This window comes from Vanellus vanellus (assembly GCF_965231255.1).
Source record: "Vanellus vanellus genome assembly, chromosome: Z".
Lineage (NCBI taxonomy): Eukaryota > Metazoa > Chordata > Aves > Charadriiformes > Charadriidae > Vanellus > Vanellus vanellus.
The window spans coordinates 38,136,846-38,281,024 of NC_138908.1; the positions used below are offsets into that span (position 1 = coordinate 38,136,846).

General features: G+C 40.2%; 1 protein-coding gene across 1 annotated transcript; it reads left to right on the forward strand.

Annotated features, from left to right (window-relative positions):
- Positions 1 to 5,984: 5,984 nt before the first annotated feature.
- On the forward strand, positions 5,985 to 90,581 carry CDC42SE2 (CDC42 small effector 2). The gene is made up of 6 exons (XM_082497591.1): positions 5,985 to 6,048; positions 6,880 to 6,937; positions 55,343 to 55,665; positions 83,679 to 83,780; positions 88,081 to 88,198; positions 88,641 to 90,581. Exons 3-5 carry the CDS (start codon positions 55,612 to 55,614, stop codon positions 88,177 to 88,179), a joined length of 255 nt encoding a protein of 84 aa, XP_082353717.1. The 5' UTR covers positions 5,985 to 6,048; positions 6,880 to 6,937; positions 55,343 to 55,611; the 3' UTR covers positions 88,180 to 88,198; positions 88,641 to 90,581.
- Positions 90,582 to 144,179: the final 53,598 nt, after the last annotated feature.

Genomic DNA, 144,179 nt, shown 5'->3' on the forward strand with positions numbered 1-144,179 from the left:
TGGAATTAAACTAGCTACAATAAACACTGTATAGTGTAGGGTAGGAAAAAAAAAGGCAATGGAAAAGACACTGAAATTTATAAGGTGGAACTGAATATGAAAGCTCCTGGTATTAAGAAAAAAGACACAGACACACAACGCACTGTGTTAGGAAGCTGAGCATACAAGGCAAAAAAGTGGTCTCACTGCAGACAGCGGCATATCTTCCAGTAAGTCATTCAAGTTCTAAGGTCAGCATCAGATTGGGGTACTTCCCTGTGTTTAGGAACTAAGAGAATATTTCATGGAGAGGACAGAATTCACCTTAGAAGCCCAAAAGACCCCTGACACTGGATACAACATCCTATTCAATTTTTTTAAAGTCAGAAATACAATTATTCTGAAAGTATCAGAAATGCTGGTTTCCTTTTCATGCTCTTTTTTTTTTTTTTTTTTTTGCGGGGTGGGGGTGTGTGGGAGGAAAATGGGTTTGAACAGCTTGAAGTAAGAAAAAGCAATGGGGATTTATATTGTTACCAGCTGAAGAGTTGCCATCTTGTCACCATTTCTCAGTTAAATTGAGTTGGTTCTGCTGCAGGAACAGGCAGGTTAATAGCAGTGAGAATGTGAGTCCACCTGGTTTGCAGTTCAGAACAGGGCTGGTATGGTCACATTCAAAAAACGGTGAGTATAAATCTTTAATGGAAGTGGCAATTAAAAAAGCAAAAAGGGAAGGAAGAAGAACATTAAAGAACAAGAACGAGGGAGCAATGTCAGCTTTCGAAGTGCCGGCTGAATGCTAGCAAAGATGATCATAAATGGTTCAGCGACCTAATAGTAAGTCACTTACCCACAGCTCCTGTTGATTTCAGAGGACATTTTCCTAGATGAACAAAAGCTTCCCGGGAAAACACTTGAACCTAGCCAGCAGCACTAATGAGATAAGTCTGTAAAACTCTCCATGACATTAGCAAGACACCTAGGAGTATTACAAGCAATGGTGAGGAAAATTAGACATCACAGAGGATTCCAGGGGGTTTCCTCCCATTCCTGGACCATTCTACTGCGTTTCATAGTAGCATGTTGCAAAGCCTGCTTTTCACAGGGCCTAATGGAATGCCCCCAGTGTCTGGCAAAACCAATAAAACTATATTTTCATAAACAGGAAAGCAAAGTTAATCACTAGAGATTCTGAAATAATGATGAATTTTAAAAGTGTATAATTATTTATTATTTGTACCACAATAGCAAGTAGAGAAGCCAAACAAATTGGGAGTTGCTTAATACCAGGCAATGTGCAAACATAGCACAAACACAACAGAAATATGCAATCTAAACAGACCAGAGAGTCAGAGGGTGAGAGAGGAAACAGGGATGCGAGTTAAATAATTACTACTTTCCAAAGCGACATACATGCATGGAATGTAAACTAAGGGAAGTTACAGAAAACATATTAGAAACCTAATTACCTAGTTCTTGCAAGTGTAAAAACCACTATTGTTTGTGGAGTTGTATTTCTGTCAGAAAAAAAGGACAATGAATGAAGGCATCATACAGAGGTTTCATGGCAGACTCACGATGAAGCAACTGTATCACTGCTATTTAGCAAAGTTCCTTTCTGATAGAAACAGTACTATTTCTGAGAAAATCCCTTTGGGTTTTCACTTGGTGAGCTTCTTTTGTTCAAGGATCTTCTTTTCATTGTGGAGAAAACCTCTGTCAACTTCAGATCTTTATATGTTGAGTAAGAAGTGACCGAGTCAAGAGGACACATTCTTTTCCATTCTCCTCACGCTTTCTTGGTGAGTGGTAAATCTGCCTCATGCTACTTGGTGAAAGAGCACCTCAGCTTGTGTTTCAGGTCTTTGGATCTAAATCAGAAAAAGACATGTGCTACCTTTAAAGCCATAAGGGAGCAGGCATAGTGCAGCAGCTTCCACATGGAGCAGGTAGAAGGGCTTGTATCCAAAACGCATGCGGATTCAGAAAGTTTGCTGGGATTTCCAGATGAAAATTCTGCCTCTTCTAGAAAAAGCAAGTTTTTCCCTTACCCAGACTTGTTCACAGGGAAGAACCATTTAGAGAAAACACCGGAAGGTGAATATTCCCAGTAGCTTCATCTTTTAGCAGAGGATAAGACCAGTAAGAAGTTTGCCTTTCTTCTCCACCCCCACTCATTTGGCTGATGTCCTCTTAAGGCTGGTGGTTATGACTGGACTCACCTTCAGCATTGGCCATGAGCAGACCCTTGCAACTGACTGAACGAGCAGAGAGTAACATGTTGCCTCTTGTTAGAGGAGCCACATTAATGGACCATACTCCTGTTTCCTTGCCTGTGGCAACTGTAAAAGAAAACACATTTGCCTAGGCTGCTGTCATGAAGGTACACTGTTGCCACAGGTAAGGAATGCAGGTATGGTCAGCTAATGCAGCTCAGCGAATAGCTACCTTAACCACTTGTAATTGCTTGTCCACACCTTCACTGATGTGTATATGGCTACATTAGAAATAGAGGAATCCCGTGGTGTTTATGAGTGTTATACCCACACACTGCTATTTAGCCACAGCTAACATGTTCACGTTATTGTTCATTTAAAAAAGGGAACAACATATTGTTAAGTTTGGAATTATAAATTAATTTTTCCCTTTTAAAAAGCAATCTTTTTTTTGACTGACACCATCAAAGCCAGCAATGACTGATTTCTATTTGTTGTGTTTGGTATACTAGCTAGCAAGCACTCTGACCCACAGGGTGGGAAGAATGTCATTTATCATCAAAGGTTCATATAAATATTCAGTTATTTCTGCCTGACCATTTTTTCAGGCTTTGGCATGAGGCCCTGGGGACAGCAGGAGAGGGGAAAGTTTTTGAAAGATAAAGTTCTTGCCTAACTTTGGATATGGAAGAAGTAACTAGTAAAAGTAGTCAGTAATATGGGCAAGGCTGCCACTGGGGAAAGAAATCAGGATAATGGTCATTATTTAGTCAGAAGGACATAAAAGAGATACTTGGAAAGTGGTAAACACAGCATGACTGCGCTTTTGAGGAGCTAACCGTAATAAAGCCAAGTACAAACTGTTGGTCAGAGCACTTTTGCCCAACCCAAGTCAATCTATTGAAAGCTTAGTTGAGTTTATTTGCAAGCGTGGCTGGCTCTGTACACAGTTTGCTCTCACACACAACATGCTTAGTACTTTGTTAGTAACTGTGGCAGCTGAATATGTACCATTGCTGCCAGAAGCAGCCTGGCGCATGACTGTCTTCTGACAAGTATTTGGGACATGCTTTCACCATGTAGATGAATGTCCTGATTCTGCTCCTGGACCTGATTTGAAGAGGTCGGCTTCTTACAGGTTTATGCAACTGGGCTACACAATGTATGTGTCTGTGGGCACTCTGGTAGTTTGTTGAGACATGTGGCACGGGCGACGCCTGAAACTGAAGATGTACCAAAACCATCTAACACTGTGGACTCTGGATGCATGCACTTGACACATCTGTGTTCCTTGAGAGGAATTGCTGTGGGGAACAGTTCAAACCGTGTGTTACCACAGGGTCAGATGAAAATGCCGCAAGTCTTTAGAATACAGTGGTACTACTACAGTGGACAGCCCTTCATCGGAATCGTTAATGTGTTAGCAGCTTCGGCCTAGGATTCCTGTGATGTTTCCGTGTTTCACCTGCTCCTGCCTGAAATTTGGCCAATAAAGGGCAGAAGTTCTTACATCTTATATCACGTCTTAAATGCACAATATTGAAGCAAAATGTTGCATGGTGTTCCCCTTCTTGGTTTGTACACTTACCAAAACAGGATAATGTTCCTGCAGAAGTTTTCTGTGTAAATATGCCTACTTGCAACATTTCCATTTAACTACAGGGTTTTTTGCATAAGCTCAACAGAATTTCTGCTAGAGTGTCTTCTTCAATATTGTTTTACATCTTCTCCAAACAGTTTTTCAGGAGTGGAGTCCTGAGAAACAGAGCTTGAGAAAGAAAATGAACTTGTGGTTAGACTGACTGTGGATCTGCACCCAAACTCTGGATTAAGTTTCTGGTTTTACCACATACTATATGTATGACCTGAGGCAAGCTATACCGCCTCTTTATGTGGCAATTTCTCGGGGATAATAATACTTTCTCTACATCACAGGATTCTTGTGAAGTAAAGTCCGGTAACAGTAATGAGAAGCTTAAGCAGACTGGAAGCAACCGTTGCAGCTGTTCTTTCCAGGCATCAGATAAGGTTGTTCATCATCTAAACGCGCAGCTGAACCACCACTGCCAGGGAGTGGTTTTCAGTGCCCCTGCTTGTGCAAGGGGAGATCAGTGACTGGGCACGCCTGATGCAGACACCCCTCACACTGTGTCCTACTGAAGGCAAGTTAGACACAACCACGTCTGGCACCTCAATGGGCACAAATAAAGACCTCTCAGGAAAACGTCCAAAATCTTAAAAAAGAGAGTCTGGAAAAATAATAAAGGCCAACCATGTTGTCAGTTGATGCAGGTCTTATTAACCACCAGAAATCTATATTGTTAGTAAGTGTAAATGTCAGGGATTCATACAGACAGAGATCAAAAGTTTTTCAATTATTTTTTTATATGCTTGATGTCCTTTTCAGACTGTTCTATAACAGTTTGCGGACTTAGGTATAGACCAGGAAACTTCCCACTCTACAGTTTTTCTGTCCAGTCTCTTTCCCTGTGATACCGTCCAAATTCGGCTTACTGGCAACTCGTTAGCACTGCCACATTTTCCATTTTAACCCATGCTGCTGAACCATGGGTGATGTGCAAAATCAGGACAAGTAGCACACAGATGAGGTGCAGGAGGATGGCAGCCTGCCTGTACGTGGCGAGCTGCAGCTCGACAGCACCAAGGTGTCACTAGGTAGAGCTGCCAGCCATACTTTGCCACCCAGCAAGAAACGCCCGATCTTGCACGTTCCTCATGTTTCATATTTGAGTCATGCTTGCCACTTTTAACCCCCCTCCCCCTTTTTTTTTTTCGTTTTTAAAAGACAATACATGGTACAGTGGAATGGAGTGGAGAGAGCTCTCTTCAAGAGTTGCAGTGGCACCATACGTATTTTGAACCAGCAAATCAGTTACGGGCGTGGAGCACCCGTGAGGAGCCTTCACCTCTCTGCCAGGTCAGGTCCATATTGCTGTCACAGACTGACTGTCCCCAGGGGGGATGCAGGACAGGGAAGTTTACCAACGCACAGAGGGTGTGTGCCGGGGGTCAGACACCAGAGCCCCTTCTCTTTTCTTGGAGGCCTGACCCCAGCCACGCCAGCTTCCGTGACCTGCTTTCCACACGCCTTCAAGGCGTCTGCAATGCAGCACAAAATTTTGGACAGCCGGCTAACGAACCGTCGGCCATTTGTGCTAACTGCCCCGGGGCGTGCTATCTCCGCACAGAGCGGAGGCAGGAGGAACATTTGATAAGGCGAGGGGCACTCTGGAAGCTTCGGTGGGCTCTGGACAGGGAGAGCCCCACGCCGCGGGCCGGCCCCTCGCCAGCCCGGCCCCGATGTCCGGGCCCGTGGCGGCTGCACGGCGCGGGCGGTGACAGCGGGGCCGGTAGGGGGCGCTGCGGCGCCTGACGGCGGTTTGAAAGCGCGGCGGCGGAGGAGGAGCGGGCGGTGCATCCGTAGGGCTGACAGGCAGCGGCAGCCGTCCTCGCCGCCGCCCGGCCTCCTTTGTCCCCTCCCCTCCCCGGCGCGCCCAGCCCAAGCCGGCAGCGCGGAGCGGAGCGGGCCGGCCTGGGGATTCCCTGCCGGCGCTGCCGAGGTCGCCATCTTCACACAGCAACACCCCCGCCCCTCCCCACCTCGCCTCGGACCCTGCCGGCCGGGCGCCCGGCAGCGCGGGAGGGGGGGCCTGCGCCGCGCCCGCCCGCTGCTTGCGACCGCCGGGCGGTAGCGGCCTCCTCCGCGGATCTCGTTTGCCTCCTCCTCCACCCGCGGCGCGGCGGGGAGGGGGCGCGGGGCGCCCGGCAGCGGGGGACGGAGGTACCGGGGCGCGACGTGCAGACAAAGGAGCGGGCGCCGCCGTGGGCAGCGGTGAGTGGCGGGGGTAGGGGTGCCGGGGTCTCCGCTCTCGCCGCCCCTCTTCCCCGGCACGCCCGCGGGGCAGGTACCTGCTGGAGGGCCGGGCTGCGCCGCGGCCGCTCCCTTCGCCGGGGGGGCGCAGGGTCTCGGGCTGCTGCCGGCGGAGGCGGGGAGGGGAGAGGGCGGGCTGCCCCTCCGCCGCCGCCTGAGGCCGCCGGTGTTTCCAGCGCCGCCAGCCCCGCCGGCCGGGCAGCGGCGAGCGAGGCCGAGCGGGGTCCCCGGGGGCGGCGGGGACCGGGCGAGGCGCTGCGGGGGGAGCCGCCGCGGGAGCGGGCAGCTGGGCGCGGCGGGGGATGCTCCGCGCGGATCCCGCCTGACAATCGAAGGAAAAGGAGCAAGGAACAGATTTGCTGGTGGGCCATAAAAAAAGATGAAGAGGGGTTATTTTATTATATTATGTGGGTTTTTTTACCCCTCTCCTCCTTGTCAAAGCGTGTGGCGGGAGGGCAGGTGCTCCGGTGAGCAGGTGGGTGGGCGGCGGGGCCCCGTCCCGGCCTGTGGCGGGCGCAGGGCGTGGTGGCGTGCCGGGGATGCCGCGGCCACCCGTGTTCCTGACCGCCGCGGGGAGCGGCGTGAGGGGCAGAGGGCCGTGGGGGCTGGGGGGCGAGGCGCTGGGGTATAGCAGGTGTGACTTTGTTGTGCATCCAGAGAGGTAAAGTCGTATTTAACGCGGTTATTTGAAATGTGGCGCTTGTCTTCTGTGTTAAGCGTTTGGTTTTCAGGCAGTTATTCTGCCTGCGTAACCTTGTGCTCTCACCGAAATTCGAAATCTTACTTTCGTAGGCCAGGAGAACATAACGTCTTGTGACTTTTAACTGTGAAGTTGGATATGCATTAAACTGTAAGTCTTCTGATTTTGTTTTTGAACTTGGATGGATGAATGGAGTAATTATTTCACATCTGTGAGACAAAAACTTAGGAAGTAATTTAACCCGAAGAAGACTTTGCAGAAGACACTGCAAATATATCCTTTCTGGACTGTGATAACTGGTTGAAAACCAGAAAAGTAAAGAAAACCTGTAAAGTGTGGAGGGAGGGGTTGCCTTAAGCTCTCTTTTTAGGTATTTTTTTTGATGATGGGTCTTATTTAATCCTCAAGGCCTGACAGTCACCTTTTAAGCTTAAATCAAGGTATAGGAAACATCTGTAAGTGTAACAATACTACTATGTTTCCTTATATTTAACTGTAGTAATTGAGATTAGATAGTGCTTTTTCCTCACTCATAGGGAATGTTTAGTCAATTAATTTTCTTAGGTAATCTGATTAATAAGAGCTCCATGAAGGTACAGAAATGTTTCTGAAAGTTGTTTTTTCTGTTGTTGAAATATAGATGCAATTTTGAAAGATGTAATAAAATATTAAATTTCTATTGTAATAATCTTTTTGAAGGGTAAAAGAGACTATTGTAGATCAAATTGTAGGAAGTTATCAAGCAGATGATTGCAACCATTAATGAACTAAGTAGCAGCTCAAATAATCAATGAAATAATTCACTGTATACATTTTAGCATGTACATAAACTTGATTGTGTGTCAATATTTGCATCACTGCTCTCTTAAATTTAATTTCTCCTGTTAGCTTGGGTAAGAAACTGCAACTTGGATATAGCTGTCTGGATATGTAAAATTATTTTGCTAATGGGTAATACTTTTTAATGCTTTCAGCTTTGAGGAAAGGCTGGTATCCTTTCCACAGCACACAATCAGTTCAATTGTATGTTCAAGAAAATTCCTGGTGAAGTATCTATATATCTAGACCAAATCGTGTAGATCAGAAATTACAGTGTACAGTCTGTAAAACGTAATGCATTGGTACACCAGAGGAATTACGAACTCTCAGACTGTTGTTAGGTGTAGCTTGTCCAGCTGTGTTACAGCTGTGTCATATGTTATATTTGATTTAAAGGCTGTTTAGCTGAAAAATAATTGACAATTTACTTATGCTGTCGTATAACTAGACAAAATAAATTGATTTGAAGCTTGCTAGTAATTCTGACCTTACAAGGGTGTCAAAAGTTCTGTGGTGGCTTGCAGTGTGGTGGTCTGTGGGAAGCCTTGTCGATATGGTGGCTTGTCACAATAGGGCAAAGATAGTTAGAAACCTTTTGAACACCCCATCATAGTTTCTGCTGTCCAAAAAAGAAGTTGAGTTGATTTAGGAACAGGAAGGGAGAAGAGAAATTGAGTGAGTGTTCCAAGTTGCTTTCTAAATATTTTACTGTGACATTTTTTACCTAGCTATCAAAGCTTTCATTGCAGTGATAAAACGTTAACCTTAGTGTTGAGAAATCAGATCATGTCCTATGGAGGCATTACAGTAAACAAGAAGTGTTAAACATTTCATTTCATATTTTTCCCTAGCCAGGAATGTAATCAACGCTCTGTTACATTGCTAGAAGGGGGGATGGTTTGTGGTGGTGAAATAGCATTAATCAGCTGTTGCTGCTATAATTCATTGTCCACTGGGGAGGCGTCTGTGTAACACCTGGTAACTTGAGCAGACCTTATAGAGAAAACTTGCACACCCTTTAGGTATTTGTGCCTGACCTTTTGACCCTCAAAGGTGGGGTGTGAAAGGGTTTCTATTTTTGTCTCCTCAGTTAAGGTTTCCTGTTAGAATCGCAATACACTATTGGAAAAATATTTTTTCTTTACACTGTTGATATACGGATTACAAGGAAAACATTTAATTCTGTGGTATATAACTGACGTGGCAGTTTCTTGGTGTTCAAGAATTTTTTTCAAACTATTAAGAATAGTGTTAAGCTTTGCTTTGCTTAATGTGATTTATAGACCAACCTTTAAGCATGAAGCATAATGTGGAATTAAATTACTCAATAATGTAAAAAAAAAAAAAAAGTTAAAGTACTTCCTGAAAGTACCTCTCATGCAGGTCTTTTTTGTTGTTGTTGTTTTGTTTCATTTTTTGTGAACTTAGCATGTTGTGGAGTGGCCAATTGTATGTAAGCTTAGCATACCATATTGCTAAAGAAAAACTCTTGCCAATCTGTTTTGCAAACTCCATCATGATTCGTGTTAGCTCTACGTGCAGAAACCCGCTGGGTTCTGGTCAGTGTCACTGAGTACTTGTATAGATATAGAAGTAAAATATGACTGATTTTCACTTATTTTTTAGTCAATACTTTGAATATTCAAAGTAGCTTTCAGCAACTTAGTTGCAGCTCTTGATTATATTTGACAACCCGAGTTCACGAACTGAATAGCAATTTATCATCAAATTCCTGACTGCTTCACATGTTTTTACTAGATATAGTTCTAGCTAATATTAAAGACTGTTGTGTTACATAAACATGTGTCTGAATGACGCAGTTATCTTTGGTTACCACCGTACCTCTGGGTATCTGTTTCTCGCCGTACACTTCTCTGTGTGCTCAGATAGAGAAAATGGGTGAAGACTAGTGTGGCCTTTTGAAGAGCCTTGTTGTACGTTGCTGGGTTGTATTCATTAAAATGTGTCTGCTAGCAACCACCATACCTGTTCAATATCAGTCTTCTTGTGTCTCCTAATCTTAATATTGGCCTGTAAAGTAAATAACTGAGTTTTCAAAGAACTGAGGGTGTTGTGAAAACGTTAAGTCACTGTTTTGATACCTTAAAAGTCAGAGAAATGCTTTCTTTCATATGTTGAAGGATTGTAGGAAATTGGCTGCTCTTTACTCCACAAATGTAGCTTGTAAATGTATGCCTGTCTTCTAATGCAATTTTATCAATTTTTAAAGTATACTTAGAAAGGTTAACATGAAAGAGGATTTTTTTTAATATTATAGCTACCTTGCTGTATTACTGTTTTGTTAAAAGTACTGAAGCTAAGTGTACATGATGATGACTGCACAACCAAATGATTGTTTTTTTTTCAAGAACATATTGTTGAGTAGACTAGATGGAGATGCATTAGAAAAGCAGGGGCATGATGTTCCTTCCTGTAGCCAAGCCTAGGAGGAAAATAAATGGGGGAGGGGGAGGAGGAATGCTGCTCTGAAGGGTGCATAGCCTGAGATGGGTGGGTTAGATTCCTTTTTATTTAGAAAATGTCAGTAAATCTGAAGAGAGGCTTTTGAGTATTCACAGTTGCTTAAAGGTTTCAGGATATTTTGATGAAGCAAATCTGTGTTGTGTGATTAGTGTCTTGTTTTATTGCATGACTAGTGATGATGTCAGGTAATAATGACAAATTCAAGGAACAAGCAATCCAAAACAAATAAAAGTGGGTAAGGGAGCAATCAAACAGCTACACTGAACATGTTGAAGTGGGGAACTTCACAGAAAGAGCAGATTGAAGAGGAAGTTTAGCAGTGGGAAAGCAGGCTGTTATTAACAAAGAGAATGTAGGAAAGTTAGGGTGTTGAGTGTCTTCCAAGAAGGTCTCTTCTCAGTGCCTCTTATGTAGTTGGGTAACTCTGCCTGAGGACCCCTTTGGTTTCTTTCTAGTTCAATGTTTTGTGTGTGGTTAGAAGTGGATGTGTGAGATGAAACTACTAGTCCAAAGGTAATTGTTGTCCTAAGAAGAACAGAAGTTTCCCTTGACTGATCCTCCTCAACTCCAAGAGGAAGAGGAGCTCTCTTGCCTGTAATGAAGGCAGTTAAGGGAGTGCAGGCCTACTTCAGAGCAGTCTTCCATCATCTTTGTCACATTAACATACGGGTTTAGGAGGGAGGAGTAAGAAGAAAGACATAAGGTGTCAATATGATCACAGCAGATTCTGTATTAACTTCCTTCTCTGATTTAGTTAGCTTTCTGTCTAATCAGATTGGTAATACTTGTCATGAGATGTCAGTGGGAGAACTGATACCTTCTCTCTGCATGTGCAGTAATGTATCAGAGTGGTACATAGGAGAAAGTAAGCTGCTGACAGCAGTGCTGCCTGAAGAGCTAGGAACTGCCGCTCAGCTTGCTTCAAAGTTATGGTTAAGGTATATTCAACAAAAAACTGAAATGTATCTCGGTGGGTTGTGTTCAATAGATGGCTTCCTTATTTGGTGGTTGTGGAATGTATGGATCATGAAATACACCAATATCTAGTAATGTCAAAGGTCTATGAGGTTGCAGTTACCTGAGCAACTTACCCGATACTGTGGTTATTAGAAAACTGTCAGCTCAGTCTTTCACTGAACAGAGTTTGAATCCTCTCCCCACCCTACATAAATTATAGCAGAGGTGTCATGGCCCATGTTGAGGTTTGTTTGCACTGTATAAATGCCTCTGCCGGAGGACAAGTTGCTATTCATCTTTAGCATATAAAGGAGAAAATTTCATCTGAACAATAAGGGACTTCTAATGCTGGGAGAAGATTACATGTGGTGATGACCACTCCGATCCAATAATTCTTCACAGCAAACAGTTACAGTACTCACAGTTGCACTTTAGGTGTGCAGGTGTAAAATACTGTAAGTATCTCTAACCATTTATGCTAAACCAGAGAGCTACTTGTTTTATCAGTATATAAATTACAGTACAAGAGCAAAACAATGCATGAATCAAATAACTGATTACAGCCTGCATCATTGTTTGCTGGGTATTTTGGTGTCTTGTGCTTTTTTTAGAAATTGCTGTATAACTCAACATGTTTTTTTTCTGACTGTACATGCCTTGGACTTTACCAATTATTACACACAGTTCAGAAATGCTTTCTTAGGAAAACTTCCTTTCCACTGAATAGAAAATGTGTTGTCATCAAAGCCTTCCCAGTCAAAATCCCTGTTCTCCTCATAGAAAAATTAAGTGTGTGTGTCTGTTGAATGAAATTGGTGATTTCTCTCTTAAATTTAGTACCTTTTCTGTCATAAACTACAGGCTTATCTTTGTATGCGTTTGATATACTTTTCCATCACTTCTTTTTTGGAAGGGGATCTTTTGTCATTTTCTTGTACTCACCCACTGAATTTGGAGACTGACTGTTTAAATCTTGTGCGAAAATAGGACTTTCATAAATTGTAGTTGGCTTCCTTTTCAAAACAGTCATACTAGTCAGTATTGAAATATTACATGCAGAAAGCTCTTTGTTACATTTATTGGTTGCTTTTATATTACAGTTCATGTTCAATAACTCTTGTGCTGACCGGTAACATCTCTTTTAATTGGCCCCATGTGATGCAGTTCTTCTCATCTAACACCAGTTGTTAAAGGAATTCCACCTACTACTTTAAAGCTTCCTGAGAACAATTTTCATTTGAGCTCAACTACCTATTTTCCCTCTTACCACTTAAAGTGAATGGTATCTTGCCCTGATTTTCTGTACTGAAGTCCTTTTCTAATAAGTTGAATTTTATAAAGTTTGTTCTGCCTTGAGATAACAAAAAGAAACTAAAATTTATGTAAGAAAGTAGTTTGAAGTTAAGAGTAGTCCTGTTCACCTGAACCGTATAAACAGATTTTGAGGTATGATAGAAACTATTTTCTCCAACCAAAAGTATGTGTAAGTATTTTACAGAATCACAGAATGGTAGGGGTTGGAAGGGACCTTCGGCTATCACCTACTCTAGCCTCACTGCCAAAGCAGGTTCACCTAGAGTAGGTCGTACAGGAATGCATTGAGGTGGGTTTTGAATATCTCCAGTGTGGGAGACTCCACAGCCTCTCTGGGCAGCCCTTTCCAGTGCTCTGGCACCCTCAAAATAAAGAACTCTTTCCTCGTGTTCAGATGGAATTTCCTGTGTTCCGGTTTGTGCCCAATGCCTCTTATCCTATTGCTGGGCACCACTGAAAAGAGTCTGGCTGTGTTCTCTTGGCACCTGCCCTTTAGATATTTATAAGCATTGATGAGATCCCCTCTCAGTCTTCTCCAGGCTAAAGAGACCCAGGTCTCTCAGCCTCTCTTCATAAGAGAGGCGCTCCATTCCCTTGATCATCTTTGTAGGCCTCCTCTGGACTCTCTCCAGTACTTCCTTGTCTTTCTTGAACTGGGGAGCCTAGAACTGGGCACAGTACTCCAGATGTGGCCTCACCAGGGCAAAGTAGAGGGGGAGGACGACCTCCCTTGACCTGCTGGCCATGCGCTTTTTAATGCACCCATTGGCCTTCTCGGCCACAAGCACACATGCTGGCTCGTGGTCATCTTGTTGTTCACCAGGACTCCCAGGTCCATCTCTGCAGGGCTGCTTTCCAGCAGGTCAACCCCTAACCTGTACCAGTGCATGGGGTTATTCCTCCCCACGTGCGTGACCCTACACTTGCCCTTGTTGAATTTCATAAGGTTCCTCTCTGCTCAACTCTCTAGCCTGTCCAGGTCACGCTGTGTGGTGGCGCAGCCTTCTGGCGTGTCAGCCACTCCTCCCAGTTTTGTGTCATAAGCAAACTTGCTGAGGGTACGCTCTGTCCCCTCATCCAGGTGATTGATGAATATATTGAACAAGCCTGGACCCAGTTCCCCCTGGGGAACACCTCTAGTTAGAGGCCTCCAACTAGACTGCACCGCTGATCACAACCCTCTGAGCTCTGCCATTAAGTCAGTTCTGAATCCACCTCACCGTTCACTCATCTAACCCACACTTTCTAAGCTTACCTATGAGGATGTTGTGGGAGACAGTGTCACAAGCCTTGCTGAAGTTGAGGTAGACAACATCAACTGCTCTCCCCTCATCTACCCAGCCAGTCATGCCATCACAGAAGGCTATCAGATTGGTCAAGCATGTTTTCTATTGGTGAATCCATGTTGATCACTCCCAATACTTTCTCTTCCTCTACATGTTTAGGGATGACATCCAGGATGAGCTGTCCCATTACCTTTCCAGGGATGGAGGTGAGGCTGATTGGCCTGTAGTTTCCCAGGTCCTTCTTCTTGTCCTTTTTGAAGACTGGTGTGACATTAGCTTCTCTCCAGTACTCAGACACATCTCCTGTTCTCCATGACCTTTGAAAGATGATGGAAAGCAGCTTCACAATAACATCTACCCAGCTCCCTCAGCACTTGTGGGTGCATCCCATCAGGGCCTGTGGATTTGTGGGTGTCGACTTTGCCTAAATGATCTCTAACTCAATCCTCCTTGAGTGAGGGAAGGTCTTCCTTTCTCCAGGCTCTCTCTCTTACCTCCAGGGTCTGGGATTCCTGAGGGCCAGCCTTAGCAGTAAAGACTGAAGCAGAGAAAGGATTCAGTAACTCCACCTTCTCTGCTTTCTCCATCACCAGGGCACCTACCTCATTCAGCAGCTAGCCCACATTCTTCCTAGTCTTCCTTTTACTACTGGTGTACTTGAAGAAGCCCTTCTTATTGTCCTTGACATCTTTTGCCAGGTTAATTCCAAGTGGGCCTTAGCCTTCCTTGTTTCCTCCCTGCCTACTCTGACAACGTTCCTATATTCTTCCCAAGTGGCCAGTCCCTTCTTCCACGTTCTGTAAACTTCCTTCTTCCATCTGAGTTTTTCCAGAAGCTCCTTGCTCATCCACCCAGGTTTTCTGCTTCTTTGCTTGATTTCTTACTCCTAGGGAGTAAGATCTTGAGCTTGGAGGAAGCCTGATCTTGAGCTTGGAGGAAGTGGTGCTTGAATATTAACCATCTGTCTTGGAGCCCCCTTCCTTCTAGAGCCTTGGCTCATGGGATTCCTCCAAGTAGGTCTTTGAAAAGGCAGGAGGTTTTTCAGAAGTGGGAGTCTACGTGCTTTTTATTTGGTAGTGATGTATCCAAGAAGTCAATCTACAGTGCACTTGAAGAAAGGTTTAGAAATACCTGTTTTAAGTAACCTCTGATTTTTAAGGGGAGGGAGCAGGGAGTGGTCTTCAAATAATTGCTTTAGTTTTGGTATTTCTTGCACTCCCTGCTCATCAGACTTTTTTTTATTGTCCTTGAGCATGTGGGGGTAATAATCTGTGGCGCTAATGGAAGACTAAGTCAGTAGCTCTGGTGCATTGCTTTATTTAATTTCTCTTTCTTTTGTGTTGCCCTATCAAAAATTCATCTTACACAAGTGTTTAGGTTATCTGCTCACAGTGGGAGCATGTCACTGATCAACAAGTCACTGATACAGCCAGGGTTTGCTGCATACTCAAGTCTTTCTATTTCAGTGTTGAAATAGTGACTTATTCTGAAAGATAAATCTAGGTGTGTCCAGCTCTGTTGTTTGACACAATTGTAACTTGTTTTCTGCTGACTGTCTTGTAATGGGTAATGCCTTGTGATGCTTTTGAAAAATGTTAGTTGGACTGAAGACTGTATTGAGGTTAATTCGAAGGGGCAGTATGTCAGTACAGCTGCTGCATTGTGAAATGTGACTCTAATGCAATTTTTCTGCATGGACCATCTGACAAGGGTCCACCATTGCCAAGCTTCCTGTGCGGGCTCTAAAGAAGAGCCTGTAAATCCCTGCACTGGCTCCTCTTCTTCACCCGTGCATGATTAAGTGGTGCTTCCACCTACTGAAGGCCTTTCCTGGGAAGTCGGTAGGAGTGGTCAGGGACACCTGTCAGTTTTAAATGTTTCAAGTTAAAGCCTGGCTATGATGAAGTTAGTGGTGAACCTTTCATTGAGATCCTAAATCTATTACAATTGTGTCTGTGAAGAAAGTCAACTGCATCTCTACAAGAATGCATTTGCAAGGGTAATATTCATTGTTACCTGCAGCAAGTAGTTATGGTGAAGTCGTCCCCTGTATTTCTTCATTAGAATCATAATTGTTAGTTGTATCCCAAGGTGCTTGCAAACTAAAGTATGAGATGTTATCACTGTATATACAGGACAATACAGACACCAGAGGTTGTGGTGGATTTGGTTTGTTTTACTTATTGTTTGGTTGGATCACAAAGATCCAAGAATTGTCGCCTTTTCTCTCTGTCCTGTGGCCTCTATGTTGTCAGGATATACATATATTCACAATAAGATGATGCTTATTTCTTAAGATGATTTTTAATTTTTTTTATTTCTGTTGAAAATTACAGTAAATAAAAGGAAACTGCACCAAGAGTGATCCCACTTGTGGGAAATTCGAAACAGACATAGACATGTTATAGTTCAAACAAGTGTGCATTTTAGTGAAATAGTATATAAGATAAGAATTTCTTTAAAGAAAATATGTTGTTCTGAAAGTGACACTTCCACAGATAATTACTCAAATGTTGACAGAGATAATGGTTGATTCTAGGTTATGCTTCTTATACTGGACGTATGCTATTTCTTTTCTCGAATCCTTAACTTTGGTTCCCTTTCTTTCAGGGACAGAAAGCATAACATGAAAGCTTTGTTGCTTTCTTTCTATTCGTTGAGGTCATATTACAATATTTTTGCCAGTATTCTATAAAGACAGCTTTATCAAACTATATGTGGCTTATTGTCTCTTTAAATGTAACTTAGTTTGTGTTTGCATCTATTCAATGATGCTGAGGGCATTTCAAATACTGTACTGTTCCAAAATCCCAGGCAGCAAATTTTTCCAATCACTATGGTAATGTGTGTGTGTGTGTGTGTGTGTGGGAGGAAGGCTAAAGTCAGAATCTGTTAGTAGTGTATATGCTCAGTGCCACTAGCACTGCTTGTTCTTTGATGTAGATATGTTCTTTGCTTAACTAAAAACAAAGTAATATGATGCAGCTAATACTGCTTACAGTCTCATTTTTTTAATCAGTTTTGTTGTTTTTTTTTTTGTGATTCTGAAACTAATTCACTGCATTAATCAGATATGTGGGTAATTGTTGAGTCTTCTTTCTACCCAGGAAGTGGCATGTAAGAATCTTGTAGTCTAGTAAAGAAACTTCAAAACTTCTTTGTTGCCTCTCTAAGAATTTACGGATAGGCTTAAAAGTCAGTGTTTTACAACTGGAGCTGCATACCAAGGACACTTACTACTGATAGCTCATGTCCTGGTGATTTCTGCCAAGTCACTGTGAATGTTTAAGGTTCTTGGTTTTGGGTAAGCCTGTGTGAATGCTTTTGTATATGCAGTTGTTGCCTTAGACACAGAATTAGTTCTGAAGTGTAGTTACTGCTGGTTTAAACTAAAAAACAAAACCAACAAAAAATATTTTAAGACGAACTGTGCTCTGTTCTAGAGTGCTGAAACTGGTTCTTAATAATTACCCTTATTCAGTCAGTGCTGATGACAGATAAACTTATAAATTAGTAGGAATTTATAGGAATGTTGGCCACTGCTTTGTGTGGGGGACAGGAGAAGTGAAACGTGGCATTTCTTGGCTCTTTACTACTGTAGTCTAAACTGGAAACAAAAGGGAGACTTGGATGAAGGATTACTTATTTTCCCCATTACTATATTGATTGTTTCAAATTTTAATGAGTTGCAGTAACTTACTGGTTTAACAACACCGGCCCGCTGGTATTGAGAATTACAGAGGCATTGATACTGGTTCAAAATGCAGACCAAGTTATTAAGACTTTTGTGTTAGGTGGCCTGAGAGAATGAACTTCTTCACTCTTTAATTGCCAAGATAAACCCTATACCAAACCCACCAAGAGGGATGTGGAGTTGTAATGCTCTCTCTGCATCAGAGTTCAGTTGTGTCAGGAGAGGCTCATGAGAGCTGCCTGTGCCACCGGTGGAGCAGAGTAATTAGCGCGGTGTGGCAGAACTCTCTGAGTGTGCTGCACTTACCCAGTCAGCTGTAGGTCTGAGCCATCCACGTGTGCATTTGCATTACTTAGCGTATTTTTTTTTTTACAATGCTATTCACTTGTTATAAGAAGTCTGTCATAGTAATAATACTTATCAGTATGTAATTTTATCTTCAAAATGCCAGGCCTTCTTTTGAGAGGGTAAGTGTGGGAAGTGATGACTCTGAAAGTCTTTCCCTTAGGAAAACAAGTTGCAGTTTTTCAAGGCTGTTTTTGCAAAGGTTGAACTCCACTGTGTAGGCAGTGGAGCTGTTTGTATAGCTAGTAACTTGCTAGGTCCTTTCTTTGCTTGTTGAAGGAGGAGACATTTAATGTCCACTAACAGGATATCTCTCTTTCTTGTTCTTTAAAAGACAAAACTTTAGGGTCGATAGGACTTCAAACAATGATCTATTGTAGTTCTGAGTGGGGTTTTTTGTTCTGTTGATTACCTCAACCTCTCTAGTTCTGTTATGTACAGGATTAGTAGTAGGTTGATTGTCACCTGTGTGATTTAAAGCACACAGCTAAGGGATTATTCATACCAGATTTTGAAGCAAAAATTTAAGTAAATTACATCCTTTATCTGATGAATCAGTTAAATTATTCATGTCAGGATCTCAAAGTCTATGTTGGCAGGTATGAAAACACAGTACCTGCTTCTGAAAAGCATACTATTAAATGCACTTTCCTCCCACCAAAACCCTTGACAGTATTAGCCTCTCTCAGCCATTTCCTAATGAAAAAGGAAAGCTTTTACATACAGCGAAAGAGATCACTGTTAGATCTAGGTTGTATGGGAGTAAAATAATCTGAGAAAGAAGTATTAGTGCACAGATACTTTTCCTTCTCTTTATGAAAGTCTTAGCATTCTCAAACATTGTAACACATAGTGAGTTTCTCCATAGTAAAGATCCATTGTATCTAATTAGAATGAAATGTAAGATTTCACACCTTACGTAGCTGAATTTCTGCACTCACAGCATCTGACCCAGGTGTCTTTCAGCCTTATCCTTAGTGTGTTCATACAGTGTTGTCCATGCATCATCCAAGTAGAAACATCTGTGTCACCGAGCCAAAGAATTTCATTAGAACAGAGGAGAAATAGGAAAGCTTGATGCTAGCACAGATAAACATGACCTGGAGGTCAGCCTTCTATGTGTCTGACTCCTAGTAGTTTCCAAGAGGATTATTTGCTTTGTTTCTGGGAGAGATTTCTGGAGGCCAAGGGAGGTAAATGTAAACGTTATAAAATATTGAAATGCCTTAATGTTGCTATCTTCTAAGGGACTCTCAAACAATGTTTGAGGTGGGGAAAAGGTATTCAGAGATATGTTCAAGTAGGCCGCTATCCCAAGCCCTCTTCTAGCCTAAGTTAATGAAAAGAGGTATCTTCCTCCTTCAAACGTATTTAAGTTTAAACTCTGTTTCTACATTGTCTTCTAAAGGACTTTTCATTTTGAGACTTATTTCCCTGATAAGAATGGGAGAAACTAACATGAGCTTTTGTGATTCTTTGTGTGTCAACTTATATTTAATGTTACATACCTTATGGTTCTTTTGCTTCCAAATATGCACAGCTCTGAATTCATTGACATTTATTAACTCCATTCACATTCATTATGACTCTATTAAATGAATTGGTGTACCAGTTATAAGCTGCTTAATGAAATGATAAAATATGCTCTACTGGCCATCTGTATTTTTCTGTCATTAACTGGAATGGAAGGATGATTGTAAATCTGTGCGTATATACTATGTATCTCTATAGAGATATGAAAAGTACTTAGCAAATGCAAAACTATCCTTGGTACTTTTTCCATTTCTGTTTTTAATAGCTTGCAAAAGAATGGAAAAAGATGTTCTAATGAAGATAATGAAACCCAATATAAAGTTTAGATGATCACTTTCCTACGGATGAACTGGTGCAACTGCCAAAGTTCAATGTCTGGATATTTTTTTTTTTTTTTTTTTCAAATGGAGAGGACTGAATGTTTGCAGGCTATTCAGCTGTCCATCTGTTGTAAGCCCATGGCCTCTTTAGCTTGGAAAATACTTTTAAGACAAAAACACATTTTTAAAGCTTACACTTTACATATACAGTTCAACTTCTTTATCAAATTTCAACCTGTTCTGTGTAATTAGAAAACAACTTAGAAAATGTTATGGGGGCTGCACTAATGGTTTTCTCTCTGAATTTGGTACATTTAGTAATAACAGCATTAATTTTCTCAAGTCTGTTGATGCTTAGGATAATTTTGTAGCTACCCCTTCAAAATAGACTTTGGCGTTTAGGTTCTCTAAAAGAATATGTATCTCTTCAGTAGAAGCACTGTACTAATAGATATGTTCCACCTTTCTGAGGTAATCCGTATGTCATTTACCATAATTATTTGTACTTTGCCATCTTTGTTTTCACACACAGGTTTTATACTGAACTTCTCAAAAAGGCTAATACAATGTAAGCTGTGATGGCCTAAGTAAAATAAATCATCCGAGCTGATAATGTCAGGATAAAGATGAAATTACCTGCCAGTGTCGCAACATCAGTGATTTCTTGTAAATGGTTAAATCAAGTAATTTAATTATTATTTAGAAATACAGGAATTATACTGAATTGTTAGCTCTGAAAACAAGGCTTTAGACAAGCATAAAGCTTCATATACTCATGCAAACGCTAACACTTAAAGAACTGCTATCTATAATTGACATTCTTAATGAATGAGTGGTGTGGGCCAGTCTGCAATAAGCTGTCCAGCCTTCACAGAAAGTGGTTACAGTACTGTGCCTTGGCAGTACCTGCAAACAACCATTCTTTCCTCTCTGCTGGCTGGTACTCTATGCCAATTCATTTAGTAGCCTTTCAAGGCAAAAATCTACTGTTTATCGAAATGCTTTTGTGAATTAAATTGGCCATTAGGATGTGGGTTTAGCCTACATGCTTCATTCATCTGGGACTCCAAATAGCTGTGACACGATGAGTTACAACTGCTAGTCCAGATCTCATTTGTGGCTGACTTTTTAAAATGTTATTGTACAAGGATGGCTTTTGGTGCTCTGTCCTCCTGCTCTTGCAGCATGGCCCTAGAGTTCTAATGCAACAGTTTAGGAAAGTGCAATTAATTTATTTTCTACTTAGTCTATTTTTCTTTAAGGAGAGGAGCGGAGGAAGACATTTGGCTTGGAAGTTGCAAATATAGATATTCTCATACCTACCGTTACCTTATTTGTATAAATATTCTTACATATTGAAATAGTTTATACAAAATTGCAGTATCTACATGTTTTTAGGATATTATGTATACTACTAAAGTGTAAACCTTGCTGACATCTCATAATGCAGAATTGCCTGTTTTCTCTCAGTGAAATATACTAATATGAATCTTTCTCCACTTTGATTTCAGTTGCATTACATTTGAGTGAGGAGGTCCATGTTTAACTAGAGTTAAATTAGTGGGTTCTCCTATCTATAGATCAAAAATTGTCCACAGAGTCTTTAACTAGAAGATAGCCAACTTTCAGTGACAATTCAGTTACAAAACTGACATCTACTCTGAAAATGTATGTTTGCCTTGCTGACTTTCAGGATTTTATTGAACTTGTTAGTCAACCAGTGCAGTGTCATGTGTTATAAGCTAGTTGCTCAGCTGTTTTGTCTGAGGAACAGCTTATTTTGATATGCTTGTTTTACCAGGGGAAAGAAAAATCATCAGAACTCTGTGTACAGGTATTCTGAGTATAGTTTATGTGGATCCTAAGCATTATGATATTGTGTGTCTCTGATGCTATGTTGATAGCCTCCAGCTTTGCTCTGACTAGATGGTCCTGTCTTTGGGACCTGTAATTCTCTAGCCCTTCACCCAGTGACTCTACACCTTTAATGTAGTATGTCAATCTTATTGGTCTGTCAATTAAAGTTTACTTCATTACTCTTCATTATTCTGAGTTAAATAGAAATAAACAAAGAGTAAAAAGCTGTTGTCTGACTCCTTAGCCCAAGGAAGGAGTCAAAACTTATTTTTTCCATAGTGTCTCCTTACATCACTGTCAGGGATGTGCAATCAGCAAATGTTATTTTCACAAAGACAGTTATAGCTAATTCCTAATACTGATCCCCTTAATAATCCACTGTTGTGACATCTTTCTGGTTTGACCACCTAGATTTCTATCCTAACAGAAAAGGCGATCAAAGCTTTGTGTCTCTGACATGTAATGCTGTCCAGACAAGTTTCCTCCTTCCCTCTTTTCCTCCCCAGCATTCTTCTCTTGAATTACCATCTTTCTTCATTTATAGTCTATTTTACCTGCTCTTAGCTGCCTCAGCTCTTTGTTTCTAGTTCATAAATTTTCTGACTATCTTCTCTGAAACTACAGGGGTAAAGATTAAAAAAGCCCTTAATTTTACTTTTTAAATCTGGATTATGTCAGTCTGAGAAAAAAACAGAAGGCTCTGTTCCCTTGTTTGTGAGCAAGGAAGGGCTGAAATATGACAAAACAAGCCTCCCAGTGAAAGCAAGCAAATGTCTTGCCCTGTAGTGTGAAAGTTAAAACACCAGGGAGCTCAAGTATAGAAGAGAATTGTTTGGGTGGTTTTCTTTTTAAATAAAATCTACAAAACATTGCCCTGCCTAACATCGGAGATGTATAAAATTTATTTTACTACTAATTTTACCTTATTACATGAACATTTGAAGTGTGAACTGGTTTGTTTGGGGTTTTCAGCTTTCTTCACAGCTTCTGTCTATTTTAAAGCCCATTTCTGATATATGAATGCTGTCGTGACAGTTTGTAATTACAGGTTGGTTCTCTCTGAATACAGGGGTTTTTCTGGTTTGTTGGGGTAAATAATTCATTGCTACTTCAACAGCAGATTCTAGAGCAATGATTATTTTTGTCACTTAGAGCCAATTCTTTTGAATGTGTTTCCTTTCTGTTATTGCCTGCAGTACTGGTAATCCATCCTTCCTTTTACTGAGAACTGCTGAACTTGGTAGCCAATGTCATGGACAATAATTCAATAACAAACTTGTTTGCTAAACCTCACACATGTCATGAGGCATAATTGCTGAAACTACTGCTAGTCTTATGAGGTCAGTTCTGTACATCAGCTTTCATTTTAGAAGCTTGTAAATTCTACTTTAGTGTTTTCCTTTACTGTCTCTCATAGTTTACTACAAACTTTGGGTTGTACTAAAAATCCAAAAGAACTGTGGAAAAGGACTCAGTTATGTTAGAGTACTTTAGGAAATGTGCATAAAAATCTCTTCCACATGCTGCTTCCTCAGAAAGGTGTAACTTGTGGAACACATTGCGCAATTCTCGGCATTGAGAGCAGAGTCTGCAAAACACTATTATTTAATTTCTCAGGTAATACGGAATAAATCTCTTTCTATTCTACTTTATTCTTTGTGCTTCCAAGCACCATTCATGAAGTATGTAATTCAAGTAGCAGTCAAATTTGATGCTTTACGCTAAAAATACTAAAACTATGCTGAATTTCATTTAAATACTGGTAAATGTCTAACATTACATTTTCTGTTTCCTTCTTTCTCTCTCCCTTCCCCCATGTTCCTTTGACAACTCTGAAGTGTTTTCAGTACGATTGACGATACCAGACATGTTTCAGCTCATCCCTCATGTTCCTTCCTTTGTATGAACACACCTGTGTTTTTCAGCTCTGATTTCACTATTACTCGTAAAATCTTTCTACCAGAGAGCCTGGGGAAGGAAGAGTCTGCACATGAATTTACCCTGGAGAAGTATGTGACAAGGAGGTGGTTTTATTACTAGCATGTGAAGCTGGAAGTCTAAGTGCTATCCTAAAGTGGGAGCAGGAGCTGCAGCCTCCCATGCTGGCCCTGTGGTTCCTCCTCTGACCTGCTTCTTGCTGCTATGCCTCAGGAGCATCCTCAGATGTTTATATACCTAACCTGTGAAAAAAAACATTTAATTACAGAATGAGAATGGGGTGTGATGGTGTGGAATATTTGTCCTTGATTCTTTCAGGAGGGGGGAGAGAAAGAACGAAATAGTAGCCCAATCAGGTAATTTTAAAAAGAATAAAAAAAACTAGCAACCCCATAAAACCCCACAACCAAAAAACCCCACCGCATGGAGGTGGATGGAAGAGGGAGAAGAAGAGGCAGGCAGTTCGGTAGCAGATGTAGGGGCGATAAGAGCAGATGGTGAAGTCTGATAAGGAAGACTGAGAGGAAAAGAGGAGGAATATTTACTGCCAAAGGAGAATAAAGGCAGTGCTGTAAGCAGCAGGAGGAGGGCATGGCCATGGATGACAGCTGATACAGGAAGAAGTGGAGAAAAGACAGAACTTCTCGTGGAGCACTGGCGTCAGTCAGTGGTGACCACTTCTGCAGCAGGGGGAGGCAGGGAGCAAAGAGAACTCCACAGTGCAAAAAGGCACACATTTCATTCTTGTGCCAGAAACAAGTGAAGTGCAACGGTTGTTCCCAGCCTGTTGGCTGCCCTTCTGTACATGCTCCATGAGTGTCTGCAGGAAGCTTCAATCACAGGTCAGGAAGTACAGCCTTCCTGACTTGCCTTGCTGGCAGCTATGAAATTGATGAATGTAAAATCTCCATAAACATGTTACAGTATGTCCTATTCCAGACTAAAAAAAACATGATGGAAGTCCTAATATTTTTCTTCATTTATGCTAAGTGTTTTGAGGTACAAACTATCAGTTTTGAGATGCAAACTGTCAGTTTGAACCTCAAAAAGCTTAACATAAATGAAGAAAAATATTAGAACTTCAAACGTAGCTTTTAGGCTGCAATAGGACATACTGTAAGACAGTGATCCAGGAAGGTGCACCAGGGCCATTCCCTGCTGCCTCTTTACCTAGAATCTTGCAACTTTTTCCTCCCCATCCCCCCTGTGTGGCTAGACTTGCATCTTCATTCACATAGCCAATGTTTCTTGCCGCGTGACTTTCACCACATGGTGGGTGGATGTACTTCCAGTCATGTGAAGGAGAAGCTGTTAAAGCTTGTGGCTCTTCATCATAGTTAGTATATTCCTCATCTAGTCTCATGATACTCTGAAACATATACTTTCCAGCTACTTAGAGCAAACCCAGAACAATCTGAAAAAAAGATAAAAATGTGTTTTCCTTAACTCTTCTATTCTAATATTGCTACTTATCACTTAATTCACTAAAGTTCTATAATACTGGGGTGGAGCAGAAGGTGAGGACGAAATATTTTCTCCTTCTGGAGCTAGTGTCAAGGTGGTAGTGAATTTTATATAAATGCGTTTACACTGGTAAATGACTTGAGTTTGTCAAGTAAACCCTTACACCTTTCACATCTAGTGCTAAAAGCTTCTGCAATACTTCTGCAGTACATTCCTGCAGCCAGAAGTCCTAGCCTGAAACATTAGCTGGCTATTAATGTGTTGTGTTTGTGTCTGGATACCACCACAGAAAATCCTGTGTATCTTTAAAATCTGAAATATGTCCTTTCTATTACCTTGCTTCTGTAGTGTGTGGTTTTCAAATTTGGTTCATGGGCTGTCTTTTCTGAGTAAGATTTTAATGGATTTTAGTTTCCTGTGTAAGGAAGTGTTTAGACTTCATACACCACACTTTCTTCAATTCTGTATGACTCTAATTTTCAATTTAATAAGTGAATCATGAAGTTGGAACAATGGCGAAAAGAGAAGTTTTAGTTCACTTATTTAGTTGAAATTTGTATGTGCTGCTCACTTTAAGGGCAAAAGAAAAGAATTTCCATAAGATGTTGGATTTTAACACTTAGTTTAATGAAGGACTTTTGTTTTTCTGTTTAGCTTAACTTCTGCCTGCAACTCCTGAATTCTGATCATTGTGTTAATCCAGTAGAATAACTCTGAAGTAAGACAGGTACAAAACTGTGCTCTTCTGTTACTCCATTTCAGATACCCATTTGTACAAACACATTTCATTACTGCTGCCTCTTGCACCAACTGTGTTTGTATCTCACTGTCCTCCACTTTCTTCATTGTTAAACTTCAGTCACATCACTGGTCTGAAGATGGATTGTGTGTCTGATACTGCTTCTCACATAGGTCTTCAAAAATGGGTTTGGTTTTTTCCCCCGAAACATTTTATTTGCATTTTGAAGTAGACCACAGCTGATCCAGTTGAACCATATTAACGCAGAAGTCCACAGTGCAACTTTTGCTGTCATTTTTCACAGTAAAGTGAAACACGAGGAACAAAGTCGCTGAAGCTTTGTGCCACTGGAAACCATAAGCCAGAAGAAAGCTAGGAATCGAAGACTGTCAATAAGAAAATTGCTGTCATGGAAGCCAACTTTCATTACACCTGTCTGTATGAAGAGAATAGTAAACAAAAAGTAGGATGGGAAAGTGTGTTGGGAATATTGGTTGATAATCTCAATTGGACTCTTAAACTGGTTTGTCCTGTTTTGTGGGTAAGCCATTCTACAGTGTAATGGAGAAGGAAGCTTGAGGACCACAAAGAAATGATGCTAAGAAGCATACCTACATGATGTTCAGTTACTGTAGTTTGAAATACTGAATATGTACCCTGAGAGATCTTTCGTTTTTGAGGTTTTATATTTAGACTTCTAACTAGCTATAGAATGTACTTTATAATGATATTTAATGTATCTCATAACAGATTGGGAAGTTCTGTTTTATAAGATTATTTTTTTTCCAAGAAGTACAGTCATATGCTGTAATCTTTTCCTTAAATTGGCTAAGCTTATATACAGTATGAAATATGGCATCCTGAAAAACCTGTATGTGCTTCCTGCCCTCTCAGACACACTGTACTCTGCAATCATATTTTTGTTTTTATATGTGAATTTAAGCAGGAAAAAAATCTGCAATTTTGTAATTAGGACAGAAAGCCTAAGAAGCCTAAGAGCGTAATTCTGCATTTTACCACCATGAATAATCGCGTCTCCACAGAAAATGCCCTAAGCCCATGTGGTGTGTAATGCTCAGGACAAAATGCTGTCTGCAGTGAGAATGCCAAAGCCAAATGTCCTGGGACTACTTGCACACTGTCGTCCTGTTTCCTGGGAGAGCCAGGCTGAGTGTTAATAGTCCTTGTCACAAATTTAGTGCTTACTACCTGTGTTCTATACATCAGATGTTCGTTTGCCATGCCTATACATTCAGAAAAGTTACCAGACAATATATATGCATTATACAGTCAAATTAGATCACTACATGTATCGAATAATTAAGGAACCCTATTCTACAGCGTGAAATTACTTCAGATACTTAGGTAGTTCAGAGGCAAACAAGAGCTCGTATGAAGTCTTAAGAATCTGATTTTTACAGCAGGCTTAATGCGAAATTGAACACTACTGGAGGAGATCTGTTTCCCTTACCATATCTACTAAATCTTGTTCTTGAATTCCAGGTGAAACTTCTAACCATGGCAATTCTGTTATCTTCAAAAGAAGTAAAAGGACAATATTCTCTCCTGTATTAATGATGTAGTATCAAGAAGGAAAGAGGAAGTAATGAACAGACTTTTTCTAATGGCCCAATTTAACTTTCAGGTTCAACTTTGCCATAGAAAATACATTTCCGCTCCAATGTCATCTTTTTGGACCAACAGTTGTTAACACCACACTGGACATAGAATGGATTATATTTCTAGATTTTTTTTAATATTATGTACAGCTTACTGGGTAGTCCCTTAATAAGAAAAACACTTTAAACTATGTCCCTTGAAGTAAGGATGTGCTCCAGTAAGCACTTATTAAGGACAGTGGCACCTAGATCCAAAATACTGTCTTGAAAATCTTACTAACATTCAGCTTTGTACGTGCAGATTTCACAGATGTCTTGCCTCCCTTCTGTAGTTTCACAGACACCTAGTCAGTAACTTACTCATGTCCAGAATTGTTGGAGTTTTGTTGAGCCATTTGGATGCTACCCTGTGTCCAGGAGAGACTGATCTAGTTTCTTGGAATATGCTTCATTCAAATCATATTAGGCTTCTTACAGGACACCATTCTGCAATGTCATTTTCTTTTTAAAGTATAATGACCAAAGTAATTTCTTGCTGTTCCTACTTCCTTAAGCATGAGCAATAGCTGCAGCATTTTTCAAGAATCTGATTTCTTATTTTGACTGAGGCAATTCAGAAGCAGCACATCTTGTCTTTCTGTCTTTCTCTGTATTGAAATTTATATCAATCTCTAATCCTTCTAGTCTTTCTTGATTTCCAGTTATTAATCCTACCAGGAATGTTATCTGTTACTGAGTAAACTATGGAGAAAGGGTAAGCAGGCCAATATTTCCATTATTGCTGTTGCATAATAGATCTGTGCCTCTCTCTGGCTGGATTATGCACGACCAGCCATTCTTTTGACGTTGGTTTGTTAGACTTCATTCCAAATATTTGTCAACAATTATTCTGTCAGTCAACCTGGGTCAGCCGGCCTGAGCTGCGTTTGCACATTCTGAGCACATTGACTCGTTGGTGCAGGAGTTTGAAGAACTGAAAGAGTGCCCTCAAGCTGTAGGTTCCTTAAATCCCTTTGACCAGCAGAAGAGGAATGCTGCTTTTGAATTGACTCAGGCAGGAAAATAGTGGTGGGGAAGTTGCAGTGGCTTCACTGGGGTTTTTGTTTGCTCTTTAATTAATATTGAGTGAAGTAAAAAACGAGGATGGTAATGCCAGCCTAGCCCCCTCTTTTCAACTTAGTGCCAGTATTGTTGGGGAAGATGCTTTTACTGTGGTGAGGTAGAAAAGTGAAATACCATCTTTTAAAGAGGAATGCATGGGTGATAGTTATTTGCTATATGCGTATGTGAAAAGATGTTAATTTCCTTGTGCAGAAGAGGGAGTGGAGGCGTGAAAAAGCATTGTAATTAATTATTGGGGGGAGGGGGAGCAAAGGAATTGTTTGATGTGTGAAACAGCAAGCCATATCTGTAGTTGAGTAGCACATGCTTCTCAGAAATCTGGCAGGCTTTGAGTGGAAACTGCTGGGTACTTGGCCCTTCTGAAGATCTAGCTACCTAACTTTCCAATTCTGTTTTGAGATGCCTTTAACATAAGGCTCCGAACTTAAGATGCCACAAGAGACTGGGGTGCTGCTGTATTGGATGTTTTCTGCTTTCTAATGGACTGTGACTTAACAAGTAAATAAAAAGGCACACTGTGACATGAATCTCTGTAGTCCCAGCTGGTTTTAAAGTGTAGATCTCCAGACTCGTTTGTACACAGATGTTATGACTTGATTTATCTGTTGTAGAGAAAACAAATTTATGGAATATCACTGAAATTTATTGTTAACAGAGTTGCCATAGAAGAAAAACATGATTTATGGTCGAAATTTCATTATTTACCTTCAGATAAGCCAGTCTGGAAAAATATTTTGTCAACAAATGCTCTCATAAATAATGGTTCCTTTGTTTCTGTACGATCTTTCTTCTGCTCTCCATCTACCTTCTCAATATCTCCTGCACTATCTTTGCCTCTGGATATTTAGATATATTTCAGCAAAGCATCTTAATGCAGTGGGTTACCTCTTGTGGTATCATTACAAGTGCTTTTACTTCCCCTTTTTTCCAATTCTTATTTGTTTAAAAACAAACAAATCTTCCACCCAGTTCTCTTATATTGTATGTAAACTTCAGACCTGTTTCATGAGTATGGTTTCTTTTGCTCTGCTCTGCCTTGCTTTTCCTCTCCCTCTCTCCTTCCCTCAGTAGAACACTATAACCTTTCCTGTTACCTTTCTGTCTCTTCCTGGTCCTTTCAGCTGCTTGTATCTCAAAATAGCCGTAGTGGTTGTTATGCCATGGTGATGCTATTAGATGGACCCAGAATTTGAAGGCTGCTGGATACTGTTACATTACGAAGTCCTTTGTGGGGTGGCATAGGATAAAACTGCTACTATTTCTGTTGTAAAAGCTTTCGGAAAAGTTGCTGGCTCTACAAAATCTGACTGTAGTGCCATTTAAGGACAAGGGGCTTGGTATGCATTACCGATGTAGTATTGGATGCTTTTTGTTAACCTAATATATTGCATTGCTGTGGCTAGTAACTTCTTGTAAATAGGCATCAAATTCCCAGATGTAAAGCTTTGTTGCAGAAAAGTATGACTTTGCTATATGTCCCAAAACAAATGGTAACAAAAGCGTGTGCTTGTTCCAGTCTTTAGAGACCGATATACTTTCATTTCCATATATGTTTAACAAAGTCACGTAGCATTTATTTACCGGAAGCTTCTATAGTAGAGTAGCACTGCAGCTTTTGCTAATTTCTTAGTTCAAGCTGAACTCAAGTGTGGAAGTGGTTTTTTGTTTGTTTCAATGCTTTTTTTCAGATAGCTGAGAATCCTTCAGAAGGAAGATACAGTCACATATAACCAGAAAGAACAGCTTGTTTTGCAGAAACCAATTATATTCTGAGGACATGTTCAATGACACAGTTATTAATAACAAGCAGTTATGAAAGGAAGAAACATACATCACTTCACAAATTCAGAGCAGTAACTTCTCAGAAAAGCTTCTGAAAGACTTTCCAGTATTTCATTGTCCTGCTATTAGTATTTGTACATTTTAGAAAGTACTTAATTTTTGAGATATTGTATTTTCAATATTACAGTAAATAGGATATTCATCAAGAAGTGGAACAAAGTATTTTAGACTATTGTTTTCAGAACTTCTGCAAAAATCCCAAACACTTTGTCTCTTTCCCCATCAAAGTACAAGTACAGAATTAATGAGTGAAAGTTGATGACCAATAAGCACTGTTATTACTGGTGTTACTAGAGCTGTCTAAATTTTTCAAATGTGTGGGATATCAGTATATTTTAAAGCAAGTGAAATCAGCATTTGTTTTGAAGTCTCAGCCTCAAGTTGAGGGCGATAGCTTTGTGCACATCTCACTAAAGCAGTTGAGATAGCTATGTATATATAAAAATACAAGATACACATATTTCAAATGTTAATTCCAAATGTTCAAAAATGGATGTACTATTGACATAAAAATTAGATTCACTGTCTTTCAACAAATATCAGCGTTATTCACTACACTCTTGAACCTGCAATTGTAGTTATTTCAGCACCACTGTGTGTTATTCTACTGCTCCTCTGACTCTTACCCCTCTTTATTCTTCTGGCTACTTCTGGCTTGTTTGCTGCCTAATCTAAAATACATGTGTTGTTTTATTTATTTTTTCTTGGGGTCTAGCAAACGTATACCTTTAACACAGAAACTGAAGTTCTTCCTACCAATTGTTTTGCCATCCCAATGACAGAGCTATATGACAGGAGTTGGAGAGAGAGAGAGAGATAAGATCAGGCTAGGAAAAAGAGCACGTGGAATCAAATATTAAAATACATAGTATTAGAAGTAAGCATGGTACATGTTCTTTTTTTGATCTTGTTGTACTCCTATTTAAGTATTTACGAGATATTTACAGGGAAGAAAGCCCACAATTGGAGGTTAAAGTATCACAAATTCTGGATTAGAAGAACAAATAACTTTCTGTTGCACTACAAGTATTTGAGTCATGGTCGTCGGATAATACCAGCTGGACTCTTCAGGATTTCTTTATTTAAACTCCTGACTGTTCCTCCTGCCCCAGGTTGTTAAGTGCTTTACACAGAACCGAGATAGTTAATTATAAATGTGTTGTTTTTTTCAAAATGTGAACTTTAAAAGGCATTCCCATGCAGAAATTAGGCTTGTTGATCTCTGCCTTGCTTTGTGCCCATTGAGAAATAATCCATGGGGCTCAAAGACCTCAGCAGAAGCACCAAGAGGAAACATGTTAGGGAAAGTCTAACCTGTTTTTCACAAGGTTACCAGGAAATAGACTAGACTGTCTGCACATGTCCTGTGTCAACACAGAGTTAAAGTATCATACTTCTGTTTATGGTCCTTCCAGTGTTAGATCACAGGTATCAATCAGATCATGGGACAGGTAGCAGCCTTTTAGTTTCAGACTGTATCTGGAAGTTGTCATATGCGAACTCTTTGGTGGTGTGGTAAGTGAGTAACCTCGCCAGGACACTGTGGTAATCTTGTAGGCAGCAAATGCTGCAATTCCTATGGTCTTTTTTGAAGACTTGGGTTACTCAGAGCCTGCATAAATCCCACACGTTTCCTCAACTGTTGCTAAAGAGACAGACCTTCAGGCAGAGGGTTGCTGATCTGATAACATTAAGTGAAAAACTAGTCTGACCTTTAGTTAAGGCCTAGAAAAACTCTGATTTTCTTTCCACCTCTTGTTGTGTAATAGTCTGACACCCTATGCGATAATACTTTTGCACCCTGTGTACTCTCTGCATGTGCTTATTAGTGTAAAGCTAATGATCACTTTTGGGCTGCTTTCCATGAAATGAATCTTCTCAGTTTCCATTGTAAACCACTTATTTGCACGTAGCCTCAAAAACCATATTTTACGAATTTTTAGGTATTGATACTCAGGGTTCTCATGGTGAGTTAATTTCTTTCTCTTCCCTATTCATTTTTTGTCAGCGTATTGCTGACAATGCACTGGCATTTACAAGCAAGATGCTACCAAAACAAGTCCAAGAGGCAATTAGATTTAGTTATTTTGAATTAGTTTTTAAAAAACTTACTGATCTATTTTGCTAAATTTTCCAAATGGAAACACTAACCATATCTCTCTCCTCTTCACAAGTTGCACAACCATGTAAATGTGTTCATAGAATGAATTCAGCTGGTAACGCCAATAAAGCTTTAAAATAAGCTCTGGGAGGTTGTTCAGTGTAAATGAACAGTGCTTTGGACCACAGCATGGTGTGCAGATTTGGTGGTTGTGCCCTTTTATGTTTTGTGTCTTCAATCTGTATGTCCCAGAGAAAGCCAGGACTTGTAAACACAACTTTTTCTGGAGGATTAGAGATATTAGGAGACTGTTCTTACTTTTTAAAACAAAACAAAACAAAAAAAAAAAAACCAAAAACACAACACAAACAAACAAACAACAAACCACAAACAAATCTCATTTCACTAGTTCTTAAGTCAAATTGCAGTGTAAGCTTCCCATCAAGTTGTGAATAAAGATGACATCATAGCCAAACACGTTGAGTTATCGCCAAACACGTTGAGGAACAGGAAGTTATTGGAAGTGGTCAACATGGATTTACCAAGGGTAAATCATGCTTGACCAATCTGATAACTTTCTATGATGTTATACTTGTTGGCTGGATGAGGGGAGTGTCTTAGATGTCATCTACCTTGACTTTAGCAAGGCTTTTGACACTGTCTCCCATAACATCCTCATTTGGAAGCTGAGGAAGTATGGGCTAGATGAGGTGACAGCGAGATGGATTGAGAGTTGGCTGTGGGACAGAACTCAGAGGGTTGTGATCAGCGGCACAGAGTCTAGTTGGAGGCCTGTAACCAGTGGTGTCCTCCAGGGGTCAATACTTGGTCCAATTTTGTTTAATATATTCATTAATGACCTGGATGAGGGGACAGAGTGTATCCTCAGCAAGTTCACTGATGATACCAAACTGGGTGGGGTGGCTGACACCCCAGAGGGCTGTGCTGCCATCCAGCATGACCTGGACAGGCTGGAGAGCTGGGCAGAGAAGAACCTAATGAGGTTCAACAAGAGAAAGTGCAAGGTCCTGCACCTGGGGAGGAGGAATGCTAGGCACCAGTATAGGTAAGGGGCGGACCTGCTGGGAAATAGCTCGGAGGAGAAGGATCTGGGGGTCCTGGTAGACAGTAAATTATCCATGACCCAGCAATGTGCCCTTGTTGCCAAAAAGGCCAATGGAATCCTGGGCTGCATAGGGAAGAGTGTGGCCAGTAGGTTGAGGGAGGTCATTCTCCCCTTCTACTCTGCACTGGGGAGGCCACAACTGGAATACTGTATCCAGTTCTGGGCTCCCCAGTTCAAGAGGGACAGGAAACTGCTGGAGCGAGTCCAGCGAAGGGCAACTAAGATGATTAAGGGACTGGAGCATCTCCCTTATGAGGAAAGGCTGAGAGAGCTGGGACTCTTTAGCCTGGAGAAGAGAAGGCTGAGGGGAGACCTTATTATGGCGTACAAGTATCTAAAGGGTGGGTTGAAGGAGGATGGAGCCAGGCTCTTTTCAGTGGTTCCCAGTGACAGGATGAGGGGCAATGGGCACAAGGAAGTTCCGTTCAAATACATGGAAAAGCTTCTTTACGATGAGATGAGGGTGACAGAGCACTGGCACAGGCTGCCCAGGGAGGTTGTGGAGTCCCCTTCTCTGGAGATTTTCAAGACCCGCCTGGATGCAGTCCTGAGTAATGTGCTCTAGGCAATCCTGCTTCAGCAGGGGAGTTGGACTAGGTGATCTCTAGAGGTCCCTTCCAACTCTGAACTCCGTGATTCTGTGACTGGGTCATAAATGAGCAGCTTCTGAAGACCAACCCTGGAGGAGAGCAACTGGTAGTGGTGGCAGGCAGCTTCTGCAGCCCTTCCTATGTGAATGGGCACAACAGAGCAGAGCGGTGAGGGGTGCCTGCCCAATTTCTGGTGGGGGGGGGGAAGGGGAGTGCTCTATTCTGGTGGTGCTGTGCCTGCTTGGAGGAGTATATAATTAAACCCTTTGTGGCCCCCTCCAAGGACATGCGCTTTTACAGGAAGGGACAGCTGCAACCCTAGCAACAAGGGCCTGGAGAAAAGAATGAGGGCAGCTTCCCAAAGGAGGATAGCCACATTTGAAGATGAGCGAATTAAACCAGTAGCATAGTATTTAGAAGAACCTGTGTGCCTGTTATTCTTCCTAGTTTTTTTTTTTTTTTCTTTCTTTAATTTTAACCCTTAGATTGAATTCTGTCTGTGTGGTTTTTACTATGTAGATACATCGGTGACTTCAGACTTGCAGTTGTCTTTGTTTGTTACTTTTAACTGTATCTCGGTTTGGGCCTTGTAAATTTCTCTTATTCAACATAATACCATAAGTTCATTCTCCTAATGAGTAGTAAAATCCTAGATATTTTTTTGTGTGTGTGATTTTTAGAGTCTTAACTTCATAGTGTATTTCCTGGAGAATTCACAGTGTTGTTTGATACAGCTCACTATTCATTGTTACCAGTTAAAAAGCATGAAGGAACTCAGTTCAAGCTGATTTTTGCAGTATAGTTGTACAAAATCCTTAAAGAAGCAGTGGTTTGAGAAACTAATTTATTATAAAAAATAGATATGTATATATATTCATGGGGCTACTTGAAAGATTTGCATTGGTGCTTCTAAAGTGGTTATGCTTATTGTGACAGATGTTTTCTAGGGAAATTCATGTTAAGTATTTCATTTGTAAGATGCAGCACTACAATCTATTTGCATGGGAAGTCCTGTGAATGAATTGGGATAACGCTACTGATGTGAATACAATAGGCTTCATTAATTACCCAGCTGTGGATAGCAATTCACCAGCCACAGTTCTGGCTGCATGTCTGGGAGAGAGGGGGCGTTTGTTTGAGGGAGAGACTGAATAATGAATACCTTAAACCGAATGATCTGTGGCTGAGTGGCAAACAAAGAGGGCTCTGGGGAAATGACTGATTATCCTGCGTGAAGGGATTGCAGCCATATCTGGCCTTTGTGTTGAAGCTCACACGTGAGCCATTGCCCCCCATTTTGGGGAGAAAAAGGGGAAATCAAATCCACTCAGGAAGAAGGTGCACCTTGCTAGTGAAGGCTCTGTTACTGCATCATGCTCATCTAGTTACTGTAATGAAGAATGGTGAAGTTTGATTATTTTACTTCTGTTTTCCAGTGTTTTGACCAATGCAATAGCCATGTTTTAGCAAGATGGGTACAGATCTTTGTTTTGTTTTGTTTTCTCCTCCACTTTCTTACCTCCTATATGCAGTCTCTAACATCTCTGCTACAAGCTGATTGTAAGTCAGAGCCCAGAGCAAATGGAGAAGCAGATGCGATGATTCTTGGATGTTCTCTGGTCAGGCCAATGTGCTGATGTGGGGCAACCTCGAGTCAGGAGCGTGCTCCTTTCTGCTGACTCTGCACAGGCAATAATGTCCTATGCAGGAGCTGGGTGGAAAGTTAGAACATAATTTAAACTGTCCCAGCAAGATTTACTGGGGCTTGATTGTAGATGGGATGAGTTACTCATTTCTTGGCTTTCCGTTTTTTTCTTTTGCCTTTTCCCCTACTTGTTCTGTATTCATCCTGAGCAATGAAAGAGGACCAAAGGTGAAAGTTAGGAGGAACACATTCCCTTACTAGGTGTATTTGTTGACTTGTTGTAAAGTGCAAAGCAAAAGGTCGGGCACCTGTAAAATATTTGGAGGAGCCTTGAGCCTCAAATTATAGAATTCTCTTTATTTTTATGAGGGGTAGGAAAAATGAGGGAAATATTTTGGGGCCGGGATAGGACCTGAGGCTGTACTTAAATGTTAGATTTAATAACTGTATCTTGCGCTCTGTAGAAGTTGCTAGTGAAAGCAGTTACAAATTTAAAGAGCTTGAGAGCCCCTTTAACAGCCCTTTCCTTTATTTGAAAAAGAGTAACCATAATGGAAAAACATGTTAAAAAGCAACTGTAACTTCTATCTAAACGCATACTTCTACACCTTAACCTTATCTTTCAGGTAAAAATTGTTATCCCAGGCAAAGGAATTGATGTGTGGGTTTGGTTTTTTTTTTTCTTTCCAAATATATACAGGATATCTTTGTCATCAGATTCAAGGAAAATGTACCCCCAGCCCACCCACACAAAAGAAAAGTGTCTGGCATTGGACGAGAGAGGATCTCATTCAGAACAGGGAAACTTTGTATGGTAAACTGAATTGTCACTTTACAACTGTTTGACAATTTAGTCAAAGTAGTTGCTGCTTGCTTTTCGTTTGATGTGATTTACTTCAGTCAGTTCTACATGCAGATTTGATTGTACCCTCCAGCAAAACCCTAGTGACTCATCTCCAGATCTTTCACTGGAAAAGATTATACAAATGAAATACTATGATGTTATTAAATAACTTAAAACAAACAAACAAACAAACAAAACAACACATCAAACAAAACTGAACAGAACTAAGAAAAATGTGAAGGAAGAAAAGAACTTTTTTTTTTTTACCCCCCTTGAACAGAGACCATTCTGCTGAATTTTACAGCTGAAATTTTCAGTGATAATGGAGTTTGCCAGCAGTTCAGTAGTGTGCTTTTCCTCAAAGTTTGTAAAGGTCAGTATTAAGATATTTACCAATTGTATATACTTCAAACCTTTACAATCTCTCCTTCAAAAGTGGCCGCAAAATCCTGAGGAGTTCAGGGTAACTGGGGAAGGGGGCAAAAGTCTCCATAGGACTAAAGAAAATAGGGCAGATTTTTGATTTTAAGAGAAGATGCAATTTTACCTCTTTTGTAAAAGGCAGTGTGCTAGGTTGGGCTATGTTTTCTTTCCAAAGCTTGTCTGTTGAATTCCTCTTTCTTGGTCATTTGCCACAGCAGTTCTTGAGACAAAATGAAGGTGTTGTGCTGCTTAGTCTTTTGCATCTCCAAATTGCTGTGATCCTGGCATAGGACAAAGTTCCACTGTGTTTAAATCACAGGCATTGTCTCATTTAAAGAGGAGCACGTACTAGTATCCATAGGCTTTCCTGACCCTGGCAGTACCAGGAAAAGTAGTGGATTTGAATGTTAGGAAATTTTAATGGTCTTTAATGTTTCTCCATAACAACACTTGGAGCCAGGATGATCCTTCTGAATAGCTAATATATATTTACCTTGTGCTCTAGGGAACTAAGTCTTTGCCAAGAGAAATAACTCTGATTAACTAAGTTTACCTGTCAAAAGAGTATAATAAGGCAACAGATGGTGGAGAAAAGAGTAGGTGATGTTGGCAAAGCATTTTTTTTTCGAGCTTAAAATTGGAAGCATCTGATGTTAAATCCATCATGAGGTAAGCCTTGTAATTCATTTCACTGTCAGTGGCTTGTTCTGCAGTCTTCATCAGCATAGTTTACAAAAGAGGTCTTGGAGGAACCTGACAGTTCTTCCTGATATGAAGAACTGCAATGGTTGCTGTTGCCATTTTCCTTATGACTTTATCATGTGTGTTACAAAAAGACTGCCTGTTGACTGTCTGGAAAACTTCCGTAGTTGATCTTGAGTAAAGGAACTTGTACTTCTCTGTTTCAAGTGGGCAAATGGTTTTGAATGATGTGAGAAACACTTGAGTCTTCATGCTTATATTTATAGAGATTCTTAGTCTGTGTGGCAGCAGCATTCTTTTCATAGCTAGGAAGCACAAGTAGTATACGTTATACTTGTTATTCTGGACCTTTCAAGTTTATCAGCAGAAGTACTGTATGTCTAGTGATTATTTTGGCATGAGAAATATCATGGTCAAACTACTGTTTATTTTTCAGGCTTCCATTAGGAGTTTTGCTTAGGTCAGAAGGTTGGAAAGAAGAGGGCAATGTTTTGTGTCTGTGTTGTTTCCTTTCCTTACCTGTTCACAAGCAGGTAACTAACTAAAATAATGTAAGAGAGATTGCTTGGACACAGTATGCCTCTGATGCATGCCACAATTGCTGATACTGTTTTCTTGTAAATAATTTCATTTCTTCCCTTTCCACCCTCCCAAACAGATTCTCCAGAGCTAGGTCTTTGTACTTGAAAGTATTCATTCAGTGTGGATAAGCAAATACTGTCGGGTAACATGACAGTGGAATTGAAGTGCCCACAATGGGAAGAAGAATGTAATTTCATTGGTTTGTGACCCTCCAGTGATAAGATTTTATTTCACACTGCTAACATCTGCTGTAAGTAGAAACTGTTTTGGCCGTTACAAAATGCAGTATTTGATGAATCTTTTTGCCTCACCATATGTGTGCATGGAGGAGAGAAGTGTAGATACTCTTGAGGAAGGGATGAGAAAGCAGGAAGTAGGTAGGGGCGATGTCTGAAGACCATGCTAGGCTAGTGTGGAGACCAGGACAACACAGGGCAGGGGCAGGAAGCACGGCCTCCTCTTTCAACAAAACTTCTGGGAATGTAAGTGTAAAAGGACCCTATAGCAAGAAGCATGTAGTTCAAATCACTTTGAACGGCTGTTTTTCACCTTTTGCTGTATGGAAGAGGTGGACTCAGCAAAAAAGGGTTGCTCAGCTTGTTCTTTCTATTTTGTTTTCTAACTTTTGGCTCCTAGGGTTCGACATGCTTGCTTCTCAGTGCAGTACTGTGGGGAGAACAGAGGCAGCACAAAGAGGAAAAACACTAGTGGCTGAGTATCTGGCAGCTTGACGGACCTTGCGGGTGATTGCTTTGTTTGAAATACTGACAGAAGGATGAAACGTTCACAAAACTCTAGCTAAGGCCAGTTTCAGCCTTAACAGCATAATAGTACAAGTATTTTGAGGGAAGGGTTAAGGAGGAAGATGTTTATGAGTTGGGTGTTCACTTTTCCTAAATTCCTGCTTCCTCCATCACTCCAGTGTCTTTATTATTTATTATTATTTTATTTTATTTATTTAGAATGCAATGAAAGCAGATAAGACAGATGTGTAGAGATTTTTTTAAAATTCATCACAGATTAAAGTTATCAGCAGTGTATATTCAGTGTTTTTTTGAAGGCAGACCATTCATGGCAACTGCATAGTTCTGTGAGCAGAGTTCAGAAAAAGTTCTGCTGAAAAACATACTTGTTGCTTTATATGAAAAGATACCATATTTTGATCTTGTTCTTTCCAATGCCTGCTTATAAAAATGTAAAAGATTAGCATACAGAATTCTAAAAACTAATAAACATTTGTTGGCCAGTTTTGCAGGCAAAGGGTTGCCCTCTGTCTTTAGCATCACAGAGCAGTTTCAATGCGCTAGCTTTGTGAGAAGACTTATATTGAAATCCATAAATTGGTGGAAATGCATGTGCTTAGAACTAAGTTGAGTAAGAATGTCCTTGGCTATCTTGAGCTATAAAATAAAATTGTCTTTATGCCTCAGTTTCCCACACATGTAAAGTGGAAGAGATCAGGAGACTTCCTCAAAGTCAGAATGCTCATGGAAAATCCTATGCCTGGCATGAGCCTCCTTATTGTGTCTTTTTTTTTTTTTTTTAACAATTAAACTAATTCCTGTTAAATAGTTAGCAGTACGATTCATGATAATGGACTCTACTCAAAGATCTTTATATATGTATGCATATTATTTTACATCAATTACCAGCCTTTGCTATGAGAATCATTTCACAAAATTGACTTCACAAATTTTATCAATGAAGTCACCATGGCCCAAGCTGAAGAGTTATCCCTGCTGGAGCATATTAAGTTCAGGGAGAAAGTTGTAGTTCTTTTATGTGCTTGATACTGGTTCTCAAAGTTTTTGCCAAGTCTTTAAATGGGTACTGAATATTTTTTCTTTTTGTAATGCAGTTTTTTAATGTACATTAAAGATGTTTTGATTTCTTTCCCACAAAATCATTAAGAAAAATGGAATGGAAAAGAGCTGCTCATTCATCTATTCATTTCTTTGCCAAGATGTGACTGTTCATGTGTGGGCTTTTCTTTTGGTTTTCTTTTTTTTTTTAACTAATGCTCTGTATAGTTTGGTACTAAATGACTTGTGCTAGAACTTCCACCACTTGCCCACTAAGACTGTTGTAGAATTTAGAAAAAAACTAGGAAGTGCTTTTTTTATAATTGCCTTACTATTTTGCCTCTATAGCTTTTACCATTAAGCTATATACTCATACTCATTTAACCTAGTTTAAATTGATTAAATCTCTGTTAGAGTAGGAAGGGGACGTGGAGGCTGGGTGTCAGCGTACAGAAGTGATGATTTGCAAACCTATTTTCAAAAGTGTAATTACCCAGTTATATCAACAATGTCATTTGTGCTTTTGGGCATAATAATTTTTTTTCTAATTAAAGATGTGTTTTATGCTTCCATCTATCATCTGAAGGTGTGACCATGCAAATAATAAAAAAAAAAATTATGCTTTATAAAGAAGCTAGATTTGTTGATCTCGTGTTTATTCTTTGTAACTTAACTTTGATTTTTCATTCATTGTTGAAAACACTGCACTGGTGTCTTAATTGCTCTCGGTGATTAAAAATATTGACTTCATAGGTAGGGGGCTTTCTAGCTGGCATCAGCTAAATGAGAAATTCATGTCTACATTCAGTATAGGCACCTTTCTATCCCCTCAGGGCAACAGAATCTTTCTGTGAAGTGGAAACAAAAGCGTCATACAAAAGTGGCTGCGTGCGCTGAGCTTCTCTTGAGGTAATATGTTCTAGTTGTTGACAAATATGTAAGTGTTTTATAATCGCACTGTACCCATAAATGTGCTTTATGCATGAAGTTCCTCGAATAAGAAGGTGAAAAACCACATCCTTTAAGTCCAGATATTTTTTGTTGTTGTTACAGTAACCTGAAAATAGTTATTTTAGTTTTGACATGATGCAGTTTTGATTCCTTCATGCAAGACAGAAATACACTGCATTGTAGGCTGTATCTTAAAAACAAAGTTAGAGCTAGCTTTTGATGCCCAGTTATCAATCATGTACAAATCAATCCCATTTTCCACACAGATGCCCATGCAGGGGGTGAGATACAGAGCACATGAGAGGCAGGAGAGAGACATTTGGCAGAGAGCCATGCTCTGAGGTTAGGTGAGTCTGCATCTTGTCTATATGGGTAAGTTGCAGTAGCTAGGACAGATTTACTTTCTGTAGTCTGCTCAAAAATCTTGTCTGGCATGGGTTTGACTACTCTGCTTGTGTAAGCCAGTTTCCTCACATACAGCTGCTCTCGGCACCTCCTGAAGGTGCCCACATGGGAAGTGGAGTAATTTCAGCACAATAATTATGCATGAAATTGCATCTCAAAGGACTGAACGCTGAACTCTTCCTTCTGTAGACACAGTGTATATGACAAATGGCAAATCTAATTTCATATCCAACATGTTCTTGGTTGCTTTCTTTTTTTTCCTTTCTAGAACAGGCTTTCTGATTTCTTTGTTAATAAGGTAGTTGTGAATTATATTGAGAACAGAGACTTTCAAAGGCAGAAGTTACAGTGTAGGAACACAGCTGTAACTGAAAGCTAATAGGAAGTAGGCAGTAAACACTGTCTGGCTTTGAGCTAAAGAATAAAATACCCTCATTTGGGGGTGGGCAGGATTGTGGTGTGGTTGTTTTGCGGATTTTTGGGGGGGGGGGCAGGGAGGGCAGATTTTTTGGGAAGGTCTTGTGCTGTTGTTCTTGCTTTAGAATGGCTTATTCTTCATGCTGTAGTGTTGTCATATGTAAAGCAAAACCATTTGCAATGTAGCAGAGGTAGCACTGAAAGCTGCAGCATTGAGATTTTTGGGAGGAGTTAGTGACAGTGAGTACCTTCTCTTTCCAATCCACTGGTTGGATTGATATTGGAACCTGAAAGTTGGTTTCCTTCCATATGATTCTTAATGTCTTTTGGTGTACTTTTTTTTTTTTACCTAAGCTTGTGCTTTTAGGAGGAAAAAATACTGTTATGATTAGTTTTCAACTAGGTTATTGAATAGCTGAATAAATGTTTGTATTTATCACAATTAATTCCATGAGTGTTTTTTGATGTTTTTAGAAAAATTTTTTCCTTTAAAAAAACAAACCTCTGAATTTACAAGAGCAGTTGTTTATGTTGTGAAGCATTTTTAAGCACATTCTGTTAGTAGGCTTTTGGATAAGATTGGATAGTCTGTGATATAGGATAATCTCTGCAATTTATTTATGAAAATTCTTTAAATTTTTGACAGGCTGAATTTACATCAGAAAATCATATCCTATCTGATGCCTGGTTATTAGGAGGGTGTATGGAAATAAAATTTCTAACCACATGCTATACAGATATATTTTCTGTCTGTTGTATGAGACTACAGTTTTGAATAGCTGTATTTAATATAAGCAGAAGTTCATTGTGGAGTTCAAATAGTAGTGTCATTCTGTGGTTATTTGGTGTCAGAGCACACTTTTCACAATGCTTATTTACTTCCTTATTGTGAGCCACTGACTAAGAATTGAGATACGTAAACGTTCTTTCATATTTAGTAGACAAGCATTGCAAATTATGGTTTTGTCAGCAGCTTTCAGTTTGGGGAGCTGAAATGAACCTGTTGAGCATTTACAGGTATGAAAAACTTATTTTAAAACCCATTGGAAAAATAACTCTTAGTCATGACACACCTTTATTCTAGGTTTTTCAGCTCACTGGATACCTATCAATGTAGGTAAGCCATATCCTGCTGTATACATAGGCTTTTCATAGGGAAGCCAAACCGTGTGAAATTTACAGTGGTTTTACGTTGGCAGTAAAACTCCAGGTGACTTAACCACCACTGAGATATGACCCACAGGGCATTTTCCAAATGGACATTTTTAGCAGTAATGGCCTTGAACTTACTGTGATTACACAGGGTACACAATTCAGTTTCTTGGCAAGATAGGTCATTTCTGAGGAGGTAATTTTGCTTCCTGTGCATTAAGATTTCAGAACAGCAGTAACTGTTCTGCTGAGAATACATACTTTGTTAAAATGTTTCTGGAACATTTTGAAACTCCCTTTTTTGTACATCTCTTTGTTTCTTAACTAGGTCAATGATTCTGGTATCTCTATTGAAATTGCATTTCAGTGTTGGAGATTTGTTTTGTGCACCATGTAATTTTATTTTAAGCTGACTGTATGTATGCTTGGCTATTTGTCTACATATGTTATGTCATAATGTGTTTTCATTTTAAAATTGCGCACATCTCCACCTGATTTCTTAAACTTCATTAACTTATGATTAAACTTTATTTGGTAAAGTTGTTCATGTTGTCTAGTGTATAAAAAGACCTGTTGCAGGTGAATTATTAAGGGAAGTCATCGTTATGGGGTTAAAGGGTTTATTAATGATTAAATCATGATCAAATGATAATTAATCAATGATTGAATGAAAAGGAAATGGTAATCAGTTAAGCAGTAACTGAATGGTAATTAAGCAGTGATTTAATCAAATTTTCAAGAAGGGTAAGAAGGGAGACCCTGGTAATTACAGGCCTGTCAGTCTCATTTCAGTGCCTGGTAAAATCAGGGAGAAAGTATTTCTGGGAGTTATTGAAAAAGACTTGAGAGACAATCAGTCATTGGTCATAGCCAGCATGGGTTCACAAAGGAAAAGTCCTGCTTAACTAACCTAATTTCCTTTTATGACAAGGTCACCCATCTAGTTGATGAAGGGAAGCCAGCAGATGTGGGGGTTTGGATTTAGGCAAAGCTTTTGATATTGTCTCTCACAGTATCCTTCTGGACAAAATGGCCAGCATACATCTAGACAAGTCCGTAATACATTGGGTGAGCAATTGGCTGATGGGTCAGGCTCGGGGTTATAGTAAATGGGGTTACATCAGGCTGCCAGCCAGTCACCAGTGGTGTTCCCCAGGGCTTGGTTTTAGGGCCAGTGCTCTTTCATGTTTTTAAAAATGATCTGGACCCAGGAGTCAACTGTCCATTGAGTAAGTTTGCCAGTGATACTAAACAAGGAGGATCTGTGGACTCCCTCAAGAGTAGAGAGGCCTTACAGAGAGATGCAGATAGGCCAGAGGCCTTGGCAGTCACCAACCACATGAAACTGAACAAGAGCACGTGCCAGATTCTGCACCTGGGACAAGGTAATCCTGCTTATATATACAAGTCAGGGGACAAGAGACTGTAGAGCAATCCCATGGAAAGGCAGCTGGGGGTTTGGGTTGATGGCAAATTGAATACAAGTCAACAGTGTGCCCTGGCAGCCAAAGAGGCCAACTGTGTCCTGGGGTGCATCAAGCAGAACATCGCTAGCTGTTTGAGGCAGATAGTTGTCCCACTCTATGCTGCACTGGTGTAGCCCCACCTTGAGTTCTGTGTGCAGTTTTGGGTGCCTCAACACAAGAAGGACATGAGGCAGGTAGAGTGTGTCCAGAGGAGGGAGACCAATACGGTGAAAGGCCTCGAGAGCAAGATTTTCGAGGAGTGTCTGAGATCACTTGGTTTGTTCAGCTTGGAGAAGAGACAGCTGAGAGGTGACCTCATCACAGCTGACAGCTTCTTCAAGGGGGACAGTGGAGGGGGAGGTGCTGATCTCCCCTCTCTGCTGACCAGCGATAGGACACGAGGAAATGGAATGAAGCTGCCTCAGGGGAAGATCAGATTGGATGTTAGGAAAAGGTTCTTCACTGAGAGGGTGGTCAGTCACTGGAACAGGCTCCCCAGTGAAGTGGTCACAGCACCAAACCTGTCACAGTTCAAGGAGCATCTGGACAACGCTCTTAGTCATATGGTTTAGTTTTAGGTAGTCCTGTGAGGAGCAGGAAGTTGGGCTTGATGATCCTTATGGATCCCTTTCAACTCAAGATACTCTATGTTTCTATGATACTTTTAGGCCTAATGTAAAATATCGTTTACCTCATTATAGATATCAGATGCTTGGTAAGGGATCTCTCAGCCTTGAGAGATGTCCCTGCTTAAGGGGGAGATCAGTGCCGTGCAGCCAGCTGCCATACAGGAGAGTTCAGTGGTCTTGGTGGGACTACAGACATTTAAAGCGTAAAGTGATTGACTTGTAGTCAAACCCTCCGTTGATGTATGTGCATGTGTGCAGCTGTAGCAGTTCTAGTTTTGTCTAGTCTCAGCTCAGGCTGGCACTGTTTAGCTCCTCATAAGGCATGGCCTAGATTCCTTAGTCCCTGTGAAGATAGGGCCTAGTAGAGTTCTTACAGTTTGCACAGTGGGGCTGGCTCCGGTCAGACCTCTTTGTTGGTGATACCTGAACCAAAGCACTGCTCACTCAGAGTGAGTGCATCTGTCACAGACTTTCCAAACAACAAACTTGATCTGCACTTCCAACCAAAAAACTAATCGGCAAATATCTATCACAAAATGAAAATCAGGGATGTTTTTCAAGATTTTGTTTGCAATTGCATTTTATATGTTCTTGCCTTTGATTATGGAGATAACCATTTTATCAGTGTTTTGCAAGAGATATACAAGTGGTCAAGTATTTCTTCCAAAGAGTAAATACTCAAATTGAACTGAATATTAAGGATCGTTTGCAGTGACTCCCAACTTGGGGGAGGGAGAAGGAAAGAGCAATAATTCCTCTTAATTAATGTGCCGTATCTGAATCAAGCTGCAGGCTGAAGGTGGTCCCAAAATAGGATACTGAATTATAGGATTTCCTGTATGAAACAACCTTATGTAGGTGCTGGTGTTACTGCTACTAATGAGCTATGTCTATGTGTGCATTTGTAATGGCTTGGTTTGAACAATTGTAGAGATAAAAAGTATCTCATGAAGTGTCCTCCATTTTTCTCCCCTTTCTAAATCTTCTTCTATTTTGAAAAATGAGTATTCCTTTCAGAAAAAAAAAACCAACCAAACAAACAGGTGCTGTTGACCTGCAAAATGTCATTTCATACTGACTGCAACTCTAATATATGAAATTTTTCTTTACCAGCTGCCCTCAGAAACTTTTTCTGTTTTTGTAATTGTTCTCTTTACTACAGACTAGGTGTCTGAGGTTTGTAGAAGTAAAAGCTTGTTAGCTTTCTGGTTATTTTAATACTTGCTATATATAGCATGATAGCTTTAGTCATAGGAACGAAATACTTTGTGATTGCTACAGTTACTGAATTATAGGTTGTGTGTGTGGCTTCATATGGATGCGTGCATGCACACGCAGTCACGGTATTTGGTAGGCTGCTTTGGTGTGGAAGTGGATAAGAGGGGTTACCTGTGCTGTGGAAGTCCAGGAACTCTCTGCGTACTTTTTACTTAGTAGTTGTATTTCAATTCATTGTTTTCTTTGCAACTGTTTGAGGATTATAGAATTAGGACACTCTTCTGCATTATGGCATATTTAAATTATGATACATGAACCCAACTTCTCTGTTACTACTGCTACGTTTAAACTTTCCTTTCCCTTACGTGACTTGAAATGTCGGGAGGCAGAGAAAGAGAACCATCTCTTGCTGTATGCTGCTAGGTAAAGATGAAACCTGACCCTTCTGTCTGGGCGTGACCTCGTGCTGGTGTTGCACAGTAGCGTGCTAGCAGACCTCTGGCTATTGATGGGAGAAGAGGAAAATGCCAGACAATTTAGCTGATTCCCCCCCTCCATGCTCTGGTCTGAAAACATAGGTAGCTATGGTAAGCACGTTTACATGTACTCATATTTCTGACTAAAGCATTCTTTTTGAGACTTACTTTGTCAGCCTACTGGTGCAGCTCCCTGTGCTTATCTTTAAAGTGACATCTTAACAGGTCCAGTTAGAACTTCACACCTCTCACTGGTTCTAAAACTTCTGTGCGTCCTGGCTGTGCCACATGCCCCAGTAACACACCGCTTTTCCTACCTAACTTGAGTGGTACTGCTTGTATTTCTGCACTGTTTACTGTATGAAGATGGACTTGCTGTGAAATTAACCAAATATTTTAATATACTACTTTGAAGTGTCTAGTTAGGGAAAACTAGCACTGCTGCAGACCGGTCGTAGTCTAATTTAGACATGCATATGTGTGGTTGTTGTGTGAGTGCTGTTTAAATGATCAGCCACTGAAGGTGGTAGAAGTTGAAGCCAGCAATGTGATCTCTATTGAGCTAAAGAGTGGTCATTTGGGAGAATTAACAGGAGTGCTGAACGTACAATAGACTGCACAGTACAATATACTGTACTGCTACCTGGGAAGTGGTACACCTGAGAAGATGGGCTGCATGATGTCATAGGTCTCTGCCTATAATTTCTGTACGTACATATTCCAAACATCCTAAATTCCACTTCCATTCTAGACTTATCCAAGTATCTTTGAAAATGTTATTTGTCTTAATTTTTAGGTTTAAGCAATCTCCCATGTGCATACATGCAGATGTTACATTCTTGCACAGAGTTCAAGTCATCTAAAGCAGCTAATAATACAGAAATTATAAAAAGCCTAGTGAGTAATATAAAGAAATGGTAGGACATTAAATGCTAGTAGATGAAAAATATGCTGTTCTGTCACACTTTGAACAGAAAACTATTGCTGTTTTGTTGCTTGCAAGCTACAGAACTGAAAGCTAAAGGAGAACCGTGCTGCTTGATCTGACGCACTCTTCCTGTGCGTAACATTTCATTGCCACGTGCCAAGGAAGGCTTGAACAGAGGTGATTCATCTGCCTTTTCAAACAGGCAGATGTGCACCCTAGCCAGTGTTACTGGGTGACTGAGTAAATGCGATGCTGCTTTGCTTACTGTAATTGGTCTCATAATTGTTTTGTACTTGAGTGGGAGGTGAGGAAGTGACAACAGTAATCTACTGAAGTGCATTAAAATTACTTTAGATACAATGGCAGACTTCTGTTGCAAGGCTGTCTATCTTACAGTAGTAACTTAAAATCTGCAATAGCGGTGTGCCATGTTGATTATTTTTTTGACACGAAACACTGCACTGGTGAGTGTTTACCTCTGTGAACTCTTGGCAGTTTTTAATGGCCTTTTCTCCCCTTGTTCCCACTTACTGCTTTCATCTGTCCTAAACCTGCCTTGGAAATTGCCTTGGTGTGCTAGTTTTCTGTGGAAAAAGGAATATTATAAATGCTGTGAATAATGCTTTTTACCTATTGTCATACTAAAAAACAGGTAGGGTTGCCTTGAATATCTTGTGTGGTCTGTCATGCGTCATGGGTGGTTTTTGCGCCATAGACTATTCTATTCCTTTTAATGCTATGCTGTTGTTAAAATGATGGGTGCTCTGGACACTGATGTTGAGCATTTCCCATCATTATTTTAGAAGTAATAACGGGGGGCTCTTCAGGGAGGTTTTTGGTTTTGTTGTTTGTTTGTTTGTTTTTTCTTTCCATTCTTTATGGAAAAGGTACCCTGTACAGAGCCTGCCTCAGACCACTAGTTTGGCTTGTTTATTTTTTCCCTCTAACTGGTATTACCTGTTAGAATTAACAAGGAGGCCAGCTGAGAAAACTTCTTTTGTGTTACCTTCAATCAGGCTTGCCATTTAAGAAGATAATCTTATCGACCAATTAGAACTCTGACTAACAGGATTTATGTATTTTATTAATGTGAATGAGCAGGCAAAATGAAATCACATTTCGTAAACTATAGGATTGGATTCTTAAAGGCTTTTTACTTGTTCTTAACTGACCGTTTTTGTAGGTAGGGCAAAATATATTATGCCTAGTCAATATCTTAGGTAGGACAAAACATTTATTTTGTGTTTGTCTTCCTGTTACTTAGTAAATAAATTTGGACCATTATTTTTCTGTTAGTCTTTCTATATTTTACTATAACATTTTTGTAATGCAGAACTATGCTTATGCTTACTTAAAACCACAGCTCTGTGGTTCTAAGAGAAGTAGGTTCTAGTCTGCCTGTATGTGTGGGAAATAACATGGTCTATGTTTCAGAAAACTGCATTGAACCCATGTATATTGAAAGCAATTATTAATTGAAGACAGAGGAAGCTTTGAAATGTTAGTGCTGAGGAAAAGCTTACATGCAGTGTTCAGTCACTGACACAGTATTGCCTGTTAAACTTGATCTTGTTCTGAAAAAATCTATGCTTTTATGTTTCAAACTGGACACAGGGAATTTTAATGGGACCAGTGTAATAATGTCTGTTTCATTTGCTGGTTTTGTGCACAAAGTAATGAGGACTTTTCAAGGGCTGGGCCACTTAGCTGAAATAATTAAATTTGACAGAATGGCTAGAGAGTAAAACTTTAGCAATTGCAGATGGGGGAGCGTTTAAAAAAAGAAAAGAAAAGAAAAGGGCAGGACGCTTGACAAGGATAAAACAAATATTTGAGCTTCACACTATCAAGAAATTTAAAGGCTCTCTGCTTTAAGCTCCCAGCTGGCACTTGCAAACAACATGATTACTGTCACACTGTGTGAGCTGTTCTTTCCTTGACTGAATGCTTTCCTGCCTTCACCTGCCTTACAGCTCCCTCTCATGCTGTCAGTGACCTGGTACGAAAAGCCTAGTATTTCTCCTTATGGACTTGCTGCGGTTCCTTTCCTGTACCTTTATGCTGCCTTCCCATGTATTATCTCAGACAGGTACACTTGTTGCAGGGAAACTTGTGGTGGCTTCCTACAAACTGTAACACAAGCAAAATCTTGAGGTGTTTTGGTTCCAGTGAAATGTGAGATTGTTCCTAAAGCTAGTCTCTATTCTGTTAACAACAGAATTAAGTAAAACACACCACCTTTCTCCTTTAAGTAAGCCAGAAGAGTGCCTTCATCCTATTCTACCATTTTCAATATTCTTTGAAACTTTTAATTCAGAAACAAAGCATTCTCATAATATGTAGTTGTTAGTGGCTCTTAATTTGTGTTGAGCTTGATTTGAAGTACAACCTATTCCTGTGTTGCTTAAGGAAATACAGTAATGAAAACGATATCAGTATAAATAGGGGCAAAAACCCCCACCTAACTCCAAATGACCAATAGTCCCAAAATAAAACCCTATAATAAAATCTGAGAAAGAGCTTTAGTCAAAATGTTCAAAATCATATCATAAAGAAATTAATAAAGTATCTTTTATGAGTCAGGACTCTGCATTCAGGGTTTGAAAATGCACAAGAAAGTCTAACTGAAGCTTTGAAGAAGATTCTTTAATGTCTTGAAAGAAACCCTAAAGCACTTGGGGGAGAGGAGGGCAGAATAGATATGGGAAAGTTATGAGGAAGTGAAAAAGGGATTTCAGCCTTATTCAGCCTATGTTGATGGTGAATGTTGTCCTTTGTCAAGAGTTACTTGCAGCTCAGGTTTCTCAGGATCTGAAAGTGCAAAAGATAATTGGTGCATGAAAAGAAGTGCCAAAGTCCCCAGAAGTGCCTGCCCTGCTAGGAGGGAAGGGAGGAAGACTGCTTCTGCAAGTGCACTGCCCTGGTGAGATAAAATTTCTGATACAAAATTCATGCATGAAGACAACTTTCCCTATAGGCAGTTTTTGTTTAAAACCTCTATTGCTTCTTGTACAGATTGTTTTATTTCAAAAATGGCAAAGGAGTAAAAACTTCTTACTTCCTTTGAGAGCTGGAGAGCATCCTCCAATTGCTATAACTGTAAGTGCATGGAAGTGTGTACCAGCTCAACCTCTTTGTTGGTCTGGACACACTTTAATCCCCTCCCCCCCCTCATTTTTTGCTGCCACTTGACTGTATCTGCTAAGCAGCAAGAGGAAGTAGTATCACTACAACAGAGATTTAAAGTGAAAAATATTAATATATGAAAGAAGTCTTAAAAATACACTCTGAAATTATAATTCTCCACTTACAGCTTGCAGGATTGAAACAAATGATAGCTGTTCAGAGCCTTTAAGGCAAAAAAAGAAGGGTCTTTTATGGAATTATACTTCCATATAAAGAATAATTGTAAATGTCTTTCTTATAAATTACTTGAGACTAAAAAACTACTAGTAGTCCTGGTCATGACTTTGTGCATACATGTGCATGTCATAGTACATCATGTCATGTCATACTATGACATGGCACACTTAGTAATGACTTTGTGCATGCTTCACTTTTTTTTTATACCCCCTCCCCTGCTTCTTCTTAAATACTAGTCTGAGCGTGGAGCAAATCTAGTTAATTTCAGATGTTAACACCTGCACTCTTTTTTCTTTCTCTTCCTGTGGTTTTATTTGCATCATGTAATTGTCAGAGCGTTGTTACCGCACTTCCTGTTTGAAGCCATAGAGAACAGTGTGCAGGCAAAGGATATAGAGGGTTCACCCTTAAAAGGAACTTTATAGATATTTTTTTAAAAACAGCGGGCTGTTCTTAAGCTATATAATTAATAAGTAGCTTTATTCTAACTGACCCTCAACAGCATGCAGCATATTCCTGTTTGGATCAGCTAAGGTAAATAGCCTGCTTTTTGCCAGTAAATGTGAAGAGCTTGGATAGGATATTTAGTTCTTTTTTTACCCTTCTTCCTTTCCTGCTGTTTATTTCTTGCAGAAAAGTTACTACTGCTTTGATAAGAAAAAATGCTGATACTGTAAGAGAATGTGCTTATGCTCCACCCCCACTATCCATTAATGCACTGTTTGCACTTACTGCCTTTATTATGGTATTTAACAATAAGCGGTAGTTTTGCATTAGATCAGCTACTCTGGAGTAAACTTCAGAGTAATGAAAATTACCTTACTGGTTTTCACTTAAAATTTTAAACAATGTATCCTTTTTAATATCTTCATTTCTTCATAGTAATTAAAGAGTACATAAGGTATAAAAGCCTTAACATGTGACAAAGTTGTTCAGCATGATAGTCCTGTATGTTCTTGGAATGTGAGTCATACACTCTAAAATAAGTTGCATTCAGGGTTCAGAAAGTTTCAGTGGGAAAAAGCAAATAGGTGTTGCTCCATTTATCATGCTGATTAACAGAACAGACAGAATAAGTGCCTTGTCTTTTTGACATAAGCTGTATGGTGTTTTGCCATCCTGAGCACCATGAAGAGTAGAGTGTAAAGCGCAAAAAGAAAGAGTGACGGAGCTGTTGTCTTGATTTGTGTTCTTCAGCCTCTGTTGTCCTATTAATCTGGCAAGTCTACACAGATGAATGCAGCAACACTTGTGAACAGCGCCACATTAAATGCCTGATCCTATGACAAAGAGAAGTAGCAGTGAAGTATTGCACGCGCTGGGATCTCATTAGTTGCATCTAGGTTTGGGGTGCTGTCCAGGCTTTGCAGGAACACTTTCTCATGAGATTGCTAGTGGGCCCGATACTAATTACCTGGTTGGTAGCTGTAGGTCAGTATGGTGCTTTTTTCTTTCTTTCTTTTTAATCAATAATTTGTAAAAGAACAGCAGAATTTTACTGTTTCAGCTTGGTCTTTAAACAAGTAACCAGCAGTGTAAGGGAAGTCCTAGTGTGTTGCTGTTGACATCACCTTTTTGCCTGTGGTTTAATTGCTTTTTCTTTCCATTTTGGTGCAGCAGCATACCTGATCATCTTTTATATTAATTGGCCACTGTAAAAATAATTTATTCAGCAGAGTGGGGGTGTATAAAATTCCGGTGCTCTAACAAATATTGCCAAGCTTTTGTTTGCCTTTTAAGAATTGCAGTTACTGGCAGTTTTCTGCAGGCTTACAGATACGTCCTCCCAACGCCATTTTTTTAATGAAAAGACAACAGATCGAAAAACTGCTTGGTACTGATCACAGAACCATGAAATTAAAGGCAAATGTGGCACTATACAGGCTATAGAAGTTAAAAAACATTTTTAAGAATGAACGCATTATCAGAGACTGTTATTGACGATCTCTAGCTTGGCTTTGTCATTCAGCAGCTTTTGATTTAAGGGGGGGAGTCAGTTTCAAAGAGAACTTTGTCCTGCAGGGCACAAGTCCTGTGTGCTGAGAATGGCTGGGTGGGGAAAGTCTCCTGCACCTTTGGGTATTTTGTAACCAGGAAGAGCCTACCTGGCTCACAGGAGCATGCACAAGCCCTTTGGGTTTGTTCTCAGGGCTTCAGCTCAACACAGGCATTTAATGCTGCAGTAAGCTGGAGGAGCATTCCAGCTATGAGTGAGCAAATGAGGAGACTGGTCCACAGAGGAATTTCCCTGCCCTTTCCATGTACATCGGTGTAACAGCAGGATGGAAGTTAACCCTCTGTGAGAACAAGAATTTGATATGTTAAATCTGGACTTTGTCAAAAAAAGATTGTGAGGAAGCAATAATATGAGTGTCAGAATTTCAGGAGCTGCAAATCAGAATATCGGGTCACTCGTGCAGCAAGAGAAGCTCACTGCAGTGTATCAGGTTTGGAAAATAATTGTGTAACATGCAAATTCTGAGATGGTATTTTCTTTTTTCCACTGAGAACAGTATTTTCTTACCAACCTTTTCTGCATTAGTCAAGCTCTTGCTATTTAAAGTTGACCAAACTTTCAGTAACCAGAATAACTCAGAAAAAGATGTAACATTATCTAGTTATGAAGTGAGAAGTTCCTAAGAGTCTCTTAAAGTTATTTTAATTCTTGTATTTCATACTGTTGGTTGATAATTCCCATGTTTTATTGCAGCTTCTTGACACATGCATGGGATTTAGATGATCATCTTTGAGGTGGAAAAAAAATCTTCTCTTAAATAGTGAAAATATTATAGTGAAATATAATATTAGCACTATACTAAGATGTTTTTGGAAGCATCTGACAAAAGAAAGGTCATGTAGAAGGATTTTTTTTTTTCTTGTTTAGGTTTTTTCTTGCCCTCAAGGTGTTCTGTTTGATAAAATTGCTTTGCTCTATATGGTATCAGTGATAGGAAGAGTTAGCAAATATTTTTTTCCCCACTTCCTATTCTGATCTTTAGGCAAGAAATGCCACAAACAGGCATATAAATTTAATTTAAACACTACCGTTAGCTTTTTCAAAGCTAGCAGAGACAAGTACTTTTGCTGGGGTTTTGCTATTTAAGTGGTGCTACTGCAGCATGCATTTATTTCTTGAAGATCCTCGGTCAGTCCCTTAAAAGGTAAAAAGTGGGAAAGCTTCCCAGAGGCTTTGGATGTAGTATGGCAAAGGTACTACTGTATTTCTGTATGTGCGCGTTGCAGCCAACAGTCCTGGAAAGTACCTGGCTAGTACAGCAAGTACTGTACCTGCACAGTACCGTAAGTTTGCATGTATGTAGTAAATGAGGGGGACCTCATTGCTTATGTGCTTGGCATGTAGAGAACTGATCAAGGCAGTAGCTAAGTGAGACTGCTCTACCACAGAATGTGCGTGTATGCACGTATATATATGTAGTTTATGTATCTCCAAATCACTTCATACTTACTTTGAGAAATAGCATACAAATAGTGATGCATAGTTATGCACACATTTCTCTGAATGAAGATGCTGCCATATATAGAATTATTAAGGAATATGCATGTAAAAACTTCTGAATACTCATTATCTCACTTTCTCTGCAAGTAATATTTATGATACATGGCAAGATAAATAACCAGGGTGAAACCTCACAGGAGTTTTTTTGCACTCTTAGTGAAAGAAAGCAGGTTGGAGATTAACCAATAAACTTTATTTTAGCAAAGGAATGGCTGGAATCTGTAGCCTCAGTTGTTCCACGTGAGGAATTTCAGAGGTTTAAGGAAAGAGTTTCAAACTCTACAAGTAAGTCCTATTTTGAAGTCTATTTTGAATAATGTGAAGCAGGAGGGTAGAGAGAATGGAAGGAAAATACTTTGAGTTGACCAAGCCCAGCTATTTTGCAAATTTTGCATATACAGAAATGTATTTATTTGTTTCCTCAACATTTAGGAAAGCACACCTTTGCTTGACAGCTGTGCGACAGGGTTAGAGTTTAATACTATTTAAACCTTGTTCTGTAATGGACTGGGAACGTTTCTGTTGAGAAATATGAAGTGTCAATAAGCACAATTCCCTAAGAAGTTTAAAGGGGTGTATGGGCAATTGTCACTTTCTAAAATGGCATTTGAAAGTTAGAAACAGACCAAACAGAGATGGCTGCCAAAAGATTGGACAGTAGTAGATAGCACCGCATCTAACCAAAGCTGGAATGCAAGTCTCGTATGGATTTCTGGTATATGCCATTTTTGGCAGTCACTGTTGAAATAAGCATGACTTGTTTGCTAGTGTCTCTTTAGTCTGTGGTTCAAGATATTATCAAGAAATCAGTGGTGTGGGTGGCTGTCTGGGAGCATGAGATTCTGTATATTCTTTCTTTTTGATGTAATGTACTTCTGTTTTCAGGTTCACATAACGCTAGGGACCAAAGAAGCATACGTAACATTTCTGTGGTGCTGGGACCAACCTTCTGAAAGAAGACTCTAAAATAACTGTTTGCCTTCAAGTTGTTTGTCCTGGGACTGACTTGTCTTTGGAGAAGAGCCCAACAGAGAGAAGATTTTCACATTGGAACCATTAGATATAAAACTATTTAAAGAACTTGCTACTTGGAGACAAATTTACAGAGGTTGAGTCCTGCTTTTCATCTGTGTTCCCACTTCAGACTGTAAACAATGAGTGAGTTTTGGTTGTGTTTCAACTGCTGTATTGCAGAACAGCCTCAGCCTGTAAGTATGAATATTGGCACTGCTTTGTTTTCATATAATTAACTACATCATTCACATTTTCTGATTTTCTTATGGCTGTTAAAATCAGTGCTGTTTGGCCAAGCTCAGTGAGAATTAAGGAATTAACTAACATCCTGGCTTAGTGGGGGCAAAAAAGTGTCTGGTTTAGGCTGTTGTCAAACAGATATTTTCCTGTCCTTAAGATCAAATCTCTCCGAATTCTTTGGAAGGAGCCTTTATTTGTTTGAATTGAAGAGGAGGGGAAAGGAAGGGAAAAGATGAGGAGGACCTAAACTATCATTCTGAAATAAGTCATTTTTGAGTGGAGATCTGCAAATGTCCTGACTTTTGTATTGCTTAAGGCCTGCCCTCAGGTGTGACTGGACAATGATGAAGAAAGGAAATGATTCTGCTAAAAAGTCCAGAATGAAATCCAGTCCTTCTCCACCTTAATTTAATCAAGGATTTCAGCCTTAATGGTTTTGTTAATTTTTAGATTAAACCTTAGGAGAGTGAAGTGATGTACTCATACTGTAAATACTTTTTTTTTAAAAAATAGAAGTTGGAATGGCTGTTGTGTGAAAGAGTACGTAGCAAACAGTTGGATAAAAGAACATTTCAAAGCATACATAAGGCAGACAAAGTACAGAAATATTCTTGGGTTTCATATACTCATATACATATAAAGTACCTTTAGAGTGTGTTCCTGAGTCCAGTGCTGTTGGGAGAAAGTCTGCCTGCATGAAGGTGGAATTAACCAGGAATATGGTTAGCACTGTGAGAAAAATCATTGTATAGCATGGCATCCAGATCAAGCTAAATGAATATATAGAAAGGACAGCCATCTTGCAAATATGTGGAAAAGACCCCCATTACTACTAAAGGATATGTTGAAATTACATTGACCAAGACAATCCCAGAGTGAATAGTACAAACGCACATTAGTATGTTCAGATGATAATATTTGGCTTTAGGGAAGCCAAAGGATTAAAAAAGCAATCTAATGTTAGGGGTTGTCATTGCATAAAGCCTGAATGCTAGACTAATCCTTGGGTGGCAACATAAATATTAAAGTGTTACCATTAACATTTCTAACAAATGAATACAACTTTGTCTCACTCTTAGTCAAGTTGTTGGAGATCAACTTTGAGATACTAACATGGGAAGCCGCAATCCTCTCCTGTTGCTTGAACACGATGCGGTCCTTTAAAATGCTTCCTGCATCCATATATAGCAAAAGTTATTTGCCTAGTTTTTGGAACATACATTTCAGTTAAAATAAGGTATGACTGTTAAAAACCTTTGAGATAGAAAATGGCATATTCTGTTTGTTTACAAGAATCCTGAGGCTCAGTCCTTATAAAATCTTGACTTAAGCTTTATGATACAGTTATTGCCCAAGAAATGCATGGTATGTTAATACAGCATGTAGTGATCTGTGGGTCATGACTTATGGAAAGGGTGGAGATTGTACTTCAAAAGTGGAGAAAAGGGAAACAACCCATTTTTGTATGTTTCTGCTGATCCGGTGGTGCGCATTTGCTTAGAAAATTAAAACCATTCTTATGCTTAAGGTAGAAATAGCACATTGCTGAGCATTGACCTAGTTCCTGAAATCTGCCTTTCAAATGTTGTAGGAGCCTTGCTCGTTATGAAGTGCCAAAATTCTTCAGGACACATCTCGGATAAAAAGAGTTGTGGGCCCTTTTTGGCATGCTTGACAATAAGCGCTTAGTTGTCTTTCCCCTGCAGTTACTCAGCTCATTTTTTTGTGTTGTGTTGTACAGCAGTTTTTCTGCCATGCACAGTTAGAGTAAGTGGAGTATTTAATCAGATACATATACATCTGAGTAAGTGCAGGAAAGTTTGTTTTTTTTTTTCTCTCTGACATGTAGCGAAGCGTATACTGTCAGTGTGAGCAAACTGATGAACCAGACAAGTGGTATGGAAGCAGTTTCTCTCTGTCTCTGCAGGTGTTGTGTGGTTGCATGTTTGGGACACTGACATGCTGAAAAACATGCTAGTTTTAGCCCCAAAGTACTGGTACTTACTGTGCTGTTGTATCAAAAAACAGGTGAAACACACTAATTTGTGTAAAAGCTACTTGTCTGTCCCCTGCTGTGCATTCAATCTGTCAGTTTAGTCCAGTTTCTCAGGAGAAATGCTTCGTCTGCCCAGTTTCATCTTTCATGTGCCTTCTTTCATTTTACCTCCTGCATCTTAACTTCTTCATGGCCTGACTAACTGTCCCAGCCACCACTTTCATGTTCAGCAACACTAACAACCTCTCAGAATAGACCATGAAAGCAGGAAGTTACTTAATTTGCTACTTGTTCTGATCAGTGCTTAAAATGCTCCTTTTGTTTTTAAATTAATGATATCTGAAACATTATATTTTTTTTTTCTCATTATCTTTGTCAGGTGCTGATATCTGGGACACCTTTAATGTCATGGATAGTGACATAAATTTTAAGCCTCTTCATTGGACAAAAAAACCCCACAGAACTTAGAGTAGTTGCATGTTTCTTTGATATTTATAGCTTCCATTGAGCCAAGGAGTTTTCCTCCCTTCTTGAAGTCCGGGATGCAGGAACTATGTCTTTCTTCTGGCAAAATTCTAGTGTATTATATTAGGAATCTTCAGTATGGCATGTCTGTTCTTTGCAGCTATAGTGCACTTAAAATGAAAAATGCATACGTGCACTGAGTCCTTTCAGTCAATTGTATAGAAGACTATTATTCACACTGTACGTAAAAGCAGGTTATTGCCAATACTCTATATGCCTTCCAGACTTGCATACTGGTGCTTTCTAGTGCATTTTCATGGATTTGAACCATATCTTTTTAGATAAGATTTGCAAACTTTAAAGCATTAAGGACACATTACTTACCTAATTTCACTACCATTACTTCCCTAATAGCATACCCCAGAGCAGAACAATAACAATGTTGCAGTTATATATTACGGCACTTTAGGAGGTTTCTTAATTAAAAGATGATATTCAAGTATTACAGTCACCTTTTATTGAAATGTGTCACAGCACAGCTTTTTGTCTTTTGTCAGTGCTAAATGGATGCACTATGTTGCTGTGAAATAAAACATAGGTTTCTTAGAAAGCAGTATTCTACTCTCTAATGTTACTTTGATTGCTAAATATCTCACTTGGTGTTTCCAAGACTGCAGTACTCACACTATCATGGAAGAGGCATGTTTGAACATGGGTCTTGGTGCTTCTCTGAAATAGAGTGATAAATGAAGAAATTACATATGTAAAGAAACAAAACTAAATATTGATACAGTTGAAGGAACCATATTCCTGAATGGTGGCTTAACTCTTGATTCTTAATAGCCTGAGGTGTTTACCACAGTAGAATGCAAACAAAAGCCAAGGGAAGGTGTTCTCATATCAAGTCCTAGTTTTCTTTTGTCAGATTTGGATTGATAATGTATTTTACCACAATGAAGACTTCAGACAACTAGTTGCATTCACACCTGTTTTCACAATACCAAGGAGGTGATATTAATCTCTTAATAACTATGTTCAGGTTTTCTTGGTTGTTTGAATAGCCTGAATTCAGTCTCTTATGATCTGACCCAAACATTTTTTTATTTTGAGAAGAGTAGCACTTTCTGTGATTTCACCAGGTTTCTTACATCTCCCACTGCTACCCTTTGCGGGTTCTGTAATCTGATCTTGCACTTCCCAGTGACGATATGAGTCTTTCTTCCCTTGCTTCCTATGTGCTATCATCCCATCCACTGTTATGTTTCAGTAAACTCTGCCAAATTCCCACGATCAGATGCACTGCTTGGTAACAGAAGTTTAGAGAGCCGTCTATCTTGCAGGTTTTCAGGGAACATGTCCATGTGGTTTTTTTTCTTAGGCTGACCTTGTCACCTACACCAGGAATCTGTTATTTTCCTCCACCTCTATTTTTTTTTTTTTTTAATGTTCTGTCCATTTTTAACTTGCAAAGTTAATTTTTGGTCTAAGAAGCCTTTGGTCATGATCTGGTGCACTCCCACCTGGTTTGAGCCACCACCCAGAACAGCTGAGCTCTTCAGTTTCTTTTGACCTTGAAGTAAAATTATAAAAGAATAAACTGTGCTCTCCTCCTTCTTGCTCCAAGCTTCCTTCTCTAGTTAATTAGTTTCTGTTTTGTTGCTTCTCTCTTGTTTAGATGATTTCCATTTTGTGTTTTGTCAAAGGGCTATTATGGTTTTGCTGCATGCTATGCCATAAAAGTTTAAAGTGGTTTAGAAAGTGAACTCTCCTTCCTGTCTTTTTTGATATATGAAAGAAGACTGACAGATCTGTATTTAGAGTGGGGAGACCCATCTTAAAATACAGGCAGAAAAAACCATGCACCCGCTGCTGTATTTATCAACTGAACTCCGGTTACTTAAGGAAATTAAACCACTGATGGATATTGTCAGCTCTAGCTTTTTTTCTCGAGAAGGAGTCATACATATAGCTAAGGATACATCTATCACCACAGCTCTTAAAAACGTGAACACACACACACACAGAAAGAAGCATTCAGAATGCATAACAAATGCAGAATAAATCACCCTCAGTAGGCATGCACAGTAAATCATGTGTTCGCTACTGAAGAAGCACTGGGCGAGGCCCCCCTTCACTACTGTAGTGCTGCGCAAGCACAGCTTTTAGGTCAAAATGACTAAAACCCTGGATCTCTTATTCATTAAATTTGATCAGCCTACCACGTTCAGGAAGACTATGAAAGACTCAAGTGTAAAAGGTGAGAGCCCTCAGATTTCAGAATTGTCATACTGAGTTGCATATTGAGCTGCCAGTTTGGATGTTTCAAATTCCTTCTGCTTCCTATTGAGTGCTGCTGTAGAAGTAGCCTGAGGGAACACCTTATCAAAGGGGGCAGAGTTAAATAAGCAGCAAAATGCTTGGCTTTTATTTCTCAAACCTGATCTGTTTCTGCTGCTTTCAGCCGGATAGAGCTGCTTTAGATTTTTCTTTTACCTTTAAATTAGCCCCCCCATCTTAAAATATCTGTTGTGATGTTCAAGTATTCAAAAGTTTAGAAAGAAAAGGAAAAAAGGCAGTATTTTGTGTATATGTATGAATACCTGACTGAAAATTATATGAATATTTTGCAATTCTTTATTACGGCTGTGAAATTTTTAGGAGCTCTTAGTTCTGTAATGGTGCTATTTATTTAATATAATAATAATTGATGGGATGGAAAATAGCTCTTTGGGAGGTGGAAACAAGAATTGTGTCAGCTTTCTGTTGATGAGAATGTGTCTTGCTATTACCAACATAGCTGAAGAAGGATGTAATACACTTTTAATATCTACAGGCTCTACAGGGCTCAGACTTTCTGCTTAAAACATGGGGAGGCAATAGATTGTACTCTTTGTTGATCTGGACACCAGTGTTAGAGCCCTTGAATCACTTGTTTCTTTTGAATCTCCAGGCTTCTCAGGGAGAACGCATCTTCAAGAGCAAAACCCAGTATGAGTCACTGACAAAAGGACCTGCCAAAAGAAATAGTTGACACTGCCTAGCAAAAGTTGATAGTTTTGCAGCCACCCTTGGAGATTGTGCAGAAGCATTTCTGAAATTAACAAATAAAATGCAATTTTTGTAAATTTTTAATGGAAGTTGAAGCTGCAAAGCCCCGATATTTTTGGTGTGCCTTAATTTTAATGCTTGGCAGTTCAGCTATGTTTCCCCTGTTCTGCTTTTCCTGTTGGAGCAGAGGACATGAGCAAGCATGTAGGTTTAGGGTCATTTCTACTTGCCAACAGCTAGAGGCAGAGGTAGGTTGGACGTAGTCTGAGATGTGCACTTTCAATGACTCCATATGGAAGTATGCTTTGTGTTACTGAATAGAGAAGTCAAGTCGTTGCCCTGAAGATAAGTTCAAGCTTTTACCTTTAACTGGTTTTGATACGAAAGGGAGTATCGAGTAGAAGCTTCCTCTGCTGCTGTCTTACAATAAAAATACAGTAACTTTTCTGTAATGGATCTGAAGTTGTTCTGTTGGATATAATTCTTAAGAACAATATGCAACTCACAAAACACGCATTTTTAAATGGCTAATTTAAAGATCTCTGCCTGAACTTAACATTCCCAACATTAACATTTCACAATGATGAACGTTTTCCTTTTTCAGACTGTTCCTCAAACCTTTGGTTCTGCAGTTTCTGTCATGACTTTTACTTATGGGTGAGACATGCATGATGTCGAAGTTCCTGGAGAATTATATTATAGCTATTCTTTATGTATTCTCAGAGATCCTGAAATAAGGTACCCATTAAGCCATAGACTTTAATACATAATCGCCTGCAATGATTTTCTCACTTTCATCTTCAGAGTGGCTTAGCTGATCACTCTAAAATGCTGACTTCTGTTATTCTGGGTTCGTATCCTGCCACATAGTGAGAAGAATGGAGGAGTGGAACTTGGGCAGAAAAACTGAAACTCTGCACTCTGGTGCAGACTCAGGGAAGTAATACCTCTCTGAACCCCCTCTGTTTTACTTTTGTTTTTCAAATAACTTTAGAGGGTGTTCTAGCTACTTGGGTGTACCCTCAAGGGAGCTGTCATTTACTGTATCTGAGGAGAGATACCATCTCTCTTCCTGTTTTCTCCCTCCAATAAATGTGTGACACTGAGTAGTTTGTTGGCATGTCACGCTGTGAGAGTGACCTGACATCAAAAGGGAGAAGCTTGCATGGAATTTTTTTAAATAGTTTTAAGCTACATTATCTCTCTTCTTCCAATTGTAAATTCAATTAATTCTGTCTCAGAAAATAGTGTGGGTTTATAATGTGTTGTCTTCAGCAGGCCCAGGGTCTTCATAATTGTTTTTCTTGCTTGTGGTATGACTGTTTTTCAACGTGAATGTAACTACTCTTTGTGTTCTGCTGGTGGTTTATCATAAAGGACTACCTAGACATAGTTTGTGTGCTTTGGTACTGAGATTCTCTCAAACCAGAATATTTTAATGTTACTTTATCTTTGGCAGGTCTGCATTACAGTTTTGGTTTTTCAAACATGCACAAGATGTTTTCAAGTTGGTATGTGGCTGCCTTATCTACAGAGATTGAGAAATAAATGGGAACCAAATTGTGGTTTGTCTTCTAAGTTTGCCCAGACCAGCACTACTTTGCTGGCATAGCGTGTCATGTCAGGCTCTACTGCTCTAGCATGGTGGTTTTGGCCAGCTGGAGCTCTCCACCTCTGCCGCAGAGGTACAGCACTCACCTCATCACAGTGCACAGTGGGGAATACTGTTGCTTATCAGAGTCTGTCTTCCCTCTATTTTACGTCCGTCTCTCTGGGGTGATGTGGTGCAGCACAGACCTTTGTAGTTTCACTTTGTTAAAAGAAATTGTGACCCTTTAAATTTTTCTACTTAAATACCAAAAACATTTCTGGTGGGCAGTGACTGTGGTGACAGTTCAGCACAGGTGAATGCTCTGGAAATTTGTGGCACTCTTATTCTGGCCTCAGACTGCTTTAAGCATGGGTTAACGTCTTGCCTCAATTGAGACTCCAAATTTATGCTGCTGATTTTGAGTTCTGTTGTCTTGCAGCTCAGGCCTGACACATTTGAGAGGTCAGCATTGATATCTTTGTTTTACAGCTGGAAGATGTCAGGGAGGTTGCTTGGGGAGTTGCATGGTAGTCACATTGTGTTGGTGGCTTCAGAGCCTCTGACCTTAAATGACGACAGAACAGAAAAATTGTCTGGGGCATATAGGATGGTGTGGTGGGTAGAGAAAAGTGAAACAGATTGGAATGAAATGGAGGAAAAGACTTCAACAGGATTGATTAATAGATGTTCATTGGGGGTTACACCAGAATGACAGAATTTTAGAGGTGATGTCACATCAAGGTTTTAAAAAAGACCGTTGTATAAACTGTAGTTACTAATCTTTACTTTATTCTGTATATTTGCATAAAACTTGCCTTTTTGGGTGCTTTATCAGTTTTGAGAACTGAAAAACTGATGCTATCAGGAATTAAATTATCTAAAGAAAGCACACTTAGCTATGTTCAACTGGGAACTAAAGTTGTGTGTCAAGGGAGTGTATTTATAAAAGGAAATTACTCTTATGACTCATCAAGTTCCTCTAAACATAGGGGGCTTCTAAGTGAAATCTACTTCAGGTGGATTTCTTGAAAGACTTGAGTAAAATTAATATAGAACAACATGTTATTTAACTCTGTTTGGACAAATACTACTAAAAATACAGCTTGCTGTACTCGAGTTACTTAAAAACCATTTTAATTCCTAGGGTCAAAGATGATGGTTAAATAGTAGATTACTGTTAAAATGGGGCAATAAATCCTGCTAGGCACATATTCCAAACAAATCTGCTAGGATATGCAAACACACACATATATGTATGTAACATGTATGTAACATACTGGATTGCTTGGTTTTGTGGTAGCAGCTTGGCATTGCTGAACTTGTAAAAAGAAGAAATGCAAACACAAGCATAGGCATGCTGATCTACAGAATTGCAGGCAAAAGAGCCTACAGGGCCTTTTATTCTCTATGGGAAAATATCAAATGTGTATTTTCTTTTTTTAACATTAGAATTAACTTGTGACAATGAAATGCCTCTTCAGTTTGTAAGGCACAGAAAGGAAGATTTAGGGGAGGAAAGAAAAAAATGCAATGTGTGTAGTTTAGAGAATAAAGAAACAGGACTTATATGTGAGAGAAGAACTGAGGCTACTTAATTATTGCTTTTAAAAACTATTTTAAAACTTGTCAAAGACTTCTAAGCCTGTTATACTATGTGGATATTGCATTTCTGTAAACTAACCATGAAGACAGTGCAAATCTGTAAAACCACTGTGCAACCACTGGTAGGCTGCTATCAGTGGGAATAATAAGGGAGAAGAGGCAGTTAAAGTGGCAGTGGTGAAAGCAGCGTGGATGAAACTGACTGCTGGATGACTACAAAGGATCTAATCAGAGACTCTTTGTATGGCCCTACTCCTAAAGAAATAAAACATGCACCTATCTTAAGCCAGTGAGATTCAGATGCTCTTTTTAATTCGGGAATAAAATGCCGACATTTCCATTACAAAAGGAGAGTAATGTTCCTACACAGAGAAGATAATCAAAAGGAAAGTTACACATTTTTTAATACATACACACTGAGATTAAAATCTGGCAAGAAACTGACTAACCTGAAGATGTATGTGTGTTAGCTGATTTAGTGGTTAAAGAACTGAAGGTTGTGGGGTTTTCTGCAGGCTGCAACACTTACTGTTTTTCTGCATAGCAAAAGCATACAAACTAGTTCCTGGTTTCTCAGATTTGTGAAGTATGTTTTGGACAGTGGGTTGTATTTTGGTGTCTGGGGGTTGGGGTTTTTTTTATGTGTGTAGGGAATGATCTGCCAAATTACAGCAAAAAACAACTGCCAGCATACTTTTCTGAGTACCTGTCTGGGATTCTGCTGACTGTGCTGAGATCCTCTGAGGAAAGGCGCCAACAAATAATGAAAATACAAAACTCTTAGATGTTTAGCAGTAGGTTTTTGTGGGGTGTATGTATAAGCATAATGATTTATTTTTAAGGCAGCACAGTTTAAAAGTTAAGGCAAAAACTTATTCTAGCTAGGTATTAAACCAGATTACGTTAATTATAGTTAATTATAATTACTTACATATCTTTTTTAGACTGAACTACTTACTTGATCACAGAATCACAGAATCTCGTAGATTGGAAAAGACCTGTAAGATCATTTAGTTCAATCATTAACCTAACACTGACAAGCCCACCACTAAACCATGTCCCTAAGCGGTATACCTACACAATCCTTAAAATACCTCCAGGGATGGGGACTCCACCACTGCCCTGGGTAACGCATTCCAATGCCTGATGACTTTTTCAGTAGAGAAATTCTTCCTAATATCCAATCTAAACTTCCCTTGGCGCAACTTGAAGCCATTTCCTCTTGTTCTGTCACCTGTTATGTGACAGAATAGGTCAGGTCCCACCTCTGCAACCTCCTTTCAGATAGTTGTAGAGAGCAATAAGGTCTCCCTTGAGCCTCCTTTTCTCCAGAATAAACAACCCCAGTTCCCTCAGCCAGACCTCATAAGACATATACTCCGGACCCCTCACTAGTTTTGTTGCCCTTCTTTGGACACGCTCCAACACCTCACGGAATCATGGAATTTTCAGAGTTGGAAAGGACCTCTAGAGATCGTCTAGTCCAACTCCCCTGCCAAAGCAGGTTTGCCTAGAGCACATTACTCAGGACTGCATCCAGGAGGGTCTTGAAAATCTCCAGAGAAGGGGACTCCACAACCTCCCTGGGCAGCCTGTTCCAGTGCTCTGTCACCCTCACCGTAAAGAAGTTTTTCCCTGTATTTGAACGGAACTTCCTATGTTCTAACTTGTGCCCATTACCCCTCGTCCTGTTACTGGGAACCATTGAAAAGAGCCTGGCTCCATCCTCCTTCAACCCACCCTTTAGATACTTGTACGCCATAATAAGGTCTCCCCTCAGCCTTCTCTTCTCCAGGCTAAAGAGTCCCAGCTCTCTCAGCCTTTCCTCATAAGGGAGATGCTCCAATCCCTTAATCATCTTAGTTGCCCTTCGCTGGACTCGCTCCAGCAGTTCCCTGTCCCTCTTGAACTGGGGAGCCCAAAACTGTACACAGTATTCCAGTTGTGGCCTCACCAGTGCCGAGTAGAGGGGGAGAATGACCTCCCTCGACCTACTGGCCACACTCTTCCCTATGCAGCCCAGGATTCCATTGGCCTTTTTGGCAACAAGGGCACATTGCTGGGTCATGGATAATTTACTGTCTACCAGGACCCCCATATCCTTCTCCTCAGAGCTACTTCCCAGCAGGTCCGCCCCTAACCTATACTGGTGCTTTGCATTCCTCCCCAGGTGCAGGACCTTGCACTTGCTTTTGTTGAACCTCATTAGGTTTTTCTCTGCCCAGCTCTCCAGCCTGTCCAGGTCATGCTGGATGGCAGCACGGTCCTCTGGGGTGTCAGCCACCCCACCCAGTTTGGTATCATCAGTGAACTTGCTGAGGATACACTCTGTCCCCTCATCCAGGTCATTAATGAATATATTAAACGAAATTGGACCAAGTATTGACCCCTGGAGGACACCACTGGTTACAGGCCTCCAACTAGACTCTGTGCTGCAATTTCCTTCTTGTACTGAGGGGCCCAAAACTGAACACAGTACTCAAGATGCAGCCTCACCAGTGCCAGGTGCAGGGGTAAAATCACTTCCCTGGTCCTACTGGCTACGCTATTCCTGATACAGGCCAGGATGCTATTGGCCTTCTTGGTCATTGAATTGATGTTCATTGTAAACAGCTTTTCTATATCTAAAGAGGTTATAATACAAGAGGAGTTTCAGAATTGTGTAATGCTTGTGTGAAATAACTGCTTTGTAACATTTACCATAATATTTAACAAATGTGAGCGCGTCTTGATCATTCTTTGAAGACAGTAAAATTAGTCGCCTTGTATGCTGCTGGTAGCTTGCTTCATGTCAGCAAAATGACATTCTGTAATATCTTTCTCTTGCTTGCTCTATGAACTTGACACCAGCGTAAATACTAATTTCTATTTAGTCAGAGTGAACAGAAGTGTTTACATCAGTCTGAACTATCTCTACTTTGTGTAATAGGAAAAGTGATCAGGTACTCTACAGTACCTGACATTATGTAACAACTTATGTAATTTAGCATTCCAAAATTAGTCAGGTCGCATTACCACCCAATGAAAAGGAAAGAAAAATGATAAAGGGAATGAGAAGATTTTATCTGGTTTTGATGTCCTTGTATTTTTTATCTAAAATGACAGACAAAACTTTCCCTTTGAAGCATGCTTTGAAATACAACTTGAAAACCTGTTTTGCCATGAAGTTGTTTGTTGAGCAATAAAATGTACATCAAGTGATCAACTCTTACAAGTGCTTTTGAAAATAAGTAAAACTTCCAGTTGCCAGGTCTACAAACTCACTCTGGGTTCAGAAAGTCAAGCTAAAGCTTTTCCCCACACTGGTACAGTAAGTTTTCCGAAAGTAATCCCTTTGCTTCAGCTCACTGGAATTCAGTAAATAATTGTTTATGGCAAGAAGGAATAGAATTCAACTTAGGCTCTTAGCAATGTTGGCTCTGCAGGCATTGCAGGGGTGAATATCACTGACAATGCATTTTTTTATGACCAAACATAGCAAACACTTAGGTTTGCAATGCGTAAGACAAGAAATGCTGCAGGATGCTCTGACTGTGGTGTGGTTCATACTGCTACTGTTCCCCAGGTAAACAGCTACACCTAACAGGTTGTGTTTTATGCAAGTTTACTTGGTTTAGTTTCTTAAACAAAAATGAACTGTAACTGTACAATTTCAGAACACAGAAGTGTGATCTGAAAATGAAGCCTGCAGAGAAACAATTGGAAAGGGCAAAAAGTTTGGTGTTTCTCAATATTTTTTTTGCTTAGTGATCCAGAAGAGGGAATGTGTCTTAATGATGCATGCGTCTTTCTGCTGTCTGACTTTTTTTAGCTTTGCAGCTGGAAAACAAAACATCTTTGTGCTGTTCTTAGTGGAGAAATTTGTTAGCCCTTGAGTTTTGAAGACTATTAGATTCGTAAAGTGCACTTAAAGTGTTTCTGCATTTTCAGTATAATATGTTAAAATTAGCACTTTAAAGCTTAAGAAATTACATCATTCTAGACAATTTTAAATGAGAGAACGAGGTCATGTCTGAAGCTGTCGTGTTTGGCTTTGCATAAAAGCATAAACCAAGAATATACTACTTTTATGAAGACAACCTTTTTAAGCCTCTGAAGAGTTATAGCAATTCCGTTTTTTTCAGGAGGGACTTTAATGTAGCTGCTACGGATGATTTAGGACAAAGAAAGGTGAGGGAATAGCCAGAAGGTTAAAGTGCCAGGATTTCTTGATGCTACTCTATTGTCTTCTAGCTATGCAGCCTTTGGGATCCATTATCAAGCTACCTTGTAAATCAGTTGTTCTTTCCAGTAAGAAAAACCAGCAACATTTGGGTAAAATTCCTGCCTGCATGGCTGTCGAATGACAAAGGTGATCGATACCTTTAGGGGACCAGAACGCTGGTTACTATAACAGAGAAGAGCAAGGAGCAGAGGCAGGAGGGCTCCTGAGAAGTGACTATGGTGGACTGTAAGTGCCAGTCACCTGAAACAATGACATTTCTCTGGCTGTCTGTGCCTGCATGTGTGTTCATTCCAGCAGGCAGTGAAGAAAGGGATGTGGAGAAGACACAGGAGGGACAGCAGGACCACCACAGCCTTCTGATTTTTCAAAAATATTTCTAATGTGCTATTTCCCGACATCTGAAGTGAAAGGTTAAAGAAGCTCTGAGAAGCTCTCTGCAGGGTAACTATAAAGTAACAACTGGTGTTTTACTAATTCTGTGGTAGACAACTCAGATTCTGCCTATTAAAAGTGAGACCTTTTATGTTGATGCATCTCTTGTTCTAAATTATTTTGATGTAGTATGCAGATTTCCTTAGTGTAAAACTTCGAAGCTATTCAGAAGCACCTCAGTGGCAATGTCTTTTAAGGACAGCAGTTGTAGGCAGCTACTCTAATGCGTGTGTCCATGGATCTTCACAGAACTTGGGAAAGCTCAGTGAAATGGCAAAGCAACATTGAGGCATAGAACCCAGGCAGGAAATCTGGGAAGAATATTAACTTCTTGTGAATTCTGTGCCTTGATCATGGAAGCATGTTTCTGGGTGGGGTATTGTGATGACACTGTGGCATAGGGAACTCTTAAAGTAATCTGACACAATTGGAATTTGGCAGTTGTCCTGCTGGTGAGCCAGCTGTTCAAAACCAACTTGTTTTATTTGCGTACCTGCCATAGTCCACTGGAGACCTGTGTGTTGGTAAAGGGTACCTGATACTCAGGCTATGAAACGTAGAGTATTTTAGGTGGTAGTATTTTAGCTTAGTTGTTGTTTCATTTCTTTGGTTTAGGAACAGTAGAGATTTTCCTGCCAACAATTACTGTTCAATTCTGTGTTCATAACTAGTTGTTGGGAAGACGGAGTTGTGTACTGTCTTTTTAGGTATCATATGGTTCCATTAGCTAAAGAATAAAAGGAAAAATAATCTACACTTACTGTTGTGGACCCAGGTTAGAAATTCCCAGCCTGCAGCTCTTTAGAAAACCTTGTTTTGTTCTGTATGTTTATTGCTTTTTCTCCTCTTCATTCTGACTGTTTTTGTAACTGCCAGTGACTGTAAATCTGTAGCCAGCAGCTGACGTTGGCTGTATCTTGTTTTTAATAGAAGCTGACTACACTTGTGGAACTGGGAAGCAGTTGCCCTGAAGTTGCCAATAATGCAGGAGCCTGGGGCTGTCTGAGAGACCTCCATGATGCTCAGTGTTGCAGTGCTTAAGTTTCCTGTTTTCCTGACTGTTGAAGAACCATGCTTTCCTATTCTTCCTGTCTTAAGAAGCTCCTAAATATGGGCTTGTTCTGGCAAGACCATTGGATCTGACACACTAAGAAAGCCACTGTATTTCCTGGATTCCTACAGTGGATCCAACTTCAGAATTGCTGGTACTAGACTGAAGAAATGGTGTCAAAAAGTATGCAAGTAGGAGACACAATAATACAGTAATAGAAATTCTGCTCTCACAGTAATAAATTTATCAGGCATAACTTAGTGCAGAAGACCTGCAAGACAAGGAGGGATAGGCTTGCCACAGAAATGGATTAGTAAGTAGATTTTTCTGAACGTTATGAGGAGCCAACACTGCCTCTAAAAATGATTGTGTGGATGGCTTGTTGATCCTACTCATGAGTCTGGTGGTAAACTCTGAATAATGAATGTAGCTGAGACTTTGTCCTCAACAAAATTTGTGTGTCGTTTTAATGCAGCTAGTGGAAGAGTAACATGCTATTGCTACTGCTCCTGAATACTTCTTTTCAGCAAGCCTGTATTTAGAAGAATAGAATTTGGTAAATAAATGAGGGATGTAGGGCATTTTCTGACTTGATGAAATTTAAATAGTTAATGATTGTTTACACTCAAGACCTGTGGAATTGTGGCATGCCTCAGCTAGACTATGCAAAAGTGCCTATACATGCTTGGAACTGATACTTTCCTTTTGATAGGAGGTTGGACGAGGCAGCCAGGATTCCTTTGTTTGCCAGGGAAACTAGAACACTCCTTGAAAGGTCTTCCTTTTTATGTTTCTTGTTGAACTGAAATAGGTAGAAATACAGTGCTTGACTAGTTGTTTTCCCTCACAATGGCCCTTTTTCTACATTGTCTATCTTTTGAGCCTGTGGATTTGCAATGGCACACTATGCTGTTTTTCCTTTGCCCCCATGTTTCTTTTGAGACTTGTTAATTAGCCGCTGAACAACTTCCCTTCCATCTTTTGGCTGTTTGCCACACTTTGGGCACAGGCTTTTGTGTTGCTGCTCTGTATCAGATACTATTCTGAATATGTCAAAAGCTGAGCAGAAAGCTATTTTAAATTTGAGCACAGCTGTTGATTTGAAAATTTCTTAAGAGCTGCTGACAGAGTACTCTTCCAAAGATGCTTCTAGCCATGCTACATGTGGGCTTGGCATCTAAGCATCCCTATGATATCTACTGGGCCATCCAGTGGTTGCTCAGTTGTCTTGGATGCTTGTTGTATTGTCTTTTTTCTTACTTGGTGTATAGTGCCATCATTTCCATGTCCACTAGTGGGATTACCTTTCAAATGCGTGACTATTTTTCATAGTGTGGGAAGAATATGGCAGGCTGTTCCTGCTTCCCTTGTAAAGCTTGTAACTACTTTTTGCTTTGATGCTTCAAAAGCAAGCAAAGTCGGACTAAATCATAATGTATTATGGGATGTATTTGTTCCAGTAACTTCCCTAAATGAACTGGATGAACATATTTCCAATGCTGACAGTCAAATTTGGGAGCTTTGCAGAAGTCTTCACAGGAGCAAGAAGTGGGATGGCCACTGAATCAAATTCGTGATTCCATATTTATGAATGCTTCTCCCCACGGCAAAACAGGGTACTGAGGGCCGTGCGACAGTGCTCATATGCTGATGAGGTAACTAACTGGTCAGGATGTCCTTGGAGCAGCAAGACAAAACCAGAGATAATGAAGAGTTCACACAGGTGACAAATAACTTAGCAAGGAAATGCCAATGGGAAGACTGCCAGAAAGCTCAGCTGTAAGGAGTGTGTCTCATGGACCTGACACGCACAAAACTGTAATGGGATTACTTCCCTTAAAAAAGGATTTGTACAAAAAAAGAAAAAAGTGTCTTCATTCCGAGCAAGTTCCTTTTGATAAAACTTAACTGACAAGTAAGTAGTGCAGTACACCACTAGAAAACCAGGTGAGTATTTAGGTATTTAATTGCATATGAATATAAACAAACAAGAAGCTGCTGCTATTTGCGCAAACTAATGCCAAGCTTCTAAGATGACATTCACAGAGGTATTTAAAAGCTGATTAATTCACTGTGTCTGTGTTTGTTGACTCTTGAGGATATTATTATTAAATATTCTGGCTTTGGTTTTGCCTGTAGCACAAGTACTATAGCTTCCACCCATGAATCCTACTGCTAAAAAATATCAGTTCTGTAACTCCTGAAGATCCATCTTCTGCCAGTAAGGGAGTTACTGTGAGTTGCGTGCAGAGGTTTTCTGAAAATACCATGTATGCCCTGATTTATTGTCATAGTTGAAGGTGAATCACAATGTGCAGTACCAAACTGCTGCTTGCAAGCACATATGACAATGCATTTACAGTTATTATCTTCACAGCGGTAGATATTTTAACTAGCTGGTCCAGAGAAAGTGTTAGACTTAATAAGTGATTGGTTTTATATGGTGAGGGTGGTTGAGGGTCCTGCATGTGGCAGTGGCTATTACCTGTTTGGAGGTAATATTTCAGTTTATTTTTTTTGTTCTTGTACTTTTCTGTAATGCAGTTTGGTATGTGCATATCATTCTGATTTAGAAGATTATACAAGCCTTCTGTACTCCTATGTACACTCTGTATGTAATGAATCTTATGCAACATATATGATTCCATAGAGTTGGAAATGTGTGCAGATGCCTGCATATGCAGGACATAACAAACCTACTTATATTAGCTAGCTAGCTCTAGGAAGTCTTACTACAGGATTTGCAAGCATGAAATATAATTTCTTAACAAAAGAATTTCAATACGCAGTCTACTTAAGGACACCTGAAGCTTTTGTTTGTGTTGTAGCTGGGGGAGGGTGACATTTATTTGGCTGAGCAGGAGGGGCTACATGGTGTAATCCTGACACACATCCTCTGGAGAACTCTCATCGTGCCAGATGACCTTTCCAGTATTTCCTGTGTTCTTGTTAGAAAAGGTCAGTGAGTGAAAGGAAGGAGAGCTTCATATGGTGCAGTTTGCAGTATGTTGTCATCAGGACTTTGGGATTTTCTTCTTTAAGAAGCTATTTAGAAATTTCTATAGTTTGTATTGTGGTGTATTTATACATGATTTGTTTAATCTGTGCCTTTTAACATTATGATTTTGATGACTGGGGAGAATATACTGCTCTGTATTACAGCAAGGTCAATTCCAGCCTGCTCTACATTTTTCCTCTTCATCACCAGCTGAAGTTAGACACTTTGAAAATAATCTAGGTGACAAGAGATCTCTGGATGCCATCTAGTGCAATGCGCTTACTCAAAGCAGAACCAACTAGATTGGCTTTTGCACAGCCATGTCCAGTTGTGTTGTGGGCATCTCCAAGAATGGGCATTCAGATTCATTGGGTTCTTGGTCCAGTGTTTGACCACTTACATAACTATTATTATTATTATTATTATTATTATTATTATTATTATTATTATATCGATATTTTCTATGTTGCAAATTCAAAACATTGTCACAGCTCTGGATTCACTCCAAAAAGTGCAGTGATGAACTTTGTTTCTAGCTGTGCAGGCTGGTAATAAACAATTGTTCCAAGCAACAGCTAACCTGCTGGAAGTTACACAGCTTGACCAACTGTAAGAGAAGAGTATACGTTAAATGCTAAGTTCTGATGTTTGCTGAGATACCACAAGCCAGTATCACACTCTGCTGTGTCTTTATCATTGATGAATTACCTGTTACTCTACAATCAGACAGCATAGTCTGTCTAAAGACATTAAAGAAGTAGAAAAGTCTTAGAAGTCTTAGATGACTATTTTGTTTTTTAAATTATGTTAAAGAGGCATTAATCACCAAAAGTAATGACAATAAACTTACTGGAAAGAGAAGTTAGTTCGTGGTATAACATGGTAGCCAAGTCACAATTTGTAAATGTCATCTTAAAATTGTGCTAATGTGCATTTTGAAAAGGACAGTACTTACTGACTATACCAAGGAATGGATTCTGATTTGCTATGTGAGTTAAAGTCAGTTTAAGCATCTGGAATGGAACAAGTTCTCTTCAGTGCATGAGCTAAACACGTTTCTTAGAAGGCCTATTGTCTTTCAGAGTCATTTGACCTCATCTGGCAAATTTTCCTGTTTATTTAGAAAACATAGGCTACGGTTGCCAGTTTTTTCATGTGATGACTAACACCATCATAATATAATGGAATATTGTGTAAACAGATCAAAAAGCATACATGTCAAAAACTTCAAGAGGTGCTGAATTTGCTAAAAGCAAAGGAGCTGTTTGAGACAGCAATATGCAATCCAGTTTGAGGATTTACGAAATAGATTAATTTGATGTGAAGTTGTACTTAATATCAGGCTGGAAGATTTGTTAAAGTCAGCTTCTCTGCCATTTTAGATTCTTTTATTTTCCCTTTACTTTTGTCTTTTTCTAAGTAAGAATGGAACTGCTACTTCCTTTGCTTGGGAGTTTAGAAAGTGATTGGATTTGCTCATTCTTTTTTTGCCACTTGAGTCAGTCAGTAAATGCCAAGTGATTTTGCCTAAAGCTTAAGTCCAGTGTATGTTTGATAATCAATTTATTGGGCACTAAATAACAGCTTACATTATTTAAAACACTCTTTTAAATCCTTTGCATCGATTCCCTAACTCTCCTTTAGCTACAGAAGTCAGGTAGCATCCTGGATTTCTGGAAAACTTGGGAAAGCTGAGTGTGCTGGAGGCCTGCTACTTATCTCTGTTGCTTAAGAGCTGACGTGAAAAACTGTGTAGGTTCCTTCCAGCTTCTGTTCTGATGAAGCTGTAGTTTGTCAGATCCATAAGCGATCAAGATTCTAAGCAATCTGCTAGAAACTGCCCATCTAAGAGACTGTGCTAGAAATGGTAGCAGCTTTGGTGTTTCACAGCTGATGAAGATCACTCTGCTGATCAGAACATCATGACATTGGGTTTAGATACCTCATGTTACTGCTTTGAAATAAATCTGTCACTGAAATATGGTGGTTTAAAGGGAGTGGGTAGTATTTTACTTTATCTTGCATAGTGTCTTAGTTGTGGGGTTTTTTTTTGTATGGTAGACCTCTTGACATAAGGCATTTGAAACTTAAAGGTCTAGTTCTTCATCCTTTCTTCTTCAGAGAGTACGTGCTTTCCTGCAGTTCAATAAAGTCAGTGTCTCTTTATGGTTCAAAAATTAAATGTTAAAACTTTAAACATACGGTGGTGCCTGACTGGAATTTTGACACTACTGTGGATGATATTTCTTTAATTCCATCAACTTTCATATAGTACTTGCAGATTGTACAAATGTTGGAATTGGCAGTGTAAGCTCATGGGTTTAAAAAGCTGGGAAAAAATGGAGAATACTGCAATATGCAGATAAATGTTTAGGAGGTGTATAGCTGCTGCTTCTTCAAAAATATCATACTGGCTATATGATGATTGTATACATCCAGACATTGATTTCACAGTACTAGTTTGCTACATAATGATCTAATTGCTTGAGGTAGAAGTGTTGTATTAGCATTCCAACTTTATATGTGTACATGTTTTTTGTTGTTTTTAACATGAATCTCTAGGTTCCTAGTTAGGGAGGAAAGTGTGGAGAAATGCATCTTAAACACACAATGCACAAAAACAAATACAAGGGACACCTCTGCAGCTCCTTCATGCAGGGTTTGATGAAAGACACTCTTTAAGACCTTTTTAGGTAATTCTGGTGGGTCAATATTGGGAACCCAGACACATTACTCAGACCACAGCTTGTCTTGAGACACAGCCAGCCATCCTGTGCACATCAGACTATTTTGGGAGCAGAACAGCATGTATGTGGGAGGACAGCCACGTCTATGGGCTGATCTGATACTTCCTATTCTGAGCAAGTACCTAGCTCTTCCTGTGTGTTAGCGTGTGGAGGATCAGCTGGGTGGCACAGCATAGGGACTCCTTTGCTGCTGGTGCTCTTTTCAGAGCAGATATAAAAAGTAAGAGAGATCAAATAAGGAAAATAAAATGAAGGGTGTTTTCTTTCTTTCAGTTTCTTCTGTAACCATCCAAATCCCCATCTTGAAATGGTTGACTATTTTGTCTTTGATTAAATCCTTTCCTTAGATTTCTACCTTAGTTTTACCTCTGGCCTGCTCTGCTTTTGAAGTTTCAGCAGAGTTCTTGAATACAAAGCTAGCAAACAGCTCTATTTCAACAGAGTTATATCGTTGAAAATTTTAATAGATCACTTTGTCCTCGGGGAAAAAAAGTTATGAAACACCCATCTTGACTTTTGGGGAGTAAATTAGCAAATTTAAAGATCTTGCTTTTTGCATTGGGTTAGCCTGAAATTAACACCAGAATGAATGATAACAAGTTCTCCAAAAAAGGGTTGCTGTTTGAGGGTTATTTGTGGAAGAGGGTCAAACGCAGTATCTCTGAGCCTCCATATAAATCTGGTAGTTCCTATTTAAAAAAAAAAAAAAAAAAAAAAAGCAAATCACATACTTACTGTCTTGATGGTGCATCCATACAGTGTTGAATGTATGAGCAGACTAGCTTCTAATCATGAAAACAAATGCATTAGGCAGGTGCAGAGGAGAACGAGGAGCATATTCCTTGTTTGCATTTTCTACCATAAGAACAGCAGTTGTGGTGGCTCTACTGGGATTTATTTTATTTTAGGAGAGTTTGGGCTTTGGATTATTTTAGTATGGAAAGATGTTTTAACTCTAGATCTCTTAGTGCAGCAAAGGATTAGATGATGCAGTTAAAATTTACTATACTTCATTATGTTCAAATTACCATGCTGTTATTTAAAAGTCAAGCTTGCAAAGAGCTATCATAGCGAGTGAATTGCTTCTTACTGTATTTGATGCCATTTTAATCACTGAGATAGCAGTGACTGAGCAGTCTGAAAAACTGACCCTCGTGTTGCGGAGACAAGTTTAAAAGCAGGGTAACTTTCTAGTGTTTATGAATTCACAGTCATCTTTCTGCTTTGAAAAGTGCAAAATTTTTGGAGGTAGTAAATGTAAGTGGACATTCTCTGACCACAAAAACTCATTCTGCAAAGCAGAACTCTTTATAGCATCCAGGTAGATCGTTCACTTGCTGTTCACCAGGAAGAGTTTCCTAGTAGGGAGTTAGCAAGTAGATTTATTAAGTCTTGACCTAGGCTTCAGAGAGGAATTAAATATTCTTTAGTTATCTTCTTGCCAAGAGAGCTAAGACTCTTTTATGACAGTAATCATTTAAGAAAATGGAAAAACTATTTTTTGTCCTAGCTAAGTTACTGAGTCTGCAAGCCAGCAGTAAGCATTGCTGACTTGATGAATGCAATCCCGGCAGGTGAATGGGGCCCACTGAAGCCTCAAATGCTGCTGCGATAGCCCTCTCTAATGTGGAATATTATGAGTCCTCTGATTTAGACAATCTGCACTCCTTTTTAAAATAAATTCTTTTAAAAATAGTCTGAAATTAGAGAAGAGATGGATACAAGACTGGAAAAAGTCTTGGGAAGTTGATGCTTTTACTCTTCATCAGATGAGGTGTTTTGTTTTTCCCTGTTTATGTATCAAGGCTGTTTTGAAGTTAAAATACAGAAGATGTTTCTCATCATTTTGCTCAGAAAGGGAGACTATAAAGCACAGGGATTATGCCTCAGTAAATGTCAGTTCTTAGATTTTCTGTGTGTGAGTCTTTGTGGCAAGCTTACAAATTTTGTATTGAAATAACAGAGGGGCCAAAATAACATCATGAAAAATAAGAGTTTTGCAGAAGAAGGAGAAATTGAACGAAAGTTCCTCTTCCACAGTTAGTTAGAATGGAAGACAAAAAGAACTGTGTCAAAAAAAAAAAAGGAAGGTGCATCACTTCCCATTTTATATATGGATGACTTCATATTGATTTGGTTCTGGTTGGAAGCATGTTGCACAGGATTAAGCTAGATAGATCAGATCAGCGTGCTATTTCTTCTCCGATTTAGTTTACCGTGTGCTATGCTTTTTGGAACAGATAAATATGAAGTGACAGAAAAATGCCCTGAAATGCAATATATGATATATTAATACATATTGTTATATAACACATAAACATATTATGTGTAACATTTGTACTGCATATAAAATAAGACAAAACTATATATGGAGGTGCAGTCATGAAGAATGATACTTGTTTTGGTAAATGTTACAGAGTTAGCAGTAGGAAAGTGTCATCCTTGCCTTGGGGTAGCTTGATGATACTAATAAATAATAATAAAATGTTCTTCTCAATAGAAAAGCAACTGTATCTATGTTAGTTTTAGGGAAGAATGATCTAAACAAAGATTTGCTACTTGTGAGTCAAATACCAAAATGTAAAGTGAAATGCAAAGTTCCCTGCCACTAATTTGTTGCTGGTGTAGGTGTGCTCAATTTGTTCCCTTTAGTAGACTTGCATTGAGGGCAGTGGATATTCTGCTGCCTGGTTTCTTACAGCCTACTTGACTGAGATACTACAATATAATAAGCCAGAACCACGTACAGCTGGGTGAAGAGTATTGCTGTGTGAGAAAAAGAGTTGGAAGTTTTTCTGGTGTGTAAAGTGGAGATAAATAAAATGGTAGGTGGTAGGAGAAAAGGGCCATATATGGGAATTTTAATAAAGAAGCATTGTTTTCAGAAACTACATTTGCAATATGGCAATAACTTACCATCCCCTCTGTATTTCTTCAGTTTCCATCATGTATCACTTTATGCTTAGAAAGCACGTTCCTTATCTGCACCCGCAATGCCACTTCCATTTGAGGGCTGACGGTTTGAGATGGAGCCTTCTGCAGGTCAAATCCATGCAGGCTTTTGTGTTGCAGGGTGCTTTGAAGTGTTGTGTCACTTATATTTCACTCAGACTTGGATATGGGATATGTATCTAGCAGCTATCTCAAAAAATCTGGTGTAGATTTAGCAGAACATGCTTTTCTGCCAGCCAGACAGAAGAGATTTGTTTGCTTTTGATCCCCAACATATGTAGGTTTGTACTTGACTTTGGGGTACTTTTCTGTGATGTTCTCTTTGACTTCAGTTGCGACTTCACTTGCAACTTCTACTCTTACCAGCTTCCAGAAAAATAATTATCAGCCTGCTAGGATCTAAGTGACAACACTCAAATATTTTCTGATATATTTGAGACCTTGGTGTTACTCTGCATGTCTTTTCTTTTTCCTTTTTTGAGAGAGCCTGTCATAAAGTGCAGAAAGGGATACATAACTGAGCAAAGGTGAAAAATTTCCAAAACTTTTATTTTTTATATGTATGTATACAGGCAGAGAACTTGTCTGATTCAGAACTGTTGCCATCACTGTGAAGTGGCTTGAGCCAGAGGAGCACAGCCTAGCCTCTAGATAAAATTTTGAGATAGTCAAAAAAGATCACTTCTTCCCTCCAAGCCAAAAATAGAAGGGAATAAAAAGGAAATTTTACATGCCTCTGAACCCATCAGTGGGTGGCAATTATTTCTTTAAAGAAACAAATTACAGTTTTGAATTTCTTGCAATAAGTAGTTTTTTGAACTAAGAAAATGGTGTTTCAGTAAAATGCTTGTGGCTTTGCTGAAGGGCGGGTTGAATACATGGTATAATTAATATTTTTAAACAAGTTTAAAACTGTTTATCACAAGTTTCAAGAAATGTTCAGAGTTAAATACTTTCTGTGTGATGCAACTGTTGGTGCCTTTCTTAATTCTTGTACTTCAAAAGAGATGCTACTCTGTGTGGGTGCAAAGCATCACTCAAAGATTAAAAATAAAAGAGATAACCGTTCTTGACTTCATTACTGGTAACCAGTGTGATCGAGTTTCATTGTATCTGGTATATGTTCAAAGCAAAGCTTCTGAGATGGGCCCTCAGACTACTTCCATTCCTCTCAAACATTCAACACACAATCTGCATCTTTTCTACTTCTGTTTAAAGATTATTTGTTCTTTCCATGGTGTAAAGATTAACTGGTGTGTACTTTGCAATCCAGATTCTGCAGATTTTTGGTAAGGGAACAAACTGAGTAAATCCATTAAATGATGACATTTCTTATTCCACTTCCAGGATCCCTTTACAAGTCTTTTCCTCTCATCTCACCTCTGTTGTGCTCCTTGCCACCCCATACTCCCTTAGTAAAGGAGGAAGTGCCTTGGTACAAGGCAAGGGGGAAAATAAAAGTCAAATACTACAATTCACATTTTGCGCTTTTTTTGCTCATTGATACCAAACCTTTAAGTAACTTGACACAAACTAACAAGAAAGATATGGTATGTTGTAAAGTGGAGTTTGGGGCATGGGTGAAGGCTGGTGGGGATTCATTTTCACCGAGCTCTCTCTGGTCAGGCACATGACTTGCACTAGGAACAAGAATCGAAGGGCACAAGTGATCCACAGAGAGAACTGAGCATAATTGTACAAGTCATTTCTTCTTAAGTAAGACGTGAATGTGCTGCTTCTCGGCTTCTTTCAAATTAAATATACTGAATTTACAAAAGAAACAATCTGCCTGTTAGTTTTTATTGTTTATAGAACAATGGTATTGCATATATTCTTATGGGTACAGTGCCTCAGAAAATACAACTTCACAATAAAGTCCTGGCAAAGCTTATGTTAATGGTGTCCTCTGTAATAGCTCTGTAACTTTTCCAGGCATGCTCCCCTACTCCTGTCTCCTTTGTTGCATTACTTGAAAAGATGTGGCTTTTTACAGCACTCCACATGTCCCTTTGGTCATGCTAACTGGTCGGTTTGGTTCTGGCTGAGGCTGTGTCTTCAGAAATGGCACATCCTAGTAGGAGCAGCTATGTAGTAGAGCAGAACAGCTGGTGTTGGGGAACTGATGTGCACTAGATGTGTTTTGTGGTCAGCATTAGGCTGGATCACCTGGTCCATTGGCCTCAATGTCCGTTACCAATGGGACTGCATCAGCTAATCTTCCAGTTCAGCTTTACCCAAAAGAAGTCTAATTTGTACATACCAAGATTACTCTGAAATTAAAATTAAAGCATAGTCAATGGGGACTGCTTCAAAAGCACGCTCATGATCCAAGCTAAAACATTAATGTAAGTGCAAACTGTGTGCTCCTGCAGCAAAAAACAAACAAACCAATGTTTGATTTGCTTTCAGAGTGAACTACTTTGTGGTCTTAATATAGCAGAGCATTTAAATACTGTTCCATTGCTTCAAGGAGATCACATCAATGGCCACATGCCATAGTGTAACTGGGTGATGGCCTCTGATAAACTGACTTAAGATGAGAAGCAGGGTTTGATGGTGATTCAGTTTAACGAGTGGTTACTGGTTGACTAGCTGATGATTAGTGGAGAATCATTTACAGTCGTTCACAAGATCCTGAACTCATACTGTTACTGGCATGCCAGGGATCTTAGCAACAAGTGAAGGAGGAAAATAAGTTGAGGTGCCCAAAGAAAGAGTTTGGATGGTTGCAAAACAAATAAATTCCAAAAGCTTTGAGATTGTCTACATTTTGTCTGCATCAAAGCCCTGCATTTCAAAACTACACTAAAAGCAAGGAATCATGGATATATTGTTTAGACATAGAAATTAATCTGACTCTGGCTGTTACGTTTTTTAAAGGGAGGAGGGGGGCAATTACTGCAGACCTGAACAATTTTAAGTGTTTTAATTGGAGTGGTGTATTTCATACAGCTCTCTAGAGCTTCTTTCTGTGTTGTAGTCACAGCATATTACAGTACTATATTGTGTAAATACAGCAACATGCATTTAAAATAATCATTGCACCTGGTGGAGATGCTTCTCCTCCTGAACATGTCAGAGGAGCAGTTCTTATCCAGTGGAAGCATAAAACTGGTGTGGGGTCTCTCCCCTCAAGTTAGTCACATATGGTTTACTAGCTGATATCGTGCATAACTTAAGAAATCATTTTCTGTGTGTATGAGTGAGCTTGACTTCCAGATTGAAATGTGGGACATGGTAATAGATTCTGTTGTGGCTACTTTATGGCTCTGTGAACTGTACTAATGTTTTCTGTAATTGAGATATCTCAGTTAATTTCTATAAACATTTTCTTTGTGAAAGCCCTCAAACTACATGAAGATATTTTTATAGATGTGATTATTTTAGTTGGTTGATCTTGTCAAATTTGCTGGGAGAATTCACTAATAGCTTTGGCACAGATTGGGTAATTTTGTTTTGTTATTTCTGTGGGAGTGCTTTGTGTGTTTTTCCTCACCCCAGCTATTAACATGATGCAGTAAGGTACTGAAACCTGCTGAAGAAAAGGTACAGGAAAGGATTAAATGTGTTTTGTACTTGCTGGCTAAACCCCATGATGTATTCTTATAGTTGTGGGCTCTGATTCATAAAGATTTAATCTGTAGCTGTGTTTCAATAGCAGCTAGCCCACTCATGAGACATGTACCTTCGTGCTTCAAGTCTGGGTGGTCTTACAATCTCACTGCAGATTAGAAATGAAGATGTCTTAAAAAAATTAGACTAAGTGGACTCTAAGATGATGGGAAGCTTTTAATTGAGTTCAAGTCGTTTCTTAGCTATTACAGTGTACTTTTTGTGACACACCTTAAATTGAGATATTCATACTGTGCTTCGTGAATATTGGTTGGTTGTTTTGGTTGGTTGTATTGTTTGTTTGTTTGTTTTTTCAGATACAGGATATGGGCATACAGTGACTGCATACTGCATGGTTTGCTCTGTGTAAGCTCCCTGGCTCTGGCCTAAGAAATGAGGGATGTTTTATTCCTTTAGATGCAAGGCTTAGCTGGAGGCAGGCAACCGAAGCAGCTTCAATTAGAGGAAGATTTTACTGCCTCCAATTTTTCATTTGCGTGTAGTTACATTAATAAAAAATGGAGTTGTGACTCTGAGAAAGGACAGGCAGAAGTTAAGCAATTCTTGCCTTCTGTCTCACAGCATAGGAATAGGAGTCCCTAATTTGGCATCCTGCCTTATTTCACGCTGCACCCCTTCAGTGCTCACTCTACAACCACTCAGACTAGAAGTTATCTTAGTATACGGGGCTCAGTAAAGATACGTCTGTGACTAACCCTGATCAAACTCAAGGCATTGTTCTGAACATCACTATGAAGTATATTACAAATAGTGGCATAAGTTCCCATGGCATGCAAGTCAGAAATTCTGTAAGTTAGCAGTTTCATAGACTATACTAATACACTCTGATCCTTAATTCTTGTTTTGAATTACTAAAGCTCAAATTTGATCTGTCACATCGTGATTTAAATACAAATATAGGTGAAGTAACTGTCTGAAATTCTGCAAATACTGCTTTATAAACCGTGAAATGTAGTAAGGTTATTTACAAATGTTTTGTTGGTCTAAATGTTAGGAGTGGTACCAGTGCTGGTCTAATGATCTGCTATAGATCCTCCAAATAAGATCAAAGGACAGTATTACCAATGTCTTGCTTAACCTGGGAATTTGGACTGTGTTTTTTGACTTTGAACATACCTTGCAGTGTATGAAATATCCTGTGGACAGTTAACTTTCACATTTATGACACACATCGGTTTTGCCTTTTCAGTGATTCTCAGTTAGATGGTTTTGTTATCTTCCTTTCAGAAAAGACGACGTCGAATTGACCGAAGCATGATTGGGGAGCCAACAAACTTTGTTCACACAGCTCATGTAGGATCAGGAGACCTATTCAGTGGAATGAATTCGGTAAGCATGAGCGAATGAAGAATATTTCATCTTAGAATACAGGAACACTGTATATGTATCTTGTAGCTAAAGCCATGAGTCTTTAGAATCTCTAGAAAACTGAAGAATTTTAATTCCAAGTCCTAAACACCTGCATTCAAGATTATGGAATATAATTTTTAAAATTCCTGTATTTATTGACAATACATAGTAGATGCTGTATAAGTTGTGCAGGCTATGTGTAGAATACTTTTAAAAAATTTATTCTGATGGCATGCATGAACTAAAATAGGTATATGTTTGAAAATATACTGGACTATTGGTTTATGGTGCACACAAATATTTATGGGTGTCCTTGTTGGATAGGTTTTCCTATGCTCTGTAGCCCTATTTGCAGTGTGAATTATTTCCAGAGCAAGCATGATGTCACAGGCAAGGCGTTGTGGCTTCCTGTAGATGATAGGAGCAATAAATATTTTTATCTCTCTGAAACCGAAAAACAGAGGCTAAGATAGATACCGAAAATCAGCTTATAAGGATAAATTTCTTTTGTACAGCTTCATATTTATGTGAAATGTCAATCTGTTTTTAGGGTTAATAATACACAATGTAGAAAAGGGGTTTATGTAGATAATGATAAAAAATACTTCTTGACAAAGGAGAAGAAAGAGTTCTGTCAGGAGTATCAGAATAGACAGCTGAGCTGTAAAGGAAACAGGCAGTTTTAATGTAGTAATGTTTGTAGTTTCAACTAGTTTACAGCTTATTGAGATCAGACAAAAACTTTTGTAACTCTTATCGGGGAAGTGCAAAGCTAGAAAATCTGACATGACAAAGAATATACTACATTTTCCCAGAAACAACATAATGGATTGGAAGTGATTTGTACTAAAACATCAGTAAGCAAGTTAACTGGACAAACACAGCTACAACTTGATAAAATTAAGTTAAAGCTAATTACTTATTTAATGCATTATACTACATTAATACAAATTGAGATAATAATTTGAGCGGTTTGTTTTTTGTTTTTTTTTTTTTTAAAGCATGGATTTGTGCTTTGTTGTCCCTCCTGTGAGAACCTTCCTCATTCTCATGTGAGGTTTGCAGTGATTGCCTGAAGCTCTGCTTTTTCACCTCACTTTCTCCCTACTTGCCCTCACCTTTACCTTGCATAATATCCAATTCGTCTTCAGATAGTAGGTAGTCATTATTTTCTCTTTCCATAGACATTTTCATTTGGAATGATTATAACTGGCTGTCTCTTTCTCTCACTTTTCTTCATTTGGGTAATGTTCTGCATCAGTGAACACAGTGATTTTTCTGAATCCAGATAGAAAGAATCTGTATGCAAAAAATAACTCCCTTTTCCCTCTCTCTTTTCAGAAGCACAAACCTCTACTTTTTCACACTGCTTATTTTCCTGCCTCTTCTGTGTTGACTTACTGTGGTAGTACTGCAGCCAGTCTCCTTGTTCATTCTTTGCAGTGTAAATTCCAACCTAACCAATGGTGTTAACCTTCACATGCTTTTCTGCTGCTTAATTTCCTTTATAGTGTGGACATTATACTCCTTCATGAACCTCCTTGTGCCTTCTCTCTTCTGAATACCTTAGGAGGGCCTCCTGCAATTTCTTTAGCTTTTCCCATATAAATTTGGTTCTTCATCGACTATCTGCTCTGTACTTTTTTCCTCAGCATTGTCCTTCATTACATATCCTTATGATTCTGAGTAAAAATTCTGACTACTGAAATATTTTGCTTTTTTTATTTGCCTTGTCTGTAGAGCGCATTCCTCCTTTGTCAAAGGTACACTTAAACAGTAGGAGCCCTCTGCGCATGGTTTGTTTGTCATTCCCATCACTTTCTTTCTTATTTTACCTTCATATTCCCTGGTGAAATCTCTAACTTTCTTTTTCTGCTTCATATTCCTCAGTTTCATCTTTGATTTCATGTATTCCATCCTTTTCTTAGTTTTCTCTTGTTTTCTTTCTCAAGGACCATCTGTGCTATTTCCTAATTCTAAAAGGGAGGAAAAGAGAAGGAAAGAAGGAAATTAGTGAGATAGATAAGAAGCACAACAGGCTGTATGATCTTTAATTAGTGCAATCCTCCTCCCCTTCCAAAATCTTATCCTATCTAAATTAGACATAAAAGAGAAGAACGTTGCTGTTATGTATCATCAAAGGAAGGCAATGGCATCTTTGGAAAAGAAAAAAAATAATTGCATTTCATGGTGCTTGTTCTTCTAAGTCAGACTGCCTCAAAAGGACAATGCTTCAGAAAGAATACCACCTTATAAGCCTACAATTTTTAGACTTGCTTTTTGCTCGATGTTTTTAACATTGTATGCCTCCTGTGTGTTTTCATATACAACATAGCCACTGAACTGTTAATGCAGTCAAGTTTAATTTGCTGCACTCTCTTTTCTTTAGGTGTAACAGCCTCTGCATTTTAGACTGATACTACCTTACCTACTATCTATATGCATGACTCAAGTACCAGAGAAAGTGTTCTAACCTTCAGAAAAAGTACTCATAAAACTTTACACTTTAGCCTTGCGATTTGTGTTGATTTGCTGTTCTGCAAAATTTTAAAGCTGTGTAGACAAGTTGTCAAGCTGGAAGGTGACATGGCCTGGAGATGTTTTTCTAGCTCTTTTTCCCTAGAGGTGGGGTTCTTTCAGATGAAATTAATGCCGTCCTCAAGGCATTCTTGTGAATACATTTACATGTAGATTAATTATATCTGAGGAAAAAAATATTAAATTCAAACTCATTTTGTTCCAATGAGCAACAGAAGATACTTGGTGAAGAAGGTGACCAGCTTGGTGAAATGTGAATGTTCTTAAACACCACCTCATGGGTGTGGTTGTACTTCACACTTACTGAGTTTCTAGTCTGTGAACCACTGGAGGCTCTGAACGTTTTTGTATGAAGGAAATGTGAACATAACATTGCTTTGCTGCAGCTGTATCACTTATTTGAGCAAAGCACCACGGTAGAAGATGGTTTTACATTGTTCTGCTTAAATAAAAATCAGATCTTTTGCACTGCACTGCCATATGCCATACTGTTGAAGACAAAGATCCTAAAACGGGTTCTGTTTTTCTCATTGGTTTGAGAAACAGTGTGTAAGAAAGAATTGTCCTGATTCATTTTGTGAGTGTGCGTGTGTTTTGCTTAGCTGGGGAAAAGAATATACTTACTTTGTCTTTGTAGACATCAAAAATATCATTCAAGCAACTTGGAAATATTTCTCCAGTGCTGTTTTAATAGAGCTTTCTAGTGATGTTTTGAGGTCTCTGTGAATGAGCATATGTGTAGTAATTGCAAGTAATGCCCTGCAGGCATAGGCTTTGCTGCAAGCTCAATTTCAGAAGCTATAGCCTTGAATGAGTATGTTATTTTGTGCTCATTGTGTACTTGTTATGCATGCTCTGGGGTGCAGAGGGAAAAAGGCCAAACCTTTAAGGTTGAAGTTGTCTTCCTGCCGGCACTTGGACATGATTATTTTGACTCATGCAACACAAGCAGGAAAGAACTATGGATTCCGTTGCTTTTTGTTGATAAAGGCAATGAAAGCCCTAGAGGGATGTGCATGGCTTTGTGTGTGTAGGGGGGTTTCTTTATGTATTTATTTGTATCAGGCTAAAAATACCTTCAAATAAGCTATTTCCAGGGAAGTTGATAGATTGAATATGGTTTAAACAATAAATGCCCTGCCATTTAAAGGAATAATAGCAATTAAGGAAAGCAGTGTATGGTGTTATGTAAATAGATAAATAAAAAACCTTCCACAAACCAAAAGCTCCTTCTTGGGTTAGAAAGTCATTTTTTAATTATCTGAAGTTAGCAATGCAGTGCAGATACTGTCCAGATATTTTGTAAGTTGTCTATTATATTTTTAACGTAATTGTGCCAACTTGCCTGGTTTATCATACTTGGCAAAGAACATTTTCCATATAGCAAGATAAATTATAGCTTCTCAGATGGAGTGGAGTTGGATACCAGTAAGAGATTTGATTAATTTTTTTTGAGTAAACAAGTGGGTCAGTGAAAGCCTGAATCAGCCAGTTTTCTTTGGGAAAGAGAAAAAACTTCTGCCTCAGCACCAGTTCTTCCATCTCTCCTGCTGAGCTGCCTGCGGAAGTGAAAATTCTAGCAAGCCTGCACTGCACATGTCCTCATGCAAAAGTAATGTAGCTGTAATGGTAAAGGAGCACTTGAAAACCAAACAAGAAATAAAATTGGGAGCAAGAAGACATCATAGCTCACTAACTGCCTTTCTTGTTTTCTCTGCCTCCCTGTCCCATCTGTCTCCAGGTGAGCTCCATTCAGAACCAAATGCAATCCAAGGGAGGCTATGGAGGTGGCATGTCTGCAAATGTTCAGATGCAGCTTGTAGATACAAAGGCAGGATAACCTTGGAGAAACCTATCCAGTAAGTATTGCATTCTGCTTTTTAGGCACTGTTAGAATAGTAGGAAGAACCATCATACTACTTTGGAATTAGCTCCCTATAAATAGCTCTGTCTTTATGATGCCCAAATTAAAAAGTGCATTTCTAAGTAAAAAATTCAATGTAATGTAAGCATGTTGGGGTTTTACACAATGAACAAGAGATTGTCCTGCCTGCATCAGTCTGCCTGTAAGCCTGTTTTATACCTAAGATGATATTGTAGGCAGATCTTCACAAGGGAAGTTAGTTGTATAACAAATTTCAGAAGAGTTCTGTGATATGATTAGAGTACCATATTTGCAACAGTTCCATCCATTTAAGCATATCTGTATGGTGTTAAATCAATGAATAGTAATGTTACAGAAGGAAAATGGTCACTCAGAATGTTCAAAACACAGTTTAATGTGTGTTTTCTGCCCTCCAGGTTTATGTGAGTTCCAGTATCTTCTTTCCTGTATCCCCTCTTTTGCCTTGGTGACTGCTTTCTGTGCTCATGATGAGAGAAGTGATGGCTTGTTGTTCACCCTTTGTGACTACTCCAGTGAAAAGTTGCTGTTCTGCTCTGATGATGCCATTTATCAGATTGGTCCGGCCATGCCTTTCAGTGGCATGCACACATTGGCCTCTACCAGTATCATGGACATAGAGTTGTTTAGGGTTTTTAGCTTTTTGTTTGTTTTAAGGCAAATTAAAGCACCAACCGTAGCTTTCCTAATCCCTCACAAATACTAATGCACAACATTGTTGCTTTTTAGTCTTTAAATCTTTTCTCAAGTAATTTAGAAATGAGTGAATTTCCATTGATATCTTTAATCATCTATTGTTCATACCCATTTTGAAAAGGTCTTGGACCTGCAAGCACAAATGATTATTTCATTCAAGATCAGCAGAGTAGATGACCGCATGCTTTGTGAGGTTGCTTTGTATGGTGGCCTGCTTGGTGCTAGAAGAAAAAAAAAAATTGCTTCCTGCAGACTGGTGAAAATTTTTGCTGTGGCACCAAGTCATGCCTGTTTCTGAAAAAGGACTTGTAACTTAGCTGCTTCAGAGTTATGTCCTTATTTTAGTTTTTATTCCACTGGTCTTGAAATAATAAAGAGAGTGCTTGATTTCATGAGGCATTTGTTGTAAATGTTCAGTATATTTATTTTGAAAGAGCTGACCTTGAGACTGTAAACCAGTGTAGTACCGTATCTAAGTGTTGTGAAAGCGCTTTGGTCTATTTAAAAAGAAAAGCATCATGTTTGGCTGCTGCTCTTTCTTTCTACAATTTTTCTTAATTTTAGGCTGTATGGTCATTTCCAGTAGCAGCATGTCAGACTGCCTGCAACATTAGCTGAAAAGTTGAGTAGACCTCTCTAAGTAGTTGGCAGTTTCTGTGTACTAAATATTTAGGGGCTGTGGAAGTTGCTAAGAGCAACATACTAATCTGGCAGAACAGATGCCAATGAAAACAACATACAGGGTGACTTTTTACTAAGTCAGTAAAACGCCTTTTGCTCAGGTTCCAAAGCATGTTTCTTTCACATGTTGTGAAATTGTATTTTAATATTGCACTGTTTTCAGATTATCTCTGTAAATGGTCCCTTTTTGCCTCCTTGATGGTGGTTTGAGAGAAGTCAATGATTTGAGTCCTGGTTGAGTTAAATTTTTATGGGGAAAAAAAAAAAAACTAAGACAAAACCAAACATCCAAACAAGGCATAACTGAGCCTGGTCAGATCCATTTTTATATGTAAACACACATGTGTTCATAACTATAGATTGCTGTCATAAATTATTCTGTATGCTCTCTCCATTCTTCCCCTGATTTCACATTACAACAGCTGTCATATTGATTGAAACATATGTGAACCTACCTACTCTTCTCTTGCAGTTCACAAACAACACAGAAAATATAGGGCCATGGAGGTAGTTTGCCTTCCCTAAGTTGTATTTCAGTGGTAGGTGTCAATTATCTGGTCGAATAGTTCGAATTAGGTTGGGATAGTCTTCACTGATAAAGGTACTGATTCATGACAACAAAAGATCAAGATGTTCAACTGGGTGCATAAAAACATGGCAGTGCAGTGATTTATTATTTTTTTTTAGGGGTCAGAGTTTCCAATGCCACTTTATCAATGAGATACTATGATTACAAAATTATTTGAACTTTGTCATAGCGGCGTAAATTTGCTTGCCAAATCTATCTTGCACTTGTCAAAATGTTTTCAGCTCAATAGCCAGGAAAAAAAATTGACATATTTTTATAACAGACATACTTTTTTTGTACATTGTGTTCATTCTTGAATAAAGTCAGTTCAGTGTTGGCTTGTAGATATTAAAAGGAAAGTATTGACTTTGATTCAATAAATGTTTTTCTTTCAGTTGGTGGCCTACCCTTTTTCTTTTTCATAAGTTATGTTGGCATTAGAAAAACACTTGCAGCCTATGGACAAATTTGTGGTGAAAATTCTCTGAAGAGTAACCTATTAGTTACAATAAGTAATTTGCAGGCTTGAGTTCTTTTCATGCCACTTTACCCTTTTGTTGCCAAATGGATTAAACTGTAATTTTATTGGCACTTCTGTTGCATTGACTTAGTGTGTATTTTTGGCGCTTCTGCAAGGATCTTCAAGGGAAGGTTTCTTAAAAATACATTGGGATCCTTCATATACAGGATTTCTTTCCTTTTGACTGCAACTGGTATGTGTGTTACTTTCTTGATTGTGATGCAGATTACTGTGGTAATCGGTAGAAGACTTAACTGTACAACTAATCATCATAATATGTACGTCTGTATTAAATGTACCTGTGAGGCACAATATTGTCTACACTCTATTTGGCTCAATTTTTAGATTTGACACTTTTAAAGTTAATTCCTTAAACACTAATTTACTAATTTAAACTTCGTGCTAAATTGTTTTAAAGACTGATAATTAATTTTTTAGCTCATGGGAAATTCTTGTAATTGCCAGTTGAGGAAAACAGTTCTAAAAGGAAAGAAAGATCAAGATAAAGCCATGACATATCAGGCAACTAGAGGGTTCTTAACTTGTTGAGGTTGTAGAAGCTTAGTACTGTCTACAAAGGTGTGTCTTGAAGAGCAAATGTTTTTTATAACCATCTATAAAAATAAAGGGGTTTGAACTCTTTAAGATTTTAAACTTAGGCAGCTAAACAGGCTGAAGATTAAAGCAGTCATATGAGTCAATTCATCCCCGTTTGTGCCTTTTTTAATTTTTAAGTGAGAAGGTGCTGCATTAGGAACCAAGCCTCTGAACATAGTCCCGGTCCCAAGTAGTGCTGTACTCTGCCATGATTTGAGACACCAAAAAACCCCACCCTTCAGACCCAGAAAATTCCCTTCCTAGAGAAGGGAAAGTGATTTTTGAACTTCATAAGGATTCTATAAATCTAAAGCACTTTATTGTATTTCCCGATCTCCATCTTCTATGAAGATCTCTATGCATACCTCTCAAAAGATTTCATGAATTGGTTGTACTTTCACTCTTTATAGACCTTAAAAAAAAAAAAAAAAGTACTATGCTCCCTTGTGAAAATAGTAGGAAGCAGTATAGGGTTTATTAGTTTTTATATTTGTGAAAATAGTTTAATGGAAGAGGTCTGGGTACTACACATTCCCACAGATCAAAAGTTTTTGATTAGGATTTCATGCTGATTGTGATCCTGGATTTTGCAGTTTGGGAATACTGCATTTATTTGAATTTCAACAGTAAAATTCCCATTCCTTATTCCATATCCCTTTTTCTATGATCACAACTAGTCACAGAAGACTATGCACAATTATGTGTATTATTGTATTATGTACTATTTACCCTTTAACATTTTCTTATTCCTTAAAAACAGTTGTTAACATGATAGAATGATGAAATCTGGACTAAATTGCAGATTTAGTGGTATAATGCAATTCCATGAGCACTAACAGTTACATCAGGACACAAAACACTTTCAGAGTAAAAGACATTACAGGCTCAGTATTTAGGAGGAGAATTTAAGGCTTCTTGTATATTAAGTCTATGAAAACATGTTGGTTACAGCCACGGGCTATGACTTCCCTGTAAAACTATACTACTAACAGTAGGAAGATGTAAAAATGACGATCAGCATAGCACTACCTTGTTTCTGAAGAATGCAGAACACATGCAACGTGTGCCACTGGGAAGCTACGAGATACTGAGTGAGGGAATTGCCAAGCAGTAAGCAAGACTCCCCCATAATGAGACGTAATGAAAATTTAACCATTTCCTGCTGGCAAAAATCTGTGCATCGAAGTAGCAATAAGTAAACTTCAGATGGTTCTTTCAATGTTTGCTTTTAGGTGATTAGGAGCAACCTCTGCATAGATGCAATAAGACCACATAACTGGAAGTTATTGCGAACTTCAGCAAATAATACTTTCCAAGTGTAAGCCATATTTCTTGAATCATCCCTGTGAATGTATAGCTCTGGCTAGATTCCTTGAAAATAAACCAAACACGTGACCAGACAAAAGAGTAAAACAACCTTCTCACTCTTGATAGATGTCATACCTTATGCAATATTGGCAGATACTCAAATGGCATTTTGGTGAGCATATTTTAAAAGGTTATGTAATAGAGAAAAATTGCATGTGCTTTTCTGAAAAGAAGAAGAAAACCCATTTACTTGGACTGTATTCATGGCATGAAGCAAAGTGGTCATACATGTGCACCTCATCACTTAATAATATTAGATCAGCTATAATTTTTTTTTAAATGTGCACTACTCAATAAATAAATTGCCAAATATTTAACTGTATTTGGCATCCCAAATTACAATGATGTAGTCCTGACTGTAGGTCCATATAAAGTGACTGTGACATTAAAGCTTATTGAAAAGTATGTCCTGGCTCTGCCAATAATTAGTAGAAGGACTTCAAAGGCATACCAGTAAAACTGATTTGGACTGGTGCCATCTACGTACAGTCACAGTCCGTGCTAACACTGACACTGATTTGGCTGCTCAGCTGACTGTATTCGGTACTGATCTATAGTAAAAAATGGTATTTTTTTGCCAAATTGGTTAGTTTTAACCTGGAGCAGTTTCTGAATGCTTATCCAGAGTAAGAATGGGAGTGAGTGGCATGGGATCAGAAATTATCTGTTATGGGGGGAACATTGATAGCTTAGCCTAACTGTGGAAAAGTGTTGAGCTTTCTGAATATATATAAAAAAAAAAAAAAAAAAAAAAGAAGAAACCAGAAAGAAAAGCCTAGTGACAAAGCTTAGCTGCAGCTAGGGCTGTGAATACATCTACTTAAAAGCTACTTCTACTTTTTGGGAGCTCTACTTCTATGTATTGCGATCACTAGCTTTTCTCAGCTTATTCTGTTTGGTTTGGGGGCACAGACCATAATGAACACATCACCATATGGTAAACTACATCTTCACCAAGAGTCAGACAACCTCAGGCAATATCATAGATTGGCTAGAGTTGGAAGGGACTTTAAAGATCATCTAGTTAACCCCCTCTACCAAGGGCAAGGACACCTTCTGCTAGACCAGGTTGCTCACAGCCCCATCCAACCTGGCCTGAAATATTTCTAGGGACAGGGTATTCACATTATCTCTGGGCAACCTGTTCCAGTGTCTCACCACCCTCACCATAAAGGATTTCTTCCTAATATTTAACCTAAATCTACCCTCTTTCAGTTTAAAACCATTACCCCTCGTCTTATCACTACACTCGCTGATAAAGAGTCCCTCCCAATCTTTCCTGTAGGCCCCCTTTATGTACTGGAAGGCTGCTCTAAGGTGTCCCTGGAGCCTCCTCTTCTCCAGGCTGAACAACCCCAACGCTCTGTCTGTCCTCATAGGAGAGGTGCTTCAGCCCTCTGATAATCTCTGTGGCCCTCCTCTGGACTCACTCCAACAGGTCCATGTCCTTATGTTGGGGGCTGCAGATCTGGATGCAATACTCCAGCTGTGGTCTCATGAGAGCGGAGCAGAGAGGCAGAATCACCTCCCTCAACCTCCTGGCCATGCTTCTTTTGATGCAGCCCGGGATGCGGTTGGCTTTCTGGGCTGGAAGTGCACATTGTTGGCTCATGTTGAGCTTCTCATCTACCCAAGTCCTTCTCCTCAGGGCTGCTCTCAATCCATTCTCTGCCCAGCCTGTATTTGTTCTTGGGATTGCCCCGACCCAGCTGCAGGACCTTGCACTTGGTGTTCTTGAACTTCATGAGGTTGACACAGGCCTCCCTCTCAAGCCTGTCCAGGTCCCTCTGGATGGCATCCCTTCCCTCCAGCGTGTCAACCATGCCACACAGCTTGGTGTCGTCAGCAAACTAGCTGAGGGTACACTCAATCCCAATATCTGTGTTGCTGATAAAGATGTTAAACAGCACCAATCCCAGTACCAACCCTTGAGGAATGCCACTTGTCACTGGTCTCTGTGTGGACATTGAACTGTTGACTGCAACTCTAAGTGCAGCCATCCAGACAATTCCTTATCCGCCGAGTGGTCCATCCATCAAATACATATCTCTCCAATTTAGAGACAAGGATGTCATGTGGGAGAGCACCAAATGTTTTGCACAAATTCAGGTATATCAGTTGTTCTTCCTTTATCCACCAACACTGTAACACCATCGTAGGAGGCCACCAAATTTGTCAGGCATGGTTTGCTCTTAGTGAAGCCATGTTGGCTGTCACTGACCACCTTCTTATTTTCCATGTACCTTAGCATAGTTTACAGGAGGATCTGCTCCACGATCTCGCTGAGCACAGAGGTCAGACTGACCAGCCTATAGTTCTTTGGGTCCTCCCTTTTTCCCTTTTTATAAATGGGGTTTGTTTCCCCTTTCCCAGTCAGTGGGAACTTTCCTGAACTGCCACTACTTCTCAAATATGATGGATAGTGGCTTAGCAACTTCATCCGCCCATTCCCTCAGGACCCATGGATGAATCTCATCAGGTCCCATGGACTTGTGCACCTGCAGGTTCCTTAGATGGTCTCAAACCTGATGTTCTTCTACAGTGGGTAGTTCCTCATTATCCCAGTCCCTGCTTTTGCCTTCTGTGACTTGGGTGATGTGGCTAGATGATTCATTTCTGCCATCAGTGCTAATTCCATCTATCACTACACAAGACATGACTTTCTGCCTTTACACAAGCTGATAGAAATGAGTACAGACTTCAAACAGGTTTCCTGTTAAGCCCAGAAAACACAGTACTGGTGGAGTTGGCAATAATTGGCTGAATACCGAGCTTGCTTACTTAAATATGACACTTCTGGTTTGCCATGACACATGCACAGAGAAGGGCTGGAGATATTGAAATTAGCTTATTCTGATTTTCCAACAGCTCAAAAGGTGTTGGTCTAACAGTGACTTTGAGGGTAGGAGATGTTTCAGCATGAAACAGCGAGCCACCCAGTATGGATACATGTCATTTTTCCTAAAATGCTAAGCAGTTACAAAGCTTCATATATTGATGTCAGCTTTCAGAGAGAGCTGGTCTTCTACCAGTGCTCTGCATGTCAGAGTGATGGGCACTTGTCTCTTAGGAATGCGTTTTGTTTCACCCATGCTATGGCTTCAGTGCCATGAAGGGGCTGTTGGCTTTTGGTTTGTTTTTTGAATCTTTCACCTTCACATCAGCCTTTTTAGGTTATAATTGATTTGAAGTATCTGCTAGGCAATATAAACTTATTTTGCATTTGTGAATTTCCTGGTGGGAAACTCAAATGAATGACTCCTGTTGACACAGCAATGGTGTGAGGAGTCCTCATACGCCACATAGGAGCTGGGATTTATCTTTTACACTTGCTGTCACTCACCATGATCCCTCACCAAATGTGTGAGGTAGGCTGTTATGCAAGGCCAGTTCTTAAAACTTTGCCTCTAGGAGGAAGATGAGTATTACTTGGAATTTATTTTGAAGTCCTCAGATTTCATGAAATGTGGCAACACTAGGGAAATGGCTCTTCTGAAACATTTTTCCTTAGGAAATCATCTTTACAGTAGCAATAAAACATGCAAAGAATCATAATCCTCAGAGAAGAGTACACTTTCCAGGTGATTAATGCTAATGTACATTTTGGCATTCCACAACTTTTTCCACTTGTCACAATTTCACCTAGTGGAGCAGTAACAATAATCTCATGTGTATGGTGTATGCATTAAGCGGCAGAGATAATGCATGGATACGGGGGCAATGTGCAGCTTTTCAATTCACATTCATAAAGGAGAAAAGCATTTCAGAAGGTGGAAATAAGGAACGAACAACCACATTTCAGGGAGCAACACTGGGTTTGGAAGGATGGGGGACTGTGGGGAGGGCAGATATTAACAGCAGGTGAGTGAAAAGAAAGAACTGGGTAAGTGGGAGAGGAGGGTAAACTTCAGCAGCTGTCCAAGCACTGTGCCCAGCCAATTCCCCATGGTGCTCTTTTCAAGAAGGAGCTATTGGCAACAGCCACAAAACCAGAGCCCAGTGCAGCAAGGCTTGTTCATTTTTCACTGTTTTAGGTAGTAGGTTCCAAGCCAATTACTCTTTCTGTAAGTTGCAGCAGACATTTGGTTTCCAGCTGGCATAAGCAGGATCCGTTACAAGAGGCAGAGTAGGAGCAGCCCAGGGGAACAGGGCTGCACGGTGAGCAGAGATGGGAAACAAGATTCTTTCTGACAATTTTCAAAGTGTGTATTAAACGCAAACTGTTTCTCTTAATGTGAACATACATGGGTGAGGGATGCCCATGCAGCGCCACATTTCTTAAAAAAACATTCAGATATCTGTTCACAAACCCATTTGCTGAAGCTGGACAACATCAGGATGATATTGCTGCTACAGGTCCAAGTCCCAGTATTACTTTTGATTGAGTAGAACCACCCACTTAAATCTGTTTACATCTATCCACAGTTGCACAGATGCTGTTTTCCTCAGACTGCCAAAATGTACCCAGCCCAGTCCTTGGATGGGAAATAAATTGCCATGCCATGCTTTGGGTAAGAGCTTCCTCACTCATTCTCTGAATCACAACCAGAGCACTGGAAATAGACAACAGAAGGAAACATTGTGGCTAATGCAAAAGCTTTGTAAAACCTAGAACTGCAAAGTTACATCAAGATGACTGCTTACTAAAACAATTCTAAATAGAATTTTCAGCCTCTTAAAACACACTTGCATACCCAAACACTTAGAGCAAAATTAGACTGTTCTGACCTACACAGATGCAGTGGCCCATACTCTTCCCAAGTGACATGCTATAGTGAGACATAGTGATTTCTTCCATAAGAACGAGTTCCTAATGGTTTCTGGGGGCATGAGGCCCCTCTCAGAGCTGCTGTGCAAGAGACATCCACCTGCCCCCTGCACAGCAGCGCTTCAAATACACATCTGGTAGCAATGCGGCGGCCAGAGCAGCACTGATAGGACAGACGTTTTGCCCCAACCCAAAGTGCCATTTGGCGCGAGGGACTTGCAACTATTTTTGTCAGCGCTTGCAAGCATTGCAGCCACTGGCAGGTGAAGGCTGCCACCAGCGTGGTGCCCCCAGCTCAGCTTCTGCGTGGGCCGGTGGGGTCTGCCACTGAGAGACTCACTCAAACACAAGCAACTCAGCAGCTGCCCTGCTCCAGGGGCAGCGGAGGTGGCCCCAGCCTCACCCCAAACTAAGTGAGCCATTTGCATCACGTTCCCAGGCAGCACTGCTACCTTCCTAAGTGCAAATGCACGGAGGATTGCACCTGAGTTAAGGAAAATCCTTCTTCAATCAGATTTTCTAAGGGCATTTAGCTACCTCTGTGCAAAGAAAAGTCAGGTCCTCCTCCTCCCTGCCCCCATTTAGCAGGGTTATGCCAGCCCAGTCAGCTAATGGAAGGGCGACTGGGGCTGGTTATTATCAATACAATAATCAGTGCTGTCACTGCTTGGAAAACTGTGATCAAATATGTGCAGCTGCTCAGGGAAAGCTATCCACACCCACAAAGAAAAATCCTCCACGGGACTGTCATGCCTTCTAAATTTGAGTTTCTCTGCAAGTAAGAAATTTCCACGGTCCTGTCCAACAAAACATGCCATAGGGCCCATAACCACCCACACCCCTCCCAATATTAGAAAACGTGATGTTCACATTATGAGATGTTTTCAAAGTTGCAATAAATATTTGGATAATTGGAAATTGGGCACTGGCCTCCCTAGATGAGTGACTGCTTTAGAAAGCTCACTGTCCCAAAGTAAAGCCAGTTTCACAGCACACTGGATTTCCCAGTTGAAACCCTACAGTTCAATCCTCTGACCATAAATGAACCTGTGAATGAGAATGGCCTTTTCTAATCAGTCCAAGAGGATCCAGATTCAGAGGACCGCAAAGAGTTTAAAGGATTTTACAAAAGTAAGAATACACTGGCATGCTTCAGGATTTCATTGCCTTGCTTTTTCCTCTGCCTGAGCTTTTGCCCAGATTTCTGGCACACCGTCATCTGCATTTTTATTCCTTCACTGTGTACTACTTAAGGGTTTGGCCTTCTGATAACTACTTCTTAAGACTGATGTTGCTTGTTTCCCACCTGATATCAGTCTTAATCCTCCCATCACAAACTGCATCATAGCCACATTTACACGGATAATCAGGAATATGCAGCAGGAGCTAATGAATTTAAGTGAGGCTTGAAATAACAAACATAGGAAAGTTGCCCCTAAACATCTCCTAGAATGCTCTTGAAATAGCATTAGCAGTGTTTTGACACCTGGTCATGGGCTAACATCCTCTAAAGCATAACAGCAACGCTACATTTTGCTTTTGTGGCATTGCATCAAATGACTCATCTCAGGCTTCATTCTCATTTCAGTCAGTAACACTTATTGAAAGTACTTCAGAGCTTCCTAGTGAGGTGCACAAGCACACAGGGTATAATAGACACTTTGAAAAAGAAAAACTAATTTTTTATTAATAATTAGATAAAGCAGCTCATAATTTTTTTTCATAAACTAATTGCCATGTCCCCTGCCTATGTTCTGTACCCAGAAAGATAAGACTGCTTCAGAAGCAGCAGGGTAACAAGAGAGTTCTTTACTGCTCCAAGCAATTACCATAAGGTAAGAAAAAATAGATCTTGTGAGAAAAGTAAAAAGGGTCATAGTACTCTTGTCAAAAAGCCTCATTTGTTTGAATGAAATAATTTATTTTAACAAGAACTGCAGGAACTAAGCCAGGATAGGACAACTTGTTTCATCAGAGGTCACTGCAACTTACTTTTACTTTTTTAATTTATGTCAGTAAGAGCACATAGGGTTGCCTGGGTGAGCAGAGAGAGAACCTTTCACTTCTAAAACAACTTAAGATACAACTTTTAGTCATTTCTATCACAAATGTTCATTTGATGGGACACAGGAACAAGATCTGTCCTCTGCCAAGCTGCTGCAGAGAGACAGTCCTCTTACCAACATCTTAGCATGATGGAAGAAACACCAAACCACAAGAGGAAAGATTAAGGAACAAATAGACGGGATAATTCTTTTTCCTCTGGTTCCTGCAAGCAACACCTCCAAGGAAAGCAGAGAGGAGAGTGGAAAGGGGGCTGTCACAGTCATGCCTGCTGTAACTGAGAGATCAGTCCACGAGACGGCTCACCTGGCATTTTGCTCACTCACACTGACCTGGTGTGCCAGCTCTTCGCAGGAGGCAGAGGTGTCTGTGCAACCTTCCATGGTTTCAACAAGTATCTCTTTGTGAGTATGTCTGCATGTGATCATCAGGGAGGTTGTTACAACACTGAGACAGCCCCTTTAGTCAGCCTCAATGGCACAACATTGTCACTCTGATGACATACCCTCTTGAGCCCTTGTCTCTGAGAACAGAGGTGTCAGAAACATACCCTCTATTTTCCTTACAGACAGGGTGATTAATGGAGGAATGCTATTGTGAACAAAGTACTATATCCTCATTAGAGTTAAATGTTTCAGGTCTTGCCATTTTGCTTATGTGGTTAAATGCAAACTGAATATTGATTTTGATTGTTTGTGGTCCTTTAATCCGCAAGTGGGTTTGATGTTTGCATTCATGGGTTATGGGAAGCAACAGAAAAATCCCACCCTGCCTAGAGGTGAAAGTGCACAAAAAGGTGTGTGCTGCAGGATCAGCGGTTCTCTTAAAAGCCAGACCCCCAGTGTGGCTGCCCAGCTGCTCCAAAGCTGAGCACAGGGCCCCCTCTAAAAGCCCACAAATACAAGCAGGCTTTGGCAGAAGATTTGGGGAGTGAGAAAAGGAAAATTCAGCAGCTTCTGCACTTCCAGGCTCCACTAGCTTTCTTTGGTCAGCCTGCCTAGATAGAGGAAAACAGGAAGAGATCACAGCTGGTCCCTGAAAGAAGGAACACCTTTGGGGCAGACGCCCAGTCCCTCTGGGCTAACAAAAACATGGCAGCGTGCAAAGCCTCAGGTGGCAGATGACTGTCTGGCGAGGACTCAAGGAAGATGGTAAGCTAAATGATGTGAGCCTGTCGTAGCTCATGGAAAACTGATAACTGGCTTTGAACTCTGCAGCAGCCTCTTTCAGAGGGGGCAAAGGGCTGGGTTTTGGTGCAGAAGTCACTAAGTTGAATGACACAGTGATGGCTGCTGATGAACTGAAAGATATAGTCCATTGCAGGAGCCTTTGTGGAACTCAGATTTCCCCATCAACTTGCCTCTCATCTTGCTGTGTACTCTGAGGATTCATTACGCTGGAAACAAAGTTTCTAGTTGTTGTGGTTTAGGCCAAATCGGCTACTGGGGACCTGGGGAACCCCAGATGGGACTGACAGATGCTCCCCTCTACCCCTCTACAAAAAGAGAGGCAGAGGAGGAAAAAGAGACTTATGAGTTTATAAGGAACTAAACTAATGAAATATTAATAATAAAATAAAAGGAAATAATGAAATATAGATACAAAACTGTATCAAGCTCCCGAGATGACAATCACAACACCAGCTGGCACTGGGGCAGTCCCAGGCTGGACTCAGTGACGGACAGGAACTGGATTCTGGATCTGCATTCAGGATCGGGATCACAGGCAGATGAACAGAGTCCTCCTCAGACGTCGGCCATTGAAGGAAGAGCACTGACCCTTTGATCCCTCAGCTTTTATACTGAGCATGAGGCAGATGGGATGGAATACCCTGTTGGTCAGTTTTGGGTCACCTGTCCTGTCCGGTCCTCTCCACACGTGGGATCCCACTATGCTTTTCTGCTTCCGACCCCCCAATGGGGCAAATAATAAAGTTGGTTGGCCTTGGGTGTTGTGGCAATAAGTATAAGCAGGAGCCTCTCTGCATACCACGCCTGGGCATCAGCTATAAACAATTGGTCTTATCACTATGAGAGAATGAACACTGTCTGCACAATATGCAGTTAATTTCAGTTGTTAGAAGAGGCCCAGCTAAGAAGCGAAGTTACTGAACAAAATTGGTTCCATTTTACCTCAAACCAGGACACTAGTCTTGCTCCATTCCTGCTGCACCTGACCCTTGTGTCAGTTTGCCAGTTATGGTGGGTTAACCTTGCCTGGCTGCCAGGTGCCCACCAAGCTGCCCTGTCACTGCCCTCCCAACAGGACAGGGGGAGAAAATACTATGAAAAGCTCATGAGATGAAATAAGGACAGGGAGATCACTCAGCAATTACTGTCACAGGCAAAACAGACTTATTTGGGGAAATTAATTTAATTTATTGCCAATTAAACTGAGTAGAATAATGAGAAATAAGAACAAATGTAAAAATTCCTTCCCCCCACCCATCCCTTCTTCCCAGGCTCAGCTTCACTTCTCTCGAGAGGTGCAGGGGGACAGGGAATGGAGGTTGTGGTCAGCTCATCACACATTGTCTCTGCCACTCCTTCCTCCTTGCTGTCTTCCCCTGCTCCAGCATGGGGTCCCACCCATGGGACACAGTCGTCCACAAACTTCTCCAACATGGGTCCTTCCCATGGGCTGCAGTTCTTCATGAACTGCTCCAGTGTGAGTCTTTTCCACAGGCTGCAGTCCTTCAGGAGCAGACTGCCCTAGCGTGGGTCCCCCATGGTGCCAGAAGTCCTGCCAGGACCCTGCTTCTGCATGGGCTCTCCACGGGGTCACAGCCTCCTTCAGGGCATGTCCAGCTGCTTGGGCACAGGGTCGTCCAGAGGCTGCACTGTGGATAGCTGCTCCACCGTGGACCTTCATGGGCTGCAGAGAGACAACTTGTATCACTATGGTCTTCACCACAGGCTGCGAGGAAATCTCTGTTCTGGCGTCTCCTCCCTCTCCTTCCTCACTGACCTTGGTGTCTGCAGATTTGTTTCTCTCAACATATTCTCACTTCTGCTGTTGCACAGTGGTGTTTTTTTTAGCCTTTCTTAAATATGTTATCACAGGGGCACTACCACTTTTGCTGATGGACTCAGCTTTGGCCAGCAGTGGGTCGATCTCAGAGCTGGAGCTGGCTCTGTCTGACTTGGGGCAGCTTCTGGCTTCTTCTCACAGAAGCCAGTGCAGCAGTCATCATGCTATCAAAACCTTGCCATGTAAACCAGTACATCCCTGGTGTTAATCCCTCCCTTATGCCTGAGAGCTCTTTTGAGAAATGTGGTGGGCAGACATTATGCTCTTTCACACAAGGTGGACTGGGGAGTGCTAAGCCTTATTTTCTTCATGACACTGCACAGAACATGTGCTGTAAGATGTCTGCTACCACCATTCATACTGGCTGACAGCTGACCTCCCTCTGAGAGTAGACTGGTGAATTCACCTAGCAAAGCAATGTACAAGGGTTTGGAGGTCTCCCAGCATACTGCAAGTGCTGATGTGAGTCTCTGTGGTGTGCTGCTGCCCTTGGTCCTCTACATGTGTTTCTGGGTGAAGGTGACACAAACTAGTGAGAAGCACACCAACGGGTTGTATAGCTTTCTCATTCCAAGTAAAAGAAAAATAGAAACACATGAATCTAGACAAAAATAATAAAACTCTGTATGCTTTCCCCCGTCTCCGACTTTGCTTTCTTGCCATTATAGGACACTCTGCAGCTTCAGTGAGGGTTATCTCAGATGTCAAGCTTAGGGCAGCTCCATTTCTCACTGAGTACTCAACTGTCAGTCTTTAAAAGGTCTAAAGTTCTGAAAATCATGTATGTGAAGAAAATAACAGAGTGTAAGATTCCTTATCCACGAGATCCTGAACACTCATTAAACTTCTCTCTCCTACAAATCATCTTAAAATGGTTGGCTTGGTTGAGCTGAGTGAACCTGGGACTTCTCCCATGCTCTCATCCTCACCGTGAGCCCCTCTTCCTCTGAGTGGCACCTTTCAGCAGAGCAGTCAGATTTTAGCAACCCTTTATGACTAGCTCTGTGGTGATGCTCTTGGAGCCCTCAGCTCACAGGAGAGGTAAAAAAGGCAGCAGAAAACAACACCCCCTCTAAAGGTGAAAACAGGGTTGCTGTTTGATACAGTGCCATATGTGCCATATTACTGTCTTCAGTACTCTTTGCTTCATCTGAAACTGAAAATCCTGACAGGCGGTGCCCATGGTTTTCTGCTGGCAACCCCACCTCCTGTTGCACTGTGTCACCTGTGGCGTACAAGTATCTAAAGGGTGGGTTGAAGGAGGATGGAGCCAGGCTCTTTTCAATGGTTCCCAGTGACAGGATGAGGGGCAATGGGCACAAGTTAGAACATAGGATGTTCCGTTCAAATACACGGAAACACTTCTTTACGGTGAGTGTGACAGAGCACTGGCACAGGCTGCCCAGGGAGGTTGTGGAGTCCCCTTCTCTGGGGATTTTCAAGACCCGCCTGGATGCAGTCCTGAGTAACGTGCTCTGGGCAATCCTGCTTTAGCAGGGGAGTTGGACTAGATGATCTCTAGAGGTCCCTTCCAACTCTGATAATTCTGTGATTCTGTGATTCTGTGATTTCTAGCTGTGAGCCTTGCTCCTGGGCATTTTAGCACCAGTTCCAGCCAGAGCCCATGACCTACCCATTTCTCACCAGTATTTTACTGCCCTAAGTTAATTACCACCTCAGAAAACCAAGAGGTCTTCTGCACATCCCTTAAGACTGTCCCAAATCTCTGAAAACCATACCAAAGAAACAACGGGTCGTACTTTTTTCCTCCCTCCCCTACAGCAGCACAGTAACAGATTCTAACAAATACATTACCAAGAAAAAAGCTACATGTTTTCTGCTGTGTTTTGCACTCAGAAATAATCACTAGTTAGCACAAAAGTATGGAGGAGGGAGGAGAAAATGCGTAACTCAAACTACGATGCTACAAGTCAACAAGTTCATCAACAAGTCTGGCTAAATTCTGGATCTCCTTCTCTTGCCTCCTCTTAGGCCTGGCACGCAGCTGACCTGGCAAGCACTGTTGAAAAACATTGTTGGTTTTGGACATCTTCCATCTCTGTTACTTCCCTATAAATAAATTCAAAGAGCTGTTATATGTAACCACCTTTATTCTAGCTAGGTGGAAGAAAAGGCACTTCTGAATTAGATAGGAAATACATTGGTTTTGTAGTACATTGTTCAAGGAGAGTGTACACAGGACAAAACAGTATATGCACAAGCATGCCTGGGTCTCAGGTCATGCTCCAGCCTGGTATTGGTTTTCAAAACATTTGTTGGCTCTAAGCCGCTTGTGAGAGAGCTTACATGAGATGATAGTAAGTAGTCAGAAAACATGACTAGCTTCCACGCTTAGCTCCGGTTTTCCTGCAGTGCTGTTCTTATATCCCTCTCCAACTTTCTTGCCCCAAAGCTGATCCTAGCAGTGTAGGGCACACAGTACCAGAATGGCATGAACAGTCCGAAGCTTGAGGAGTGGGCACCATGTGGAGCACATCACATCCATAGTAGCCCCAGGGGCCTCACACTGCTCCGACACTGCCATTTCCCTTGGGAAGGCTCCAGTCCCTCTCCGCATGGGGATGGCAGAGCCAACGAGCCGTTCCCACTCTAGGCCCCTGCACTTGCTTTGCCTTGCAGTGCTCCTCCATGAGGACAAGCTGGTTTCCTAGAAACATGCAATAGTTCCCTACCAACACTGGGAAAAGAAACTTCCCCACCCCACAGCCCTGGCAATGTACACTTTGTACAACAGCAAAGCTCACCTGCATGCTTCTCCAAATTGTCGCTTAGGATGAGAAGCCAGTTCTGCGGACACATCAATTAGTTTGCGAGCAGAGGTGAAAGCTGCCTGCCCAATTTGCAGGGCAATCACTGTTGTGATTCTCAATGAAGCCATTTACATTTAGGAAACTCTGGTCAGCTACAAAGGGAATAGCTGCCCTGTGCTTCCTGCAGCTCGGCTGCCTTGGCCATTTCCTGCACACTGAAAATGGTGGCAGTGCCACCACTGGGTGCACTGGGTAAACACTGCCTTCAGTATACGCACTGCCCAATTTTCCACTCCCTGTTAAACATGCGTCTGCAGACCTTAGACTGTTAGCATGTGCCAGGCACATTTGTCACACAGATGAGGCTTCTGCTCCCTGCCAGTAAAGCGAAAATAAAGATAGTGCACTGTTAAATAAGACACAGAGCAATGCACGCTGCAGATACAGGGCATGAAAACTGTCACACATGCAGTTAATCTACCTGTTTTCTTGTGCCAGTCTGTAGCAAGGCAAACTTCAGGGTATCTGTGCAGCAATTGGTTTCTTCTCTAACCTACTTAATCCCACACTCCTCCTACACTGGTAAAACCAGTCCAATCTTCCTCTCAAGCTGCATTGCACAAAACGTGACTGAAGAGGCTTGAATGAAGGAGTATTTTTAAAGCTTTGCTGAGGTCTAAATGGCAGCTCCGAGCTTGGGTCAGCAGCATCAGAAGGAACCTCTCTCCCAGTTTCCCCTCCTTCCCCCTGGAGTCCCTGTGTGATGCTGCTGCCCATATGTCTGACCCTGTGACCAAAGCTCTCTCTAGGCTGCTACTGCTGCCACCTTACCCTCTTTATGCCTTGCCTTCCTGCTCTGATAGTCCCTTTACCTTTTTTCTCCATGTGCTGCTCATGATGATTTTATTTTCTCTCTCTTCGGCACTATTTTAGTCTTGTGTTGTTGCAGCACCCTATGATGTGTGTCTCTCTTTGCTGTTCCTCTGTGCACGACTACAAAAAGGTAGTGCAAAGCACAGACTCTATTTTCTCAACCTTTGACACAGAAAAAAAAAAAAAAGTGGGGGGAGGAACAATGGATGAGCATATGGACAACACATCTGGAACTACAATTACCAGTGAGCTGCCCCAGAAGTGTGATTAACCCTATATACACAGATTCACACCATAGCTACCAGCAACTATATTCTCTAGGGTTCATTACTTAGATTCTCTAGAAGAGATGTCCCATGACTCTTGCTCTTATAATGCAGGTTTTTCATGATAGCAATGAAGTACTCAGCAAATGCTGCTCTGCAGAGGTATGGAAGAGAAATACTTTAGCTACTAGTACACTTTGCTCTCTGGTGAAACATCTCCTGACCTCTGCTGTTAGAGTTATTTCCATAGATCATTACTTCATTTGGATAAGCTTCTCTTGGGTCCCATCTGCTGTAGGGGAGCTTCTTTGGGCTGGGACGTCTCAGTAAGTGGTGCATATCAGGGGTGGAAATTTATGGGTGTCCTGATCACCCATACAAATCTATGAGTCTTTCTTCACCGCTTGAGAAGTGGTTAGACACTTAAGGAAAGATGCAAACAAGATGAAGTTTTACGGTTAAGACGTCCCAAGTCCATTTGTGCAGAATACAGGTGGGAATGTGCCTGTTGTGAAACAAACTGCTAAGTATACAGACAATTCTTTCCCTTATTTTCTTTTTGTGGTTTTGATTCTTTAGGTAAGAGTTTTACTATAGCACTCACTAGCATATCTTGTAAGAACAAATAAATGAAGCACAATGCATCGAGCTCACAGGGCAGCTGTGAACTCAGCTGTGAGGTTGAGGGTTGTGTGGAGCCTGGTGACAGATGAGAGAAAATAGGGACTGAATGCAGCCCGCAGCAACTAACACCAAAAACTTCCAAAGTTCACAGTACAAACATATATACGTGACCTAAGACAAAAGGTAATAACCAAGGGCAATATTTTAACATTTCTTTGTTCCTCTTGCCATCAGAGATAGTCAGGCTTCTCTAATTCCTTTTCGGTTATTCATATATAGCTGAACTGTTCATGTACAAATAGTTTTGCCAATATGAGCCAGGACTGAGCAGTTTGATGAAAACTGTGAACTTGTGGGCCAGCAGCTGATGCGACACTTCAGGTGCCACATGCCTGTATTTGGTATTCCTCCATTTGGGCTTTCTGTCTCTCATGAGATATTCATCCACTGTATCAGACTAAAATGAATATGCCAATATACAATACTCATATGCAAGCAAACCGTTACTACCAAGAGGAACTCAGTTGCTGCAGTTTTGGACAATGTGCTGGAGCACCTATTGATTTCTTTTCCATGACACACAGCAGTAAATGCAGTAAGAAACAGACCCACATACGCTCTGAGATGGTTAGCTGTCAGTGTTACTGTATACCAGTGCATCCTAATTATAGACGCTTCTGAAAGTATTGCACACCTTTTGTGATGCTTTTGGACAGGATGGCAAGAATACGCTGATGAAAAGTCTTAAATAGTGTCAAAAGAGGAGCCAGAGGGTCAGAAGAATAAGTGCCTCCCAAGAATGAGAGAAGTGTAGGTTTGGTTTCCTTTTTTCTTTCCTTGGTTGTTGCTCTTTTTTACTTACAATTTCTTTAGCTGTGCTAACAAATATCTATGAAGTTTATTATCAGCCTTGTCGAATTAAGAAAATTACTGCCACATGCAACACTATAATGAACACTATAATATTGGCACTAAAATGAGAGCAGATTGAGAAGGGACAATTATTTTGAAGTGAAAATTGGAGGCTGTTTCTTGCTGATGGTTTTGGGGACTGTGGAGGAAGAAAGGAGGGGCAAAGACTGAGAGGGGAACAGAGGTTGTATCTGGCCAGCTGACCACAACTCCAGGACAGGTCAGGTCATTCTAACCTTTTCTGCATTTTTTGGCTCTTCCTTTCCATTTTAAAGCAATCCCAAAATACAAGAGCTCAGTGTCACAAGCTAATAATGGCATGCTTCAGAAGTCTTTGCTTTTGTATAAATCTTCCTTAACTGCTCAAGCCAACTAAATTTTCAAACTGCTGGAAGAGTAGGATTAATCCTGAGTTACAAGCATGCATAGTGCATGCATTCCCCAAGGACTAATGATGCATAGGCCAGAGAAGTGTATTACAGCAATCTTCAGACTACATCTGCAATGCCATGCTTACTGAATAATTAGTAAACTTAAAAACTACTCTCAAGGGAGAACAAGGCCTTTAGGACATCTACAAAATCATTCATGTAGTGCCCTGGACTATTTTTTGTATTACAATTATGCCTAGATGCTCCAGCTGAGACTGAGGGCCCCATTCACTCAACAGGCTCTGCATAGTCGCAGCAGTCCCTATAAGCTCCCCAGGGAAATCTGAACCAACAAAGCAAGAGAAAAAATGTTACTTTCAGGTGTCAGATCAGAAATACAAAAACTCCCCTTTCCCTCCCCCAAAATCTTGAGTGTCTTCAGGTTGTGGCAGAATCTCCTGTGAAGGAGGCAACAGGCCAAACTGAGAAGTACTTCTGCAGAAATAGTTTGCAATTTCCTTTCACCAGTCCTTAAAATATGTTACATTTGCAGACTTTATCCTCCCTTTGTATTCTATCACAGACTATAGCTGACGCCTATACTGAACAAGAACTGCTGAATAAATAAGATTTACATCACCATAAGTTTTTCTCTAGGTGAGAAGTGTGCCAGTCCAAGCTTTGAATTGGCATTAATTGAGTTCTCTTTTTTTACAACAAACTTGCAGAAATGAAATAAATACAAGCCAGAGGACTTAGTACATTTTGGGTGGCACCTGATGTAATTAAAAAGCTAGTTTAAAGCAAAACCACAATGGTTGCTCTGTCATTCCTCCTAGAAATAACTCCTGGCGAAGTTTTCCAATGAAAAAATATTTCTTAGAAGAAAACTACTGAAAAAGTAGGAATTGGATGAAACAATCTCCATTCCGAGGTGCTTTCTCATATTAAAATAGCCTGCCTTCTTCAGAAATGTATCTATCTTCCAGGTCATAGCTGGAAGACCTGGAGTACAAAAGATGCTTCATGCATTCTTTCCACACTGAATTTCCTTATATTTTCTGTCCTTATATTGCTACACAACGATGTTAGGAAATGTTCATAGCAAACAAACCAAATCTACTCTATCTTCCTCTTCCTTGTCCCCTTACTACATCAAGAAGTTCCAGTGCATCACCTTCCTCTTGGTCAGAGGCACCAAAAGCAATTCTGTCCTTCCAACATCCCTTTGCTAAAAGAAAAAGTGATTCTTGCCTATCTCAGATAGGGTCATCCATGCAGAAATGGTACCAGTAATTATTTTCTGCTATAAGGAGACTAGATGAGAGTAACTGTGGCATTTCATGAGTCAAGTCCTAAGTCTGAAGAGAAGCTTGACAAGCAGTCATATCTAGATTTTACTCAAATAATGGAGAATATGTAGAGAAAGGCAGAAAAACATTCACTTAATAAAGGATTTATTTATTTTGCACCTTAAGTCAGCTGTCCTGTTGACTGGCAAGTTTGTCACTGGCTGGGGCAAGCCTGTCTACTGCTGAACCTCTCAGTCAGCAAAACAATGCTACTGGAAACAATAGATTTAATTACTCCCATGTATGGAAAGAGATAGTTTCCCTGCATGTAAAAAATTCTTGATGAAAGTACATGGAGTACAACACAAGCTTCTCCACATGTTGAAATATATGCCTGACTATACACAAATGGATGTGCAAATATACACATTTCAAATTTGTCAGGGCAATTTTTAGCAACTAGCAGAGAGGATGTCATGAAGGCCATCACAGTTTATTCCAAAACATTGTATTAGGTCATTCACAAAGTGTTGCATATTCAATATGCCAGTTTTCTTTCAAATCTCTAAACAGAAAAAAAAAAAAAAAGCTTAAACCCCTCCCTTTTCTCTAATTTTATTAGCTATAACTCATAAAATATTGAAAAATTTGCATTTTACCAACATTAAGAAAGCTGCTGTAAGTCTTGAGGTGCAATAAGTTACTAGATATGCAGCATTATTGGAAAGAAATGACCCTGTGGCATTTGGTGAAGACAGAATTCCTGAGGAATCAGCTGTCTGGGTGTCTGGTTCCCATGTGGCAACAAAATAATAAAAAGGATATGGGTCAGAAAACCCAAGCAATAATGGAGTTACTTGTCTTGATGGATGAAGATGTCAATATTCTGGGTTAAAATCATGCACAACAGGTGAAGGAACAGTGATGTTTTTCCCCCAGAATGTCTTTTATTGTGAATCCCCAGCAGCACTGTTAAAAAGTGACCATTTATTTTCAGCATAAAACATAAAAATGAGAATATGAAATATGTTTTACTCCAACAGCAATCCCCTCTGGTCACCCAGCATATATTGTCTTCCAAGAATTGAGAGATGATTTTTGGCAGCAAATTTTTTGAGTAGCCCTGAACAGAGGTTTCTGACAGTGAAGGCAGCAGATCTTTTTTTTTTTGGTACACTAAACTTATCAGAGAAAATCTCATTTAACAGAATTAAATATGTTTTCCCTTTTGCTAACCAAATGTGACACAACATCTAAGAATTAGCAGAAACTGCTGATTTAAAGAAACATTAAGGAGGGAACGGGAAATAAATTTACTCCAAAACAGCTGAAAGCTACAGAACAAGCTCAGCAGGTAGCAAGAATTGCACCTTCTTCCGTGTTTGGTTATTGAAAAATAAGGTATGTCACAGCATGAAACATGCACTGGAAACATTTTCACATGTGGTCACTGCTCTGAAGCACAGAAGTGCTACAGAGAGAAATTGGGGAAGGCTTTAAAGCAAGTGTAAATGCAGATTTAGAAAGCATCTGACTTAAAGTATCTGTTTGTCTTTGCATGCACCACAGGAATTTTTCCCTTCTTTGCACTTCTTGATTAAAGAATTTGGCCTAGCGTGAGGCAGGAAGCTTGGTAGCAAAGAGGAGAATTTTGCATCTCAACATAGTCCCCAAACAATTTATGGTACCTGCCTCGTGTTGTTAAAGACAACTAAAGTTAATAACCCCTACAGAATAAGTTAGATAAATTTAAACAAAAAGACTTAACATCTATTTAAAAGTTTTGAAAAAGAACATCCTAGATGCTTGCAACAACAATTAAAATATCTTTCTTTAATGGAAAAGAGACAAAAATTTGGAAACATTTTTGTGTTCTGTGGAATAGCAAGAGCACAAAATGTGGACTGGGTATTAGTCATACACTGTCCTTTTTTTGCCTAAAACTATCACTGAGGGACTGCCTGGACCATCATTATATATGTCTTTCCCAGAGTATACACGTTTCAACCATTTCACTAAAGCCTGAACCACCAGCAGCACCAGAGGAAGGCACTTGCCAAGGAACAGCTGGAGAAAATGTGCCAGAAACAACAAATTACATGTAGCGACAGCAATGGGAGCAGCAAATCACCATGCAGAAGGAACCTGTTGGTTTGCATGGGATAACAGTAGTAGCAGCAGGACAAAAACAACAGAATGAGATGTCTGCCCAAGCAAACCCCTTTCTTTTTGGTTCTCTCCTTTGATATAGATCACGCTATTCATTGCTCCTGAGCATCTCTGTAACTAAAATTCCCTGCCCTAAATCATTCTGGGGAAACAAATCTACCAGAAGTGCAGTTTGCTGGCTCCAGGCAAAAGAGTGATAAAAGCTACAAAAAGTATTGTTATGCTGTTTGGAATTATACAATCACAAGCCCCGGGTGTCTTTGCTTTAAAAGTTTCCTGCTGCCAGTAAATCTCACAATAGTAAATAGTAACACTGCCGTGCTGACACAGGAATCGAAACAATTTGGGGATGCTTTTCTGAGCCCTTTGACTTACTGGCTTCAACATACTTCTGTCTTACAAATACAAACCTGTGAGACATCACTCTAGTTTTCCTGGATCGTCAAACCAGTCACAGATTTCCGATTAACCTGCTGACCCAGTACGTGCAGTTAGGATTGAATTTGTGGTCAGATAAAGGTTTTGCCCAGGACAACAAAGAGTTATCATGTAGAACCATGTGTAAGTCTTAGTGCCAACACTGCACTCATTCCTTGTACAGATAAATCAAAGCTCTGGGCAGCACTGTGAGTTAGGAAGGCTTGATATCTAGCTTCTGTATCTTAAGGTGAACATTCTGGGTAATTTTTGTGGCACTGCCACACAGCAAGACAGCTTGTTTTCTGCCAACAAATGTGGACTAAGCACTATTCTACCCAAAAGATTCAGCCACCAGCAAAAGGAACTGACACTACACTGACTTAGCCTGGCAAGTTTTCTTGGCAGGTGTAAAATCCTCCTCGTCCCCTGACTCACCTGTAGCCCATTTTTGGATAATTTAATAGATCATCCCAGGTGATGCAGAAATAGGATATTTTCTCACGAGTAGTTCCATAGAACTTGACATCTTCATCACCTATACAGTGTGGAGCAGTATTTTGAAAGGGCAGTGCGTGTACTTGACATATATGCAAAGTCAGGAGTTGCTTGTGTTTATCCTCAATCATATATGAGCACAATGTAGTAGGCCCCCAGATAACAGCCCCCAGGAAAAAGGCATCTCTATGTAAGAGCACTTCAGCATTTACATGACAAACTTTGCAGATACACAGGTTACCGGAATCTGGGTTGGCAGAGGACTCTGTCACAAAGTATTGCTGTATTAACTAGGGCTTAAAGTCTCAGGAGTAAAGTCAAATTGATTAAGAAGAGTAAAAGTCACCCCAGCATTACAGGATAGGAATCCAGACAGTTTTAAAAACGGAGTTGCTTATTTTTTATATGAATCATAAGATGATGCGATTTGTTTCAGTGGTCTTTTTCCATCTATATTTTTAGCTCAGTGCAGATTTTTGTACTGATGGGCATTTTAACATAGAAATCATAAAGGTGGTGCTCAAAAACACCCGGCTTCTGAGTTCAACATAAATGGAAGCAGTTTAATGCCTAAGAATGCACTTGTGAATAGGGCTACGAAGATTAACAGGGTATTCTGCAGAACAGCTGACTAGAGACACAAATTGCTATGGACTGCTGAGTTAGTTCATCCTCGAGACAAATGATGGAGTTCACATGCTGACTAGACAGTCATCTATAGTTTAACTATACTTGCAGGAAGCTCAGCTGCAGTTGCAGAAGCAGCTCCTGCACCCCACAATCAACACTGTCCCCTGCCCTGCTGCTGGCTGGGGAGATGCGCACATTTCCTGACAAAACCGATGCAAGCAGTTCCTGCCTCCCTGTCCTCTGGCCTCTTCCTCCTGACACGTTCTCCCCCAGTTGTGGTACTTGTGAAGTTTGTGAGACCGCTTCTAGAGCCACGAATTAACCCAACCAAGGAATGGACTCAGGTTAAAAATAACTATTAAATAAGCAAATAAAAAGCAGCAGCTTTGCTCTGGGGTCAGATATCCACAGATCCACAGCTTCTATAGTGAGGATGGCACATTCTTTTCAGCCCTACCATTGCTTCCAGCCTGGCGTGTATAAATTGCTGATGACCTTAGCTTGTATTATGAACTGAGGAGAATATGGAGTAGATACATGTTCTTGTTGGCTGCTCCTGCACTACTGGGGAAAATAGCCTCTGGTGAAGGCTGGAGGGAGGAAGAGAAATCAACCACTGGAGCTGAAGTTCCTTGTGATGGTGAGTCAGCACTCTTGGGCTTTAAGTAGAAGTATGCATTTTGTTCCATTTCTTACATATTTGTTTTTCCTTTTCAGAAACACCAGCATTAAAATTAAAATTAAATTTCAAATTCTGGAGTGCAATTCTGTGGCAAGGGCTTGTGCAGAAAGCCAAGGAGACTTACTCAGTAAACAGGGTGGGTGTCTGTGGTTGTTTGCTTCTGCAAATGTTTTACTTCCTATCACTTTAGAATAATTCTGGCTTGGTGCTGGGTACCTTTTACTAGACCTTTTCATTCCTTTAGAACATGAAAGCAAATTAATCTTAATCCACTCAGTAGTGGTGATTTCTGTTTCAATTCCTATACATTCAATAATAATAATAATAATAATAATAATAATAATAATAATAATAATAATAATAATAATAATAATAATAATAATAAAGTAATTATTCTTCCTTACTCTCATGACTAATCAGGAATCTCTGGTTTTCACGTGATTAGTTTTACAATGCAAACTTCTGTCACTTAAAACATTGCTCAGGCATCTGAAGTTCCTGTCACTGGCCAACATAGATAGCTCAGCAGAATCCCCTTATGAAGGTGCCATTACTCTGTTCTCTTCTTTCTGCAGGAGATGAGCAATGAAAAAAAAAAAAATAAAAGCTTTTACATTACCATTACCATGTATAGTTTTGTCAGTATAGCTATGTCTATGCTTTCATCATTTTCCTGGCAATGTTCCACTTGTTACTGTAAAGGACAGAACTTTCTCTTAAGCACCAAAAGAGTTTTCATTAAGTAGCATGTATCCCTTTCAGTAATATATTAAATATATTAATATATAAATATATTAATATATTAAAGCGTACCTTCTTTGTTTTTTTTGTGAAGATCTGTTAACTACTTTTGGCCCAAATAAAATATCTAAAGAAGAAGAAAAAAATGCCAAACAAATTATCTTGTTCCTATCCAGAACTTTAAGGGTTAAATAACTTACTAAAACTAACTTCATTTTTATAGAGAAACAAGTGACACCACTAATGTATTTAGTGCCCCAGATCTTTTTCTTGCAAGTACAGTTTAAAACCAAACATTTTCTAATGCATACTAAGCAATAACATCAGTTAATCATTGTCTGCAGTCATATAATGAAAAAGAAAGGTCTTCACTAATTCCAGTATATTTATGGCAACAAGCTGGTTTTACTTCTGTAAAACTAAATCTGCTTTGACCATGTCTCCAGATTTCCTCCTGCCAGGATAATGGCACCATTGCTTCCCAGAAATAAACCATCGCAATCTGTTTGCAATAGTTTTGTAGGGAACACTTATTATTATATATGTAGGGAGACAATACAACTTTCCTTATGCACGTGCAGAGAAATGCAAATAGTCAGACTGATCAGATATTACAGTCTTGTCTCTGATGACAGCTTAGATGGCATCGGTCACTTTAGGATGTACCTGGCTTGAGATTTATTTAGGGCTTGAGAGCTGATGTAGCAAAGCAAGTGCTGGGAGGTACGTCTCAATGTTGCTATCTCTTTGGGAATTTTAGCTTTATATTTTCATACAGGTGTAGCATTAGCTGCTGCCTAGCACAACACTAAACCCTTGCTGTCATGACCACAGCATCTAGTCTTCCCTATTTCCTGATCTCCCATGGGTAAGCACTTGCTCTGAAGGCCCCTTATTCATTCATGTTCATGCCAGCAGAACTGGCATCAGCAGCTCTGGCTTTCATTCCCATTAAAGCCCAAGAAGGTAACATTACACATGAAAAGAGTGACTGATCTGAAAAAAAATTAACAGGCTAGGTCCTGTTCTGCTCACTGGAGCTAAAGAGAGTAGGGTAAAAAGACATAGTGTTCATCTTTGTGATACGCATTTGCTTGCTCTGTTGGAGAACAGGGTAGTTAGTGAATTCAGCCCAGTGAGTTTTCCAAACTTTTTTGGCTCAACATGATCGTACAGGGTCACATGTTAGAGGATGTGTCTGTGTGGGGGAAGGAGTAGCTAGCAGATTTTACTAAGGCCAGTTTGACAGCTCCCAGTGAGAAGACCCAAATAGCTATATTCTGGACACAAGCTGGGAAGCTGCTATGTTAAATATTAAGTGCTCTACATACGTTTTTCATGTTAGATAATATTTTGCTTCCCCTTCATTTGCAGTTTCTTTCACATACTCATTTTTCCCCCTACTCTTGCATTTTCTATAGAAAAACATGCAGATCACTGACATTACTCTTATTGCAAAGAGGTCAGCATTTTTGGCTTGACCCTGCAATCCCACCAGTGGGAAGGTTCCTCTACAGCTCTAGATCCCAGTGCACACTGTGGTCCTGCTTTGCTGAATGCAGACTGCATTTGGCACTGCTTGGAGTTTATTTCAATATTCATGCATATAGATAGTATTAAGTTTGTACAACTAGATACCAATTTGGTTCAGGTGTCATCATATTACATAACATTTCTTTAGTTACTGCTATAATGTTCAAATGCTTTTGCAGTTACTCTCAGGCAAATAACAGAGCTCACTCAGTTACAGAATGGTACATTTGACTCGAGGATATTGGTATACTCATTCTTCCCTATACTGCAGCCTGTTGCAGTATTATACTACTCCAAGTAATGCACATAGAAAACATTGTTTTCAGCTAATACTTTCCATTAGCTCCCATACCCGTTCCTCTACCCCTCCTTTAAAGGTGTATGAATTTTATAGGCTTAGATTAATTTTTGGATTGCCTAGGAAACTGTCTCAACTGCCTGGGAGAATTCATGTTTCACAAAACTATGAGGATGAAAACTAAACCAAAACTAGTTCAAACAAAACTCCCACCACTGACTTACTACTGTATCATGCACAGTCTTGGGTCTGGTGGGGATGGAGTTAATTTTCCCCATAGCAGTCCTGATAGTGCTGTGCTCTGTGTTTGTAGCTAGAAATGTGTTGATAGCACACCAAAGTTTTGCATATAGCATCAAAGCTGTCCTCCAACACCCTGCCCCCCTCCAAAGGGCAGTAAACTGGGGGTGGGCAAGATCTGGGGAGGGTACATAGCCAGGACAGCTGACCCAAACCGACCAAAGGTATATTCCATACCATATGGTGTCTGCTCAGCAATAAAAGCAAAGAAAAGGGGGTGGGGGCATTTGCTATTAAGGCGGGGGCATTTGCTATTAAGGCGGTTTTCATCTGGAGCAACCGTTCCGCAGTCTGAGGCCCTACTTCCCCAGACATCGCCTGCTGATGGGAAGTAGAGAATAAATATTTTGTTTTCCCCTGCTTCCACATGCAGCCTTTGCTTTTGCTTTATTAGACTGCCTTTATCTTGACCCATGAGGTTGTTTTATTTTCTCCCCCACTGTCCTGCTAAGGAGGAGGAGTGATAGAAAGGCCTGGTGGGCACCTGGTGGCCAGCCAAGGTCAACCCACCACAGCTGGTCAAAAGCAAATTTATTCCTAGTGTTGAGGTCACATTAACTTTCACAGCTTATTCAACCTCTTACCATTCTGCTCAAAACATTTGGGAGGTAAAGCCACCTAATTGTGGGGTTTACAGCTTCCACATCTTGTTCAGGAGAACTGTTTGATCAACCTATTCAATGCATATTGGTTACAGGGTGATACCCAGCATCAACACCTACCCACCTAAGCTCAGTTCATAGCACTTTCTGATAAAGAAGCCAGACACACCCACAAAATCCTCAGAATTGGCACTACATAGTTTGCTCTGAGTATAACCCAGTCATCTTATCTACGGCTGCTCCTTAAGTTAGAATATTGTTGCTAAATATTTACAGGTACATTTACTTGTACCTATCTTACAGGTGGATTTTACAATCCATTGTCAAAAATCACAGTATACACAATGGCAGTGTGAAAAGAGGTAGCATGGTAATCTTACTGTTAAAGGAACTAAGGAAAGCAGAGAATCGAACGCATGACCAAATGCTATGACATGTACTCAGAGATAATTTGTTCTCATTCTAAAATTAAAGGCTGAAGAACATTCACGTCTTTGGTTGGATTTTCTGTAGCATCATTTAACTAATATTAACATTAACATTACCTAACATTAATTAAGCTTCTAAGTGACACCATGCATAAAAATCCAGATAGATTTTTTCTACACCACATGTACGCTTAAAGTCTAAATTCTGTAATTTTTAAGATGCTTGATATAAAAGAATTACATCCCACAATGTTTCCACTCACAGACTGTAATCCACAGAGCTGCTTCCTGCCTGGGAATGCTGTGGTACACCATTGGCAGTAAGGCTGAAGTGTGGCATTCTATAGGAATGTGTTTTGCACTTGTATCCTGGTGCCTGCTCCCACATACATCAGAAAACCAGGTCCCATTTGGACTCCTATTTAAACTTACTGAATAGGACATTATTTTATTGTTGCCTCATGTTCTAGAAAGCACTCTGCCATTTGTAAAGGAGAAAATCATTCTTCCTACATGTGGATCTATAAGGCAGAATAAACCTGAGCACATCTGAGATGCTTAATTGAGTTTTGTCTCAGCCACATTCACATTTTCTGCACTGCTGCACAAATCATCAAGTTTAGAGGACAAAATTTTGGAAAAAAATTCAAATAATATAATTCTATGATACTGATATCATGCTATTATTGCCTTTCTATAAATGTTTTAGCCATCAAGGGATGAGAAACAACAACATGACTTATTAGTTAACTGAAGAGCAGTCAACAATGTTGCACCTATGACATTCATATAAACCATTTGTAGTGATGTAAAGAGTACCCACTGTCATGGAAGAAACAAATAGACAATACCCACATTTCTTTTCTCAGCATACCTACAGCCACGTTAGATTAATTGTAATAGAACACCTTAACTTTTAAGCAATATGTGGCACTTATCCCCAAAGTAACACTGCTTACCATCCCCAAAGTGATACTGCCTACCAAGCACCTCTTTTGTAGGGAGCTACAATTTTGCTCTACAAAGTTCCAGATTCTATACACTCATAAAATTCACAGCCCCTTAATTGTCATTAAAATCAAGTCTAAACAGTTAGGCATCATCCTTCCTTATAGACCACCTCTGCCTGGCACAAGGAATACTGAATTGAATGGTTGGGTGCTGGGAGGAGTGGAGAAAGGGGTTACAAGGGTTACTCCTCTGATTTTACTTCCACAAGGATCCCTGCACTGTGTTTGCATTTAAATGCAAAGGCACTGGGAGACATCTCACTACCAATATCTACAGTTGCCCCTCAGTACCGTTCCTTTCCCTCTCTGGCCTCCTCCAAATACGCTTCCAAGAAAAGATCACACTCAAAATTCTCTTCAGGTACAATTACATGGGGAGATAAATGGCTTGGATTTTCTTTAATTACTCTTATAAATTATTCATAAAGAAGGACACATGTTAGTGCACTTAAAACATCATTTTGTTGAATTACTAAAAATACCTGGGTCTGAACTAGCACACTAAATCTTTTCAGACATACAAAAAAACCCAGTAGTTTCTTCCAAACAAAAATATCTCAGGCCAAACTTATCTCCATAAGAGTAGCTACAACTTAGACTTTTGTCTCCCCCAAACTTCATATGTATTTTTTTTTAAATTTAATCCAATAGTAAATAGCAATAATAATAATAACAATAGCAACAACAACAACAGCAGCAGCAGCATATAAATAGATAAGTTATATATAGAATTGGAAATAGAGAAGACAACTTTCTGAAAAAAAATACCACACCAAGGAATCTGGCAAACTAATGTCATTCTATACTTTTCAATATTATCTTTAAAAAGTTGTTTTCTGTGTAGTATTTGTCCTTCTGAAACTATTTCGGAGTACTTTTAATGAAACCAATATAGAAAAGGCAAAGCTGAAGACATTATACCTGAAAAAACATCATAGACCAGGTTTTATATATTAGAAACCCAGTTTAGCATGACACTTAGTAACAATCCCTATTTACTGTTTTGGGCAGATATCTTGATTTAGAGTAACACTACATGGTGCATGTTTTAGACCTCTGAAGCTAGATTTTTTAAATTTGTAAGACAAGCAGTAGTCCCGCTCTATTGTCTCCTCAAGTAGTGGATTTCCATTTGGAGAGATGTTTAGCCTAATCCAAGGATTTCATCTAAGGATGAAAAATTAGATTAATTTTAAATTGGCTGCATGCTAACCTTCTAACCAAACCAAGCTACAAAAACTGTGCCAGTTCTTTGGCTTGTAAAATACAGTTAAGTATACAGGCTCAAGTCTTCAATTTGTAAGAACAAGCAGGCATGAGGCCAGTAATTGAGCATAAAAATTGAGACTTAAAAGATACCACAAAATGCCTGAGTTTGTGTGTGGGGGTATCAACACAAATTTTTGCTAATTTTCTCATCTCTTCCAAATTATGATGGAGTTAAATGCATTACTAATATTCTAGTAATGGTAGTTTACCTAACAAAAATAATCTAGAAAAGAATGTTTCTCTGTGTAAATGTTGAATTTCTCAAGCTGAACTATTGAACAAGATGCTAGGGAGAGGTGCATTTCAGGGTTAAAATAACCTTTGAATTTAAAAAGTTCTATTAAGTAATGCAGAGAAGTTTCTTTCTACTTTTTTTTTTTCTTTAGAAAGTAAGCTGTATTGGAACTAATACAGATTTGGATTGAAAAATTCAAATGCTGGATACTACCAATGACAGAGTGACAGAGTTCCCCACACAGAGCTTAGAAAAGACTCCGCTGAGAAAGAAAGTCCGAGCTCTGTAGAGAAATGCAAGCCAACTTCCATTACTGAGCCCACTGGTAAACAGCCAACTACTAGCTGCAATGAAAGTTCACTAGCAATAAATTAAGGCTCAAAAAGTACAATTGGCTGAGGCTCAAAGTCTGAGCCAGCTGAAGCTTTTAAAGTTTAGGCGTTTTCAGTAGTAATTTGAAAAAAACCCACCCACTTTACAACTCAGATATAAATTCATGGATACTGTTGATTTTCAGCTCCCTCATGCTTATCTAAACCCCATGGCAAATAAGGCTTTTTTTCCTATAAGGGTTTCCAACTGACATTATAATTTGGGGTTTTCAACTCCATCGGTTAAAAAAATATCACACTGGCTTTTATTAAACTTGGCAACCAGTGTGAACTCCCTAACCTAACACAAACCATGTGCTTGGAGAAAGTAGGTCCTAAATAGAAATTTGTCTTTTTTTTTTTTAAAGTTAGTTATAGGCTGGCATTTTAGTAGAATAAAGCTACCTCTAAAAGTTTGACTAGTTGACTTTTTCCGTTTGGCTGACAACTGCCACTTTTTCTAAAGGCAATGAACAACATGAGTCATGTTGATGCATGTTCACATTACTAAACATGAAAAATATAAAATTCAAGTGCATTTGATATGTAGTTGTTAAATGGTTTCAGACATCTGGATATAAATAGAAATGGCTGTGCAAGTGATACAGGCAATTGATGATACAGTCAACTGCTATCCATATACAAATTTTAGCACAGGCAGCCTATTGGGAACTAAGTTAACACTCTCATGGTATGTCTGGCTAGGTGAGCTATCTGAACCAGAGACAACTACATTTCTTTAGGTGCCATAAAGGCTCGGTGAAATCTTCAGGAAACATCACAGCCTCATTGTGCTGCTTATACCCACATTCTGCCTCATTCAGGACCTCCGTTGCCAGAGATTAGACAGAAAGGATAAGACAGGGCTCTGTTGAAAGCCAACAGACCGGAGAAATTGTAAACATTAACAGTGAATGATCTTGATGAAACAAATCTACTTTCTACAACATTAACTATTCATGATAGAAGTTAAGAAAAAAAATAAGCAAACAAAAAAAAAAACCCTTCAAACTGGAACTTTATGCCCATTATGTATTCTGGAGTTGCTTTCCATATGTACAGTCACCTGCCAGTTTCCATCCTAGCAGTCTATTGTTACTGCTTCAGGCCTGCTGCTGGTGACTTCTACGGCAGTTCCACTGAGAAGTAGCAAATACATAGAAGCAGTGTACCACTGGCAGCAACAGATAATAGTAATTGACAGTAAAACTGTCATTGTGAATAAGCAAAGACAACAAGAACAGTTAACTGCTAGAAAATTGAGGGTGCTGCATGTTGCTACAGGGTAAGATGCACCTGGGAAAAGAAAGCTGGTAGGGCCATTTAGTATGGGAAAGACTTGAAAACAAATTCAACTACATCTCTCACACAAAAAAAAAAAAAAAAAAAAAAAGAAAAAAAAAAGAGATACTTTAACCAAAAACTTCTGAATGAGTAAGGGAAGCAGAAACAGCTTAACTAACCCCTTCCTGCCTTCTGGGCTTCAAAGACCAGTATCAGTAATGCAGAGCAAGGTCCAAGTAAACTTCACATCGATTGCAATCAGTAAAAATAGAAGTTAACATTCTAGTAAAAGCTCATTTGTCCAAAAGGAGTAGCAAAACACTCCAAGCAGCTAATATCTCACAACTTCTTACACTTGTCATGTGGTTCAAGTTTTCAGACTTATGCCTCATGTTTCAGAAATTAATTTCATAAAGTAACTACCATCAAGTACACTTGGGTCTTTTATTGCTTAGCTAATGACTGAGACAAAAAGTAGCTCTAGAATTGGCTTTCCGAATTCCCAACAGTCATGTCAGACAGCAACATATTTCCAAACAACTGCAATTTAAGACTTGAGAAATCTTCTGAGAAGTCAAGCGTACACTAAAAAACTGCTTTGTTTTTTTAATGACACGTTTACTTTCCTTTATGATAGAATTCATTTAGCACAGTCCATCACTAACACAGCTCAGAGTCAAAGTAAGCAGAGAGATACTACTCTCAAGACCAAATCAACAAGACAAGAAAAGCACATCTGAGACTTTTCATTATGAGGAAACAAAAAACTATGTGTTTTTTCTGTCATGATGCTAGTGGCTAGAGCAGTTCCCTATATCTGTTCCCCTTCGGCAGCCCCAATAGAGACTAAACCATAATGCTCTGCATCTGCCCAGGACTTAGGCTGGTCACGCGCTGCTTTTCTCACCTCAAGGAGTCTATGTGGGAACAGCAAGGTTATAGTACTGGGCCTATGTGAAGGAGGTCTGCCCATAAAAGATTCTCCTCTTTTACCTTCCACTTGTTCCCCCCAAAAGTTAAATTCATTAGCCTTTTGAGTTTCAGAAGCAGGTAAAGAGAAGGTAATTTTGGGTTCCTTTGGGTTAGGTATGCAACTCCAGCACTGTTCAGATATTTTGCAATGCTTTTTGGTGTTTAAAAATATCCAACACCTATTTTAAAATTAAATCCCATTTAGTCATCAGTACACCTACTGATCCACAGGTTGGACTAATACCCTACTCTGGAACAGAGGAGAGATGTCAAAGAGTAGGAGTTTTAACCATACCATAGCTGCCGCTGATGTCTGAGCTGACTAATTGAGGATGTGTACATTTGCTTGAGTTAAATAAACATGTGCTTCACGTAAATAGGAGTGGATGAACCACAAGAAAATGTATTTGTACATGCTGGAAGTCTATTTTCTTGGGTGGTATGGTCTCTCCTAGCAAGCAGTCTCAAATTTAAACCAAGTTGTTCAGGAATATTTTCAAGTCAGTAGTAGTAGTCTCACCACTGCAGGCAGGATACTATGGGTCTTTTGCATCTCTTTTCCAGTGTTTCTTCCCTATTCTTTATTACATCTTTTGGGACAGAGAGTTCAGAGACCGCTTGCTTGGTCTGATTTCTACCAATTTGTCTGTTACAGCAGCCACTTGAACAGAGTATTCATATATCAGACTTAAGAGCCCAGCCTTTTGACGGCTGGGGATTTCTTTCCTGATTCACAATTCTCACTCAGACAGTCTGAAAAATATATCCCCTCTTTCCCAAAAACTCGCTCTCTGCAGACAAAGGCTTACTATAGTTCAACAGAATTTCTTTCAAATTGTGTTGAAGTGTTTATTGAAAGTAACCTATATTCCAGCAGCAGGCAATTAATTTCTGGTTGTAAGGCCTAAGCTCATTCAAGGGGAATCTGAAGCTCTGTGCCCCATCACACTAAGTGGATGTGCTTTGCCAAGAATGGAAATGCTCTACATTTTTGTCATTGTATACCATATACAGTGTGAGAAACAAAATCCCTGGTCTGATTCCCACCCGTATTGCTTAAATGTCAGTACACAAGGTGCATGTTTTTTTATCTCAGGAAAACCTATTTTTTTCCCCTTTCAAAACGCACATACAAAGCAACCACCTCTACTGTTTCATCATTCATGTGAGACTGCCTAATTTCTAAACTATTGCTTATGAGAGTTTGTGGTAACAAATCACTCCTTGTAAAGGATCTTTTTCTCCTGATCAGACTAAGGAAGGTGCAAAGAGATATTTTTTCTCCTGTACAATGCTAACTGATTTTCTCCTGTAGCTGACCACCACCCTGTGTGATCCTCAGAACTGCATCTAAAATAAGAACATTAGGCCAGGACTATAAAAATTCAGCATTATGTTTTAATATTTTCTTTTCTGAAAAATAGATGGCAGCCCAATTGCTGGCATCAGACAGGAATTTTATCATATTTGTTAAAAGGTGACACATGTCAGTGTAAATCACCAGATCATGCTTGCCAGTAAAAGTGCTTTACACCACAGAACAGTGTGTAAACACAGATGCTAATCCATCAGGATTGCCTGGTATTTGATGGAAACTGAACTTCTTGAAAGAGAAATGAGGAGGGTTGGGGTTTCAGTTTTGTGGGGTTTTTTTGGTGTGTGCATCTGAAATTTACAATTTTCCTGCTTGTAGAGCATGCATCAGGTTCAGCATAAGGTTGGTACTCCCTCTCACATACAGCAGCATATACAAAATCAGTAGTGCTGCACAGACACTCTTTGAGGCTGATACTTCTCAAGAGCAACAAAGTTGTTTTCTGACCAGCAATGAGAATGGCCTGGGCCACAGGCAGAGGAGACCCACATTCCAGCCAGAAATTCTCTTGTCACAAACAGATTCAGGGAATGGGCATTTCTTACCTACTAGTTTCACTATTTAGTAGCTTTAAAGTGGTTTTGGTTTAAGGGCTTCCTATTTACTCTTTTCCTCTTCTATTCCTTAAGCTTCCTTCTGTGCTAAGCTTAGTGTGAAACCATTAAAGAAATCATCTGCTTTCCGAATCCAAAGTATTAAAGTGGTTTCCAAACTGGGCAATACCAGTTTGCAGAGACTTAGTGTCAGGTAAAGGAAAAGTGAAGGAGACAAGTACAGGACTGCATAAAAATACATAGCTTGTATTAAGAAGTACCTGAAGGTAAGGAATGCACAATTGTACCTCAACAGGTGCTATTCCCTCAGTTTTCTTTGGAAAGGACATTTGCAGATTTTAACAGACCCTATTCCTGGACTATGTGACTCATATACAACATACACGGAAATACACGGAAATACCCAGAGTAGGGTATTTCAAATACACAGAAACACTTCTTTACAGTGAGGGTGACAGAGCACTGGCACAGGCTGCCCAGGGAGGTTGTGGAGTCCCCTTCTCTGGAGATTTTTAAGACCTGCCTGTATGCAGTCCTGAGTAATGTGCTCTAGGCAATCCTGCTTTGGCAGGGGAGTTGGACTAGATGATCTCTAGAGGTCCCTTCCAACTCTGAAAACTCCGTGATTCTGTGATGATATGTAGAAATACTGTGTGCTATGAATAAGGAAGCAGGATATGAAAGCAGGAATTAAAATTGTCCTTTTTCACCATGTTCTGTGTTACAGAGCTAAAGACAGTAGCAATTGCCTGAATTTATTTTTGGGAAGCCAAGAGACACTTGTAGAAAAGGTAAAGTGAGGTAATAAGAAACTCTAAGTCTATGTAAAATCAGCCCACTTAAACCTGGTGCAAAATAGCGAAGACTGAAGTGCTCAGGGCAAAATGTTGCAGGACTCCCAAGCTCACTTGTGACATAGTGCCCTTTGAGGGGAATGGTACGGTGATCGGGATTGCCTCGATGCTCCAAGAACAGCAAATTTAGTGTAAAATGCAGCTTCAAGACAAAACCACCCTGATCCTGGGGGAGTTATGAGTCAGTTTTACCCTTCAGGACACCTGGGAGTTAATGTCAATAGGGAGCAGAATATCTCAGTAGTAGCTCTTGAAAAATAGGTAAGCACATGTGGGTGTACATACCTTAAAAAATTAACAATGAAACTGTGGTAAAACTTCCATCTTACTGGCACATATACAAAGCAAAATAAACTCTCAACTTCTCTAAAGTAACAGGAAATCTATACCGAGCTACAGTTTCTGTCTCCACAGAACACTGAGTATTCAAAGTATTCCCTTCACCAATTATTGCTTAAAGGAGCGGTGTTTTCTTTTGGTAGAAAGCTAAGTACATAATCATAGCAAAGATTAGGAATTACAAAAGTTGGAAGGCTTTCCTAATTCCAGGATTTTTTGCAATGTTTGCTTTTAAAAGTCTCTTTGGTAATCCTTGTAATTTTAAGTTTAAAAAGCCAATCAGCCTATATAAAACTTTTGAAATTTGACCACCATCAACTGCAATTTACATACTTAAGAAAAAATATTTAATATGCAAAAAAATAATATGATACTTAAGAGGTTGTATGTTTTCCCCCATCTAGCAGTAGTCAGCCGAAGAAAGGATTTTGCTTTGCCCTGTAAACCTTACCTCTACACAGGATTAGGTCAGAAGCAACCATTTCTTGGGAGATTTTATGCCATAAGGTGGCATTAGATTCTTTTCACCAGGCATTGATTTTGCAAGGTATTGACAGATGCAGAAATGGATTTAAGCTTAGAATTATCTGTACAGTTAAGTATTTTGCTGCCCTAAATTGCAGGGGGCGAGGGGAAAATTCATAGCTAAACAGTGAGTTCCTATCCCATTGAAAAGATCTCATAATTTACAGGTAGCTTAAAGACTATTTTTTATTCAAGTTACTTGATAAACACAGCATCTTTACCTTGGACCAATGTTACTTATAGAATCATAGAGTATCTTGAGTTGAAAGGTACCCATAAGGATCATTGAGTCCAACTCCTTGCTTCTCACAGGACTACCTAAAACTAAACCATATGACTAAGAGCATTGTCCAGATGCTCCTTGAACTGTGACAGGTTTGGTGCTGTGACCACTTCCCTGGGGAGCCTGTTCCAGTGACTGACTGCCCTCTCAGTGAAGAAACTTTTCCTAATGTCCAATATGAACTTCTAAGGGTTGCATTGCAGAGATGGAATCTAATATTGGTTAGAGATGAGCAAGTCTAATGCAACTCAGTTTAGATAAGTATCTAAATAGCTAAAGAGTTACAAGTTGCTGTTAGATCTTATCTTTATAATTTCTGCCTATACTAGGACCTTCTGGGACACTAGTTTTGTTTGTTTGTTTGTTTGTTCTTTTTTTTTCTCTTCCCACCTTAATATTAATTATTATTTTTACTATTTGCATTGAAAGAAAATTAGGTTTATTTATTTATTTGTTTAGTATTAATTAATTATTTACTTGAGGAAAAAATATCTTTCCAGAAACAGTAAGTAGGCATGACATATGATTCCAAGTTAGGGGCAGTAAATTGTACATGAAGAAAAGTTTACTGCTAGTCAGGTTCAAGATTGCAACTTTTAAGACTGCACATATTTTTGTGTGACGGTGCTAAAATTCATTTAAACAGAGCTTTTAATCAGTATAGCTATATAACAAAGTAATTAATTCCATTCTCATAGTTCAAGCATACACAAAGCTCCTCAGTTAATTAAAAGCTTTGTGTAAGACAAACTGCAGAGTAACTCTAGTCACATCTTTTGTAGAGTCATCCTGAGAAGACTAATAAAGGGCATTGGGAATCCATGTAGCCTGTTGGGTAGGATTATTAAAATTAACTGGTGATTTTAGAGATTACTTGAGATGATTTTCAGGATATGCAACAAGTTTCTGAAATAACCGTTTCAAAATTTCAGGTAGGACAACCCTTATTGATTCTAGTCTACTGTGAAAGTAGTGACCCGGTATGAAAATGTTACATTCTATATAAAGTAAATAGCTTATCACAAATGTACTGGGGGAAAAAAAAAATTAAAATATGGTTGGAAGACAGAGTCTTCCCTTTCACTATTCAGACCATTAGAATAGAGGAGAAAATATTCCATATGAATCTTGCAAAATGGCTGGAGCACTTTCACACCATATTATAGATAGGTTCAAGAAGCATCTTGAACTATTCTGATCAGTCAAGAATTATCTTACTTTCTGTGAGTGAAATTTCTCTCACTGTCTTCTTCCCAGAAATACTACAGTAAAAAGAAACAGTAAGCAGGCCAGATTCCCATTTATTAAAACATGGTTTATCTGGAATGGCTCCATTGTGGCTGACAGAACTTGGTACACAGATTTGTCACCAAGATCAGCAGCTGGTTGTTGGCCTCAGAGTTTTTGAGAAGATGAAGCCTGAAGTCACTGGAGTTAGGTTTGCACACTGGCAACTAAAATACCTAGTGTCCTGCTTAACAGAAACATTTTGGGAGACTGGCAAAACCAACCAAACAAAAAACCAGGAAGAAACCTGGGAAAGATTAATAGTTGCATCATCTTTCCTCCTGACTCCCTCTGTAATTTCTGGGCAATCTATGTCACTTGCTATAGCTAAGTTACAATTTAGGGAATTATTTCACTATTAAAAATGCTGAGTCATCTTTGCTGAGACAGGGCTATAACATAATAGTGACACAATCTGAGAATAAATTGATGTAACATTTAACCCAGCATTTCATGTGGTTTGGCTAGGATAAACAAGGGATAGATAGACAGCCTTGCTTTTTGCAGTATTTTAGGCTGTGGATTGTGCGTTAAACAGTACTTACAATACTATGCATTGCCTGGTGGGAAAGGACATGTGCGGTTTAGCTCATAACCCTGACTTCATCCTGTGTAGAAAAAGCGCTTGACTCATCAGTACAAGCTGAACACGAGATGTTCAAGAGTGAGATCGTTACGTTTGTTTTAATAGCTACTGCCCCTGCTGACTTACTAGGAATGATGATTTTCTCACAGATTTCTAACAAAATTCACAGTATTCTGACGGAGTATTTTGTCAGCTCTATGTAGCAATTGCTTGTGAAAACTGAGACAGATAACAGATTTGCCGACAGTTTTTAATCACAATCTCAGAGGGACAAAGGCTAATTAAATGCTGCTGCAAGACAAGATTCAATTTCAGCCAAGTATCCTTTCAAAACCAGCACAGGATGGAAGGCTGCCAAAAAAACCGCATGTATTTGGCATTCAAGAAAGGAGGAGATCCTCCAGGTTAACAATGCAGTAAAACCATACTTTTGATAGTTTCTGAAAGAAATAGGCTAGAGGACTCAAGGATGATCCTATTGTTTTTTCTGTAATAGCTGATAAGCTACCAAAAAGCAGAATGACAACCAAAACTCTAACCAGTTCTTAGTTTCTCCAATACGCATCAAGGGTCTAGCATGTCTTCAAGCACACTCTGTCCTTCATAGCCCATTTTACCACTAAAATATGATTTGGGGTCAGACTTTTCTATAAACAAAAGAAAAAACAACAACAACAAACCAAACCCAGAGCCTGAATACAGGAACCATAATCCATGCCTTCTCACAAACAGCATTAGACAACAGTCATGATCCTTCTTGTGCTTGTTTTTGGCAATAAAACTATTTTTCCCCCTTGCTTAGTGGCAGCACCAGACAAGGTGGAACAGGAATGCTCTGCATTCAGCCTGTGCTGATTATTTTGATCTTCCAGGAACTACAGGGACAGATCTGGTCCTGAATCTCTTACTTCTTGATGACAGCTTTCACCAACACCCCATTCTAGCAGGGGCAAGCAGCACCAGCAACCCATAGCAGCTTCACTGCTTTTCAGATGGCAGAATAATCCTCCCCACTGATGGCCACAGGGTACATCTATGTACACACCATACACCCGGTTTGCTGTATACTTCAGGGCGTGTTGTTGTGCTGGACTTTATGCATTTGCTGTCTGTGCTTAGCATAGAAGGTAAATAAGACTAGGAAGAGGGTTTTTTGACAGTTATGAAGTTTGGGTGTGGGTGGACCTCACTATCACCAAGGCAGAAGCCAGCCCTGCTTTCAGCTGGGCTGACCCTGCAGTTTGCCATAAATCCCCAATACTAAATAATGCTAAATAATCTCAGGCAGGTATACCACGCCATGATTCCAATTTCACTTCAACACACCATCAGGACTGATGCGTTTCTTGAACGCATGTTCTAGTTTTAAAGTGCTTAATTGTGAAAGCATCAAAGTGAGGTCACAGCATTCAGATGGAGGTGGCTCTGGATTTTAGTGATAATTATGCTTAAGTCTTATTTCAAATGCCATAAAGGGCTAAAGCATATAGCCATGGATTCTCCAAAAAACTAAAACTTTTCAGATCTCTGGTTCAAGTGAGCTCAATGCTAAAATCCTTTCTCCCAGCTTTGTGTAAATGAATCATGATCATGAATCATTAACACGGCATGAGTGTAAACCATTTCATTGGTGAAGGTCTGGTTTTTTAACCTTTATTTAAGGGCCTAAGCACAAGTTTACAGTGACTTTTCCAGAACTGTGTAGCAACTTGCCTTTCCTCCAAGTTCTCTCTGGAACAAGTGACCTTGGCAAGACAATGCAGAATGGGCCCTGCAACATGTGGAGGTTAAGAGAGGTGTCTAGAAGGAGAAGAAGAAAAATCTTTCAACTTCTGTAGTTACAAGTGCACCCCAGTAGGCCGAAGGCTTTTTGTTTCATGCAATCACTCTTTTACTACACTTTAAAAAATCTAATGCATTTCTTCAAAAGCACCATTACACAACACTAAATACTGTAAAACATGTGTGTTTAATAAGTGATTAAAAGAACAGAGGGGTTAAATAGACAAATTAAACTGGAATTGTTTGAAAGGAAGTTCACAGTGCTTTTTAACTATCTTACTGGTTTAACAATAATATTAATCCTGAGTTAATATCGGAGGCTTATTTCTGTGTACTTAAACATCTACGAGGTAAAGACAGAATAAGAATCTTTCCTCTGCTAGCTCTTCTGTGCAGATATTTAAATTGCGTAGTGGATGTTAGATATCTTTGCTGCTTCTTTAGCACATGAGTTCCTCAAAGTCATATGATGTATCTCCTCAGAGAAGTAAAATTATCTGCACTTTTCTGAGAGGGAAATGAGATTGAGACACTTACAAGTATGCAGCTGCACTGAGAATCAAACTTCAGCCTCCTGAGTTCCAGGCTAATGCATTAACTACTGCCCAGCAATTAAAAGCAGTATCACATACATGACAGACCTTCTATCTAATATCAACATAAGGTTAAAAAAAAAAGTCATCAGTACTGTAACGACGTATTGCACTATATCAATATGCATACCAATATTCACTATGCTTGAGGACTGAAGGCCTTCAGAGGAGGGGCAGCAAAGAAGGCTAGGATCCTTACTTAAGTTTCTACTGCAGTCCTCCCTGGTTTAAGAAATAAACACAGTTTACAACCTTCAACCAACCCAAGGAATCTGCATAAATCGTATCAACTAAAGTTTATCTATTCTGATTAAATTTGAACACCTCCAACACATTTTCCCTAGTTAAGATACTCCAATAGATTATACATTAACATATTGCATTGCCAATGTATCTTTGCAGTTTGGCATTTTAACAGTAGAAATACCTCAAGATGTCTTGGCTTGATTATTTTAATATTAGCTACTGTTTGAAGATACTTTTGGAAACCACTACTCAGTGAAGAAACCCAGGGCTATAATTTTTAATTGCTGTTATTAGGAGGCTCATAACATACTGTTTCACATTGTGTAACCATATGTCCTAAGACAGAAGCACAAAATCAATGCTATGACATGTTTCTAGAAATTTCTTGCACATAGGAAAAGCAGGGATATTAGAAAGAATCAGAAACCCTTTGAGATTGTTCTCAGCTGTAAGTAGGTCACTGGATGATAGCTCTTGACTGGCATTCGAAAGTTTAAAATAGCTCCTACTATTTTTTCCCTGAATCTCAAAGATCATTCTGCAATAGCAACAGTTGACACTACAGGAAGAAATCACACTTTCCTGCAACGAGCAGAAGCTTCTGACTACTTACAGATCTATTTTTCCAAAATCTGTGGGTGTCTGAGCTCGGCATTTCCATTCTAAGCTCATCTCGGGACAAAAGCTGCACGAAGGAGGACAGACAGAAGAGGCAAATGGAGTAGAAGGAAGAACAGCAAGAACTCCAGCTTGCTTCAAAACTCACTGCATATGCTGGTTCATTTCCCATGAACTACTGCATCTCAGTACTTAGCATCATTCTGCGTAGCAACATACCTTTGTCTAGGTTGTAAACATAAATATCTAAATAGGCAATTAATCTAGGCTGACATTGCTCTATCAAACAGTAGAAGATGTATTCTGACTTCTAGCAGCCTTAAAAAAATGCTGTATTATGTGACCAGAAGTAAAACATAACGCTTAGTATATTAGCTTCTGCAGAGTAGCACACATTGGAAAACTCATCTGGATAGGGTAAGACAGGAGAAAGTTGTGTTTCACTTACTTTTTCCTGTCGTAATATGAGAAATGAGAATTTCTCACAGTGTTGATGGCAGTTGTAAAGCCTCTAATCAGGTTCCTCTTGGTCCCACCTTCTTGCAATTAACGTGAAAGTGGGGAAGAAATGGTAGTTGCACATATTGTAACTATAATTAAGCCCAGTAATATGCTGCCTACTCAGCACCATAGTTCTGAGTCTATTGGTGCACAAACAAATGTCAATTTGTTAAAGAACCTTTTTGACTTACACCGAATACACTTTCTACTGTTACAAGTATTTCAGGGGAACAGTTGGTTTCTGATGAGTTGGCTACACTTAGGCCCAGCCTGATCAGCTTTGGCACAAGACTAATGCAAACTAATTGAGGGCTGTATGCATGGCAAGTAACCAAAGTGATAATACTTAACCCATACCATCTACATCTACATCCAGTTGAGAGTCCTAATATGGTTAAGTTAGATATAATGGGCATAAATTTTGCTGAAGCTTGTCTCCTTCCTTAATGTTTATAACGATATAGTTGCCTTACAGGAGTAAGAGCAGCTACCACCTGAGCTGCCCCATGAATTCTGCCAGCAGCTGTTGAGGAACCCCATTCACTGAGGAACCTCAGTGAATCCTAGCTGATGTCAGCAAGGGTTACTGTTGTGACAGGCCAGTGCTGGTTATAGAATAATCAAATCCCAGTCACAGGTGGAGAAATTGCTAGTGACATCAGCTAGTCTATTTAAACCTCCAAGGTGTTTTAGAAAGGTCAGCTAGGGAAACAAACCAATGAAATGACAAAGTGGACATATTGTTTGATGGTTTAGAAGACAGAAAATGAGGCATTATCTCATTGCACCTCATAAGACACGACTAAGCCATATCCGATGATTCTTTCTTGCCTCCTTTCTGAACTACTACAGACAACTGGATCTCACCAGTCTGCTCTGTTATTCATGGTAACCTTTGACCCTGCTTAAAATGCTATTAGGATATCATGTAAACCATGATATTTAAACAGCATTGATGTAATTGCTATTTATTGTACAGCAGCCAACAAGCTGTATCTTCCTGGGCAGTACAGATACACCTTTTGTTTCCAGTCATCTTGTTCTCCAGTAGCAAGCAGATATCCCAAAGGCAAGAATAGTGAGAATATGGATGTAGTACAGCAGCATGGTGGAATATCTGAGTTACACAAGATTTTATGGTTGAAGTTTTCCAAGGACATGCATTTGAATTCTCTCCCAATTCTCTCCCAATTTAATTTGGTTTCCCGTGGTAGCTTCAGCCAAAACAGAGAACAAGCATACGGGTGAGAATGTACAAGAATATGCACATCCATTTTTTGAGTTTAACAAGATTGAGTGAAATGAATGTTTCTCTCAATCCCCTCACAGATGGGATCTGTCACATAACTCACAGGTAACTAAGATTTAACTTGAAATTTTTGTGGCTCTTACAATTCAAGCCGCACCTCACAAATGGCTACACAACTGAAATATGGGCTTGGCCCTCTGTGTACTTCTTAAAACCTTTAAGGTTATGCTAACTGAGATTCTCTGTCTGTGATACAGACCTTTTTTCAAATCTTCACAGCTATAATACTGCCTCTTATCTGAAGTATGTGTGTTTGTGTTGAGAGAACACAATGAAGAAACTTGAATAGAAGAAAACTTCGCTGTTAAAGTTCTTCAAGCATCCTGCAGCGCGTGATCTCAGGATATTACAAGTTGTGCTCCTAACAGTTGTGCTCCTAACAGTTAACAAACTGCACGTGAAGAATATGTACTGTATGTATAGAATTATGAAAGGGATACATCAATGTTGGCCCATGAAACTTGGTTGTTACATTGACTGTGTTAGTTTGTGACCTTTTTCAGCAGCGCTTTTTCCCCCATGCTGTGCTAGTGAAACAAGGCAAATACCTTGAAGCTTCTAATGCCACTTTTGATATCTATTAACTGTCCTCGATTAAGGGATGCAATAGGTGTAAGGATATTTACCCCACAGTAAAATCTGGTCTTACACCTGTTTTATCAAAGAATTAGCACAACTACTGATTTTAACAGACTCAGGATTACACCCCGAATACTACAGTTTTGTAGTGTATTTGGACAACGAACAGTGTTTCTGAGCTTCCCTCTTCTGGCTTTGCAAACTTTTTGCTCCTTTCAGATAGTCAGAAAGCTTGAAAACATACTATGAGAACGCCCCCCTGCTCCCCCCCATACACACTTTGTAATACCTCAATAGCCAAGAGGTGTTTCCAGGTGGCTTCTACATATGGCTTAATGGAATGTCCAAGTGAAGGAAGGTTGATTTAAGGGAGTGAAACCTTTAAGAAATAGACATAAACTAATCTGAGCTGCTCTGTTTTCATCAGTTCATACAATGTTTACCAGGGTGGTATACTTAAAATAGCATGAATTTACTACTTAAAATAGCATATCTACTTAAAATAGAATGAATGTTCTGTTCTTTCCTGAATTTCAGGTTAACATGAAGACAATTGCAGAGTTCCACTGAAGTCCTCAAACACACATAATTTTTAACCATTAAAGTTTCTGAAACAAGCAATTGGTAATAGTCAGGGAAGAGTCTAAAATTCGTTTGAGAAGAAGACAGTCATACATGCATATTAGCAGGTGATTGTATTTGAAAGTTTTATTTACAGGATGCTATTCCCAGCCCTTTGACGTCTCTGGGGAGGATACACTACACTTTGTAGTGCAAATCTGCTCTCTAGTGGCAAAAAATTACCACACCGATTTTACAAAAAATTTCTTAGTTAATCCTGATGTAATTAAGTCAATTCATTGTTGTTTTGCAAGAGTGGGTAATAAGGAAAAAAAAAATTAATGAAATAAAAATTTGAGTGACTGAAACTAAGAGTATGGAACTCTGTTTAGACCTGATAATTCTAGTTCATTTCTCTGGCAGTACTGGATCAGTCTTTTGTAATACAGACTAAAAATATATTTGAGGTGGGCTGGGTAATCATAAGAAGAAATTTAACAAAAAAGAGCTAATTTACTGCTGGTTTGAACTGTGTAGGGCTTTATCAAGTTCAAGTCAGCAAGCTCGAAATCTTGTAAGACCGGAATGTCAACTCTCAATACACATGCACATTATTACTCATCAGTAACATTTCTTTCACTTTAAGCTAGGAAATAACCATAGAAAGAGGCACTAGCAATGCCATTAGATTATTTTAATAATTTCTCAGTTACATCTTTCCTTACATAAGTTTTCAAGAGAGACTTCAAGAAAGACTGGGAAGAAATATTGCACAATCAAATATATGGAGTCTATTCATTACGCTTTGGAGACTTGTAAACCTAATTATTAACTCCTGAAATCATGACTGTGCTTAGATTAGGCTGAGTAGCACAACCCTTTCTAACTTTTCAGCTACTTAAGTCTTCATTTTAGTAATTCACACATAAATGGGTGCTCACTTATGGACACTGGTAGACTAAACTACAGTATAATAGCTAAATTAGCCATGATTCTCATAGTACTTGGCTGAAATACCTACATCGGTTGAGGAATGAACTGCCAGTTTCTAGTCCAGGAAGTAAAGGCTATCCAAAACTGGCCATTTTAATGCGCAGAAGGTCAGCAGCAGCTAGGTGTGCGTTTTCAACTGAGGGGACAGAGAGGAGCATGACGACCAGTTCTGCTATAGCCTCCAACATACCTGATACTTGGGAGCATATTGGTAGGATAAAATTGCGTTTTATGAGGACTTAAGAGGATTTAAGTGACAAGATATATTTGGGGTTCTCCTTATACCAATGCATTTGTGTGATATTTGGTGGATTACTTAGATGTTCAGTACAAGAAAGACTAAGAAGAGTGGAAAAAGAATGAGTTAACACACAAAATGAGGCTGTGCTTCATGACAAATAGAGCCTTCATAGAGTACACAGACTTTCTCAATTGCCAGCCCTCAAACCTGGGAAGATAAGGCAGAACAGCCCATTTTGGAAACTCTCATTTTAGGCACAGCAGTGAAAGGTTCAAGTCCTGACTCAATTGGGACTACCAGTTGAAGTCCTGACTCTGGATTTTCAAGACCGAAATTCATTCAGATGTGCAAATGCACACAGCTGCATAACCTATATATAGGTCATCTTTTAGCACCTTCTTCCTCTTATGTTTTTGCCCTGCAGCAGTGCACAATAGATCCTTGTTGTGCATTGGCTCTTATTCTGTAATTAGGCAACAGCCCTATCTAAAAACCAGCTAATCCTTGCCCCAAACAGCTAGCAATCTAAGGGACCAACGTCACAACAGCTGAATATAATTAACAGAGTGTGGGAGACAGGCTGGTCTGCATTAGAGAAGCCATCACAATGCAGCAGCCTAACTAGCAAAAATGCTCTATGCTGGCATGCTGCAGAGGATTATCTGCTGGGAGATTCAGAGGGGTAACAAGGTGGTTTTGTGTTTGTATGAAGTTCCTTGCTCCTTGCATTTTGCAGTATTGCAGTTTCCTGTTATGCCCAGGTTGCTGTACAAAGTCAATTGGAGTTCTGTGCAAAGCAGACATACATATTTTGTTTTGTGTACAGAAAAAAGAGTAGTAATGTGAAACTAGCGCCTGGGGAAGCAAGTTGTTCAATTCTGTAAGAACAAGACACCTTGTTGTTTTGTCCCAGACATACCTCAGATGGGGACTCTACAAGCTTCTGTTGATATTTCTACCCACGGTGTTACTCTACAGCATGAAAAAAACCCCAACCCTGAAGTACTAAATTCAAACCTAGCTTGGTGCAAGATTATGCTACAATATCAAGGGATACCAATTCAGCTTAAATCCAGAAATGCGTACATCAGGACTGATGTTAAATTCAAAGACACAAGTTTATAAGAAAAACTGAAGATTATGAAGATATGAAGAACTGAAGATATTATTATTTTTACAAAAAAACTTACCTGAATTTTCCAATTGGAGTACCCAGGATAGTCAAGGTGGTAAGGAAACAGATGCACCTGCTGTTCCCTGGCTGATCTGCGTACATACACATGGTAAGTGTACAAAGAAGATCTAGATCAGTTCCAAATTACACATAACTTTTTTTTAAGTAAGGATTCCCACTTATACTCACGCCCTCTGATAATGGGATGTTACTACTTTACATTGTTCCTTTTGCACGATGTTGTTTAAAAGCACTTGCATAAAATTTGTATAACCATAAAAGACTGTCACTAGATAAACTATTCCAAAGTTAACACATTTTTCACGGAATCACGGAGTTTTCAGAGTTGGAAGGGACCTCTAGAGATCATCTAGTCCAACTCCCCTGCTAAAGCAGGATTGCCTAGAGCACATTACTCAGGACTGCATCCAGGCGGGTCTTGAAAATCTCCAGAGAAGGGGACTCCACAACCTCCCTGGGCAGCCTGTGCCAGTGCTCTGTCATCCTCACCATAAAGAAGTTTTTCCGTGTATTTGAACGGAACTTCCTATGTTCTAACTTGTGCCCATTACCCCTCATCCTGTCACTGGGAACCATTGAAAAGAGCCTGGCTCCATCCTCCTTCAACCCACCCTTTAGATACTTGTACGCCATAATAAGGTCTCCCCTCAGCCTTCTCTTCTCCAGGCTAAAGAGTCCCAGCTCTCTCAGCCTTTCCTCATAAGGGAGATGCTCCAAGCCCTTAATCATCTTAGTTGCCCTTCGCTGGACTCGCTCCAGCAGTTCCCTGTCCCTCTTGAACTGGGGAGCCCAAAACTGGACACAGTATTCCAGTTGTGGCCTCACCAGTGCAGAGTAGAGGGGGAGAATGACCTCCCTTGACCTACTTGGTTCAACAAGGCCAAGTGTCGGGTCCTGCACTTGGGTCACAACAACCCCATGCAGCGCTACAGACTGGGGGCGGAGTGGCTCGAAAGCTGCCTGGCAGAAAAGGACCTGGGGGTGTTGGTGGACAGCCGGCTGAGCATGAGCCAGCAGTGTGCCCAGGCAGCCAAGAAGGCCAACACCATCCTGGCCTGCATCAGGAATAGTGTGGTGAGCCGGACTAGGGAAGTAATCATCCCCCTGTACTCGGCACTGGTGAGGCCTCACCTCGAGTACTGTGTTCAGTTTTGGGCCCCTCACTACAAGAAGGACATTGAGGTGTTGGAGCGTGTCCAGAGAAGGGCTACAAAGCTGGTGAAGGGTCTGGAGGACAAACCTTATGAGGAACGACTGAGGGATCTGGGGTTGTTTAGCCTGGAGAAGAGGAGGCTGAGGGGAGACCTTATCACCCTCTACAACTACCTGAAAGGAGGTTTTAGAGAGATGGGAGCTGACCTCTTCTCCCTGGCGACAAGCGATAGGACAAGAGGAAATGGGTTCAAGTTATGTCAGGGCAGGTTTAGATTAGATGTTAGGAAGCATTTTTTCACTGAAAGGGTTATTAAACATTGGAATAAGCTGCCCAGAGAGGTGGTGGATTCACCATCCCTGGAGGTGTTTAAGAAAAGGGTAGATGAGGTGCTTAGGGACATGGTTTAGGAGTGGTGGTGTTTTTATCAGGGTAGGTTAATGGTTGGACTTGATGATCTTAAAGGTCCCTTCCAACCTCACTGATTCTATGATTCTATGATTCTATGATTCTATACTGGCCACACTCTTCCCTATGCAGCCCAGGATTCCATTGGCCTTTTTGGCAACAAGGGCACATTGCTGGGTCATGGATAATTTACTATCTACCACGACCCCCAGATCCTTCTCCTCAGAACTGCTTCCCAGCAGGTCCACCCCTAACCTATACTGGTGCCTAGCATTCTTCCTCCCCAGGTGCAGGACCTTGCACTTGGTTTTGTTGAACCTCATTAGGTTCTTCTCTGCCCAGCTCTCCAGCCTGTGCAGGTCATGCTGGATGGCAGCACAGCCCTCTGGGGTGTCAGCCACCCCACCCAGTTTGGTATCATCAGCGAACTTGCTGAGGATACACTCTGTCCCCTCATCCAGGTCATTAATGAATATATTAAACAAAATTGGACCAAGTATCGACCCCTGGAGGACACCACTGGTTACAGGCCTCCAACTAGACTCTGTGCCGCTGATCACAACCCTCTGAGTTCTGTCCTGCAGCCAACTCTCAATTCACCTCACTGTCACCTCATCTAGCCCATACTTCCTCAGCTTCCTAATGAGGATGTCATGGGAGACAGTGTCAAAAGCCTTGCTAAAGTCACGGTAGATGACATCCACAACTCTCCCCTCATCCAGCCAACCAGTTATAACATCATAGAAAGCTATCAGATTGGTCAAGCATGATTTACCCTTGGTAAATCCATGTTGACCATTTCCAATAACTTCCTGTTCCTCAACGTGTTTGGAGATGACATCCAGAATGAGTCGCTCCATTACTTTCCCAGGGACAGAGGTGAGACTAACTGGTCTGTAGTTCCCTGGGTCCTCCTTCTTGCCTTTTTTGAAGATCAGAGTGATGTCAGCCTTCCTCCAGTCCTCAGGCACCTCTCCTGTTCTCCATGACCTTTCAAAGACGATGGAGAGTGGTCTAGCAATAACATCTGCCAGCTCTCTCAGTACTCGCGGGTGCATCCCGTCAGGGCCCATGGACTTATGAATGTCCAGCTTGGCCAAGTGGTCTCTCACACGGTCCTCCTCAACTGAGGGGAAATCTTCCTCTCTCCAGACCTTCTCCTTTGCCTTCAGAGTATGGGATTCGTGAGGGACAGCTTTAGCAGTGAAGACTGAAGAAAAGAAGGCATTCAGTAACTCTGCCTTCTCTGTGTCTTCCACCACTAGGGCACCTGTCTCATTCACCAGTGGGCCTACATTTTCCCTAGTCTTCCTTTTTCTATTGATATACTCAAAGAATCTCTTCTTATTGTCTTTAACTGCAGTGGCCAAGCTGAGTTCTGATTGAGCTTTGGCCCTTCTCATTTTCCCCCTACATAGCTTTGTTATATCTTGATAGTCCTCATAAGTTGCCAACCCCCTTTTCCAGCGAATGTAAACCTTCCTTTTTTTCCTGAGGTCCAGCCAAAGCTCTCTATTTAGCCAGGCTGGTCTTCTTCCCCGTCTGCTCATTTTTCGAGACACGGGGATGGCCTTCTTCCTGTGCTTTCTTTTAAGTCATAGATTATAGAATGGTTTAGGTTGGAAGGGACCTTAAAGATCATCTAGTTCCAACCCCCTCTACCAAGAGCAGGGACACCTTCCACTAGACCAGCCTGGTCTAGAACACCTCCAGGGATGGGGCATCCACAACTTCCCTAGGCAATTTGTTCCAGTGCTTTACCAGCCTCAGACTGAAAAAAATTCTTCCTGGCATCTAATATAAGTCTCCGCTCTTCCAGTTTGAAGTCATTACCCCTCGCCCTATCACTACATGCCCTTGCAACAAGTCCCTCTCCAGCTTTCTTGTAGGCCCCCTTCAGGTACTGGAAGGCTGCTATAAGGTCTCTCTGGTGCTTTCTCTTCTCCAGGCTGAACAACCCCAGCTCTCTCAGCCTTTCCTCATAGGAGAGGTGCTGCAGCCCTCGGATCATCTTCATGGCCCTCCTCTGGACCCACTCCAATGGTTCCATGTCCTTCTTGAGCTGAGGACTCCAAAGCTGGACGCAGTACTCCAGGTGGGGTCTCATGAGAGCGGAGCAGAGGAGGAGAATCACCTCCCTCAACCTGCTGGCCACACTTCTTTTGATGCAGCCAAGGATATGGTTGGCATTCTGGTCTGCGAGCGCACATTGCTGGCTCGTGTTGAGCTTCTCATCAACCAACACCCCGAAGTTCTTCTCCTCAGGTCTTCTCTCAATCCATTCTCTGTCCAGTCTGTATTTATGCTTGAGATTGCCGCAACCCATGTTCAGGATCTTGCACGTAGCCATCTTGAACTTCATGAGGTTGGCAGAGGCGCACCTCTCAAGCCTATCCAGGTCCCTCTGGATGGCATCCCTTCTCTCCAGCGAGTCAAAAGCTTGGTATCATTGGCTGTTGGGAGGGGTGGCTGATACACCAGAAGGCTGTGCCGCCATACAGAGAGACCTGGACAGGCTGGAGAGTTGGGCAGAGAGGAATGTTATGAAATTCAATAAGGGCAAGTGTGGGGTGCTGCACCTGGGGAGGAATAACCCCATGCAGCAGTACAGGTTGGGGGCTGACCTGCTGGAGAGCAGCTCTGTAGAAAGAGACCTGGGAGTCCTGGTGGACAACAGGATGACCATGAGCCAGCAATGTTCCCTTGTGGCCAAGAAGGCCAATGGCATCCTGGGGTGCATCAAGAAGAGTGTGGCCAGCAGGTTGAGGGAGGTCATCCTCCCCCTCTACTCTGCCTTGGTGAGGCCACACCTGGAGTACTGTGTCCAGTTCTGGGCTCCCCAGCTCAAGAAGGACAGGGAACTGCTGGAGAGGGTGCAGCATAGGGCTACCAAGATGATTAGGGGACTGGAACACCTCTCTTATGAAGAAAGACTGAGGGAATTGGGTCTCTTTAGTCTGAAAAAAAGACAGTTGAGGGGGGACCTGATCAATGCTTATAAATATTTAAAGGGTGGGTGCCAGGAGGATGGGGCCAGGCTCTTTTCAGTGGTGCCCAGTGAAAGGACAAGAGTTAACAGGCACAAACTTGAGTATGGGAAGTTCCACCTAAACATGAGGAGGAACTTCTTTACCTTGAGGGTGGCAGAGCACTGGAACAGGCTGCCCAGGGAGGTGGTGGAGTCTCCATCTCTGGAGACATTCAAAACCCGCCTGGACGCGTTCCTGTGCAACCTGCTCTAAGGCGTCCCTGCTCTGGCAGGGGGGTTGGACTAGATGATCTCCAGAGGTCCCTTAAAACCCTATGATTCGCAAACTTGCTGAGGGTGCACTCAATCCCACTGTCCATGTTGCCTTCAAATGTGTTCAACAGCACCAGTCCCAGTACTGTCCCCTGAGGAATGCCACTCATCACTGGTTTCCACATTGCCATTGAGCTGTTGACTGCCTCTTTGAGTGCAGCCAGCCAGCCAGTTCTTTATCCACTGAGTAGTCACTGCTTCACAGCTGTAGTTTCCATAATTTTGAGATTAGTACTGATATAACCTGATGCTTTTAGGAAGCATTGGGTCAGACATACTTGCATCACTTCTAAAAGACTTGAGAAAATAGAGGCAAACATTGCCCACAGCATGACTAACTGCAGAAACTGCTCAAAACATACATGGCTAATGTTTTGCAGAATGTCAAAGAGAAAAGTAATTAGTGTGCTGAAAGATATATATGTGCAAACTAAGCTTTCATCTGGGGAGCAAGCTGTCATAAGACACTTGTATTAAACCTGGAAGGGTGAGGGGTGATCATCAAAAAGCAGAAACACTGAATACTGGAGAAGGGAGGGAAGGCCTTGTGGTTAAGATAACATGCCTCACAGCAGGACAGTCAGGAATGAATTACTAGCCATGGGAAGAATGTAGGGCAGTATGTCAGATACAGGAATGATATTTTTCCAGTGAAATGGTGTCAGCATTTAATCCTTTCTGGCTTGATCTTCCTCCCTCAATTAGTTCTTTTTAATTTTGAAACTATTATAAAAGAATTGCTCTTGACAGTCTAATATAATTGGCAGTTTGATGAAGGATAAAAGATGATGGTTTGGGGGCATCCATTGCTTAACGACATTCATGTGTACTGTCTTATAAGAATATATAAAACATGTTTCATAAGAATGGAAAACTGTCTTGACCCCCAAAACTGGGCCTGGAATTAGATAATAGCTTGGCTTTCATTCTGGTCCCCACTCATTACCAAAACTGAAATCTGGCAAATGCAATTTCCCCTCCGACACTTTTCCTCACCCAAATAAAATTTTTACTAACTCCTTGACTAGAATGTGGATCAATAGAGCTAAAAGGACAAATATCCCAAATCTCCTGATCCTGAAAGAAGCCCCCAACAAACCACCCCCCCCCCCCCAAAAAAAAAAACCAAACCAGCAATGAAAACCAAGAAAAACCTTTAGTTTATATTAAATTGAAATGCATTAAACCATTAAACAGCCAGTAAGTGTTTGTGGGCAACTGCTGTGACTTGAATAATAAAAAACAGGTAATGAATGATTATTCTTCACGTTAAGTTCCCCCTTCAACAATCTATTTCCCTACAACCCCAGCATAAAAGCTTTCTGCAACATCAATGCATCTCCATTTCAGCACCTTGCAACACCCCTCAGAAATCACCTGGAGAAGACCACCTTTCTATTGCTTGTGTGTTCTCACTCAGCACCAATCCCCACGGTGTCTGAGCTCCTGCTAGGGCTTAAAACAGCGTGGCTAACATCTGCCATATGTTGTTTGTACTCTCATCCTTCCCCCAGGGAGGAAATGTGCCATAAAGAGTTCTGTTTTCATGAGGATTTGCTTTTGTTGTTGAGGTTTTTTGTAGCACATGTGGAAAATCAACTTATCAGAGCTTTGGCCCAAATGAAGGAAAATTCATTCAGACTCAGCCTGACAAACATCGACGAGTCAGCAATGTTCTCTTTGTGGGTGGCAGAGCACACCTCAGGAGCCCCTGGACCTCAACTGCCGTATTACCTTGGGGGTGGGAGATGATCTTATCCCCACCCACAGGAGTGTCAGAGATCAAACCCCAGTACTCTGAGTTTCATGTGGAA

What these genes read in the sequence shown, in the direction of transcription:
- CDC42SE2 (XM_082497591.1), top strand. Translation starts at nt 55,612, where the DNA reads ATGAGTGAGTTTTGGTTGTGTTTCAACTGCTGTATTGCAGAACAGCCT. An exon ending in TTGCAGAACAGCCTCAGCCT is followed by an intron (nt 55,666 to 83,678) that starts GTAAGTATGAAT and finishes TCTTCCTTTCAG; the next exon opens with AAAAGACGACGTCGAATTGA. An exon ending in TATTCAGTGGAATGAATTCG is followed by an intron (nt 83,781 to 88,080) that starts GTAAGCATGAGC and finishes ATCTGTCTCCAG; the next exon opens with GTGAGCTCCATTCAGAACCA.